The sequence below is a fragment of the Schistocerca piceifrons genome, chromosome 1 (genome assembly GCF_021461385.2).
Source record: "Schistocerca piceifrons isolate TAMUIC-IGC-003096 chromosome 1, iqSchPice1.1, whole genome shotgun sequence".
Taxonomy (NCBI): Eukaryota; Metazoa; Arthropoda; class Insecta; order Orthoptera; family Acrididae; genus Schistocerca; species Schistocerca piceifrons.
The window spans coordinates 651,871,507-652,015,685 of NC_060138.1; positions in this window are offsets into that span (position 1 = coordinate 651,871,507).

Consider the following 144,179-nt stretch of genomic DNA (forward strand, 5'->3'; position numbering starts at 1 on the left):
TACTTACGAAACGTGTGAAGCTTCTTCAGTATACAATGCTTCATCAGCGTCGATTTCATCTGATCCTTTATTCATGTCCGTCTTGGGGTGGAACAATTTTTCTCTTGTTTAGGAAGAGATGTTGATAATGATACACACTGTATAGCCGGCCGGGGTGGCCGAGTGGTTCTAGGCGCTACAGTCTGGAACCGCGCGACCGCTACGGTCGCAGGTTCGAATCCTGCCTCGGGCATGGATGTGTGTGATGTACTTAGTTAGGTTTAAGTAGTTCTAAGTTCTATGGGACTGATGACATCAGATATTGAGTCCCATAGTCCTCAGAGCCATTTGAACCATTTGAACCACACTGTATTATGGTGGGGTACAAAACACAGATGCAAAGCTCAAGACGATTTTCATAAAACAATTGCTACCCTTATTTTCATTTACCACTTTTATTGACACTATTAATGGCAAAAGTCATCTTTGCGGCAGGTTTCAACTCATTTTCAGGCATCTTCAGATATGTAAAATTATTTCGAATATACGGTATTGTATCTATAAATCGATGTTATATTGTATTTGAAGATACCGTAGATGTGTAATTATGGTTATGATTTCCAGCATAAGAACTATGTTTCTCAGACAGAAGTTGGGGGCTATATTTACTGATTCGCAGCTGTTCAAAAGTTACATAGATTGTAATAAATACACTGAAAGTGATGAAAGTATTTTCACTTCCTACTTATAATTATATAGCACATATCAGGAGGGATAGTACGTACTTTAGGGACTAACTCGAATAAAACATTCCAGTCGTTATTGGTCGGGTATGGAACAGCTGAAATACTCACAGAAGGGTTTGATTTTCGTGAATTCCTCCTCCGAATTCAGTGCACTATTGAATTCTTTTGACAAATTAATTGTAGTTCTGTTAAGCATACGTTGGCGTACTATTAAGGGACAGCACTCTTAAAATCCGAGTGATCAACTCTTCTCTTGTTTCCAAAAAGAAAATTCCAGATGATCAAGAAACGTGACCGTTTCTGGCGATTCATCATCCAGGTTACGCTGTTGTCACAGGCTGTTTATACGAGAATGTACATTTTTTTTCTGTAACAACGGACTGTGAGAAAGAAAATTCTGTGTTGTGCATACCTTGGCAGTTAAAAATGTGGTTTCGATAACTTTCTCGGATTCAGTTTTAATAATGATAGCGGTGCATGTAGCTGTTAGATGAATTGTTTCAAATCTGTGTGAAAACTGTTACTGCACTTACTATTCTCAAAGATCCAACAGTTGTACAAACCTCCGTCATACCCTGTGTACCAATGCTGTAGAGATCTCTCTCACACGCTGTATACCATTGATCGCAACCGAGTTACCCATTCACTTTAAGCGACTTCAGTTCTCAGTCAAGGTTCCTTTACGGTAACTAAACAGCTTTCAAGGTCAGAGAGAGGGGAGGAGACAAACACGCATGTGTGGGAAGGAGGGGGCGCAAATGAATATAGGGAGGTAGAAGGAGCAGACGGAGATGGGCAGTGGAGATGGGCAAAGAAAGAGTGGCGAGGAAGATGGACGGAAAGAAGAGGAAAGAATTTTGGCATGTATAGCCATTTGCTATACAAATTTAGCGACTGCGAAGCATTGCCTTGTTCGTTAGTGGTATATAAGGTTTAGAAATGTAGCCGAATGAATGTTCAATCTATGTAGAAAATACGAAAATTCATATTCCATTTATGAAACATGAATCAGAATATGAACGTCATTTGAAACAAGAAAAACCCAACACCTAAGTATACCAAGAGTTTTCTGTGACCTTCAGACAAAAGACGTGTGAGGATTAGGTGCCCATGTCGAGTCATTGTTGCTTTACTCCAAGAAGGCGATCAGTACAGTTAGAGACTGTCATCTAATGAGTAGAATACAAGCACACGGAATATAAGACCAACTCTGTATCAATTGATTTTCTAACAAACAATGAATATTCCTAAGGGCGAAAAATCTTCATACGTAACAAGGGATTATTAGGGGGCCATTACATTTCACAGTACGTCTAAACGACCTTGTCGATAACAGCGAGTCCCATGAGTCGTCTTGCGAATTATGCTGTTATATACAGAGAAGTCGTAAAGTAATAAAACTGCAGGAAGATCAGAGATGAATCGACAACTGGTGCAGGATTTGGAAGTTGACTTCAAGATAAATGTAACATACTGCGCACAAGTAGAGACAAAGCCCCAATATTGCGAGGTTATGTGATTGCTGAACGATCACTGGAACCATTCACCTCTGTCATTTACCTGGCAGTACCCGTACGAAGCTGTTCAGTATGCAACGACCACATAAATCTAAACGCAGATAGGCAAGTGTCAGACTGAGGTTCATTCAAACGATTCTAAGGAAGTGTAGTCCTTCCACGAAGGACGTACCTTAAAAATCCCTCGTGCGTCCAATATTTGAACACATCTCATCAGTTTCGCATCCGTACCACATGTGACTGATAGCGGAAACTGAGAAAATCCAAGGAAGAGCAGGAGTTTCGTCACTGACTGATTTAGTAAGCGCGAGGGCTTCACCGAATTCGCTACAGAATTCCAGTGGCAGGTGCTTCAGGAGAAGAGCTGAGAATCGCAGCGTGATTTACTATTAAATTACGTAATACTTCGTCTCGGTCGCTTTCATCGTATAATCTTCACAATTTTGCGCATTTACGCTTTATACCATATTCAGTATTTCTCAGCTAAAAAGACAACAGCAAGGCATTATCATCTTAAAAGCAAAAAATTTGGCATAGAAGCGTATTAAAATTCCGGTAGGTTACGTTCCTAGAAGAGTCAAAAGATATATTGTTTCCGAAACATCAAAATAAATGGGGGTGGGGGAGGAAGGAAATGACAGTAATACGAAAAGATAACTTGCCGAGTATAGACGTATATGTAAAAGAAAGATATTGTAGTGGATATAAAAATGATTGTAATTTATTATAATTTCATGTAATACGCTTAGTTATTAGTTATATTCCGAAAACATTAGAAGGCTAATGAACAAAGCATTCTCCATAAATGTTTACACTGATATCAAAAAATTGTAACTCTTTATTGGATTTAGTAAATGAAGCATGCATTATACCACAATTGGACCGATGATCCAGCAGTTTGGTCCTCCCGCCCCGCCTCAACCAACCAACCAACCAACTTCTACTCATTAAGTTTTGAAATCCACACAAACATTTAAGACAGCTTTACAATACAGCATGTAAGCGCCTTCAACACTTCTGCCGCTAGTATCACGCAAAATATCAAGCCGGTATTCAGTCTCTTGCCACACGTTTTGCAACAAGGCTGGTGTGATTGTGCCAGTGGCATCTCTGAAGCATTGTTGCAATGTCACAATACAAGGAACTGCAGTGTTGTATACAATATCTTTCACACAACCCCAAAGACAGATATCAATGGGATTAATGACAGGTACTGTCAGAGGCAGCGGAAATGGACCGTCTCTGGCAATCCACCTGGTGGGAAAGGTTTCAGTAAGAAAGTTGCGGACGTCTGGAGCCCAATGAGAAGGAGCGCCATTTTATTGAAAGATGATAGTGTCTTGCGCATCCTGTAGCTGGGGAACGGCATAATTCATCAACATGTGTAGGTAAACATAAGCACTTGCATTGCTTTCAGGGAGGAAAAATGGGTCTTCAACCCACACCATACATTAGCATCTGGACTGCCCCGAATGTGTTGTCGTTTGACAGGACAATTTTCTGATCCCAGATCCGGACATTATGGGATTTAACTGAGCCAAAAGCAGGGCATATAACCTTATCTGAAGAAGACACATGCTCAAGAAATCATTGTCGTCATCCAAACGGTTCAGCATGTCCACTGCAAACTGTTCACGTTTTGGGCGATCAACTGCCTGTAATGCCTAAACAATTTTGATCTTGTACGGACTCGACTGAAGACATTTGCGAACCACTTTACCTCTCTCTTTAGCACTTGAAGTTCCTGCGAAGTTGGAAGTTTGTTTAATCGATTCCTGTAGCGACCTCATGAATGCAGTTTGTACTGCCTGCACAGTCTCCCCCGAAGAAGATGTTCTGCCGTTGCTTGTCCGTTTCTGAAACAATACCGCTGCTGAAAATGTTTCCACACACGTTCCACTTGACATCAAGTTCTCTTTCCGTAATGGGTCGCAAACTTTTGCTCTACAGTAACAGATGATTTGCTTTCTGCTAGCCACACAACAAACTGAACTTTCCTCGGAGGGGGGGGGGGGGAGGTCATTTTTACGATATAGCTCACATAGCGCTCCTTGTGACGGAAGTATTAAATGAGAAACAGAGATTTCGTAAGTTGCCTAGCAGACCTGTAACGGAAAACAAACGTTTTACCATAATAAATTTCATTAATATTGAATACTGAAATCACGGTAAAAATTTATGGACAATCTCCATATTATCTAAAATTATGGAATATTCATCTAATTAATGGGAGAAATGAAATGTTGCCTCAGAAGTGTGGAAGATGAATCAATCATATTTGTCTCTGAAAGCTGATAATTCATTTCGTTATTTTAAAAAGTATTACCCAAATCAACGAAAAGCTTGGTGCACATTATAAGAAAGAATGTCTCAGCAGAACAGATAAAGACTATGTGACTGTGCGTTACCTCTAAAGAAGCTGTAGCCGAATATACGATTCTATATATAATAATATTTGCAAAAAAGTGCCTTTACGTATGATGTAAAATAATGAGTGCTTGCAGGAACATATTAACCTATGAACCACATTTTTATGTACATTCGTGTGGCATTAAATAATTTACTACACTTTGCTACAGACGCATTTATTGTGTCGTTTCTCGTGCTATTGAAAACTGTTGTTGGCAGCTCTAAGCGCCAGGAGAATGGCCTATAATTCTATTGCTTCTAAAGATAAATTCGTGGGTTACTTACCCAAGGTTTCTCCTAAAGTAGCAGAAAAAAAGGGTTCGAATGGCTCTGAGCACTATGGGACTCACCATCTGAGGTCATCAGTCCCCTAGAACTTAGAACTACTTAAACCTAACTAACCTAAGGACATCACACACATCCATGCCCGAGGCTGGATTCGAACCTGCGACCGTAGCAGTCGCGCGGTTCCGGACTGAAGCGCCTAGAACCGATCGGCAAGTAGCAGAATACGTAGAAAATTATATACTTTAGTTTGAAGTATTAAGATGTCCTTACTTGTATCAGTGACTGAAAAGTAAAATCTGACATTTCCTTTGTAAAGATTTGTGAGTTTCAGTTAGCTCGAGCAGGCTGGAGAGGGAATTACGGGACTATAAAACATTTTAGAACAATTTCTCTAGAAATTGTAATTTCATATTAACGTTGTTTGCAACAATAACTTTTTTTAGAAAACACATTTATTTTTGCTTTTTTATCTCAGATTTTAATTATTTACTGGTGCTGGATTTAGTGCGTCAGCACGCCCCTTTGTACCTCCTAATGTTTCTCTAAAGTGCGGTATATTCATTCAGTTCGCATTTTACACGGCCGACACCCAATACAATGGACGGACAATACTTTAACGTCCTATTTCTAATACTATGTTTACATCTATACCCTACTTCATTCGACGGTAATGAATGACGCCAAATCTTTACATCTGTACCCTACTTCATTTGACGGCAATGAATAATGCCAAGTCTTCTGAAATACGACAAAGAATTTTCATTGTGTGACTCATTTTGTGTAAGGGGATGGGGGCATTCAGTATCAGCATAGCCATAACAAATGACTCGCAAACCACTGTGTAAAGAAAGAAGATGAGCACTTCTACTTATATCTATTCTATCTCTTACGACCTCTTTACGTGGCATCGCAGGTGACTCGAAATTTTTAAGGAGTCGGTACGAAATATGCCATTACCTAGCCTTGTACGGTTCGCCTCAGCGTTTTTATCTGCAGTTCCGTTCGTTTCCCGGCGCGCACCCACCGCCGTCACAGTCGCAAAGTGCTCGCAAGTGGAGACTTTACGAGGCCTTACCAACAGATTACGCTCGCCGCAAGGGGCCCCATCTTCCCCGGAATGACTGCAGTAACGGCAAGTGCTCGCAGACAAAGCGTAAATCCGCCCTCGGCGACACGGCCCGCTGATGTCATCGCAGCCGTTACCAGCGCCTCCCCGTCCTCCGACATCCGCGTCTGATCACCGCATATGGCCGCCGCCCACCCTCTATAGCCTTCAGCGGTCTCCTTGATTTACTTCAAATAGTCCAAGCATTGGACAGGCCAAAATTATTACCTGAAAACGAAAAAAAGTGAACATATCGGAAATTAAATTTTAAATACAGCTTTTTTTCATGAAACTCGACACAAGATAGCAAACATAAATACAAATCTCCGCAAAATTGTAGATAGATTTTCTTAAATAAGTAAAAAATCATAGCCCCGTTAGAAAAATGTTCAAAGAGAAGCTTGTAGGCCTGAAAAAGGTCTATCGATTGTGTTGTGTCTAGACAAGACAGCCTAGACACAATGAGAGGAAGCCGAAAGGCACTAAGCTAAAGCAGGAAGGCGTGAGGTCTGAAACAGGATACGTAATGAATGCTATAAAGAAAAGTACGTAGCTTCTACAATACTTAACTTTAATCCATCCTTTTGGTACATCTGGAGATTGTGGCGATACAAGTGAGACTCTTTAGATACATGCAATGTTACTAATGGCGCCTTGCTAGGTCGTAGCCATTGACTTAGCTGAAGGCTATTCTAACTATCTGCTCGGAAAAGGAGCAAGGCTTCGTCAGTGTAGTCGCTAGCTACGTCGTCCGTACAACTGGGGCGAGTGCTAGTCCGTATCTCGAGACCTGCCTTGTGGTGGCGCTCGGTCTGCGATCACACAGTGGCGACACGCGGGTCCGACATGTACTAATGGACCGCGGCCGATTTCAAACTACCACCTAGCAAGTGTGGTGTCTGGCGGTGACACCACAGATTGCTTTTTCTTTTATAAGTATCGATTGCTTTCTTACGTTTCGAGGTATACTCCCGGAAAAAGGAATAGTTCACCTAGAAAGACGACGTCGGTTTTGATCCGATGCTGCCATATGTCACCTTGTAAGCGTATTGTCATATCGCTGGCTTAGTTGTGGAGTATCTTTGCGGGCATCCGCGTCTGTAGAGAGTCGAGCACGGGACACGAAACTGTTATGTTGTGTAGTGTGTAGCTCTGCAAGTAGAAGCATTGTTAGTATTCAGGTTGAAGTGTTGATACAAGTGCTATTACAGTAAAGTGATAACATATGGAAATGGTTCAGAGGAAAGTGCGTCAAGAAGTAATTGAAAATGAGTAGTGGCGTTAATAACGTATTTATGTATCCTCTCGTTGCGTGTCGCATAGCATCGATCATCCGCGCCGTGTTCGGTCTCCAAGAATGAACAAATGTGAATCAGTACTGCTTACCACAAAAGAGTGCAATCAAGTGCCAGTGATTTGCAGCGAGCGTGAGAACGTGCGTTCCATCATCGCGTTCCGCATCACCAACAATCAGCCGCGCCGCGACGGTTAGGCGCACGCTCGTACAAGTGAGAACTGAGAACTGAAAAATTAACTTTACGAACAGTGTTATATCATTACTATTGACAAGTAGGACTATTACCAGATATATGTATGTGTGACGAGCGTAAGAACTTTCGTTCGATCATTCGGCTTCCGCATCATCAACAATCACCCGCGTCGTGTCGGTTACGCGTACGCTCGTCTGAATTATATTTTGGACTGTTAATCATCAAGATTGTTAATTTGGATAAACATTTACGATTTAGAGCGTAAACAGTGCAACCTGTGGTTTCCATATCGTCTCAGAATATGGATGTCCATACCAGACATAGGACAGTGTTGTGTTTAAACGTTGAGTGGCTCCCCTAAACCTGCTTGCATTTTTTCGATAGATATTTTCAGGCAACCCAACAGCCAGCAGCAGTGTGGAGCAGAACAGTACGACCGCCGCGGGATTACCAGGTACGTGGTGTGGATAGGGCGCACGGTCACGAAAAGCAACGGTCAGGAAACGAGAAGTCAGTTTAAGGTAACTCACCCATTAGTACTTCCGGACGTGTTACAACCTGGCGGCTAGTATATGTACTGATGATGGTTTCAGTATCGTCCGCCAACAGACGGCATAGTGGCATAGCTACCAGACAGTCATCTGTGTCTAGATTGCGGTTTATTGGTAGAATCCTGAAGCGATGCAGTCCTTCAACAAAGGAAATTGCTTACAATACGTTAGTTCGTCCAGTATTAAGAGTATTGTTCGTCTGAATGGGACTCTTACCAGTTGGGTTTGATTCAAGAGATTGAGAAGGTCCAAAGAAGATTCGTGACTGGTACATTTAGCCATCGAGAGAGTGTTACAAATCTTATAGAAAGTTTGAAGTGGGATACAGTTACAGAGAGATGACGCGCTAAACGGAGGGGGCTGCTCACTAAATTTCGATATCTGATCTTCGACGAGGATGTAGAGCATATGTTATTGCCACCAACTTTCAAATCTCACAATGATCACCATTCAAAGATAAGGGAAATCAGAGCTCGTACTGAGACGCTCAGACAGTCGTCTTTCCCTCGTCCGATCCGCGAGTGGAACAGGGGAGGGAATATGACTTTGGCGCGAATTGTGCCCTCCGCCACACACCGCTTGGTGGCTTGTGGAGTATACAGGGTGGTCCATTGATCGTCACCGGGCCAAATATCTCACGAAATAAGCGTCAAACGAAAAAATTACAAAGAACGAAACTTCTTGAAAGGGGAAACCAGATGGCTCTATCGTTGACCCGTCACATGGCGCTGCCATAGGTCAGACGGATATCAACTGCCTTTTTTTTTTTAAATAGGAACCCCCATTTTTATTACATATTCGTGTAGTACGTAAAGAAATATGAATGTCTTAGGTGGACCATTATTTTCGCTTTGTGATAGATGGCGCTGTAATAGGCACAAACATATGGCTCACAATTTTAGACAAACAGTTGGTAACAGATAGGTTTTTTAAATTAAAATACAGAATGTAGGTACCTTTGAACATATTATTTCGGTTGTTCCAATGTGATACATGTACCTTTGTGAACTTATCATTTCTGAGAACGCATGCTGTTACAGCGTGAATACCTGTAAATACCACATTAATGCAATAAATGCTCAAAATGATGTCCATCAAATTCAGTGCATTTGGCAATACGTGTAACGACATTCCTCTCAACAGCGAGTAGTTGGCCTTCCGTAATGTTCGCACATGCATTCACAATACGCTGACGCATGTTGTCAGACTTTGTCGGTGGACCACGATAGCAAATATCCTTAACTTTCCCCACAGTAAGAAATCCGGGGACGTCAGATCCGGTGAACGTGCGGGTCATGGCATGGCGCTTCGACGACCAATCCACCTCTCATGAAATATGCTATTCAATACCACTTCAACCGCAAGCGAGCTATGTGCCGGACATCTATCATGTTGGAAGTACATCGCCATTCTGTAATGCAGTGAAACATCTTGTAGTAACTTCGGTAGAACATTACGTAGGAAATCAGCATACATTGCACCATTCAGACTGCCATCGATAAAATGGGGGCCAATTATCCTTCCTCCCATAATGCCGAACCATACATTAACCCTCGAAGGTCGCTGAAGTTTCACTTGTCGCAGCCATCGTGGATTTTTCTTTGCCCAATAGTAGTGCATATTATGCCGGGTTACGTTACCGCTGTTGGTGAATGACGCTTCGTCGCTAAACAGAACGCGTGCAAAAAATCTGTCATCGTCCCGTAACTTCTCTTGTGCCCAGTGGCAGAACTGTATACTACGTTCAAAGTCGTCGCCATGCAATTCCTGGTGGATCGAAATATGGTACGGGTGCAATCGATGTTGATGTAGCATTCTCAACACCGACGTTTTTGAGATTCCCGATTCTCGCGCAATTTGTCTGCTGCTGATGTGAGGATTAGCCTCGACAGAAAGTAAAAGACCTACTTGGGCATCATCATTTGTTGCAGGTCGTGCTTGGCGTTTCACATGTGGCTGAACCCTTCCTATTCCCTTAAATAACGTAACTATCCGGCGAACGGTCCGGACGCTTGCACAACGTTGTCCAGTATACCGAGCGGCGTACACAGCACACGCCCGTCGGGCATTTTGATCACAATAGCCATATACCAACACGATATCGACCTTTTCAGCAATTGGTAAACGGTCCATTTTAAAATGGGTAATGTATCACGAAGCAAATACTGACCCCACTGGCGGAATGTTACATGATACCACGTACTTATACCTTTTTTGACTATTACAGCACCATGTGTCACAAAGCGAAAAAAGTGGTCCAACTAAAACATTCACATTTCTTTACGTACTAAACGAATATGTAAAAAAAATTGGGGTTCCTATTTAAAGAAAAGAAACGCAGTTTATATCCGTTTGACCTATGGCAGCGCCATCTAGCAGGCCAACCATACCGCCATCTGGTTTCCCCCTTCAAGCTAGACGTGTTTCGTTCTTTGTAGTTTTTTCGTTTGATGCTTAGTTCGTGAGACATTTGGCCCTGTCACTATCAATGGACCACCCTGCATATGTAGATAAACCTACAATTGGGAATGCACACAGCCTGAAGGCTCAATGTGGTGCAAACGTGTGAAGCAAGCACGCAACCATGCCATGATGTCGCACTCGTGCTTTTTACAACCAAATGGGTGAGTCTGAAAGGTGGCAAGTTATGGCCTTCCGAGTGGCGGTATGATCCTTTCTGTGAACTGCCTCAGAGGCTGGACGTAATGCGTCAGTTGTACAACGATGCTGGTATTAGTGGATGCGTGAACATTCTCACACCCGGAGTTCTGGTCGCCCACGCAGCACAGACGAATGCCACGATCTTCGTATTATAAGGGCAGCAGTGGCAGATCGTACAGTTATCACAGCAGAGATAAGAGTTCTTGTGAGCGCAGTCGTGTCAACACGAAATTTTGCGAACCTGTCATTAGCTGAGGGATTACGGGCACGCACACCTCTAACCTGTCTTCCTCTCACGCTACAGCATCGACGGGCCCGGCTCGGCTGATGCCCTCAAGGTGTCACTTCGAATGTGTAGTGGCGTGCCTTGGTCTTAAGTGATGAAAGCAAATTCTGCCTGCACGCAATGGATAGTCGTTTTCACCTACGACGAAGACTTGGTGAGCGCTGTGTCGTAGAGTGTATTCATCCAACATACACCACGTTATGGTCTGGTGTGCTACAAGCTGGAGGTCTTACCGGAGGGAACACTAACCATCGCCCGGTGGGTGCAGAATGTTGTTAGACCCATTATTTCGCTACTCTAGCCACGGGAAGATGACGTATTGCTCCAAAAGGATAATGCTCGACCGCACACTGTCTGTGAAACTCAACACGCTCTGCAAAACGTGCAGCAACTTCTTTGGCCAGTGCGAACTCCGGACCTGTCTGCAATAGAGCACGTGTGGGATATGGTGCGGCAAGAAGTGACTCGTCTGACTCGTAATATAGAAACTCTTACAGAACTACGTGAACAGACCGCAGGACGTTATTCACCATCTGTAAGATAGACTGAACGCCTGCATTGCCGCCCGTGGAGGCTATACCGCGTACTAAATAAAGGTGTTTCAGCATGAGTCGATTCCTGGTACCTCAGATCCGCTTGTGCTATTGATCTGTAAATGCACTGATGCAACAATAAATCATGAGTGAATTGGAAACCTTTAAAAGAATGTACCAGCTTTTTTCCGAAAGTGTATATCACAATACCCGTTAAATATTGGCCTCCCTGGAACTCGTTAACACATGTTCCCATACTTGATATTTACTGTAGGTGCAGCCCACTATGAGCATAGAACCCATATGAAAAATTACAAAATACTAATTATTTTTCGAGATATATCATTTCTTTTGGAAAAGTCGCTCGATAACTGGCTACATCCTCTCAGCAGATGGTTCTACAGTAACTGTTTCAGTCCTGTTTTATTCACAAAGAGTTGTTCTAGCACGTTATTAAATAACTTTTATGACCTTATTAATTGTGAAGATCAAAAAATGACTTCGGAAAAGTTTCAGTTTTGTTGGGCGTGGTATTTTAACTATCTATCTCAACTTTTATTTTATGAAAATTACTTTTAAAGAATAAAATTAATAACTTTTTTTCAAGAATTAAAGGAATGTTCTACGACCTTCTGGAGCCAACGTAACTTAAATAAAATGTAGTGGAAGCAATTGACATTTTTATATGGAAGTTAATACTGAATACCCGTAATTTAAAAAAATTTCTATGACTTCCTGGAGACGACATCACTTCAAAAAATTTGTTGGACGCAATTTTCACTTTACAGTGATGGACTTGATGGAGGTTAGTTCTGAATACTTGTATTTTCAGGAAAACAACACTAGGATATGTTTCATTAACTTTTAGCAGTAGTAACTGAGTAACAAAGTGAAGTGTGCAAGTGACGAGTGCGTCAGCTGGAGCGGGCGACGGAGTGGGGACAACTGGTACGTGCTCACTATGAAAACTGTCCAGCAAAGAGCTCCTTATTTCCAAAAACTGATGTACCTTGAAAAATAATTACTTTTTTAACTTTACATACAAGTAATCTTTGACTTACGTGGGCTATAGTAAATAGCAAGTATGGGTACGATGCATCAGGGTATAAGGAGGCAGCTAGCTGTAGAAAGTCAGTAGATGAACACAGGGGAATGGGGCACACTCCTTCCGTCATGATAGATCCAGAGGTCTAGGCAGAGTTTCAAACATTCCAAAGCTTACGTACCAGTTCTTACGTCTCATGCAGAAAACAGTCACCCACAAATCACATTAGGAACTGAGAACTAGTTGAAAGCCGACGCAGAGAGGACAGATACATATCTGTCTAGGTCTAGCGAGGACCAAAACGAATCCAACTGCTAATTACACTGAAGCGCCAGAGAAATTGGTGTAGATATGCATATTCAAATACAGAGATATGTAAACAGGCACAATAGGAGCTGCGGTCGGCAACGCCAATGTAAGACCACAAGTGTCTGCTATAATAGCACGTTATAATGATTTAAGTCAGTTTGAACGTGGTGTTACATTCGGCGCACGAGCGGTGGGACACAGCATCTCCGAGGTAATGATGAAGTGGGGAATTTCCCGTACGACCATTACACGAGTGTACCACGAATATCCGGAATCGTGTAAAATATCAAATCTCCAGATCGCTGCGGCCGGAAAAATATCTTGCATGAAAGGGACCAACGACGACTGAAGAGAATCGTCCAGCGCCACAGAAGTGCCACCCTTCCGTAAACTGACGCGGATTTCAGTGCTGGGCCATCAATAAATGTCAGCGTGCGAACCATTCAGTGAAACATCGTCGATATAGGCTTTCGGAGCCGAAGACACACTCGTGTACCCTTGATGACTGCACGACAGTTTTACGCCGGACGGTTTGGCCAAGCGGTTCTAGGCGCCTCAGTCTGGAACTGCGCTGCTGCTACGGTCGCAGGTTCGAATCCTTCCTCGGGCTTGGATGTGTGTGATGTCCTTAGGTTTAGGTTTAAGTAGTTCTAAGTCTAGGGGACTGATGACCTCAGATGTTAAGTCCCATAATGCTTAGAGCCATTTGAACCATTTTCTCTGTTAAGTATTTTTGTAATGCATTACCGCTAATTCTGAGCATTTGTGTTGTAGTCACTTCGGACAGTTGTGCAGTGGTATCCAGTGAAACAACGAGGTACCTTTTTGCCACGAGATGCAAGCACGTCTAAGCAAAGCAAACCTATGGTTTATTTTGGTGCCTTCTATCTAAGATTGCTGAATTACAGTTGTGATTGATTTTGGAATCAATGAGCTGTGAAACTAACATACTTTTATTAATCATGTTGCCCATAACGATAGTTTTGATTACAAGACCTAACAATATTTTGGGTAGTTACTTGAATACTTTTTTTCATCTCGTTGTAATTCGGAACTGTAACGAAATTCCTCACGCCTTCGTATTTGTGAGGCTGTGGGCACCATTATTCTTAATAAACACATATGTGTTTATGTGAAGATGATATCTGTCCTTTCGTACATGCAGCTCTCGAAGAATGAAGTTACAAAGAAATCCAGACCTTTAGCTGCTTACAGGCGTTAATAAATATGAAAGAGGACAGTTGAAAATGTGTGCCTCGGCCAGCACTCGAACTTGGGATCTCATGCTTAAATGGCAGACGCTCTATCTGTCTGAGCCACCGAGGACACACAAGATAGTGCGACTGCAGGGATTTATCTCTGGCACGCTCCCAGTGAGACCCACATTTTCAACTTACTGTCCACACACTAAATTTGAAGTGCCCCTCCCCACTATACTCACTACTCGCGGGTTTCCGTAAGGGTTCGGCCAATGTGAGTGCGTCTGCACTGAAGTAGATCATTGGCCAATAAGCCTTATCTATATGAAGACGGTATCTGTTTTTTCAGGCATGTCCGAAAGAACAGATGTCATTGGTGATCTTGTAGCTCTCGAAGAATGAAATTACAATGAAATCCAGACTTTTAGCTGCTTACAGGTGTTGATAAATATCAACGGGGAAAGCTGAAAATGTGTGCCCCGTCCGGGACTCGAACCCGACATCATCTGCTTACATGGCAGACGCTCTATCCGTCTGAGCCACCGAGGACACAGATACCATCTTCATGTAGATAGCGCTTACCGGGCAATGATCATCTTCAGTGCTGATGCACTCACATTGCCCGAACTCTTACGTGAAAAGGTAGATTGACTGCCGCGAGTAATCAGTATGGTGGGCAGGGGCACTACAAATGTTGTGTGTGGACAGTAAGTTGAAAATGTGGGTCTCACGGGGAGCGTGCCAGAGATTAATACCTGCAGCCGTACTATCCTGTGTGTCCTCGATGGCTCAGAGAGACAGAGCGTCTGCCATGTCAGCAGGATATCCCGGGTTCGAGTCCCGGTCGGGGCACACATCTTCAACTGTGACCGTTGATATTTATCAACGCCTGTAAGCAAATAAAGGTCTAGATTTCATTGTACTTTCATATATGTGCTTGTCTTATCTCGGAATGTGTGCTGAATGTTCCTATATGCTTCATCTATTTTTCCCATAGTTATACAAGCTTCTACAGCCTTGCAAGTCTCTCTCGTAGTCAGCTTTGCCAACTTGCAGTTCCTATCAGTCTCACGTTTAGACATCCGTTTTCTCTTTTGCCTTCTTTATTTGCTGCATTTTTTATGTTTTTTCCTTTCGTCAATTAGATTCTGTATTTAGTGGCATTATTCAAGTATTTTTACTTTTTCTGTTCGACCCTCTGCTGTCTCCATTATTTCATCTCCCAAGACTACCCATTCATCTTCACTCGTATTCTTAACCCCTGTTACACTCAGTTGTGGACTAATGCTCCCTTTGAAACTCTCAACAACCTCCTACCCAGACGCCAACTCTTCAACTCCCTACGTTTCTGAAAATTATTCACTTTTTATCTGCAGCCCATAACAAAGAAATGGTCAGAGTTCACGTCTGCGTCTAGAAAGCTGTGGCCGAGCGGTTCTAGGCGCTTCAGTCCGAGACCGCGCTGCTGCTACGGTCGCACGTTCGCATCCTGCCTCGGACATGGATGTGTGTGATGTCCTTAGGGTAGTTAGGATTAAGTAGTTCTACGTCTATGGGACTGATGACCTCAGATGTTAAATCCCACAGTGCTTAGACCCATTTGAACCATTTCTTTTGCGTCTGGAAACTATTTTTAGTTTAAAATTTCTTTCTTGCCATTATGTAATATATTTGAAACCTATTGGTGTCTTCAGGTCTCTTCTGCATATACACCTTCCTTCCATTATTTTTCAACCAAACGTTAGCAATTATTAATCTGTACTCAGAGAAAAAATCCTCCTGGTGGCTTCCCTGTTAATTCCTCTCCTCATGTTCCCCTACCTTTCATTCGCCGAAGAGTTTGCAGACTTCTAAAATTACCTTCGTAACATGAAGATGTCAAACCTATCAGCACCCATTACCGAATCGTGACTTCCGGTCTGCGATGTGTCGTGGAGTGGAGCGTAATTTAGCTGGCAAAATGTATTAAGGCACGATCGAAACAGATGCCGTGATGGGTGGTCGTTTGCCAGACAGTGGAGCGCGGCAGCCGTCAATTTAGCCGGGGCCGATGTCAGATGAGCTAAATACCACGTGGCGTTTCCCAGAATAGCCGCCGGTCGTACATTCTTCAGCGACCTGTCGGCTCCTTCCGCTGCTGGTGTCCCCGTCGCTCGTCGCGGGCCCCACCGCATCTGCCGCTTCGGCCTCCCGCGCTGACGGGAAGCGCGCTGGGCTGCCTACGTGGCAGGCAGCAGTGAGTTAACCGCGATGCTATCTGCCCCTCCTACGAGCAACGCCGTTGCTTACCCGGCCTTCTTCCTCTTCTGCTCTTCGTCCGACCTCGCACCGGGAGTTAGTTCGGCAGATCGCCCGCAGATAGCGTACCCCGTCGACCTCCTAAATATTACGTCGTGCTTGGCGGCGTAGCGCTAGAGAAAAACGGCCACGATTTATGACTCTTAGGCCCTGGAAGGGCGGTAGGCGGAGAGTAGATGGTGGGAGAAGGCGAGGGGGAGGGTGAGACAGGCGAAGAGAGGATGAGATGGTGAAGACCGGTGCCCCGGCCCGCTCGCTATCTCTAGGAAGCCGAAAGATTTTGCAACTCGACCTGACATCTCTGATTTCTCACAGAGCAAAGTGGGAAAACACGTAACTGAACGCCTAGGTGGTAAATTGCGGACAGGAAAACTTCCTTTAACGTGCAAGTCTTCGACTATGACCTTCGCAGGCAAAAGTGAAACAAGTATTGCAGCAGTATGTATAGAAAAAAACGACATGTAATAATATGTGTTTGAATCTTCGTTGTACTCCAATCTTTGGACTGAAGTAGGGTTCAATTACCAGAATGAGATTTTCACTCTGCAGCGGAGTGTGCGCTGATATGAAACTTCCTGGGTCCCGAGTTCGAGTCTCGGTGCGGCACACAGTTTTAATCTGCCAGGAAGTTTCAGGGTTCAATTAGTGGTGATGTGTACATCAAATGCTACTGTATATTACCAGAACCTTCTACTCTGAAGATCACATGGGATAATTTTAATGATGATTAGTGAAGAATAAATGCAAACAAATCAAGGTTTAACTGGAACAAAGGCGAAATACCGATTAGTAAATAACAGCTGAAACGTATTGTAATTAATGCGCCAGACGAAATGGCTTCAAATTTTAGATGTAGCATCTCTATAGCTGCTAGAAACGTCACAAATGCTAATCAGGTCATTTTTTTACTTGTTCTGGGTAACTGGCTTCGGTTAGATCGTCTTCCGCCTAAACTGTTTGATTCTAATTTTATGCTACTTTCAGTATTCTTGTAACAAGAAGCTTCGATTCATTGCAAGCAGACGAGAGCAAATACAACTCGTTCTCGATGGAATTTTGAATATTTTCTTCTGAATGTTACCGACAGCAGCATGACGCGTGACGAGTTGATTCCGCTTACGTCTTCTAAGGGTCATAGCTTTGTCTTCTATGAGTGATATAAATGAAACGATGACAATATCAATTTCACCAGGAATAAATAAAAAGAAATTGGGACTGTTTCATGATTAGTTATTATTATGTTAATTTTGTCTCCACGAAGCTTATGCACTGAGGAGGCCTAAAGAATATTAGTGGTTTTCTTACAGAAGACGAGTCCCTGGAATTTGCTAAGCACGGTTTCGTCACGTACACGGCAACCTTCCGCGAGATTATGATAAACACAAATTTTCAGCTGTTTCACTTATTGGTCAGTCTCGCAAACCGGTTAGCATTTGCAATACCCCTTGTTTTTGTATAACTATTTTACTATTTTGTATAACTATTTTACATTTCTCTACATTAGGAACTCGTTGTGTGTGTTCCACCACCATGATAGTAGGCTACTGCTAGCCGTGTCTGTACACTTTAGTGTAAATACTTGATACCTCATTCTTTAAACTTGTTGCAAAGTTCTCGATCTGTTCGAAACGCATCGTTGACGAAACTAAAATCAAATGCCAGACTTTTTTTCGCATGCCGCAATGTGATACGTACCTTGTGTAAACTTTTATGTACTTGTCTTTCCAGATATTCTGAGGCTGTTCCAGTAGCCTTCTAGTGTTTGCCAGAGATGTACCCATTTCCTTGGAGTGCGCCGGCCGCGGTGGTCTCGCGGTTAAGGCGCTCAGTCCGGAACCGCGCGACTGCTACGGTCGCAGGTTCGAATCCTGCCTCGGGCATGGATGTGTGTGATGTCCTTAGGTTAGTTAGGTTTAAGTAGTTCTAAGTTCTAGGGGACTGATGACCACAGATGTTAAGTCCCATAGTGCTCAGAGCCATTTGAACCTCGGAGTGCGAGTCTGCACAGCTTAATCGGACTCTATTGGGCAGCCCCGTATTTACAGTTTATACAGGGATGTTAACGTCGTTATCGTTACATGCAGACCATATCAGTAAATTTTACGTTTATTTTACCATTTTTCCCCAAAGATTTAACACAATGTAAAGAGCACAAGGTATATCGTTCATGAGGTGCCTTTAACCTATACGATCAACAGAGCTGAACAATATTTCGCTTGCAGAGCGCTACGTAAGAGGCATTCCAGCCTATGTGAAACCGGTCAGACTATGCAGTCGGGTGACGCGTCGGAGTTTGCTTCTTAAGTCTTTCCGGATGCGCTGGATGGCGAGAACAGCGGAACGCTCTATCCGCCACAAACTTTGCACCGCCAGCCGGTACGAAAACGCCACTTACAGTTCGGGAATACTCCTACTTTTCTTCGGTTGCAGACGGACAGCTTCTCAAAGGTCTTCCACTGTTAAAACAAGTGGCGTCTTTTTATTCTTTTCACAGATGTGGAGAAAGTTTTGCGACATCGATGCCACAGTTACACTGTTAAATAATTTTTAAATATTCTCTAAGATAAAAAAAACAATGCACGTAATAGGTCGAAAATCGGTAGATTTGATGTACATGTACGACACAAACAAACAAATGATTACAATTTCAGAAAAAAATTGATGATTTATTCACGATAAGAGCAAGTCAATAACGCACTGATCCGCCCGTGGCCCTTATGCAAGCAATCATTCAGGTCGGCACAGATTTGTAGTTGTTGGATGTTCTCCTGTGTGATATCGTCCACATTTTTTGTCCAATTGATGCCTGAGAGCGTCAAAATGCGAAGTGGTTGGAGGGCCCGGCTCATAATACTCCAATTGTTTCTAATTTGGGAGAGAATCGGCGACCTTGCTGGCCAAGGTAGGATCTGAAACGCACGAAGACAAGTAGTAGAAACTCTCGCCGTGTGCAGGCGGGCATTGTCTTTCTGAAATGTAAATCCAAGTTGGCTTGCGACGAAGGCAACAAACCGGGGCATAGAATATCGTCGACGCACTGCAGGGCTGTAAGGGTGTCACAGATGGTGACCAAAGAGATCCTACTATGAAATAAAATGGCATCCCAGACGACCACTCCTGACTGATGGGCATTCGACAGCAATGTTGGTATCCCACCGTTGTCTAGGGTGCCTCCAGATACATTTTCGCTGGTCATCGGGGCTCATTTCGGAGCGGCACTCATCACTGAAAATTTTACTCTAGTCAAAGAGATTTCAGGCCGAGGAATCAATTTTTAATTGCTTCATTATTTCACTCTATGTTTGTCGTGACGTTATAAATTTATCGTACTACGAGACCATGTTGAAAAGTAATCCCCCGGCTTTTTTTGTGACCATTCTTAAAACTTTTTAAATAAAACGTTATTAAAATTCTTCATATCCACATATTTAATTCTCAACATAGTGGCCCTTGCGAGAACACATTCCTCCCAACGAGAGACCAGTTCGTTGATACCGCCGCTGTAGAACGTTTGACTTTATTGACGGAGCCACAACCTCACCTTTCTTGCACCGCTTCATCACTATCAAAGTGGAGTCCTCGATGGTGTTCTTTAAGTATTGGAAACAGATGAAGATAGTGTGGGACCAAGTCCGTGTCATATGGAGGATGATCGATGGCAATGAACCCAGGGCGCTGGATTACTGTGGATGTTGCAGCACTCGTGTGTAGTCTAGCATTGTCATGCTGAATGAGAGCGTGCTTCATGTGTCGACTATCTCTTCGAATTCGCAACTAGATTACAACAAGCTGTTCATCACGTACCGATGTAGTTAACCGTATGCTACACGCCACAATTCGGAACCCTCCAACGGCAGAGGGCTGCAAATATGTAGGCATAAAGAATAAAGATGTAGAATGTAGATAGCGTTTGTTTTATTTAAAAGCTTTAAAAGTTTTCGCATAAAAACTTAGGAGTCATAAATTTTCAGCACGGCCTCGTATTTTGACCTTGTGAAAGAGTCACTGAAGTACGCACACGGATTATACTGAGAGAACACAACGCACCATAATTTAGTAGAATACAACTCCTTATCGCTATTTCATAATAAATATAGAAGATGCCGTCTCATTTTCTTCGGATATAGCAGTTAACATTACATCGTAAGTGGCATAAAGTCACATGTAATTAGAATAGAGGACGGTAAGAGTAAAGAATTATTTACACGGAACACATGACTTACAAATGTGTATAAATACATAAAAAAGACTGAGAGAGACAAGTATCCTGCAGCATAATTAAAATATAAAAATGATACGAAATGAAACAAAGCATTCAGGTAACACGGGAGAGACATATGCTGTCGAAATGTAGGAGTTATCAAAAATGAAACTTGCCTTTTGCAGCTAGAGTATACGTACCGCCAGCAAACAACAAGGCGAATGGAAGAGAAACAAAAATCTGGTGAAAACAGGATTATAATTGTAAACCGAACATCTGACACGCAAAATGGAAATGATCTGCGATTCACCAATAAAGTAAGACGAGAGAGGAAATTTTCACATCTACCGTATAGTTTAGGTACAGGAGAAGCAGCAATAAATGGTATTCCCTCCGCAACTTGCTATCACCACTAACCATCAACAGTGCCTCGCTTTCTTCTCAGGGTAATCCAGTAATATTATTATGAAGTTCATACCGTTACTTTCTCACTCACTAAATAAATAAAATATAGCCAAGTACTAGTCCTGTGTGATGATGAACAAATTATTTTCTCACTCACTAAAATAAAAAAAAATTTATCCAAGTACCTCCAGTATTATTATTATGAAGGTCATACCGTTATTTTCTCTCACAAAAATAAATAAAATATACATAAGTACCAGTCCTGCAACGGCCTTGCCGCAGTGGATACGCCGGTTCCCGTGAGATCATCGAAGTTAAGCGCTGTCGGGCGTGGTCGGCACTTGGATGGGTGACCATCGAGGCCGCCGTGCGCTGTTGCCATTTTTCGGGGTGCACTCATCCTGGTGATGCCAATTGAGGAGCTACGCGACCGAACTGTAGCGACTTCGGACAAGAATACCATCATAGCGACCGGGAGAGCGGTGTGCTGACCCCACGCCCCTACTACCCGCATCCTCCACTTAGGACGACACGGCGGTCGGATGGTCCCGGTAGGCCACTCGTGGCCTGAAGGCGGAGTGCTTTTTTTTTATAAGTACCAGTCCTGGGAAGTGATGGACAAATTATTTTTTCACTCACTAAAATAAATAATACGATCGCAGAAGAAGCTGAATACCACCATGGTGTAGTGGTTATGATACTAGGCTGTTGCATGGAGGGTCGTGAGTTCAAAACTCACCTGAAATGTAAAATTGTAATTTATATATTCGGTTCGAGTACATTCTAGAAGTATCCACAAATGTCAAAAACCATTGTACTGGAATGTTCTTCAAATGGTTCAATTGGCTCTGAGCACTATGGCACTCAACTGCTGAGTTCATTAGTCCCCTAGAACTAGTTAAACCTAACTAACCTAAGGACATCACACACACCCATGCCCGAGGCAGGATTCGAAACTGCGACCGTAGCGGTCTCGTGGTTCCAGACTGCAGCGCCTAGAACCGCCTGGCCGGAGGCAGTTCGCTCCGCGCTCTTGTATGTGCAAGTGCTCAATAAACCTTCGTTAAGGGAAGTTAGTGTTCGTCATTTATCTAATTACACCTTCATCTACGTGACAATATATACACAAGTACCCGTTCTGGAAAGTGATGGACAAACTGAAAAACGTCTTATGAGAAATTCCCAACCGTATTCAATGGGTCTCAAGTTGGGACAGTCTGGAGACGGCGCTCATTCACCAATGGAGGTCTTCGAGCACGAGCTAGTAGCCTATAAAACACGACAACTCGAAGTCGCAAAAAGAGCGGTTTTGAATGACGTCTTCATTTGTGCCACCACATCGAAATATTTTGTACAAATCTCTTTCATAGTTTCGTGTTCCATGCTGTATTCAGATGTAATCGTCTCCACCGCTGGGTTCGACGTCACATCATGACTTCTAACTTCCGTCCTCATGGGTTGTGTTTTTTCATCTGTTGTTTAAGGTTTCCGAGACACAGACAATAGGCTTGGGTGCATAGAGCTCTCCGTCACAAAGGGGACTGCGGACGGTTTGTTATGATGTTCAGTGTCCAACTTGTGCTGGCAAGACTCGCTGAGGTAGAGTGCCGTTCTGGCACCTATTTCCCCCTATACTCGTATAGCTGCCATGTAACAGATGCTAGTCCATTACTAAGACATCTCACTCTTATGGAAGTGATGCTGTCACCTAACACAAAAGCTTCCGGAGTCCTAGCAGTTGTCAATAAGTAGTCTTGTGTCTAGATGATATGTTCCAATAAGTGTTGGTTCAAATGGCTCTGAGTACTATGCGACTTAACTTCTGAGGTCATCAGTCGCCTAGAACGTAGAACTAATTAAACCTAAGTAACGTAAGGACATTACACACATCTATGCCCGAGGCAGGATTCGAACCTGCGACCGTAGCGGTCGCTCGGTTCCAGACTGTAGCGCCTAGAACCGCACGGCTCTAGTAAGTGTAGCAACGGCTTTCTTACAAGGGAACCTCCCCATCGCACCCCCCTCAGATTTGGTTATAAGTTGGCACAGTGGATAGGCCTTGAAAACCTGAATATAGATCAATCGAGAAAACAGGAAGAAGTTGTGTGGAACTATGAAAAAATAAGCAAAATATACAAACTGAGTAGCCCATGCGCAAGATAGGCAACATCAAGGACAGCGTGAACTCAGGAACGCCATGGTCCCAGCTGCGGGACGAAAGGTCCTTGGTTCAAATCTACTCTCGAGTGAAAAGTTTACTTTCTTTATTTTTGCAAAGTTATGATCTGTCCGTTCGTTCATTGACGTCTCTGTTCACTGTAATAAGTTTAGTGTCTGTGTTTTGCGACCGCACCGAAAAACCGTGCGATTAGTAGACGAAAGGAGGTGCCTCTCCAATGGGAACCGAAAACATTTGATCGCAAGGTCATAGGTCAACCGATTCCTCCACAGAAAACACGTCTGATGTATTCTATATGACACTGGTGACGGTATGTGCGTCACATGACAGGAATATGTTGTCGACCCACCTAACTTGTACACTTCGTGAATGGGTAAAAAGATTCTTCTACCTTGCCCGATTCAGGTTTTCTTGTGGATGTGATAATCACTCCCAAAAATGTGATGAAAACATAAGAGTTTGTCATGTAAACTAAAAATAAGAAATTGAAGTTTTCACTAGAGGGAAGACTAGAACCAAGGAACCCTCCTTCCGCAGCTCCTCACGCTAACCACGGGACCACGACGCTCCTCAACTGCAATTTTCCTTGATGTTGCCTATCTTGCGCATGGAGTTCTCAGTTTGTATATTTTGCTTATTTTTTCATAGTTCCACACAACTTCTTCCTGTTTTCTCGATTGATCTGTGTTCAGTTTTTCAAGGCCTATCCACTGTGCCAACTTATAACTAAATCTGAGGGGGGTGCGATGGGGAGGTTCCCTTGTTAGTACTGTGTCAGGTGGACTGGGTAACTACAGTAGATTGGGAAGTATTCGTGAGAGGCTTGGGTGAAGTAAATGCAATGGGACTAGGGTTTGCAGCGTCAGCTTCACGAGGCAGGGATGCTACCGTCAGAACACAAAAACTGACACATTATTTCTTTTGCAAATACATTAGCCATATTTATTTTTCTGAAACTTCCTCTTCCTGTAAGATCTAAAACTATGGAATGGACAAAGTGTCTGAACTGTAGACCATCAGAGTCGTTCCTGCGAAGTTTACACCGTAAAATCTGGTCTGTCTCAGATGAGTTCAATAGGATTCCTTCCGTTCAGGAGTTATTTAAATTACTTTGTCAACAATATCAGAACATTCGTGTCCTCATCCATGGAAATGTTGCACAGTACTTGACGCGTCCCAAGTCTTACAAGTACGTCCAAATACTTGATCGCTGTGCTCTCTACTTCGCTTTCTGTATCAGTCCACTCCCCTCCATCGTCATCCTGTATTACTTCTTCTAACATCTGAAATAGATCGATCAGTCTTGTGCCTACGGAAAATGGTCTCCCAACAACTGAATATATCTTCTCCTGACTGCAAACCACGGTCTACTGCCGCATATTTGTTACCGCGTCGTTCTCTACCTTACTTCTCCTCACATAATCAGATATTACGTTTCAAATCTGTCTGTTTGATCAACTGTAGTCTAGGCTACTGCTTACAGTACAAATGAAGGTTCGTACTATTCCCTTCTACCTCCATTCCACCCGCCAAATAATCATTCCACATTTCCTCTAGTATCACTTCCTCTCCAGATCCATCCATCCATCCATCCATCCATCCACCCAAATCCCTCACTTACGTTACCTTAACGGTGGTGGGGTACGGCAACAACTTCGTTACGGCTTCTAGGCGACACAGGACCGTCTTATCAAATGTAATATAACCTTCATAAAATAAAGAACAACCACCTTCAGTACCAATCATGATTTTATTTTAAATACACTCCTGGAAATTGAAATAAGAACACCGTGAATTCATTGTCCCAGGAAGGGGAAACTTTATTGACACATTCCTGGGGTCAGATACATCACATGATCACACTGACAGAACCACAGGCACATAGTCACAGGCAACAGAGCATGCACAATGTCGGCACTAGTACAGTGCATATCCACCTTTCGCAGCAATGCAGGCTGCTATTCTCCCATGGAGACGATCGTAGAGATGCTGGATGTAGTCCTGTGGAACTGCTTGCCATGCCATTTCCACCTGGCGCCTCAGTTGGACCAGCGTTCGTGCTGGACGTGCAGACCGCGTGAGACGACGCTTCATCCAGTCCCAAACATGCTCAATGGGGGACAGATCCGGAGATCTTGCTGGCCAGGGTAGTTGACTTACACCTTCTAGAGCACGTTGGGTGGCACGGGATACATGCGGACGTGCATTGTCCTGTTGGAACAGCAAGTTCCCTTGCCGGTCTAGGAATGGTAGAACGATGGGTTCGATGACGGTTTGGATGTACCGTGCACTATTCAGTGTCCCCTCGACGATCACCAGTGGTGTACGGCCAGTGTAGGAGATCGCTCCCCACACCATGATGCCGGGTGTTGGCCCTGTGTGCCTCGGTCGTATGCAGTCCTGATTGTGGCGCTCACCTGCACGGCGCCAAACACGCATACGACCATCATTGGCACCAAGGCAGAAGCGACTCTCATCGCTGAAGACGACACGTCTCCATTCGTCCCTCCATTCACGCCTGTCGCGACACCACTGGAGGCGGGCTGCGCGATGTTGGGGCGTGAGCGGAAGACGGCCTAACGGTGTGCGGGACCGTAGCCCAGCTTCATGGAGACGGTTGCGAATGGTCCTCGCTGATACCCCAGGAGCAACAGCGTCCCTAATTTGCTGGGAAGTGGCGGTGCGGTCCCCTACGGCACTGCGTAGAATCCTACGGTCTTGGCGTGCATCCGTGCGTCGCTGCGGTCCGGTCCCAGGTCGACGGGCACGTGCACCTTCCGCCGACCACTGGCGACAACATCGATGTACTGTGGAGACTTCACGCCCCACGTGTTGAGCAATTCGGCGGTACGTCCACCCGGCCTCCCGCATGCCCACTATACGCCCTCGCTCAAAGTCCGTCAACTGCACATACGGTTCACGTCCACGCTGTCGCGGCATGCTACCAGTGTTAAAGACTGCGATGGAGCTCCGTATGCCACGGCAAACTGGCTGACACTGACGGCGGCGATGCACAAATGCTGCGCAGCTAGCGCAATTCGACGGCCAACACCGCGGTTCCTGGTGTGTCCGCTGTGCCGTGCGTGTGATCATTGCTTGTACAGCCCTCTCGCAGTGTCCGGATCAAGTATGGTGGGTCTGACACACCGGTGTCAATGTGTTCTTTTTTCCATTTCCAGGAGTGTACAAAGAGAAACCGAAATATAACTTACCACGCTACTTTACTTGATACTCCGCACTACATTACAGGACATGTAATAATAATATGTAATAAAGCGCGAATATGTCAGGATGTCTCGATTAAAATGTGTCCGAAGCTGCCAGATAAGTCGAAAATCTAATTCCCTTCTTTTACATCCCTAGTTCTGCTCAGGACATATTGGCCTTTTTGGTACTATGAAAAAGGAGCAGATTCCATTCTGGTAAATTATATTTAAGATGATAAAATTTGTGGTTCCATAAGACTACTAATGGACGATGCTGTTGCCAATAGGAAGTTTACAACGCCGCAAGACTGTTTGGAAATACAGGAAGACCTACAGAGTGGCAACGACAGGTGCATATACAGGCTGCTGACTGTGAACGTAATTAAATGCAACGTGTTGCGCAGAAATAAAAGAAATATACTACTGTTCGATTACACCCTGCACTGGAAAGAGCCACTACCGTAAAGCACCTAGAAGTGAACATTCAGAGCGATCTAATGTGGCCACACAAAAAAATACACAAGTACAAGTAGTGTAAGAAGCAAATGCCATACTGCGATTCATTGGTAGGATCTTAGGGAAATATAACCAACCCAAGGAAGAAGTGGTCTACAAAACACTGGTTCGAAAGATTATCGCATATTGTTCATCCAGTTGAAACCATTACGATGTAGCGTTAATAGAAGAGATTATTGGGATCGATTATTGGGTGCGACTGTATTACGGTGATGTTCAACGACTTATAGTGACAGACGTTGTAAGTAAGGCGTTTTGTGTGACGGAGAGGACGCAGGTTCCAGGAAAAGTCCTCGCCGGTATTTCTCGTGAAACGACAACACTGAGAGAATCAAAGAAAGTAGTTTTCACAAGAAGCTTCACCCGTAGTGGATCTTCACACTCGCAATTTGTGAATGGAAGAAGAAACGTGGTTAAAGATAATGGCATCGGCAGAAACCACCACCAAACACCATAAGGTTACTTGCGGAATAGAGATCTAGACATACAGGGAAGAGGAATGCGAAAATCTGAAGTTACTGAGAATCAGTTTCGAGATTGTCTGGAACTTTGTCGCCTGTGGTCGATGTCGATATCCTTCCGTATGTATCGGCAGCGACCATTTCAGTATTGTTGGGCGCGACATTGCACCTGATGCATATACCGCCACACTTTCACGGTGAATCTGCAAGCAATTTAGACATTTTGCCCACAAGAATTGTTATATCTCACATAGATTTCCAGTTGCTGAGCTTTTCACTACCACAGTGTGATGCACTTGTTATCCGTATCACAGCAGGACGATGTCTGCGGGAAACCCAGAACACATACTCCCTTCTGACAATGCGCCACTCTTGTTGCGCAATGGTCTTAATGTGGGGTGACATGTGTAACTGACTTTATAAAGTCCCTTTGCATATTTTTAGATTTGCTATCGTAATACTCTACAGCGCCAGAGATACTGGTATAGGCATGCGTATTCAAACACACAGATATGTAAACAGGCAGAATACGGCGTTACGTTCGGCAATGCTTATATAAGACAACAAGTTCAAATGGCTCTGAGCACTATGGGGATTAACTTCTGAGGTCATCAGTCTCCTAGAACTTAGAACTACTTAAACCTAACTAACCTAAGGACATCAGACACATCCGTGCCTGAGGTAGGATTCGAACCTGCGACCGTAGCGGTCGCGCGGTTCCATACTGAAGCGCCTAGAACCGCTCGGCAACACCAGCCGGCAGGACAACAAGTGTCTGGCGCAGTTGTTAGATCGGTTACTGCAGCTACAATGGCAGATTATCAAGATTTAAGTGAGCTTGAACGTGATGCACGAACGATTGGCCACAGCATCTGCGAGGTAGCTATGAAATGAAGATATTCAAATACGACCATTCCACGACTGTACCGTGAATATCAGGAACTCGTTAAATCTCTGGCATCACTGCGGCCGGAAAAAGATTCTGCAAGAACGGGACCGACGACGTCTTAAGAGAATCGTTCAACGTGACAGAAGTGCAACCCTTCCGCAAATTGCTGCATATTTCAGTGCTGGGCCATCAACAAGTGTCAGCGAGCGAACTATCCAACGAAACATCATCGATATGGACTTTCGGAGCGGAAATCCCACTCGTTTATCCTTGATGACTGCACGACACAAAGCTTTACGCCTCGCCTGGGCCCCCGAACACCGACACTGGACTGTTGAAGCCTGGGAACATGTTGCCTGGTCGCAAGCGTCTCGTTTAAAATTGTATCGAGCTGGTGGACTTGTACGGGTACGGAGACAACCTCATGAGTCCATGGGCCCTGCATGTTAGCAGGAGACTGTTCAAGCTGGTGGAGGCTCTGTAATGGTGAGGGGCGTGTGCTGTTGGAGTGATATGGGATTGCCGGCCGCTGTGGCCGAGGGGTTCTAGGTGCTTCAGTCCAGAACCGCGCTGCTGCTACGGTCGCAGGTTCGAATCCTACCTGGGGCATGGATGTGTGTGATGTCCTTAGGCTAGTTAGGTTTAAGTACTTCTAAGTTCTAAGGGACTGATGACCTCAGATGCTAAGTTCCATAGTGCTTAGAGCCATTAGAACCATTATATATGGGATTCTCGATACGTCTAGATACGACTCTGACAGATGACACGTACGTAATCATCCTGTCTGATCACCTGCATCCATTCATGTCGATTGTGCGTTCCGACGGACTTGGGCAGTTCCAGGAGGATAATGCGACTCCCGACGCGTCCAGAATTGCTACAGAAACGCTCTTCTGAGTTCATACACTTTTGCTGTCCACCAAACTCCCAAACATGAACATCACTGAGCATATCTGGGATGCCTCCAAACGTGCTGTTCAGAAGAAATCTCCACCCCCTCGTACTCCTACGGATTTATGGACAGCCCAGCAGGATTTGTGGCGTCATTTTCCTCCAGCACTACTTCAGATATTAGTCGGGTCCGTGACACATTGTGTTGCGGCACTTCTGCGTTCTCGTGGCGTCCCTACACGATATTAGACAGGAGTACCAGATGTTTTTTGGCTCTTCAGTGTGCTTGTTGTTTTTCCTCTCGTGTCAAACAGTCTTTCTGCAAACACGTCACGTAATGTAGTACCTGATGTTTCCTGCACAGTCGTTACTGCACCGCGAGGTAGACTACGCTTGCAGTGCAGACTAATGTAACGTCTCCTGGCAAAACACATATTATATGTGGTAAAAAAAAGAAAAAATAATTGAACTGGATGATTGTGATTTTATTTAAGTATGGACAATGATTGTGTGAACGTTACGTAATAAAGAGAAACCATTATGTGTCGTGATTTATACTTGTATAGAATTATGTATCGGTTTTTTAAAGATAATACCTGTGTCGGCGAGTACTGAAACCACCACAGATGATACTTATTAAATATCAAACAAAGATGTAAATATATCAAACCGAGTGTATATAGTAGTGACCGAGCATTAATTTCTCTGTCGTCTTTTTAGAGGTACGTGAGTAGGAAGAGCCTATGACGCTACATTGTATGCTTGTGTAGCATTCTTTTGTCAAGATTGAGAGAAGGACGCCATTAGGCATTGATTTGTAAAGGTGTGTAAGAATTTAATCTGTCTAAATGTTTTGAATAGAGTTACTTAGTGAAAACTTGCATTATGATTTGTAATAAGCTTGCCTGGTATTTTATCCTATCCTTTTAAGACATTTTCAGCTATTTAAATATTATCCGTAGTGCAGAGCTGCGCTACGAATGAACGAGCCGCTGCCGCGGCGCATTCAAACTGCAGTAAATGAAACCAATCATACCGCAAAGAAGCGGACAGGTAATAGGGAACTAAAATTATTTGTTTCAGTTTTCGGGATTTCAGGGCAGAGCAGAAGATTTTATGATGTGTTTTACAGGTGGACGAGAGCTGCGGATGATGCTATGTTATTAACAGTGCAAAAAGATAATTTACCTTCATGACATAAAAGATATCTTGCTGTGCCTAGTTCTGGTCTGGCGAACATTATAGTAAAAACATATTCTCTCTGATAATAGTCTCATGTTCTCGTGTTAGTCCTGGTACTTATTGGTGTTTTAATGTTAACAAAAATCCACTGCAAAATTTTGATGTTGAACAAACATTGCTTACTGTAACATCGGTATTGATAACGATGTAATTTTCAGTAACCTTTTCAATAACTGTAAAGTAAGAAAGATGTTGAACTTTATAGCGAGTTACAGCAACAAAACAATGAAACAATGTTCCCTTTATAGAAAGCCAGATCCAGAATAATAAGAACATAATATATTTTGTTTTGTTAAAAATTAATGCTCCAAAGAAAGTCACAGCAGAGCATCCCTAAAAAGTATTTCAGGGCTCTTTTCGTAGCAACATATTTTATCTCATCCATTTATCAATATATTAATTGTTATGAGTGCAATAACGAAGAGAGCGAAACTAACCGTTATGCATACAAATAGCCACAGTATATCACATTACACCGTGCCCAGGGGATAATAAGCATTAGTAGCTTGCTCTCGCCATATGTACCTGGGGGTAGTAACCCATCTAAAAGCAAACTGCCCCTAATACCTATAAGTGTCAGTCTGCAAATGAAGTAAACACTGTTGTAACATTGTTCAGTACACTGTCCTCTGTTATCAATAAAAATATCTGCAACTATACCCACTACGCCCAGTACAAAAATTAAGATGTGTGCAATCCACGAATGGCACGTGAACTTTACACCATTTGCTCGCTTTGCTCCGCGCCGTGTGTGCCGACGTAGAGGAGGGTCAGTTGCGAGTGTAGAGCAGACAGAGCAGGGCGGACAGGGTATGCGAGGCTGGGCCGGCGCCCCGTCTGGCCTGGGGCGGCTCGCGAGACAATAGGGAGCGGCCGGCGGCTGTGTGTCGCCCGCACAGTGGGCGACCTGCCTGCCTGCCTGCCTGCAGCCCGCCTGCTCTGTCGCCGTGCTGCAGCTCCGTACACCCGACTGCAATCCGTCACGGACCGCCACAATCTTCTGCCCTTAATCCCACAGCTGTCGCCTCCAGACCATCGCCCGTATCCACTACTACATGCACCGCTGGACGACTGTAGGTTTCAAGGAAAAAACACATTGAGAGTTGGGCGCTGAGGTATCTACGATTCTTCTGAATTAATGCCTGAAACTGTACATGTTACTTCGGTTACCGACCTAGTAGCTGTAATTACTCCTGTGGGAGTAATTACGAGTAATCATTCTATATATTCATAAAAACCTACCTTTCTTCTAAGCCACCGTATCGAATTCGACGAAACTTGAGACATCTTGTGGAAAGAGGCGATATGAGTGTAGAACAACTTGTCCCCCGTTGGGATGTTATGACATGGTAGCATAACTCAGGAGTTTCAGTCAAATTGCATATCGACATGATACGTTACCAGTATTACACTACTGGCCATTAAAACTGCTACACCAAGAAGAAATGCAGATGATAAACGGGTATTCATTGGACAAATATATTATACTAGAACTGACATGTGATTACATTGTCACGCAATTTGGGTGCATAGATCCTAAGAAATCAGTACCCAGAACAACACCTCTGGCCGTAATAACAGCCTTGATACGCCTGGGTATTGAGTCAAACAGAGCTTGGACGGCGTGTACAGATACAGCTGCCCATGCACCTTCAACACGATACCACAGTTCATCAAGAGTAGTGATTGGAGTATTGTGACGAGCCAGTTGCTCGGCCACCATTGACCAGACGATTTTAATTGGTGAGAGATATGGAGAATCTGCTGGCCAGGGCAGCAGTCGAACATTTTCTCTATCCAGAAAGGCTCGTACAGGACCTGCAACATTCGGTCGTGCATTATCCTGCCGAAATGTAGGGATTCGCAGGGATCTAATGAAGGGTAGCGCCACGGGTCGTAACACATCTGAAATGTAACGTCAACTATTCAAAGTGCCGTCAATGCGAACAAGAGGTGACCGAGACGTGTAACCAACGGCACCCCATGCCATCACGCCAGGTGATACGCCAGTATGGCAATAACGAATACACGCTTCCAATGTGTGTTCACCGCGATGTTGCCAAACACGGATGCGACCACCATGATGCTGCAAACAAAACCTGGATTCGTCCGAAAAAATGACGTTTTGCCATTTGTGCACCCATCTTCGTCATTGAGTACACCATCGCAGGCGCTCCTGTCTGTGATGCAGCGTCAAGGGTAACCGCAGCCATGGACTCCGAGCTAATAGTCCATGCTGCTACAAACGTAGTCGAACTGTTCGTGCAGATGGTTGTTGTCTTGCAAACGTCCCCATCTGTTGACTCAGGGATCGAGACGTGACTGCACGATCCGTTACAGCCATGCGGATAAGATGCCTGTCATCTCGACTGCTAGTGATACGAGGCCATTGGGATCCAGCACGGCGTTCCGTATTACTCTCCTGAACCCACCGATTCCTTATTCTGCTAACAGTCATTGGATCTCGACCAAGGCCAGCAGCAATGTCGCCAAATGATAAACCGCAATCGCGATAGGCTACAATCCGACCTTTATCAAAGTCGGAAACGTGACGGTACGCATTTCGCCTCCTTACAGGAGGCATCATAACAACGTTTCACCAGGCAACGCCGGTCAACTACTGTTTGTGTATGAGAAATCGGTTGGAAACTTTCCTCGTGTCAGCACGTTGTAAGGTCGCCACCGAAACCAACCTTGTGTGAATGCTCTGAAAAGCTACTCATTTGCATATCACAGCATCTTCTTCCTGTCGGTTAAATTTCGCGTCTGTAGCACGTCATCTTCGTGGTGTAGCAATTTTAAGGGCCAGTAGTGTATGTCCGTAGAGAGATATGGTACTGTCATCACAAAAGCAACGGACATCTGGAATGAACTATAACCAGTTATAAATTTCAAGAAAAATAGACGCATTGTGCTTTCAGTTGGACTAGACGAGCACGCCACATGTACAATCTACATCTACATGTAGATGACTACTCTGCGAAACAAACTTAAGTTCCTATCGGAGGGTTCATCAAAGCACCTTCAGGGTATTCCTCTGTCGTTCCTCTCTCGAACAACACGCGGGAAGAACAATCACTTAAATCTTTCCAAGCGTGCTCTGATCTCTTATTTTATTATGATGATCGCTCTCCTCATATAGATGGACCTCAACAAAATAGTTTCTTATTCAGAGAAGAAAGATGGTAACTGAAATTTCGTGAAAAGATCTCGCCGCAAAGAATGACGCCTATCTTTCAATGATTGTCATCCCAGCTCGCTTGTCAAACCCATGACAATCGCTCCCCTATTTCCCGATGATACATAACGAGCTGCTCTTCTTTGAACTTTTTCCATCTCCCACTTCAATTCTGTCTGGTAACGGTCCTCTTCGACGCAGTAATACTCCAGACGAGGACGGACAACCGTAGTGTAGGCGGTCTCTGTAGCAGATGCTGTTTCTTCTTTTAAGTAATCTGACAATAAAACGTAGTTTTTTGTTTCGCCTTTTCCACGACAATATCTATGTGATCGTTCGAATGCAAGTTGTTAGTAACTAATCCATTGGTATTTTGTTGAATCGAGAACCGTTAGATTTGTGTCATTTATTTTGTACCCAAAATTTAACGGATTCCTTTTTGTACACATGTGGATGAATTCACACTGGTCATTATTTTGAGTCAATTGCTACTTTTCACATCACGCAGTTATGTTGCCCATAACATTAAGTAAACGGCGTACATATCATGCTATTTAAATCTTTTTCAGTTGGCGGACTAGTCTGTCTCACACCGCTAATGTAATGCAGTCTACTTGCCATGTAAAGTTCACTGGCGTATGAAATCACCATACTTTAATTCATAGATTCACTGAAATGAATTACAAGTTCCTGGGCCGGCCGAAGTGGCCGTGCGGTTAAAGGCGCTGCAGTCTGGAACCGCAAGACCGCTACGGTCGCTGGTTCGAATCCTGCCTCGGGCATGGATGTTTGTGATGTCCTTAGGTTAGTTAGGTTTAACTAGTTCTAAGTTCTAGGGGACTAATGACCTCAGCAGTTGAGTCCCATAGTGCAGAGCCATTTGAACCATTTGAACAAGTTCCTGGATTAAATGAATGGCTCGACATCGATAAAATAAAGGAAGATGCAGTGACATGAAATAATATCAGTGCGACACGTCGAGATATAAAGAACATGCCTATCGCTAAACTCATAGCGATAACTCAAATGTTGTACTGGATTCGAACCCGTATTTCCTGTTTTGAGAACATTAGCAAAAAAATAAAGAAAACAATGTTCAAATGTGTGTGAAATCTTATGGGACTTAACTGCTAAGGTCATCAGTCCCTAAGCTTACACACTACTTAACCTAAACTATCCGAAGGACAAACACACACACACACACCCATGCCCGAGGGAGGATTCGAACCTCCGCCGGGACCAGCCGCACAGTCCATGACTGCAGCGCCTTAGACCGGGTAACATTAGCCTCAACTATTTAACCTACTCGGCAAACAATTAAGTAGCGTACCTGTCTTCGAAGTTCAATGCTTGGAATAATTATTAACATTTGCTAAAAAGTTGTCATGAAAAAAGAAATGAACTACGAAATATTCACAACTATGTCCGTAGAGAGATACGGTACTGTCATCACAAAAGCAACGGACATCTGGCAATGAGTAAAACAGTAAAGAAGAAACACAAAATGAAGAGCTTTAGTTGCTGAACTTGTGAAGAAACGGTACTATATCAGTTGCACAGGATACTTGTAAAATTTTCTACATGATTTCCTTTTCACTGTTGTTTCTAGACGTGAAACCTGAGCGCTACTGCGTACCTGCCGTTCTACCGCATGGTGTGTAGGAGTCATAGAAAGTTGTGGTTAGTCATACCACAACGGATGTTTATAAAATATATTACACGCACTGCTCGCGATAAGCCGGAAATTTACAGCTACAAATACAGTTTTGTTATTGATTTATTGTTCAAAGAATGCAAAATAACGATGACCTAGGTGTCTAAAACACTTTCTTTCTGAAGAAAAAAATTAAATTAGTTTTAGGATTTCAAATAAAAAGTTGACTACAAGCTGACTTATGTTGTAGTTGTTTTATATTACGGTAGTATTACAAATGTGAGATATTTCTGAGAACATTTAGAGGCTTCAATATTCATTATTCACTGATGGACCTTAAAGAAACATAGAGCCTTATCTAGACATAAATACAAAAACTATTACTTTATTGAATGTGAACTGAAATTAATTGGTTATAAACGTATCCCCTGAAAATATCTGGAATTTAAATTCTTGGTTTAAATGTATAGACCTACCATCCAGACATATAAAATACACAACTGTTATTCAAGCGATACAAACTTTCCGTTTTACCAGTCTTATTACACTAGTTTTGTAAGAAACAGAAGTTTTTATGAGTAAAATATTAAATTAAGAGTTTCTGAATAATAATTTTTACTTCAATTGTCAGTTGTATTAAAAATTGTACTGTAGTTGATCTCGACGCTGAACTAGATTACAAGCGGAGAGAAGGCGAGCTGTAGAGTGACGCTTAAAAATTAGAATTCCGAGAAAGTCAGATATCTCTGTTCATTTCGTCACGCATCAGTAAGTACTTGCACTTTGTACAGACGCCATTGTATTTGTGTTTGTATGTACTGAATGTGGCGCCTGTAACATTATAACATATTACTGTGGAGCCACGTTGAACGTCGCTCTATTTTTACTCAGCGGACAACTTAGAGATGGAAATATGCAAAACGGCTCCACAAATGGCAAATCTCCCAACACCGTTTGGCAGCTGCGCCACTGAAAGCCCAGGCATTACTTAAATCTGTCTCTCCCATTAATATTCAAATTGTTTGTGAATAATGAATAAATCATTGAGGGTGAGTGACGCGAGGGGCACCAGCCGCGCCAACCGGGCAACAGGAGTGAGCGAGAAAGGAAGAGCGGGAAAAAGGGAAGGGCGAAGTCTCGGCGGAGCACTGCTTTAAGGAGTGTTTGCTACCACCCATTCTGGAGCACTATTCCCTCTCAACTTTCGCTGGACATATTTTCACCGCACCCCCTTTTACGCGGTTTCAGATGCCTTCTAATTGAATTTTCAATGATAAACGTTGTGCAAAAGACTGCATCTGTTAGCAGGTATTTTCTGACTGAACTGTAGAGCATTCATGTGTAATCTGCCTACTGCAGTGATGTGAAATGTTATGTGGTCATTTGTTCAAAATCTCCAGAAAGGACTTTGTATCATATCTTATAAAGACGAAGAAAGAAATTAATAATATTTATGAAATTAAGTTAGAGGCCTTATTATGCCTTTGGAAATTTATTGCAATTTTTGTAGAGTTTGAAAGAACATGTATCACTTAACGATGGGCAGACCTCATGTTAAAACTGCAAAAAGGTTCTTCTTAGTGTGATTAACAGAATTCGAAATTGAAAGGTACGGAGATCTGAAAACTAACGTTGTTTACGAAAGGCAGACCATATAAGAAGTGCAATAGTGGTAGAGCTGCTCCATGTTAAGTTGTCATTTATTTAATGATTATTTTTATTTGTTACGTTATCAGTCTCCACGTTGCAGTGATATTTGGGACCACGCTCCACGTTGATTTCCAGAAGGCTTTCAGCACCGTTCCGCACAAACGTCTTCTAACCAAACTGCGTGTCTATCGCCTCAGTTATGCGACTGGATTCGTGGTATCCTGTCAGAAAGGCCACAGATCGCAGTAATAGACTGACAGTCACCGAGTAAAACAGAAGTAATATCCGGCGTTCCCCAAGGAAGTGATATAGGCCCGCTATTGTCCCTGATCTATTTTAACGACATAGGAGAAAATCTGAGTAGCCGTCTTAAATTGTTTGTAGATGATGCTGTCATTTACCGTCTTGTAAAGTCATCAGATGATCAAAACGACTTGCAAAATGATTTAGAAAAGATATCTGATGGTGCGAAAAGTGGCAATTGACCCTGAATAAATAAAACTGTGAAGTTATTCACACGAGTACTAAAAGAAATCAACTGAATTTCGATTACGCGATAACTCACACAAATCTGAGGGCTGTAAATTCAGCTAAATACTTAGGGATTACAATTACAAATAACCCAAATTGAAACGATCTTACAGATAATATTGTGGGTAGAGCAAACCAAAGACTGCGATTCATTGGCAGAACACTTAGAAAGTGCAACAGTTCTACCAAAAAGACTGCTTACACTACGCTTGTCCGCCCTATTCTGGAGTATTGCTGTGCTGTGTGGGATCCGCATCAGGTGGGACTGACGGATGACATCGAAAAAGTACAAAGAAGGGCAGCTCATTTTGTATTATCGCGAAATAGGAGAGTTAGTGTCACAGATATGATACGTGAATTGGAATGGCGTTTTTCGTTGCGACGGGATCTTCTCATAAAATTTCAATCACCAGATTTCGCCTCCGATTGCGAAAACATTCTGTTGGCACCCACCTACATAGGGAGAAATGATCATCACGATAAAATAAGAGAAATCAGGGCTCGCACAGAAAAAATTTAAGTGCTCGTTTTTCCCGCGTGCCGTTCGAGAGTGGAACGGTAGAGAGACAGCATGAAAGTGGTGCATTGAACCCCCTGCCAGGCACTTTATTGTGATAAGCAATGTAATCACATAGATGTAGATGTAGACGCTTTGTAGCTACTTGTGTAACGGGCGATATTATGAATCGATTACTATACATGGAATATATAAATTTAATATAATTATTAATTATTTGATGTGTAATTTAGGGTCCCTTGTCTACCTATCACGCACTTCAGTGTGGTAAAAGTAATTAATCAGGGTAAAGACCGTCTGAAACTGACGGAAAAAAATCGCAATACCAAAAAATAATTGATGCAGAGTAACGAAATGTTTGGAATACAGTTGTCGAGGTAACATATTTAAATGACACACATTATAAGATCGCAAGCGAGATAAGCCATTGTGAGCCGTGCGAGGCTCGTGTTCATGCCGTTTATTGCTTGTCATCTTGTCTTTACGGTACTTTCGCTTCGTTTCTTATTCGATTTACTGGCGTCACTAAGTTACTGGTTTGCTTAACCGTGAGTGGTAGCAGCAGCGCTTAGCGATAAGTGCACTGTCGTACGCCGGCCGCTGGTGGCCGAGCGGTTCTGGCGCTACAGTCGGGAACCGCGCGACCGCTACGGTCGCAGGTTCGAATCCTGCCTCGGGCATGGCTGTGTGTCTTGTCCTTAGGTTAGTTAGGTTTAAGTAGTTCTAAGTTCTAGGGGACTTATGACCTCAGCAGTTGAGTCCCATAGTGCTCAGAGCCATTTGAACCATTTTTTGGGCACTGTCGTACAATTTCTGGAGCGACCGCTAGAATTTCCGGGTCGTCGTCTGTCGGCAGTTCAGTTGGGACGCAGCGCCAGTGGGGTCCGGAGAGCCAGTACTCGCCTAGCGCTTGCAACACACATGCAGTGTCCGTCGGAAGGAGAGTGGAGCGGGAACGACCGTTGGTTGGTCGTTCTGTCGGTCGTCTCATCGGGCGACGTGTATTTGGTCTTCTGACTGTTTGTAGGCCTCGTCAGTTGGTCATCTTGACGGACGTGAGTCGGTTCCTTCCTTATGCAGAGATGGTGGGTGGCCAATGGGCAAGTGTTACCTCTGCATGGTTGGGTCCTAGCTGGTGTGCCCGGGTCGCCGTGTCTCCGGGTTCCGAACGGACACGGAGTTGAGTCGGGATGGAGTTGCAGTGAGGTCCAGACAGCCGAGACTCGCCCCACTGTTGGTGACACACATGACTTGAGTGGGGACGACCTTGGTTGGTCGTTCGGTCGGTCGTCTCATCGGACGACGTATATTTGGTCGCCGATCGATTCGGGTTCTCTGTGTCGACTTGGCATGTGTCCTGGTTGTTCCACAGTGATTTATTTTACGATTGTTCGAGTTCTTGTGGAAGCGCTTTCGTGGAACTGTGTCTAGCTTGTGTAATTTCGACTGAGCAGTTATGTTAATGCTGCCTGCGGACTGGAGTAGGCAGTAGGCCGGTTGGGGCAGTGCAGCGAGGAAGTCTCCGCGGCGAGGGCATTGGCTTAGTGTTGCGCAGCGTGTTTTTCCTCGCCGTGTTGATGCTGTCCGTACCGCGTGTAGTTTGACAGCTTTTGGCGTTGTTCATATTTTTGAGTGGTTATTGTTCCTGGGCTGTTTTTAGACGCCAATTTTGAAGACATAGTGCTGCTAGTATCTTCGTCCTCGGCTGATATTTTCCAGTGTCGTGCTTTTGGTCGGCGCAACGGAATTGATTAGGTTTTTGGTCTGTCCATCAGCCATTCCTGCGTTAAAAAAAATGGCTCTGAGCAGTATGGGACTTAACTTCTGAGGTCATCAGTCCCCTGGAACTTAGAACTAATTAAACCTAACTAACCTAAGGACATCACACACATCCATGCCCGAGGCAGGATTCGAACCTGCGACCGTAGCGGTCGCGCGGTTCCAGACTGTAGCGCCTAGAACCGCTTGGCCACTCCGGCCAGCCTGGGTTAAAAAAAAATGGCTGTAAGCATTGTGGGACTTAACATCTAAGGTCATCAGTCCCCTAGACGTAGAACTACGTGAACCTAACTAACCTAAGGACGACACACACACCCATGCCCGAGGCAGGATTCGAACCTGCGACATTAACAGCAGCGCGGTTCCGGACTGAAGCGCCTAGAACCGCTCGGCCACGGCGGCCGGCTGTCCCTGGGTCTGGTCGCAGGCTGATTACTTAATATTATTCCTGGCTGCCTATCTCACCTAATCTTACGTTAGGGTTACTTCCTCAGGCCGACCCTTGGATCACTTCTGAGCACCATTGGTCTGTTGTTTTTAGATTGTGATTTTTGTCTCAAGTACGGTGCGAGACCTTCATCCGCCTATTGATTTAGATAGTTTTAATTTTAAAATGTGGCCTTCAGCCGAACTTTACGTGAAATATTTTAAAATAAGGCCTTCAGCAGTCTTAAGTTAAAATTTGAAAATTCACTTTTTTAGAACCTTTTAAAATTTTCTTCTCTGTCTGAAATTCTTGTTATCCAGGCTTTAAGCTCTTAGTTCTTCTCTCCAGTGTGTGGCCTACAGCCAAGTTTTTATGTAAAATTTTGTAACTAAGGCCTTCAGCCGTGTGTATTCCTTAAGGCAATTTTAATAACTTGTGTTCGGAACTTCAGCAGTATTGGTTTGAATGCTTTTAAGGGCATGTGTGATTAAGTGTTTTAGGAAAATAAAGTTCGTATATTTTGTGCAACTGACAGTAACTGATTTAGGCCCCTTTCCACAACTATAGCCTGATCCGCTCTGACCTGCTAATGCTAAATGCTGGTACGTTAATAACCGGTGTAGCAGCTAGAATGTTGAATGCAAACATACAAACGTACATGTATTGTGCTGTACCGGATCTCAGTTTGTGGGGAGGACTTCCATGCCTGTTGCGCTTGGTCGTTTCGTACAGGGACGGTTATTGCTGGTTGTAGATGCTGGAGTTGTCCAACGATGCCCCGTATGTGCTCGTTTGGAGACAGACCAGGTGATTCTGCAGGCCAAGGCAGCATGTCAACACTCTGTAGAGCATGTTGGGTTACAACAGCGGTATGTGTGCGAGCGTTATCCTGTTGTAAAAAACCTCTGAAATGCTGTTCCTGAATGGGAGTGGAATAGGCCGAGTCACCAGATTAAGGTACAAAAGTACTTAAAGCACTTTTCCACGTCAGGTTAGTAGTTGCAAGTAATTGCGTTTCGGAGATATAGAATTACATTTTTTAAACGTTTTTAGGTAAGGGGTTCCTAACATTGCGGGCTTGGTTCCTGCAATTTTCGTTAGACATCCGCTTACTTCGTGACGTCAGGAATGTGTTCCAGGCTCCTCACTATGTCCCTTACGGAGATCGTAAAAGACCATATGTTAAGACGTGCAGAAACTACGTGGGACCCGACTCCACCTGCAAACGAGCGACGTACCAACGGGTCGTACACAATGGCAGTAAACGGCTTCTGTTGGTGTTAGTCTCTTCGAAAGACACTACCGCAAGCATGACTGATCATGTGATGAATTATGAAGATCCGCTGAATTCAACTGCGCCATTCTTCGTCCGAGGAATGCAGCATGTGATTAGTTCAATATCTGACAAATTAGTTACTAGAAACGCTTTCGTAAATTAAATTACCCACGAAGCCATTGTTGGAAATATCAGATCGCGAAAACTCGTTAAAAGGACGAAGGTGTTCTGTCCCGTGAAAATAAGAATGACTCGGGCGGTAAACCAAAATGATTTTTACACACGAAGCACCATCTATAATGCCAATGGCATCACCCGATTGTGAGCCTGGGCGTCACCACCCAGTTACGTCAGGCACTGTTAGAAATTTTCCGCTTGCCTTTCAGGCAAAAGGAAGGACAAGTGGTGGTGCTAAGTTCCTGATCACCGAACTTCGTGCTAATGTCCCGGATTAAACTCCAAGCCTCTCCGTACTGTCTCATGGAGTGAGGGCACTTGACATTAGTGGTGAGATCCGCCCATCAGATAGGGACCTTAAGTCTGGCAGCCCACTTGGTGCTACATGTTGGCATCATACGATGCAAATATAGCACTACACTTCACAAACATCCGTCAGTCATCTACACGTAACACACAAATATCACCCATTGCGAATAAAGGTGCCAGGGTGAGCGAAGGATAACAGAAGCCTTTTCAATTAGGCGGCTGAACCTCTCCCTCCATGTCTCGTAGCCAATCATGCCGTACGATTTTAATTTTTATCGTGTTTAATGTTTTGTTTGCAGAAAATTAGAAAGTAGAGACTGAAGTACTCCTAGAATAAATAGAACAAGGAAGATGTCTATGAAAATACCCTTCCAGGCGTTCTGGTACAAGCCTTTCTTTATTTCGGCTGCTCTGGGCATTTTTTTCGGTTTTGTTTTAATATTCCATGTAATGTATGTTACGAATTCTGCCCTCCACTGCTTCTTCCATTTCTGATACTGGATGCCGCAGCAGATATCCCAGTTATATTTTCCTTCTTCTGGTAAAGGCCTTTGAGAGGTTTTTGTTCCCCATCTATTCATTTTAGTGCTTCTTCTCTTCGTATTTCGCGCACATTCTTTGATAGCAGCAAGTTTCAAATGACTCCAGCTTCTTTTTCTCCAAGCTTTTGACGATCTCTGTTTCACATCCATACAGCCATAGAGGCTATTTACAATTTGTACAGAAACCAAATGGTAGTTATAAGAGTCGAAGGGCATGAAAGGTATGCAGTGGTTGAGAAGGAGGTGAGACAGGGTTGTAGTCTATCTACGGTGAAAAGCAAAAGAAAAATTCGGAGTAGGAATTAAAGTCCACGGAGAAGAAATAAAAACTTTGAGGTTCGCCGATGACATGGTAATTCCGTCACAGACAGCAAAGGACCTGGAAGAGCAGTTGAACGGAATGGACAGTGTCTTGAAAGGAGGATAAAAGATGAACATCAATAAAAGCAAAAGGAGGATAATGGAATGTAGTAGAATTAAATTAGGTGATACTGAAGGAATTAGATTAGGAAATGAGATACTTAAAGTAATAAATGAGTTTTGCAATTTGGGGAGCAAAATAACTGATGATCGACGAAGTAGAGAGGATATAAAATGTAGACTGGCAATGGCAAGGGAAGCGTTTCTGAAGAAGAGACATTTGTTAACACAGGGTATGGATTTAAGTGTCAGGAAGTCTTTTCTCAAAGCATTTGTATAGAGTGCAGCCATGTGTGGAAGTGAAACATGGACGATAAATAGTTTGGACAAGAAGAGAATAGAATCTTTAGAAATGTCGTGCTACAGAAGAATGCTGAAGAGTAGATGGGTAGAGAAGATAACTAAAGAAAATGTATTGAATAGAACTGGGCAGAAGAGAAATTTGTCGCACATCTTGACTAGAAGAAGGGATCGGCTGGTAGGACATGTTCTAAGGCATCAAGAGATCACCAATTTAGTATTGGAGGGCAGTGTGGAGGGTAAAAATCGTAGAGGGAGACCAAGAGATGAATACACTAAGCAGATTCAGAAGGATGTAGGCTGCAATGGGTACTGGGAGATGAAGATGCTTGCACAGGATAAAGCAGCATCTGGACTGAAGGCCAAAACAGCTACATCGAGACGTACTTTTTTTAGGAGTGCAACATCACTTCCACACCAATAGTCAAGATCGGCAAAGCATTATTATCGGAGAAAGCTTTCTTAGCCTGTGCGTCTACTGATGTCTTCCTTGTTTAGGCAGTCCTGAGGACCTTGCTTTCCAGACAGGATTCTTTAACATGTCGACTACTGTGTCGTTGCTAATTTTGATGTTTAGCAAGTCACTATTCTCTTTTCTGCTATTGTTCAGAACTCCATTACTTTGTTTTGGTAGGTGCCTTAAACAAGGAAAACTGCAGAATTGATAAGGAGAAAGAAAAGTTAAATAAATAAACACAAATAAATGTAGAAATAAGTAAACGCGAGGAAGAGGTCAAGTTAATTTTCCAAGTACTTTAGGATCTGTTTCTAAGCGCGAGTCGGCATGGCGTGTTTCCGGCCTCACACACACACGAGGCGCGTACATTGTCTTGTAGCGTGGGAGGCCAGCCGGTATTCAGGGCAGCGGCAGCAGCTCCGTTTGTCGCTGATAATACAGCGCGGGATCCGTCCAGGCCGCCTCCGACTGGGCGCTTTTCTTCTCCGCGGGCAGAGTTTCTGAGTCTCCCCTCGGTGCGCGCTTTCTTTGCGCTCGCGGCTCGGACCGGGATTTAACGCCTTAGCCCGCAACGGCGGCGGCGGCGGCGGCGGCTGCCGGCTTAGTTCTTGCTCCGCTGTCCCCTATAGCGCAGCAGTTTAGTCCGCTGCTTTGCGAACGCTGGCGGCGGCCGGGGCCCGGCAAGAACGCCGCTGCGGCGCCGCTCGTAAGGAGGAAGAAATGAGACGATTCCCCCGGTTCTTTCTGACCCACGATCCAGACCAGCGTCGAGTCGTTTTGTATTCTGTGTCACCGTTACTGAAACTGTACTGACAGTTGCGTTCCAGAACATTTGTCGCTTGTTCCGTCTATGCGCGTTATAAATACGTGAACTACATTGAATCTCACATGTTTACTGTTGTGAAGACGCTGTGGAGGAAGAAAGAGCGGGAAAATCTTTATTTTTCATGAAATGATACTGCTTCCATCCATCTTCCTTCTTGATGTCCTTTCTAGATGATTTCTCATTTCATTTCTCATTTATGTATTGGTCCATTTGATTCATTACATACTTAGGCAGTACATTGAATATAGGACAAGTCAAAATTGCGAAAGGAGCAGAAACACACACACACACACACACACACACACACACACACAGGAGAGAGAGAGCATGACAAAATTAATTACAGATAACAATCATATATTACAAGTGACAAACATAGCAATTTGAATTTAACCATTGTTACATAATCATTGTTTACAAGGCTATTTTTTGTAATTTAAAAATTCTTTTACAGAGTAAAAACATTTTTCCACTAGAAATGACTTAAGATTATGTTTAAAAAATGTTTATGTTGCTGCGATTTTAAATCACTGGGTAGGCTGTTATACAGCTGAACTGTTATCTGTGATACACTTTTTTGGTACAGTGCTGTTCTACACTGTGACATGTGGATATTATTTGTGTTTCTTGTGTTGTGACTGTGTATATGCCTATTTTGTTGAAGATGTCCAGTTTGGTTTAAAAGATACTCATTTGCGAACAGGATACACTCATGTATGTAAAGGCTTGGTAGGCTCATTATTTTCATCTGGATGAAATGTATGGATGAATAGATCGGTCTATTTTGAGAGCTCCGAGAGGAAGCAAACACCTGTATGCATGAGCTAGGCTAACCTTCTCGTATTATGGTGGTTGGGGACTAGCGGCGAACGAGGGGGGAAGGGGATCCAAGAGGAGAACACGGCTAGTGCCACAAAATTACTCCCATAAATTCGCTTCGTGGAAGAAGGGTCAAACTAAGCGAACACGAGTCTCGGCTCACGTGCAGATACTCGACAGTTGCTGAAGAAACGATAAAGTTTTCGAGGTACTTTATGAGTCTTTCGCCGCTTAATGTCGTCAAACTAAATAGTGGCAAAGTGGTTACCGTCATGGCTTCTTATTTTTGCGCACCATTTTTGAAACCCGATTATTACTGAAACCTCCCCATAGAAAAATTTATGAATGATTGTGCTGGTAAACCCATTACGTTATTTGATTTTCAAACAGCTGAGCAAAACTGACCGTACTCAGGCATTTCTCACTTTACTCATTCTGATCATCCCTAAACTGACACACAATATTTTTAGCGCAACGCAATCTGACTTTTAATAATCCCTACAGAAGAATGGCCCTGACTAACAATAACCTATACCTTTCATGAATCACTTACCTCACAAAAATCTTCGTTACTCGAACTACTGCAATACAGCGACCGCCACTACTGCCACCTAAATAAAAGATTCTAACTACTGAAGTCACTAACTACTGATAGGCATAGTTCGCAAATGAAAGATTTTGATAGAGAACAGCCGGCCGAAGTGGCCGTGCGGTTAAAGGCGCTGCAGTCTGGAACCGCAAGACCGCTACGGTCGCAGGTTCGAATCCTGCCTCGGGCATGGATGTTTGTGATGTCCTTAGGTTAGTTAGGTTTAACTAGTTCTAAGTTCTAGGGGACTAATGACCTTAGCAGTTGAGTCCCATAGTGCTCAGAGCCATTTGAACCATTTGATAGAGAACAAACACTGTATTTACCTTAATAGTGTTCAAAAGTCGTAATGTATATATCAGTTCATGACATCCAGTCTTAGAAATTTACTGTCTCTGATGGACACACGTCCAGATCATCCGCTCTCAAAACTTTGCCATATCTTTCCCCACAGCTGGCGGCTCACCTCCAACTGCGCAAAGCTACGTGCTGTTCACATCCTACTGCCCAACACTACAATAGCGAATATTACAACAATGCTAACCAGCCACAGATTGCACACAGCACAGCCTGTGATTTTCATACAGAGCGCTACGTGGCGTACCAACATAAAAACCTAAACAGCCTACTTACATTACTTTTATCTTTATTATTCATTTATATACCCATGTCTGCAGAAGATTTCCAGTGTGTACTGATATAACGTTGCCTTTATTCATTTATTATAAGTCAGATGACTGAGTAAAAAAAATTAAAGGACGAGAAAATTACTTGAAATTGCTGTAGTGTATCTTGATTCACAATCAACTGCAAGCGCCAGTTTCCGGAAACCTGATCCGTTAAGCTTGGTTTTACCGCTAAATTATTGTCAACGTCTGAAATCTTCACGAACGTTAACGACGTTTCTATCGCGAGTGAGTTCCATACGAAGACATGTCACTGAGGCAAACCTACCTTTGCTCGACTATCGTGATGTTCAAATGGGTCAAATGGCTCTGAGCACTATGGGACTTAACTTCTAAGGTCATCAGTCCCCTAGAACTTAGAACTACTTAAACCTAACTAACCCAAGGACATCACACACATCCATGCCCGAGGCAGGATTCGAACCCGCGACCGTAGCGGTCGCGCGGTTCCAGACTGTAGCGCCTTTAACCGCTTGGCCACCCCGGCCGGCTCGTGATGTTCGTAATATCTGTGCTTCGACTGTTTCTATGAACGGTATCATCCAAGAGAATATACCAAATCTTCCTGAAGAATAAACATATGAATAAAATACCAGAATTAATATAAGAACTGTTACGAGAATGAAATACCAGAATATCAGAATTTGAAAAGATTGTAACCGCTCAACATAACTTACACACATATATTATACAATAAATGTGTGATGCTTATCGTGAAATACAGTTGTAGTTTTACAATTAATATAACGCCCTTGTATCTCCTAATTTGAAAAGAGGCATTCGTTTAGTAACCTTCCACTCACATCTGTAGATAAATCAAAACAATAAAAATAAAATAAAATAATTGAAAACAATAATCGACTTTCCAACACAGGGCGAAAAATTAATAAGCTGTTACGCTAACCACTGAGCCGCCATCTCGGACGAGAATACCGCCCAGTAGGAGGCACATTAAATACCTCGAAAATACCTCGTAAACTTTGTCGTTTCTTCAGATACTGTCGAGTATCAAAGGATAAGCAGCGACACATGTTCTCTTATTTTCACTCCTCCTCCACTGAGTGAAGTTCCTGGGAAATCGTGTTAGTCACTTGAGCGTTCTCCTCGTCAGTGATGAGCCGTTCCCGTTCAGCCTCGCTGGTCTGCAGTTGCCAGCGAGTAACATTACTTGTCCTCGACACCCTATGGAGGGGACGCATCCGCCGAAATTTGCAGAAGTTGAGGGTACCTTTCATCTGGGCTTCGTGAGTATAACAAGTATCTTTCTTGATCTTCCTGATAGGGTTTGGTGCTAGGAATTGAGAGGATTTTTCGTTATGTAGCGATTTTTATCTGTTTCATTTAGAGCTGCAATTCAATAACAGACGCGCTGAGAACCACAAGGGTCTAAAGTATGCCGTCGTCGATTTTGAGATTATAGCGTGTATTCAGGCTCCTGGCATCTGTTGATCTTAAGTTAAACCTTCTTTGTCATTGTTGAACTCCTACGTTATATATCTGAAACATTTGCGGTAAGTCGTCTCTCTCATTTCCCTGGTATTAACATCCATATTGGCTTAGAGAACAAATTTTCATTGCTGTAGTAACGTCCACTGGCTACACTTAGGCCCATTTCTTCACAAAAGCCGAAAACTCCTGAAGGAATGCCCTACCATAACCTCACATTCAATGGTTTCAACATTCCAGCCTCTAAAATGGACGTTGAAGATTTCAAAACCATTAAGAGTGTCGTCGACCTCACTACCAAACCAAAAGTTGATGTACGTGGTAGCAATTCACATTTTAGACAATTTACAATGATGACGTTTCAACAGGTTGCCATTAACTGTTCTTTGCGGAGACATGGCTTAGCCACAGCCTGGGGGATGTTTCTAGAATGAAATTTTCACTCTACAGCGGAGTGGGCGCTGATATGAAACTTCCTGGCAGATTAAAACTGTGTGGCGGACCGAGACTCGCACTCGGGACCTTTGCCTTTCGCGGGCAAGTGCTCTACCGACTGAGCTACTCAAGCAATAGCCTTTCTTCCAGGAGTGCTAGTTCTGCAAGGTTCGCTTCTGTGAAGTTTGGAAGGTAGGAGACGAGGTACTGGCGAAATTAAAGCTGTAAAGACGGGGCGTGAGTCGTGCTTGAATAGCTCAGCCGGTAGAGCACTTGCCCGCGAGTTCGAGGCTCGGTCCGCCAAACACTTTTCATCTGCCAGGGAGTTTCATATCAGCGCCCACTCCGCTGTAGAGTGAAAATTTAATTCTACATATTCTTTATCGGAGTCGTGAGAAGCTACCATTTTCTTCAAGTCGCATCGAGGGAGACCACAATTTGTTATTTCCTCATAGTCTGTAGTTGCCTTACAGAATCTGGTGCCCAACTATGTACGTGGAAGGCAAATACCAACCTTGAAACACAAAGATTTAACGACACATAGACGCAACGGTAGTAATACAGGGTGACAGTTATTGAACTACATGAAATAAAATCGTCATAACTCCTGATCGGTTTGCTTTAGGACGTTCAAACTCCACGGTTGTCCGCGGTGCATGATAGGAATTAGTATGCGCATGCGCTCGCGCCTTACTGGGTCGGCCATTTGCACACGAAAATGTCACGATTCAACGTGTTTGAGCGTATAGCGCTTGTGAAGGCCTGTTATGCGTGCAATGACACCTCAAATGCGGCGCAAAGGAAGTTTGCGACCGAGTTCAAGCTGCAGACAACCGGTCTAGATGTGCTAACAATCAAGATTTTGATTCGCAAGTTTGAGATAACGGATGGTGTTAATGATGACAGTGTTGGAAGGAAATCGATCAGACGAACTGTACAACAGGTAGGAATCAAACGGGAGACACTACGAAAAGTTTTTGCTGCAGACGTGCACTTCTTCCCACACAAAATTCAAACCCATCAGCCATTAAGCCTAAGGGCCACGGAATAGCAGTTCGCAAACCGCCAACGCTATTGTCCACAGAACTAACGAACAGGAGATTATTGTGAATGTGGTTTGCTTTAGCGACGAAGTCACTTTTATTTGGATGGGTTCGTCAATAAGCAAAATCGGCCCATTTGGGGAACTGAGAATCCGCATTTCACGATCGAGAAGTCTCTTCTCCCTTAACGGGTGACTGTGCAATGATCAGTCACGGAATGATCAGTGCGATATTCGATGATGGCACAGTGATTCCCGAACAATACTTGAAGGTTTTGGAAGATGATTTCATCCCCATTATTCAAAGTGACACTGTTTTCGACAAACTGCGGTTCAGGCAACACGGAGCTCGACCCCATCGAAGCAGGAGAGTGTTCGATGTCCTGTAGGAGCACTTTTGGGACCGCATTCTGGCTCTGGGGTACCCAGAGGCCACTGGCATAGGCCTCGATTGGCCACTCCTTTTTGTAGAGCTATATTAAAGACAAGGTACATAGCAATAACTCCAAAACATTAGTTGAGCTGAAAACAGCAACTCAAGAGCTCATCGACAGCATCGATGTTCCGACACTTTAGCGGGAGATGCAGAATTTCGCTATTCGTCTGTGGCATATCATCACCAGTGATGGCAGGTATATCGGATATCCGCCACCATGAACCATGGACCTTGCCGTTGGTGGGGAGGCTTGCGTGCCTCAGCGATACAGATAGCCGTACTGTAGGTGCAACCACAACGTCTGAAATCTTCACGAACGTTAACGATGTTTCTATCGCGAGTGAGTTCCATACGAAGACATGTCACTGAGGCAAGCCTACCTTTGCTCGGCAATCGTGATGTTCAAATGGTTCAAATGGCTCTGTGCACTATGGGACTTAACTTCTAAGGTCATCAGTCCCCTAGAACTTACAACTACTTAAACCTAACAAACCTGCTTCGATGGGGTCGAGCTCCGTGTTGCCTGAACCGCAGTTTGTGGAAAACAGTGTCACTTTGAATAATGGGGATGAAATCATCTTCCAAAACCTTCAAGTATTGTTCGGGTATCTGTTGAGAGGTCAGACAAACGAGTGGCTCATGAAGTGGGGCAGCAGTCTTTTCAGTAGCTGCAGGAGCAATAGTCTGGATGATTGACTGATCTGCTTTTGTAACACTAACCAAAACGGCCTTGCTGTAAAGGTACTGCGAACGGCTGAAAGCAAGGGGAAACTACAGCCGTAGTTTTTCCCGACAGCATGCAGCTTTACTGTATGGTTAACGGATGATGGTGTCCTCTTGCGTAAAATATTCCGGAGGTAGAATAGTCCCCGATTCGGATCTCCGCGTGAGGACTACTCAGGAGGACGTCGTTATCAGGAGAAAGAAAACTGGCGTTCTACGGATCGGAGAGTGGAATGTCAAATTCCTTAATCAGACAGGTAAGTTAGAAAATTTAAAACGGGAAATGGATAGGTTAAAATTAGATATAGTGGGAATTAGTGAAGTTCGGTGGCAGGAGAAACAAGAATTTTGGTCAGGTGAATACAGGGTTATAAATACAAAATCAAATAGGGGTAATGCAGGAGTAGGTTTAATAATGAATAAAAGGAGTGCGGGTAAGCTACTACAATCAGCATAGTGAACGCATTATTGTGGCCAAGATCGACACGAAGCCCACGCCTACCACAGTAGTACGAGTTTATATGCCAACTAGTTCCGCATATCATGAAGAGATTGATCAAATGTATGACGAGATTAAAAAAAAAATTATTCAGATAGTGAAGGGAGACAAAAATTTAATAGTCATGGGTGACTGGAATTCGATAGTAGGAAAAGGAAGAGAAGGAAACGTAGCAGGTGAATATGGAATGAGGGTAAGAAATGAAAGAGGAGCCCGCCCGGTAAAATTTTGCGCAGAGCATAACTTAATCATAGCTAACACTTGGTTCAAGAATCATGAAAGAAGGTTGTATACCTGGAAGAGGCCTGGAGATACTACACTCCTGGAAATGGAAAAAAGAACACATTGACACCGGTGTGTCAGACCCACCATACTTGCTCCGGACACTGCGAGAGGGCTGTACAAGCAATGATCACACGCACGGCACAGCGGACACACCAGGAACCGCGGTGTTGGCCGTCGAATGGCGCTAGCTGCGCAGCATTTGTGCACCGCCGCCGTCAGTGTCAGCCAGTTTGCCGTTGCATACGGAGCTCCATCGCAGTCTTTAACACTGGTAGCATGCCGCGACAGCGTGGACGTGAACCGTATGTGCAGTTGACGGACTTTGAGCGAGGGCGTATAGTGGGTATGCGGGAGGCCGGGTGGACGTACCGCCGTATTGCTCAACACGTGGGGCGTGAGGTCTCCACAGTACATCGATGTTGTCGCCAGTGGTCGGCGGAAGGTGCACGTGCCCGTCGACCTGGGACCGGACCGCAGCGACGCACGGATGCACGCCAAGACCGTAGGATCCTACGCAGTGCCGTAGGGGACCGCACCGCCACTTCCCAGCAAATTAGGGACACTGTTGCTCCTGGGGTATCGGCGAGGACCATTCGCAACCGTCTCCATGAAGCTGGGCTACAGTCCCGCACATCGTTAGGCCGTCTTCCGCTCACGCCCCAACATCGTGCAGCCCGCCTCCAGTGGTGTCGCGACAGGCGTGAATGGAGGGACGAATGGAGACGTGTCGTCTTCAGCGATGAGAGTCGCTTCTGCCTTGGTGCCAATGATGGTCGTATGCGTGTTTGGCGCCGTGCAGGTGAGCGCCACAATCAGGACTGCATACGACCGAGGCACACAGGGCCAACACCCGGCATCATGGTGTGGGGAGCGATCTCCTACACTGGCCGTACACCACTGGTGATCGTCGAGGGGACACTGAATAGTGCACGGTACTTCCAAACCGTCATCGAACCCATCGTTCTACCGTTCCTAGACCGGCAAGGGAACTTGCTGTTTCAACAGGACAATGCACGTCCGCATGTATCCCGTGCCACCCAACGTGCTCTAGAAGGTGTAAGTCAACTACCCTGGCCAGCAAGATCTCCGGATCTGTCCCCCATTGAGCATGTTTGGGACTGGATGAAACGTCGTCTCACGCGGTCTGCACGTCCAGCACGAACGCTGGTCCATCTGAGGCGCCAGGTGGAAATGGTATGGCAAGCCGTTCCACAGGACTACATCCAGCATCTCTACGATCGTCTCCATGGGAGAATAGCAGCCTGCATTGCTGCGAAAGGTGGATATACACTGTACTAGTGCCGACATTGTGCATGCTCTGTTGCCTGTGTCTATGTGCCTGTGGTTCTGTCAGTGTGATCATGTGATGTATCTGACCCCAGGAATGTGTCAATAAAGTTTCCCCTTCCTAGGACAATGAATTCACGGTGTTCTTATGTCGTTTTCCAGGATGTAGAAGGTTTCAGATAGATTAAATAATGGTAAGACAGAAATTTAGGAACCAGGTTTTAAATTATAAGACACATCCAGGGGCAGATTAAGACTGCAAAAAGGTGGGAATTTAAGGAAATGGACCTGGATAAACTGACAGAACGAGAGGTTGTAGAGAGTTTCAGAGAGAGCATTAGGGAATGATTGACAAGCATGATGGAAAGAAATACAGTAGAAGAAGAATGGGTAGCTTTAAGAGATGAAATAGTTAAGACAGCAGAGGATCAAGTAGGTAAAAAGACGAGGGCTAGTAGAAATCCTTGGCTAACGGAAGATATATTGAAGTTGATTGATGAAAGGAGAAAATATGAAAATGTAGTACATGAAGCAGGCAGAAAGGAATACAAACGTCTCAAAAATGAGATCGACAGGAAGTATAAAAAGGCTAAGCAGCTATGGCAAGAAGACAAATGTAAGGATGTAGTGGCACATCTCATTAGGGGTAAGATAGATACTGCCTACAGGTTAATTAAGGAGACCTTTGAAGAAAAAAGAACCACTTGTATGAATATCAAGAGATGCAGAAAAGCAAAGAAGGCAAATCAGAAAGGTGGATGGAGTATTTAGAGGGTCTATATAAGGGCGATATACTTAAGTACAATATTATGGAAAGGGAAGAGGATGTAGATGAAGATGAAATGGGAGATACGATACTGCGTGAAGAGTTTGACAGAGTACTGAAAGACCTGAGTCGAAATAAGGCCTCGGGAGTAGACAACACTCCATTAGAACTACTGACGGCCTTGGGAGAGCCAGTCCTGACAAAACTCTACCATCTGGTGAGCAAGATGTACGAAACAGGCGAAATACCCTCAGACTTAAAGAAGAATATAATAAATCCAATCCCAAAGAAGGCAGGTGTTGACAGATGTGAATATTACCGAACTATCAGTTTAATAAGTCACGGCTGCAAAATACTATCGCGAATTCTTTACAGACGAATGGAAAAACTGGTAGAAACTGACATCGGGGAAGATCAGCTTGGATTACGCAGAAATGTTGGAACATGTGAGGCAGTACTGACCCTACGACTTATCCTCGAAAATAGATTAAGGAAAGGTAAACCTACGTTTCTAGCATTTGTAGGCTTGCAGAGAGATTTCGAGAATATTGACTGGAATACACTCTTTCAAATTCTGAAGGTGGCAGGGGCAAAATACAGGGAGAGAAAGGCTATTTACAATTTGTACAGAAGCCAGATGGCAGTTATAAGTGTCGATGGGCATGAAAGGGAAGCAGTGGTTGGGAAGGGAGTGAGACAGGGTTGTAGCGTTTCCCTGATGTTATTCAATCTGTATATTGAGCAAGCAGTAAAAGAAACAAAAGAAAAGTTCGGAGTAGGTATTAAAATCCATGGAGAAGATATAAAAACTTTGAGGTTCGCCGATGACATTGTAATTCTGTCAGAGACACCAAAGGACTCGGAAGAGCAGTTGAACGGAATGGACAGTGCCTTGAAAGGAGGATATAAGGTGAACATCAACAAAAGCAAAACGAGGATAATGGAATGTAGTCGAATTAAGTCGGGTGATGCTGAGGGATTTAGATTAGGAGATGAGACACTTAAAGTAGTAACTGATGATGGTCAAAGTAGACAGGATATAAAATGTAGACTGGCAATGGCAGGGAAAGCGTTTCTGAAGAAGAGAAGTTTGTTAACATCGAGTGTAGATTTGAGTGTCAGAAAGTCGTTTCTGAAAGTAATTGTATGGAGTGTAGCCATGTAGGTAAGTGAAAGATGGATGATAAATAGTTTGGACAAGAAGAGAATAGAATCTTTCGTAATGAGGTGCTACAGAACAATGCAGAAGAATAGAATTGGAGAGAAAAGAAATTTGTGCCACAACTGGACTAGAAGAAGGGATCGATTGGTAGGGATCCCCAATTTAGTATTGGAGGGCAGCATGGAGGGTAAAAATCGTAGAGGGGGACCAAGAGATGAATACACTAAGCAGATTCAGAAGTCTGTAGGGTGCAGTGCGTACTGGGAGATGAAGAAGCTTGCACAGGATCGAGTAGCATGGAGAGCTGCATCAAACCAGTCTCTGGACTGAATAACACAACAACAACAGCAACATATCGCATATGTCATAGCCTAAAACTTAATATCTGTAGTTACGTTTACATGTTGAATAAAGCTCGTAACTGTTTACTTTATTTCCTATAGTTCAATAATTGCCACCCTGTATGCATCATATCATACATGAAATGAACAGTTTTATCTGAACTTCAAGTCAGGGAATGCACTTGATGAAAATAATGATAACGAGTACCATGAAGTGTTGGCATAGTTCATGGTTTGTGTGATACATTTAATATATTTTCTTTATGTTTTGATTCCAATTCCATATTATTTACAAACTACACAACTGTGAAACAGAACTGCCACTAGCTGATATACGAATTTTTTATTAACATTAATAATAATAATAATAATAATAATTCTAAATGTTAATTAAAATTTAATTTTACGTCATTTTTATAGGTTGTATAGGATGTTGAGACATGCTTAAAGAACAAGTCAAATCTATGAGACTGGTGGTTTCCCTATGAATGTAATTTTCACAAACGTTTGTGTTTCTGAAATTGTGTGTCTGTGCTTTGTAGCCTCGTGGTTTCAATGCCTATTTATTTCGTGATCATACTTTGGGTCGCATTCATTCGATTTTACTTGTAGGATACGGTTTTGGGAGGCTAAGGTCAGTATGTTGTGCATTGGGTCTTTCCTAAATTAAGTAAGAGTTTGTTCATGAAACTTTCAACATCTTTTTCTTCGGAATTTGTGGAATTTTAAAGTGTTAGATCGTGCTTTGGAATTGGTCCGTTATCAATAACCCAGCCACGCGAGAAGTTGGTCGAACTCCATGCTGAACTGATGGATTCAGAATTCCATTACCTACATTTATTTCACATCCTCATTTTGAGGACATGTATTGAGATTAAGAGGATTCGACCGAATTTAGGACATAATCGTACTGCACAGAAACTGTAATGTGTCCCTTGTCTTGATCCAGTGAGCAGCACTAAGTCCTATACTGCCATACGCTTAAATACAGGCAGGATGAGTAAAATCTCCCATAACGAATTTCTTCTCGTCTTGAAATTAAAGAATTATGAGTGTCTCCCGTCATTGTGGTATAAGACCGGTAACACCACTTGTTCTCCCCTTGCTTTTACTCCAGTGGGTTTGATTAGAACAGATGAACATCCGTAGATACTTAGTTTAGCAATTTCTGTTTGTTGATTTCTGAGATTTTGAGTGAATTGTTACCTTTGCTTTTGTTCCGTACTGTGCTACATGTCAGTCACATACATGAAGCAAATTGCATCCATAGCAGCATCTTCATATTCATGAACTTGAGGTATTTTCCGGTCTCTGAGCCTTATTTTATGCTCATGTTGAAACATTTTTGTGCAGAAATTATTTTTTCATTCAGTTCTCTACTAACAAACAAAGGTATACATCGTAAATACTATGCAACACAAAATGGCGGTGAAAAACGTCTGCACCAAATGCGCAGCTCAACGGTTCGCTCGATTGACGGCGAAGTATAGGCCTGGTCCATTATCAGAATTAAATAATCTACGGCGTAAATCTCGAAAATCATATTTCCTTAAGTGTACTTCAAAATAGCAGTCACTTGAAAACGTAGGTACTGAAAAATTTTATTTATTTTGTTCCATTTAAATGAAAATTATAAAAAACGTTATGGCACGTCAAAATTATAAGTGTTTTTTATTAAATCCTAAATAGCATCCAATTTTACCGAGTATTTATCGCTTTAATCATACAAACCAGTTTTAAAAACATAGTCTGAAGAAATAAGCATTTAAAGTTTTGAGTACGATTTTTGTGAATGTAACTTTAAAGTTTTTCAACTTACCATTAATGTGATACTCCTGCACCCTACAGTAAACCTTCTTCTTCTAAGATCTCATTTTCTAAAGCGTGAGTCTCTCTAGCCACAGTTCTAGCATTCAGGCGAGCGCCGAACCGAACGCTTCAGGTGTTTGCGTAGCTTTTTGTGGCGAATGAGCCGATTTCGACTCCTGTGGCTTTCATATAATGCAGCACACATGACCGACAGTTATCAAAGAGGACATGTGTTGTGAAGCGTAAGTCCGAATTAGTAAATACAGTGCTTCATTGTAGTTCTGCGTATAGGCTCCAAGGCACCTCTCCATCAAATTGTCGTTAGTCAGATGTTTCTACACATCAGGAATAGCTTCAATGACTTCACTCCTGAGTGACGACTTATGATCTAAAGTATCCAGTGTCCCATTCATCTCAGCCTGCTTCCATTTACACCACCGGTCAGAACAGAATAGGAATGGAGGTTATTACAGAAACAACCGGTTTCCCGTTACATGGTTTTTTCCACGCCAGTTTAACCTGACGGTGAAAATCATTCAAAATACGTGAATTATGAAATTACTGGTTTTCGGTATTTTATTCCTATTATTTCCTGTAATAGACGCAGAAATCGAACAAAGATTGGAATATTTTGCCTCTCTACGTTTCAGTGTGCACATAGATTCTAAGTTTTAAATTAAATAGGCAAATAAAGAAAACTTAGTCCATCCACCGTTCGCTACTCTTCTCGAAAAGTGTTAAGTGTTTGAATACTACAAGAAATTACCAGTATTCCCATACTGATTCCAGTTTCTTTGAAACTCTGCTAAAAATCATGCATTCGGGGATCATCCCACTGTTTTCTCACTACGAATAGTCAGTACTAAATGGTGAAAAGTGAAGTTGAAGAGCTCTGATTCTCTGGTTAATTTGTCTATTTTCAAAGGGTTAAGACCAGATAAAGACATATTATGTAGACAGGCAGCAGATCAGCCGCTTTCTATTTTTACAGTATACTAGGGAAAGAATTGTTGTTAAATTCTCCTGACATGGTCAGTATGCGGGCGACCTGCAATGTATGACAACTGGAGAAAACCTTACAAGCGAAGATGTCTAAAAAAGCATTTTATTGGGAGATAGGTTTCGACGTAGCAATGTTGCCATAATCGGATCTTACGCTTTACAAATATTTTTAAAGCTTGAGGGCTGCGGATTGTCGTATCATGAAGTGTCGCCATAAAAGATTTTTTTTCATCTCACTTTGGTCGAAAGCGTATACCTGAGACATCTGGTAGGTAAGTGCAAAACCTGTATCGACCTGGTAAGTTATAATGGCATTACAGAGAAAGAGATATCGATCGGTGTCACAAATGGCCCAAACTTATTGAGTGGCTAGAATGGGAATATGCGCGCTTTCATTGAAACTGATTCTCACGTACAAAAAATAATTTCCCGACAAAATCCTTTTGATCGTTGTTTGTTTATTCTTGAGATTGTAAGGAATCAATATATGCACAAAAAGTTTTTTGAAAGATAACACGAAATACTGATAGCTATCAGGAGTCATAACAACACGTAAATTGACTTCCTTTGTATTCATCGACCTTCAATACTTTTTTGATGTCTGATGTGAATAGCAACTTTATCCCTTCCCTTAAAACGTTCTGCAAACATCAGGAAGGGAAATGAAACTAATTAATGTAAATCTTAACAGGCCATTACACGCACTACTATGTTCAATTAAGAACCGTTGTGCATAGAATTATTTTTATTGGCATTACAGGACAGAGTTAACTAAATAGTTTCGGACCTATCATAGATCAAGAAGTATCACACAAGGTCAGTGGCATTGGATAACATACTTTAGTCAAAATATTCCTATTTCGGTGGTATCGCGTCCTTTACATCCCTTCTGTAGTCGAGAAGTGACTATCATTTTTAAAACATTTCCCCTTTCATTAAATTTGGAATTGGCTCTCAAATGAGAAAATTCTAAAGGGCAAATATATTCCATTTTCCATGACCAAAGTTGGCGACTCAGAGCTAAACATTTGGTTCTTTAAGAAAGAGGAGTTTGCTATGTTTCTGTTAACGCACTCGTTTATCCTGCACTGATTTGGGCAAGATTTAAGCGATCAGTACACAGTATTTATTCAACATAGGGCCAGTAAGCATTGAGGTGTTGTTTGTTTCAGGTATTTGGAAGATTCGTCTTCACACTGGGATACTTCTCAGGTAACTTTCACGTATTGTGGAATGACATAATTGTTTCTGAAACGCAACCGTATCGCACAAACTACATCATGGACAGAAATTTACTGTGGCGACAAGTGTGCTCATGGACACATATCGAAGGAATTTAGAGAGTAATTATCTAACAAAATTTTGATCTCGGAAGATTTACTGCAGGATGCCTGAATCAATATCCGCATAAATACTGTGTAGGACACTGTGAAGTGCGTGGCGGTTGGTACATTGTTCTATTGTTATCAGTTTTGATTCCTATACAATAATGAGCCGTGGAAAATTAACTGTTCGTATGTGTCTCTATAAGCCCTAATGTCTGTTACTTTATTCTCATAATCACTACACGAGATATACAGTGTGTATCGGGTATAAGTGTATATAGTGTGTTACAAAAAGGTACGGCCAAACTTTCAGGAAACATTCCTCACACACGAATAAAGAAAAGGTGTTATGTGGACATGTGTCCGGAAACGCTTAATTTCCATGTTAGAGCTCATTTTAGTTTCATCAGTATGTACTGTACTTCCTCGATTCACCGCCAGTTGGCCCAATTGAAGGAAGGTAATGTTGACTTCGGTGCTTGTGTTGACACGCGACTCATTGCTCTACAGTACTAGCATCAAGCCCATCAGTACGTAGCATCAATAGGTTAGTGTTCATCACGAACGTGGTTTTGCAGTCAGTGCAATTTTTAGAAATGCGGAGTTGGCAGATGCTCTTTTGATGTATGGATTAGCAATAGCCGTGGCGCGGTACGTTCGTATCGAGACAGATTTCTAGAACGAAGGTATCCCGACAGGAAGACGTTCGAAGCAATTGATCGGCATCTTAGGGAGCACCGAACATTCCAGACAATGACTGGCGACTGGGGAAGACCTAGAACGACGAGGACACCTGTAATGGACGAGGCAATTCTTCGTGCAGTTGACGATAACCCTAATGTCAGCGTCAGAGAAGTTGGTGCTGTACAAGGTAACGTTGACCACGTTACTGTATGGAGAGTGCTACGCGAGAACCAGTTGTTTCCGTACCATGTACAGCGTGTGCAAGCACTATCAGCAGCTGATTGGCCCCCACGGATACACTTCTGCGAATGGTTCATCCAACAATGTGTCAATCCTCATTTCAGAGCAAATGTTCTCTTTACAGATGAGGCTTCATTCCAACGTGATCAAATTGTAAATTTTCACAATCAACATGTGTGGGCTGACGAGAATCCGTACGTAATTGTGCAATCACGTCATCAACACAGATCTTCTGTGAACGTTTGGGCAGGCATTGTTGGTGATGTCTTGATTGGGCCCCATGTTCTTCCACCTACGCTCAATGGAGCACGTTATCATGATTTCATAGGGGATACTCTACCTGTGCTGCTAGAACATGTGCCTTTACAAGTACGACACAACATGTGGTTCATGCACGATGGAGCTCCTGCACATTTCAGTCGAAGTGTTCGTACGCTTCCCAACAATAGATTCGGTGACCGATGGATTGGTAGAGGCGCACCAATTCCATGGTCTCCACACTCTCCTCACCTCAATCCTCTTGACTTTCTTTTATGGCGGCATTTGAAAGCTCTTGTCTACGCAACCCCGGTACCAAATGTAGAGACTCGTCGTGCTCGTATTGCGGGCGGCTGTGATACAATACGCCATTCTCCAGGGCTGCATCAGCGCATCAGGGATTCCATGCGACGGACGGTGGATGCATGTATCCTCGCTAACGGGAGACATTTTGAACATTTCCTGTAACAAAGTGTTTGAAGTCACGCTGGTACGTTCTGTTGCTGTGTGTTTCCATTCCATGATTAATGTGATTTGAAGAGAAGTAATAAAATGAGCTCTAACATGGAAAGTAAGCGTTTCCGGACACATGTCCACATAACATATTTTCTTTCTTTGTGTGTGAGGAATGTTTCCTGAAGGTTTGGCCGTACCTTTTTGTAACACCCTGTATATTTCTATTCGTGACTGAGACGGTGCTCTGAACGACATTAGATCAATATTTACGCCACTTGTAGGACAATAATTACAGCTATAACAAGTCGAAAGTTCTTTGGTTGTGTAGTATCTCCAAGTACGTACATGAGGCAAGAGGAAGCCATTAGCGCTTATTTCCCCTGGGCTGCAAGTCAGCTGTGGAAGTGTGGACGCGTGAACGCGAAACGGTAGCTCTGTAGTGACAGGCGTAGTCCATCTAGTGGTGCGGTTACGAACGTGCAATAAACGTCGGGTAGTAAATTACTGACGTGTTTGAAGGGAGAATATTCGACGCAGATACAAAACAACCAGCACACTCATGTGTGTATACGTTTTATGTTTGGTATTTTAATATGTTCACCCATCATTGTGTACATGTTAAGGTACCACACATAAAAGTATCTGCACTTACACCCGTTGCAGATTATATATTGGTGGCAACATAATGGTCGCGCAGCCACCTTCAACTACAGTTTCTCTAAATTTACCTGTCTGGTCGTTCTTCCAAGCATTCCCCTTTAAGTTTCCTGGACATTTTCGGTGGACTTTCATAAGGGCTATGCCGACTTGCTACGACCATGGCAACACGTCTCTGAATTCCTTCGGTGCCTGTTGTCATGCATCCTTCACAAGGAGTTCAAATACTGGAACAATACTGTAGAGCTGGTCGCACTAGTGTCTTGTATGGGAGTTCATTTAGAGCTCAACCGCATTTTCCCGGTGTCCATCTAAATTTTTCATTCACCTTCTCCAGCAATGATGTTACTTGATTGTGCCATTTCATATTGCTTCATAGTACTACTACTAACTACGCGGGTAGGAACTTTAATACTGGCTACAAATAGCACCATTTATGTGGATAGTTCTAGTGGCGTAGTCTATTGTCTGAAGAATGCGTGGAACAGCTCTGAAGCGAATGCCATGAAGTCCTTCCTTCTTGTTAGGAATCAAGTTAGATCGCAAGTGCTTAAGTCCAGAGTGGTGTGGCGGGCAGTATAGCATTTCCTGGCCCCATCGACCGAACAAATCAGACACAACTGTCACTATATGCGCCCGAGCGTTTCCTGCAGAAATAGTCACCTCATATTTCTCTATGGTGTTTATTTTTGGAACACAGCTTGCGACCGGTCTAGAATAAGTATCAGTGCCACTTACTGCAGGACAATGCTCGGGCTCATATGGCGCAATCAGAGGCAGATTTGTTCGATCTATGGGGATGGGAATAGCTGAACCACTCCATAGATTTACGCTTGTGACCTTAATTTGATTCGTAAGCCCTAAAAGGCATTCGTTTCAGAGCTGTTACAGAGATTCGCCAGGCAACAGACCACTCATCCCGACCTATCAACACGAGTGGCGCTGCTAAGGATATCTTGCAACTTCCACATCGTTGGCACAGGTAGTAATATACAGTGCTGGTGACTACTTTAAAAGACAGTAAAATTTTGAAGCATGTATCTGTTTTTTATAAGTAGTTAATTAAGTTCCAATCCTCGTACTTACACAATCTGGCATGCTCGAGGTATTTATCACTAATCTCAAATAACTTAGTATAAGGTTCTTCCTCTTTATGGTCAGTGTTATATTACATTTATGTACTTTTAAATAGAGCTGCCATTCAATACAGTAAGAGGATATTTTGTTAAAGACTTTCTGCATTCTCTTATGATCGTCCTACGACAATACTTCTCTGTACACAACTACACTGCGAGTGAACATAGCGCTGGTGATCATATCCGATAAACCTTTTTTATATACTGAAAACAGTAGAAGTCGTATTAAACTTCCTTGGGGCACACTGATATTACTTTAGTGTCTGTGTAACGTTTCTCTTCCAGTGTAACGCGGTGTATTCTATTAGTTAAATATTCCTAGAGCCAATTACATATTTGCAAAGCCACTCCGTAAGGTCGTATCTTGATTAGCACTCGACGACATGGGACAGTGTCGAACACCTTACGGAAAACTAGGAAGACGCAGTCTACCTGTTCACGTGCATCTGTTCTTTGCTGTATGTCATGTCCGAGCAAAGCAAGCTGTATTGTTTATTTCTGTAATCCATACTTATTGTATGAACTTTCAACACTTGCAACAGGTCGACATTAGTAATATTGGCTCATAATTCTGTACAAGCGACCATTTACCCATTTTGTAAACTGAGACGACCCGTCCTCTTTCCGAATCACAGATCGCTACTAGATTCGCAAGCGATTCTCTGCTAATGTGGACTAAGATAGGAAATAATTCGGTGCCATGTTCTATGTAAAATCTGACTGGCATTCCGTCAGGGTCTGGTGCATTGTTCACTTTAAGCAGTTCCAACTATTATTCAATAGCGGGGATGCTAATATCGATTGAATACACTTTTAAATGTTCATTATAATGTTTCTGGTTTCTGCATGATGTCTTCATCCGCCACTCACCTGTATCGATATGCTAATTTCGGTACCATACCATTATTAAAATATTTTTTTCGAGCTGAAAATCAACTGGTTGAACAAACTGAGGAAAATGGGATGAGGAGTTCCGCCTTATGCAAGTGTTCAGTTACTCACATGTCCAGATGAAAATTTAGCTAGTGCCTGCTTCTAACACAGTTATGACTGTTATATTCGACTTAACAGGTGTAAATTGAAATACAAATTTCATGCCTGTACAGCCATTACATTTGAAAGCTAATGTTCTACAACATTAGAACTCACGTTCCTGTACAACAAGCAGTAATTAGCCATTGCTGCTTATTAGGCGATGTGGGTATTATAAATTATGCAACAGCCACAGTAAATATCAACCGCAGGTATCAATACATTTAGCTGAAATGTCATAGAAAGCTCTCGAATTGCAATGTGACCTTACAAATCGGAATATGCCGATTAACTGCAATATGCAAAACACAAATATGGTTGCTATGTGCTTCTCTATGTGAAATTAAGAAAAGGGCACTGTATTTTCGTGCAATGAGTTCTAACAAGCTAACGGAAATCGATGGATAATTGGGGACTGCCACAAAGAACCAAAAAATCATATTGGTCACTTCCACAAACGATCTATTAATCTCGAAGTTGGCATTAAGACAAGCTAAAACGTTCATTGAAAATGTGTCACTATTCTCGCAAAAAGCAGGTATAGAAAAAGAAATCGTGTAGTATAGCTGAGTGGTCAGCGGGATATAATTTACAAATAAAAAATGTAGAGTTTCCTTTCAATGACTTTTGTTCATTTCTCGTTAGAGTGAGATATAAAAGGCAACTTTACTAATATTGCTGGAAGAAGCCTGAATAACATGGAGATGAAGATTAAAAGGATCAACCAGGACAAACGCAAGTAATCAATCCATATGTTCAACCTATGGAGCAGCCACCTTGATTGACAGCTACACTATGTGATCAAAAGTATCCAGACACCCCCGAAAACATACGTTTTTCATATTAGGTGCCTTGTGCTGTCACCTATTGCCAGGTACTCCATATAAGCGACCTCGAGTCATCAGACATCGTAAGAGAGTAGAATGGGACACTCCGCGGAAGTCACGGACTTCGAAACCGGTTAGGTGATCCGGTGTCACGTGTGTCATATCTGTACGCGAGATTTCCACACTCCTAAATATCCATAGATCCACTGCTTCCGATGTGATACTGAAGAGGATACGTGAAGGGACACGTAAAGCACAAAAGCGTACAGGCCGACCTCTTCTGTTGATTGACAGAGATTGCCGACAGTTGTAGAGGATCGTAATGTGTAATAGGCAGACATCTATCCAGACCATCACACAGGAATTCCAAACTGCATCAGGATCCACTGCGAGTACTAGGACAGTTAGGCGGGAGTTGAGAAAACTTGGATTTCATGGTCGAGCGCCTCCTCATAAGCCACACATCACGCCGGCAAATGCCAATCGACGCCTCGTTTAGTGCAAGGAGGGGAAACACTGGACGATTGAACAGTAGAAAAACGTTGTGTGGAGTGACAAATCACTTTACATAATGTGGCGATCCGATGGCAGGGTGTGAGTTTGTCGAATGCCCGGTGAACGTCATCTGCCAGCGTTTGTAGTGCCAACTGTAAAATTCGGAAGCGGTGGTGTTATGGTGTGGTCGTGTTTTTCATGGAGGGGCATGCATCCCTTGTTGTTTTGCGTTGCACTATCACAGCACAGACCTACATTGACGTTTTAAGCACCTTCTTGTTTCCCACTGTTGAAAAGCAGTTAGAGGATGGAGACTGCATCTTTCAACACGATAGAGCAACTGTTAATAATGCACGGCCTGTGGCGGAATGGTTACACGACTATAACATTCCTGTGACGGACTGGACAGCACAGACTCCTGACCTGAATCCTATAGAACACCTTTGGGCTGTTTTGGAACGCCGATTTCGTACCAAGCCTTACCGACCGACATCGATACCTATCCTTTGTACAGCACTCCGTGAAGCATGGGCTGCCATTCCCCAAGAAAACTTCCAGCACTTGATTGAATGTATGCTTGAGAGAGTGGAAGTTGTTATCAAGGCCAAGTGTGGGCCAACACCATTTTGAATTCCAGCATTACCGATGGAGGGCACCACGAGCTTGTAAGTAATTTTCAGCCAGGTGTCCGGATACTTTTGATCACATTGTATTCGCGGAAAAAAATATAGATCTGTTGCTCATCACCCCGCTCTACAGACGTGTTGAATCTCTGTCTACAGCTGCCTGGATTAAGTTGTTTACGAGGAACAGATAGACTAAAATAGTGTTAAAAGATAATTACAACTTTTGAGTTCCGCTAACATGCAGTCTTAGAAACAGTCAGACCTGAGGTGTGGTAAATATTTACGCTGAGACGATCCTAGCAGGTTGCAACCCTGTGAGGAAAAATATTGGTGCTCGTGAAATAGCTTTACGCAATGGAGCAAGTTATGCCAAATAAACAATGACATGGACGTTTGAAAATCAAGTGCTGTTGTCTCGTTTTGTAAATAGCAAAAAAGTATCCGAATATAGGTTCCATACCTATCGCGGGATGTGGCGGGGTTAACAGCAGCCCAATGAATCACGAAAACCCGCATAAAATTAAATTCACATCTTTATTTCTACTTCACAGTAAGAGAACATGGAGGACATCAATTTGCAGGATTTATTCAAACTAAAAATTTTAAGCGAATGTTATAGGCATTTACGGAATCACTAACATTCCAACAAGGGTTATATTAATACTAAAGAAAAGGTACCCCATCGAAAACCTTTAAACCTATACACAAATCACATTCTCATGAGAAGAAACAAAACTGAGGAATTACATCAAAATACATATATATCATAAAGTGTGTGAATATATGTATGTGTGTATGTACAGGGTGTTACAAAAAGGTACGGCCAAACTTTCAGGAAACATTCCTCACACACAAATAAAGAAAAGATGTTATATGGACATGTGTCCGGAAACGTTTAATTTCCATGTTAGAGCTCATTTTAGTTTCGTCAGTATGTACTGTACTTCCAAGATTCACCGCCAGTTGGCCCAATTGAAGGAAGGTAATGTTGACTTTGGTGCTTGTGTTGATATGCGACTCATTCCTCTACAGTACTAGCATCAAGCACATCAGTACGTAGCGTCAACAGGTTAGTGTTCATCACGAACGCGGTTTTGCAGTCAGTGCAATTTTTAGAAATGCGGAGTTGGCAGATGCCCATTTGATGTATGGATTAGCACGGGGCAATAGCCGTGGCGCGGTACGTTCGTATCGAGACAGATTTCCAGAACGAAGGTGTCCCGACAGGAGGACGTTCGAAGCAATTGATCGGCGTCTTAGGAAGCTCGGAACATTCCAGCCTATGACTCGCGACTGGGGAAGACCTAGAACGACGAGGACACCTGTAATGGACGAGGCAATTCTTCGTGCAGTTGACGATAACCCTAATGTCAGCGTCAGAGAAGTTGGTGCTGTACAAGGTAACGTTGACCACGTTACTGTATGGAGAGTGCTACGCGAGAACCAGTTGTTTCCGTACCATGTACAGCGTGTGCAAGCACTATCAGCAGCTGATTGGCCTCCACGGATACACTTCTGCGAATGGTTCATCCAACAATGTGTCAATCCTCATTTCAGAGCAAATGTTCTCTTTACGGATGAGGCTTCATTCCAACGTGATCAAAATGTGAATTTTCACAATCAACATGTGTGGGCTGACGAGAATCCGTACGTAATTGTGCAATCACGTCATCAACACAGATCTTCTGTGAACGTTTGGGCAGGCATTGTTGGTGATGTCTTGATTGGGCCCCATGTTCTTCCACCTACGCTCAATGGAGCACGTTATCATGATTTCATAGGGGATACTCTACCTGTGCTGCTAGAACATGTGCCCTTACAAGTACGACACAACATGTGGTTCATGCACGATGGAGCTCCTGCACATTTCAGTCGAAGTGTTCGTACGCTTCCCAACAATAGATTCGGTGACCGATGGATTGGTAGAGGCGCACCAATTCCATGGCCTCCACGCTCTCCTCACTTCAATCCTCTTGACTTTCTTTTATGGGGGCATTTGAAAGCTCTCGTCTACGCAACCCCGGTACCAAATGTAGACTCCCTTCGTACTCGTATTGTGGACGGCTGTGATACAATACGCCTTTCTCCAGGGCTGCATCAGCGCATCAGGGATTCCATGCGACGGAGGGTGGATGCGTGTATCCTCGCTAACGGAGGACATTTTGAACATTTCCTGTAACAAAGTGTTTGAAGTCACGCTGGTACGTTCTGTTGCTGTGTGTTTCCATTCCATGATTAATGTGATTTGAAGAGAAGTAATAAAATGAGCTCTAACATGGAAAGTAAGCGTTTCCGGACACATGTCCACATAACATATTTTCTTTCTATGTGTGTGAGAAATGTTTCCTGAAAATTTGGCCGAACCTTTTCGTAACACCCTGTATATTCCGTTACTCCTCCTGAAGCCCAAGACCGATTTCAGCCAAACTTGGTGTGAGGATAAGAACCACCTGTGTATCATAGTTCTGCAGATATTACGTCATAAACAATGAGGTGCCTGGAAAACTGCCGCATCATGCATGACATTTAAATTTATTACTTTTTTGCTACTTGCTCTATTCATATAACACTTTGGAGACAATATATACATATGGCGCTGAATGTACCTACACATATCGTATTGTTCGACACAAAGTTAAAAGATATGACGAGATAAACACTGATACTGACAGATTTCAGATCGATTATATAATGGTAAGACTGAGATTTTGGAACCAGGTTTTACATTGTAAGACATTTCCAGGGGCAGATGTGGACTCTGACCACAATCTATTGGTTGTGAACTGCAGATTAAAACCAAAGAAACTGGAAAAAGGTGGGAATTTAAGGAGATGGGACCTGGATAAACTGACTAAACCACAGGTTGTACAGAGTTTCACGGAGAGCGTAAGGGAACAAATGGCAGGAATGGGGGAAAGAAATACAGTAGAACTAGAATGGGTAGCTTTGAGGGATGAAGTAGTGAAGGCAGCAGAGGATCAAGTAGGTAAAGAGACGAAGGCTATTAGAAATCCTCGGGTAACAGAAGAAATATTGAATTTAATTGATGAAAGGAGAAAATATAAAAATGCAGTAAATGAAGCAGGCAAAAAGGAATACAAACGTCTCAAAAATGAGATCGACAGGAAGTGCAAAATGGCTAAGCAGGCATGGGTAGAGGATATATGTAAGGATGTAGAGGCTTATCTCACTAGGGGTATTATAGATACTGCCTACAGGAAAATTAAAGAGACTTTTGGAGAAAAGAGAACCACTTGTATGAATATTAAGAGCTCAGATGGAAACCCAGTCATAAGCAAAAAAGGGAAAGCAGAAAGGTGGAAGGAGTACATTGAGGGTCTATACAAGGGCGACGTACTTGAGGACAATATTATGGAAAGGGAAGAGGATGTAGATGAAGATGAAATGGGAGATATGATACTGCGTGAAGAGTTTGACAGAGCACTGAAAGACCTAAGTCGAAACAAGGCCCCGGGAGTAGACAACTTTCCATTAGAACTACTGACGGCCTTGGGAGAGCCAGTCCTGACAAAACTATAGCATCTGATGAGCAAGATATATGAGATAGGCGAAATACCCTCAGACTTCGAGGAGAATATAATAATTCCAATCCCAAAGCAAGCAGGTGTTGACAGATGTGAAAATTACCGAACTATCAGTTTAATAACTCACGGCTGCAAAATACTAAAGCGAATTCTTTACAGACGAATGGAAACACTAGTAGAAGCCGACCTAGGGGAAGATCAGTTTGGATTCCGTAGAAATATTGGAACACGTGAGGCAATACTGACCCTACGACTTATCTTAGAAGCTAGATTAAGAAAGGGCAAACCCATGTTTCTAGCATTTGCAGACTTAGAGAAAGCTTTTGACAATGTTGACTGGAAAACTCTCTTTCAAATTCTGATGGTGGCAGGGGTAAAATACAGGGAGCGAAAGGCTATTTACAGTTTGTATAGAAACCAAATGGCAGTTATAAGAGTTGAGGGGCATGAAAGGGAAACAGTGGTTGGGAAGGGAGTGAGACAGGGTTGTAGCCTCTCTCCGATGTTATTCAGTCTGTATATTGAGCAAGCAGTAAAGGAAACAAAAGAAAAATTCGGAATAGGTATTAAAATCCATGGAGAAGAAATAAAAACTTTGAGGTTCGCCGAGGACATTGTAATTCTGTCACAGACAGCAAAGGACTTGGGAGAGCAGTTGAACGGAATGTGTAGTGTCTTGAAAGGAGGATATAAGATGAGCATCAACAAAAGCAAAACGAGGATAATGGAATGTAGTCGAATTAAGTCGGGTGATGCTGAGGGAATTAGATTAGGAAATGAGACACTTAAAGTAGTAAAGGAGTTTTGCTATTTTGGGAGCAAAGTAACTGATGATGGTCGAAGAAGAGAGGATATAAAATGTAGACTGGCAATGGGAAGGAGAGCGTTTCTGAAGAAGAGAAATTTGTTAACATCGCGTATAGATTTAAGTGTCAGGAAGTCGTTTCTGAAAGTATTTGTATGGAGTGTAGCCATGTATGGAAGTGAAACATGGACGATAAATAGTTTAGACAAGAAGAGAATAGAAGCTTTCGAAATGTGGTGCTACAGAAGAATGCTGAAGATTAGATGGGTAGATCACATAACTAATGGGGAGGTGTTGAATAGGATTGGGGAGAAGAGTAGTTTGTGACACAACTTGACTAGAAGAAGGGACCGGTTAGTAGGACATGTCCTGAGGCATCAAAGGATCACCAATTTAGTATTGGAAGGCAGCGTAGAGGGTACAAATCGTAGAGGGAGACCAAGAGATGAATATACCAAGCAGATTCAGAAAGATGTAGGTTGCAGTAGGTACTGGGAGATGAAGCTTGCACAGGATAGAGTAGCATGGAGAGCTGCATCAAACCAGTCTCAGGACTGAAGACCACAACAACAACAACAACAAACACTGAGATGCGTGAAAAAATACCGTATCGTCCATGCAGTTTTAAAATATTTATTATTTATTACTAATGCACTACTAAGTTGGGTCAACTTAAGAAAACTTTTGACACGTCTCAGTGCTTTGACAGGTTTCAACCACGAATCAGAAATGGTTGCAGGCGACAACAATAGCCGTCAATATGGCTTTGAAGAAACGTTTACAAAATCGCGTTGTAGACACGAGGAGCAGCTGCGCCCAGCGTACGGTAACTGTCCAGGACCATTTCGCAGCGAGTCTACTTCAAGAATACATATAAGATTTCATTTCTTATAGAAAACTGGCTAAAATTAACACCGGTGCAATGCCGGATTTGTCAGCTATCAGGGCAATATTTCATTGTCTATTATACCAGATATAAAAAGCATTCACACGTTTGTTGGAGAAGATGACTTAAACAATCTACATCTACATAGATAGTCTGCAAATCACATTTAAATGCCTGACAGAGGGTTCATCGAACCAGCTTCACAATTCTCTATTATTCCAATCTCGTATAGCGCGCGGAAAGAATGAACACCTCTATCTTTTCGTACGAGCTCTGATTTCCCTTATTTTATCTTTGTGATCGTTCCTCCCTATGGACGTCGGTGTGAACAAAATATTTTCGCATTCAGAGGAGTAAGTTGGTGATTGGAATTTCGTGAGAATATTCCGTCGGAACGGAAAACGCCTTTCTTTTAATGATTTCCAGCCCAAATCCTGTATCAGTTCTGTGACACTCTCTCCCATATTTCGCGATAATGCAAAACGTGCTGCCTTTCTTTGAACTGTTTTGATGTACTCCGTCAGTTCTATCTGGTAAGGATCCCACACCGTGGAGCAGTATTCTAAAAGAGGACGAACAAGCGTAGTGTAGGCAGTCTCCTTAGTAGGTCTGTTACATTTTATAAGTGTTCTGCCAATAAAACTCAATCTTTGGTTACCCTTCCCCATAAAATTTTCTGTGTGTTCCTTCCAGTTTAAGTTGTTCGTAATTGTAACACCTAGGTAGATTAGACTGATTTTTCATGTCGGTCAGGGACCTGAATAGGGCGTAGTAAATCGCCAAAACTGGTAACCAAATAAAATAAGCTTGTAAACTAGACTGCTGAAAGTGTTTCATTTGACATCCATTTTAACTGGAGCTGGCAGTGAAAAGAGCAGCTTCTTGATGCTAACGCAGCCGTCGAAACTCGGGCGTCCTTCAGTGCCATGCTGTCACTTCCGACTTTCCCTTTTCCTCGGAGCCAGGCCTGTTTCTGTTGGGTGATGTGCGTTGGTATGCGTGCTTGTTCCGTTCGCAAATGCGCTTAGTGCCCGACCGTAATCGCTACATCGCGTGCCACGTAAAACAACTATCGGCGTAGAAGCGAAGGTGCAAGTAGATGACACACGATATAACCACTCTACACTGTACGGGAAGTGTATGTCGTTCGTTTGTTTTTCTTGTTTCCGGTAATGACTTTTTCTCTACTCCTAAAGTTAGCAGACACCTGATTCCATTACATTTTGGGTCGATTGATTCGCTGACTTCGAAATTACACACAGAGTAGGAGCGTGATCTGCGTGAGCTCGGAATTACGAGTTGATTTGTCAGAGTCTGAAAAGCAGAATGGGTTCGGAAAACAAGGACCAGCCAGTACAATTAAAGGAAATCATGGCCGAGCAGCAGTGTTATTTTTATTCCCAACGTTTCTGAGTCAGTGGCAGGCGGTTGTCTTCTGAAACGCGGTCTACTGATTGGTTGTCTTGGGGGTGGAACACTACTCGTGACATAAATAAATTTTCAGTAAAATGTGAAATTAAGAGTGCAAATGAACAACGCCAGCTGAAACTGAAGAGAAAAATTTCAAGGTACGACGTTTCCGGCTAATCGGGACGCGTCACAAGTTAGGTTGACCAAGAAATTCGGACGCTAACTCACTCTAAAGCATACATAACACAACTTTGAAATGCGTACAGTAATAACAGATCAAGTAACAACAAGTTACTCTTTTTAAAGCCAATCTGAATTTTTTCTTGAGTGCAATCAACATCTAAAGCTCGCACCGCAAGTATTTCAATAATCTGAAGCACCACTGATTCGCAGATTTTACAGATCGATATAGTAGGCAAAAGCCCGCCTTTCAGCCCATACACAGAGTGATATGAGTTTTAAATACACTACTGGCGTTTAAAATTGCTACATCACGATAATGACGTGCTACAGACGCGAAATTTAACCGACAGGAAGAAGATGCTGTGATATGCCAATGATTAGCTTTTCAGCGCATTCTCACAAGGTTGCCGCCGGTGGCGACACCTACAACGTGCTGACATGAGGACAGTTTCCAACCGATTCCTCATACACAAACAGCTGTTGACCGGCGTTGCCTGGTGAAACGTTGTTGTGATGCCTCGTATAGGGAGGAGAAATGCGTACCATCACGTTTCCGACTTTGATAAAGATCGGACTGTAGCCTATCGCGATTACGGTTTATCGTATCGCGACATTGCTGCTCGCGTTGGTCAAGATTCAATGACTGTTAGCAGAATTTGGAATCGGTGGGTTCAGGAGGGTAACACGAAACGCCGTGCTGAATCCCAACGGCCTCGTATCACTAGCAGTCGAGATGACAGGCATCTTATCCGCATAGCTGTAACGGATCGTGCAGCCCCGTCTCGATCCCTGAGTCAGCAGAGGGGGACGTTTGCAAGACAACAACCATCTGCACGAACATTGAATAAAATGTTCTCGGGTTTCCAACCGCGTCAGTTGGTTAAAACTACACGAGCTCTCGGCCAATTCATCAGCAGAATCCGTCTACGCCTTAGTAAGGACGATATTATGGTCAGTTTTGATGAAGTGGCGCTGTTTTCGAATGTGCCTATCAAATATTCTCTGGATCTAATTTCCCAGTACTTTGTAAGTGACGTGGTCGAGCTATTTAGGCACACTCTTACGTCATCCTACTTCATGTACAACGGCCAGTATTACGATCAGACAGACGGCGTAGCAATGGGTACCCCGTTGGCTCCAGCTGTTGCAAACCTCTTCATGGAGAATTTTGAGGATATTGCCATAGATACTGCGCCATTGAAACCTAAGCGTTTCTTTCGATACGTTGACGACACGTTCGTCATTTGGTCACACGGACGCGAGAAATTAAATGAGTTTTTGGAACACCTCAATGGCATCAACAGTAATATCCAGTTCACCATGGAGGTGGAAAAAGATAATGCATTGAACTTCCTCGACGTCCTTCTCCACCGTAAACGAAATGGGTGCCTTGGCCACAGCGTCTACAGAAAACCCACCCACACAAACCTGTACCTGCACGCTACCAGCCATCATCATCCAGCACAGAAGCGCACTGTATTGCAAACATTAGTGCATCGTGCAAGAGTAACATCAGACGACGACAACCTGCCCCACGACCTGAGCCACCTACGCAAGGTTTTCAGGAATAACGGCTACAGCACCCATCAAGTGAAAGAAGTGATTTCTGGGAAATATCAGAATAAGACCAACGACGAAGAGCAGGAAAAGAAACTTGCTTTGCTGCCATTCTGTGGCTCTGTGTCGGGCAAGATAAGCCGCCTGTTGAAAAGACACAAGATCAAATCGATCTTCAGGCCTCCAACGAAAATCCGTAAATTACTGAGACCAGTTAAGGACGTTGTAGGTCTCAGAACACCTGGAGTTTACGAAATACCTTGTGAGTGTGGCCAGAAGTACATCGGACAAACAGTGCGCACTGTGGAACAACGCAGGAAAGAACATGAGAGGTATTATCGCCTACGCTATTCAGAGAAATCTGCGTTACCTGAGCATGCGTTAGAAAACAGTCACCACATAAAATTTGACGATACCTCTGTCGTGTCTCGCACTAACGGCTTCTGGGACAGTTTAATACAGGAAGCTATTAAAATAAAAATTACTACACCCTGAATAGAGACGGTGGCTTACAGCTCAGCGCAGCGATCGCGCGGTTGAAGAGGGCACATCGAACGCCGACTCAAAACATGCCCATATATGGCAATGTCACGGGCACCAGTGACGTCACAGCCGGCAGCTAGCGTACATAAGGGCGCGCCAACAGCCCACTGGCAGTCATAACACTTGGCAATGGCCAAGGAGCGCTTGGCCGAAAGCTCGTGCAGTTTTAACCAACTGACGCGGTTGGAAACCCGAAAACATTTTATTCAATGTTATCGCCGCGAGACTCTGCATTCATACATCTGCACGAACAGTTCGACGACCTTTGCAGCAGCATGGACTGTCAGCTCGGAGGCTGCGGTTACTCTTGACGCTGCATCACAGACAGGATCGCCTGCAACGGTGTACTCAACGACGAACCTGGGTGCACGAATGGCAAAACGTCATTTCGTCGGATGAATCCAGCTTCTGTTTACAGCATCATGATGGTCGCATCCGTGTTTGGCGACATCGCGGTGAATGCACATTGGAAGCGTGTATTCGCCATCGCCATACTGGCATATCACCCGGCGTGATGGTATGGGGTGCCATTGGTTACACGTCTCGATCACTTCTTGTTCGCATTGACGGAACTTTGAACAGTGGACGTTACATTTCAAATGTTTTACGACCCGTGGCTCTGCCCTTCATTCGATCCCTGCTAAACCCTACATTTCAGCAGGATAATGCACGACCGCATGTTTTAGGTTCTGTACGGGCCTTTCTGGATACAGAAAATGTTCGACTGCTGCCCTCGCCAGCACATTCTCCAGATCTCTCACCAACTGAAAACATCTGGTCAATGGTGACCCAGCAACTGCATCGTCACAAAACGGCTGTCACTACTCTTGATGAACTGGTATCGTGTTGAAGCTGCATGGGCAGCTGTACCTGTACATACCATCCAAGCTGTGTTTGACTCAATGCCCAGGCGTATCAAGGCCATTATTACGGCCAGAGTTGGTTGTTCTGGGTACTGATTTCTCAGGATCTATGCACCCAAATTGCGTTAAAATGTAATCACATGTCAGTTCTAGTATAATATATCTGTCCAAGGAATACCCGTTTATCATCTGCATTTCTTCATGGTGAAGCAATTTTAATGGGCAGTAGTGTACTTACTTACAGCAGGTACAAATATTTCAAAAGAACAGTGTCAATTGTCTGTATCACAACCAACGTAACTCAATTAGGTCAGCAGTCGTAGTTGCAGGAGCATAGTGCAAGTAGTTTACGAGGTATCTTAGTCTGAACATGTGTAACAGCGACAGTTGCCTGTTCCATGCTACAGCACGAACAAATGTGAATTTCGCATGGGTGCGTCTATGCAGCCCTGGGCAATTCTTGAAACATCTCCGGAGGTGTCGTATTGTGAAACAGTATATTGCCTAGGTCAAACGAAACACAAACAAGGGTCAATACAGTACCTCTATGGGATCAGAAACGTAAAGAAACATTATATCCTCAAAGCCTGTAAGCCAGTACTCAAAATGACCACCAGCGTCAATACATTCTGGCATGCAACCGCTGCTGCACACGTTCTAGAATGTCAACAGAAATCGTAGCGCAGGCTGCAGTAACACGCCTTTTCGCATCATCTGTAATTTCTTAAAGAGGTTGACTTTTATTGTCATATCTTTCGGCATAACGTAACACGAACGAATGCCATGCTTCCTACATTCATGACAAACCATAAGCTTGTCCGCTTTTTCGTCATTGGGAAATACCTTCTTCAAAGCACTTCTTACTACGTCCACTATCACACAGTAAGTAACAGCACTGGTGGAATGCAGTCGCACTGTACATACAACACAATTTAAACAAACATAAAGTCCTCGCCTAGTATATATGGAGTCGATAGAACAAACAGCTGTCAGTGTTTACAGTGTTCACAGTACGATAATTCGTGAACTACTTGCACTAGCTTCCAACAAGAAACACCACTGACTTTCTCACTTATCCTACTTTTGGGATTTTAGTGTCAATTGGCACTATCCTATTAAAAATTTCGTAATTGTTGTAAAAAAACTCTACATTTATCTATCTCAAAATATGTGTATTGGCTGCAAATATGCGCCCCTGAGACAAATCCATACTTTGAAAATCTCATATCGAAAGCGCCTTCCAAGTCCGAAATATCTTTGGTCCAAAACAGCGAGCAAGATACTCACCGTAACACATTTGCCAATAACTTCAGAAGACAAATTAGATTTACACTAAGATTAATAACACAAGGGTCTATATTCTGCTGCGCGGGATTAGCCGAGCGCTCTAAAGCGCTGCAGTCATGAACCGTGCGGCTGATCCCGGCGGAGGTTCGAGTCCTCCCTCGGGCATGGGTGTGTGTTTGTTCTTAGGATAATCTAGGTTAAGAAGTGTGTAATCTTAGGGACTGATGACCTTAGCAGTTAAGTCCCGTACGATTTCACACACATTTGAACATTGTTGCCTATATTCTGTCGAATGCCCTTGCCCTGAAATAAGAATTAGAACGCTCGCTCGCTGACTTAAAAAGTTAGACAAACAAATGAAATACGTACTTAAACATGATTCAAAACCCCAACAATTTCAATGAACTCATATGCACTCCCTCTATAAATAGAGCGCTCAACCTGAAATAGTTTAAAACAATTCTCAGAAACAGTAATTATATAACGACGCACAGGCACCCAAGGTACCATTGGAATAAACAACTTGAATCCAATACGATTCAACTTCTTTAACAAATGAGCTAAATCCAAACACGGCTTGCACGGCAGATCAGTTAGTCGGCTATGTTGACACACATCCGCTTCGTCATATTAACTACACTTGAGGCCTACGGTAAAATGAGTTGCAGTGCTAAATAAGGACGGGAGTTCCTCTCAACACACGGAAAGGGTGCAGAACTTACTCTCGAAATTTTCCCTGATTAAGTAGTCCATTAAGACGAAGTACAACCGGGGTGTGCATCAAAGAGTTCTTCCATGAACCACAAAATTTAAAGGGGAACAGTCCTTTCAACAAAAACTTACTACTTACAGAAAACAGAAGCAGTTTAAGAGAGACTGAGCTGCACCGCACACATATTTAACAATTTAAAACCCACTCGTTCAACCCCGGAAAGCCAAATTTATAACAGTCAGTAACACTAGGAGCTGAATACACGGAATCGCCGGTGACAGCCACTGAAAAGATTAAAAGAACTGATCGTACAGTAAACTGTCTTGCCTGAAAGCCACAACCTGCGACATAACGAACTTAACCACAGGGAAATTTCCAAATCGTGATCACTCGTAGTAAGTGTTTGACAAGTTGCTAGAGAACACAGGTTGAAGCAGGTATAATATCCGCTATCTTCCAGTCGTAAAACTATTTCGCTGCTAGCTGCTACCCAAAACTACCCTGTTACAGCGATAAACACCGACGGCCTGTTCCGCTCAGCTGGCCCCTGTCTGATCCGTCCAAGTCGCCACCTCCAGCACACCCTGCGTGCACCAGGAAGGACATCGGCGACAAAACACGGACCCAGAAAGCGAGGCCAGTCGAGTCAGCACGGAATAAAACTGACCCACTCCAGCCCCTGCTCCTAGACGAACCCCGCTGTCTGACGGCGCATATAAGGCCGTGAGACACACCCTCTGGCCAAAGATGCATGAACTGAGAGCGTGAAGCGGCCTATCGATTCGCACCACCGCTCCTCTGTATCACCTGCTGTTCGCTACTAACAATGAATACCATATTTTTCCTTTCATTATGGTATTATCGTGCGGCCATTGCGGAGATCCTCACATAGCACTTCATAGATAATAATTATATTCACTGATGAGCTAAAGAATTATGGCTACTGGCCACCTCGAGACGGAATGACGCCTGATGAAGCTCTAAGGAAAATATATTACCAGAGCATACAGGAATCGGCAATCATTATAGCTGTTATATGAGCGGCAAATGGGGAAATCTGCTGACCTAAGAGACTTTGAAATAGGCCAGATCTTTGTGGTCCCGCGTCTGGGAACGACCACCTCGGAAACGGTGAAGTTGGTCGTCTTTTAACGTACTGTTGTCGTGGTTGAAGAACTGTGGCACCAGGAGTAGGCGACAAGTTATTGAACGTCCATGCCTCATTAGAGAATGTGGGAGTTTGAGGCCCGCTTTCTCTGTAAAGCAGGAGAGAAACTGATGTTCCCTCTGACAGCACTCCAACAGCCCAGGGGCAAACAGCAACATCCCCTATTTCCTCCGCTAAAGAAATTCCAAGCTACTCACGCAAGTACGGTAAGATTATGGTGGCCATTTCTTAGACTGCGGGGCCCCTCTACTTGTCGAGTCGAGAGTGGAACCAAAATTAATGCGCAGTACTATGAAGACACTCTCCAGACGCTGCTACGCGCCATGATGTCAGAACGCCCAGGAATGCAGTCAGACGGAGTCATCCTGTTACACTGCCAGTCGGACGAAGGTTACGCTTGAGCGATTTGGATGGCAAATATTACATCCTGCATATACTCGGATCTTTCACCGTGTAATTTTTGCATCTTAGGCGAACTGAAGAAAGACAGACTTGTGGACGTCGGTTTCAGTAGGACGAGGAAGAGCAAGGATGGATGCGGTTGTGGATCCGTCACTGGCTGACCGCGTTCTAAGAACCAGGAATTGATCGTCTTGTTTCACAGTGGGTAAATGTCTTGATGTCTGCGGAGACTTGAATGGAACAATTCCATGCTTCTGCTGGGCCGAGCGTTCGGTTTCCATTTAGCTGCCCCATATGCATTTACTGTTAACTGTTCAGGTACAGAATTTTATAGCAAAAATATTTTCTGAACTGTTTATATAACAGGCGGACAGGTAAGTCACACATTGTAAGTCGCACACCATTTTGTACAGGGGCACAGGAGGACTTTCACTGCGGAATATGTGATACTTGAAAATTAGATGAGTTTCTTAGTCTTAACAATTTTGTCTGTTTTGAAAATGGAAAGCTGTGTTAGTTTCAAATAGATACAATATGTATCTAAGTTTTAACTAGTTTTTGATAATACTTACGCTTAATTTGACTTCAGTTACTTCTTATTGGTAAGTAATAGATTATTAATGTAACAAATAGACTATTCAGTACAATACTGACAAGATTTTCTCACTTGGAACTTCTTTTAAATTTCAGTCGATTAATGGTGCTACGCACATGATTATGTTTTATCTTGGAACACGTTTTCACACTTGGAAAAGCCTTAATATTCGCAAAGCATTTTTTGTAATTTGAGAAAAAGACTGCAGCACATAAAAAGTAAATGCCATCATTTAAAATTGTTTTAAAAATATATTAAACTTCCACTGACAGAGCTGGCTAGAGGTGACGGTATGGTAAGTGTACCAAGATACAACACTCTTCACAATTTGTATTTTATTTCTTAGTTCCCTCTGTATTGGAAGCTTGTGGCGGTAATGGAATAGAGGGTGTCACAAAATGTAGTTCTATCAACCGAAACAGCATCTCCTCGAACGTCGGCTGAGCTAGAAACGACCGTGTACCATAACTCGAACTGACAATATTCGGATCCGTCTCCACTACATTTACCGGCCAGGAAAATTTTTAGTTAATTGGAACCAGGAAAACACAACTTTTTTTTCAAATTGGCTGAACAGTACGTTCGCACATGTAAGTAACTACCGAAAAACCATAATATTACGAATGATCACCCATTATCCCAAATCAAACAGATTACCACTGACAAAATATTCTCCTAAACAAACTGAACAATTCGTAATAATGCAATGTCGGATAATGCACAGCGCGCATAATCCATCGCCAGAACACTATAATTCGCATGAGATCAAATGCGAACATTAAAACATAGAAATGCAAATAAACACTTACAAAATGTATAACCTAAGAGGCATTGACAACGAAAAGCAAATGAAAAGAAAACAAAACTGCTTAACTCTCACCTCGTTAATAACATTGTTTGCAAAACTGACTGTATCGAAACGTAATAGGTTGGTAAATTATTACGACTATGAAATGAAATAATTAAATGAATTAAGCCAAGTCGGCCACGAACACCTCGTGTAGCAGTAGAAGCGCTGCACGACAATCGCCTCCACTCTCTTCTTGTCTCTCCTGACTCTTTGTTGACGCCTTCTCCTGCGACCTCTCAATATGATTACACATCGCTGAAATACCTCGCTTCACATAACTTTCAAAACCTCTACTTACATCGATTTACATTTTTATACAAAATAAAAGTTCCATATCACTCTGTCCATAGAAAATGAATTAAAATAACATGTGAACAGATAAGAAAGTATACAGCATCAGAATAACTAAAGGGCAGTCACATTCATACAACTATATTATGCAAACAGAAACATAACAGTTTTGTAAATTTAATTCTTGGTATAAGCTTCTCAATGTATGATGATGATAAAGTAGGAAAGAAGTAAAAGAAAATATATTAAAAAAGAAGAAAAATGTTTATCAGCCTGTAGTGTTACCTTCACAACCTGTGTTGCATCGAAAATATCTGTCGACAGCAAACGTAGTATTCTTGCTTAGAAACAAACTTTTTGCCTTTCAGTCATGGTACTTGTGGTCAACAGCAATGCCTACTTTACTCTTTACATTTAACCTTGCGTTCAGTACTGCTCGGGTCTACTTCAGCTTTATTTTTGAGCACTTTTAGTTTAACGTAAACAGTGAGACACAACTGTATGGATAGGTTTACCGCGGCCGTCGCTGCTAGATCAGCTGTGACACGGCGCTGAGAAGGCGCTATACAGAACCGCTGAGAGACCCAGCGTACACATGGGCACCGCTAGGACAAACGTGAAACCGGAGATTGGGTCAGCGACTGCAGAGAAATACATTGCCACGGAGTGTCACAGTGCCTTCTGGCTGCTGAAATTTCTTTTCAATAAATATAACTTTCTATTTTAATAGATTCTGCTATGATGACGACTACAGTTGCTTTATTCGGTGTTTTATAGTGGTGTAAACTGTGTATACCAGTAAAATGTTGTATAGTGGTATGAACTGTACACACCGATAAATGTAAAATTGACTAAACAGATTTGCTATTTTGCTTGTAATGTTTTATTATAGTGGGGACCATTTAGTTATGAAATTCCTTAATTTTGAATTTCATTCTACTTTCAGATATATTTTAGATGGTGGCATTAAAAAGAGCTCTGAAGAAAGGGGCACTCTTATCACTCCTGACGGCAGCTTACATCAGTGACCTTATCTTTCCGTGTTTGACACTCCTACTTGGGAACCGAGCTTCACGAGTGCGTACCAGCCATAAGCGGCCACCTATATATTCTAAGCTGCAGTAAGTACCATGCATTCGCTGTCATTGAGAATAATATTATGTAAATTGCTCTGGAATTACTGTTATAATTATAGGACGGCCTGAGGATGGTAACGTGTACCGAAACCGCTAGCCAATAGGCAAAATAAATAAATCTGGATTATAGACTAAAGCAAGCTTTTCCATTACTGATGGCTGTTTTTGTGAATGTGCATCTCATATAGGGATTCATTGAAATCAGTTGATGAGCGTCACAACGACATTGCTCTTAGGTGTTCAACACGGCAACCACGTCTCAGCACTTTTGCATGCGTGCAAATGCGCCTACGATATAATCGGATCTTTAGGTGTTAGGGTGGAAAATTTTACAGGCTTCTTCTCTTTTGTGACGGTATTTACATAGAGAAAAAGTAATTGGCGACTCAAACAGAATAAACGGTAAACACATCTTGACTGTGTAACGAGCCACTGATAAAAAACACACAAAAAGAAAATATCCCTGAACAAAAAGCAGAATTATGTTGGCAGATTTCAGTTCCATAAAAACGCTACTTTCCCCTTGTCACATTAAATTCCAAATTTTAATGTTTTAGGAGGCATTAATTAGAAGAACATTCTCGCACAAAGTCTCCATATTCCCGCTGGAGTCACGATGCTATGGTAGAATAAGCGTGATTGTATGATTGCCGTTCTAATTGAGATCGTCACTAGTCAAAGCTCACTAGTCAAAGCTAATGGATTGTATCACATTGTTAAACACTCTCTTCAGCTTTGCCTAGTGAGCTGAAACTAAAAAAAAAAAAAAAAAAAAAAAAAAAAACAGTTTGAGAGTCACTGGAAGTTTATCTACCTCCACCGCCCGTGATTCGTTAACCAGAATAACGAAACAACTGAAGTCGCATATCACTGGGCTCTCATACTAGCGGAGCTGTTGTCGATCTTAGAGGAACAAGTTTCACTTGACGATACCAGCTAGTTACGCAATTATCGGACTTTACTCCCGTTCCAAGCGTTCTGAGTTTACACTTAATGTCGTTGTTGTTCAGGGTCCAAACTGAAGATAGCTTGCCGAGCCTAGTCATAACTTTGAGATGGTACTGAAGGCGTGTTGTTGGCACGTCAATGGTTTCGGCCAGCTTGGAGGCGACGGTCACCGCGCGCCCAGCACATCTCATTAGCAGCTGGAAGCACTTTGCGTAATTACCCGTCCTCGCCTTTAAGGCCGAGCTCTGGATCCCGCAGACGGGCTGCCTGCATTCCGCTAGACGCATCTGAGGTCAGGTCCGCCCATAGAATACATCTGCCGCCGTACCAATGAGCAACTACGGCAGCAGAATGTCGCAAGAACCCCTTTGGTGTATTCGCTATAGTAAGTAACGTTCGTAGGATTTGTCGACCTGGAAAAGGCGTTCGACAATGTAAAATCGTGCAATATCTTCGAAATCCTAGAAAAAAAGTTGGTGAGAGACAGATAATATACAATACATACGAGAGACAAGGCGGAAAAGTAAGGGTGGACGACCAAGAACGAAGTGATCGGATTAAAAATGGTGTGAGACAGGGATGTAGTCTTTCGCCCTACTCTTCAATCTGTACGCCGAAGAAGCAAATATGGAAAAAATATTTAGGAGTGGAACCAAATTTCAAGATGGAATGATATAAATGATACGATTCGCTGATGTCATTGCTACCCTCAGTGAAAGTGAAGAAGAATTACATGATCTGCTGAATGGACTGAGAGTAAATCGAGGAAAGACGGAAGTATGAGAAGTAGCATGAATGACAACAGCCAGAAAATTTACATTAGGATTGATGGTCACGAAGGAGATGAAGTTAAGGAATGCTACTACCTTGGCAGCAAAATTAACAATGACGGACGGAGCAAGGAGGACATAAATAGCTGACTAGCGCTGAGGAAAAGGGCATTCCAGGCCAGGACAAGTCTACTAGTATTTAACATAGGCCCTGAAACAGAGACTGTGGGAAAACTGGAACAAAAGAGAATCGAGAGATGTGGTGCTAAAGACAAATGTTGAAAATTAGCAGAACTGATAAAGTAAGGAATTAGGAGGTTCTGCGCAGAATCGGAGAGGAAAAGAATATGTGGGAAACACTGCAAGGAGGAGGGACAGGATGATAGGATTCTTAAGAGCCCAGGGAATGACATCCATGATGCTGTAGGGAGCTGTAGAGGGCAAAAAGCGTAGAAGAAGACATTGGAAGGAATCGAGCAAATAATTGACGTAGGTTTATGCTACTCTCAGATGAAGAGACAAGCGCAGGAGAGGAAGACTGATGACTCAAAAAAAAAACATAACGATCGTGGTTCAGTTCTACAGCCAAGTACTGTCCACAAGTCTAGTCTTACAACTGGACATAGGTTCGACATTGTCATTAATCAGTAGCACCCTCTGTAGAATTTTTCCCAACCCAGTCCTCCAAGCCGGCCGCTGTGGCCGAGCGGTTCTAGCCGCTTCAGTCCGGAACCACGCTGCTGCTGCGGCTGCAGGCTCGAATCCTACCTCGGGCATAGATGTGTGTGATGCCCTTAGGTTAGGTTTAAGTAGTTCTAAGTGTAGGGGAGTGATGACCTCAGATGTCAATTCCCATGGTGCTTAACGCCAGTCCTCCAAACAACAACCACCCATAATAAAAAAAGATGTATGGCTCGTCCACACGACCTGTTGCTTTTTTACTCTCTCTGACACATACTTTATTCCCTTTTTTCTCCTTGCAAAGTTTTTCCATTTTGCGCAAGCAACAAATTTAAAATACCTCCAGTTTCTTGGTCACTGGCCACCTACTGCATTATACTCCATACGTACGTATTCATTTTTGGGTAATGTTCAAAATAGTTAAATTTCTATTCATCCAGAAGGCTTACATTTAATGCCTTTTTATTCTGTATTGTCCTTTCTGCGCAAATTTTGTCTAATACTGCTTCCCAGAATACAGACTAATTTAGGCTATTTCTTAGTATTTTAGGTTTTTTCTCGGTACTTTCCAATAAAATCTTTACTTCACTTTTTTTTTTTTTTTGTTAGGAACTGCATCTCTTTCGCACTCGTGTTGTAGGCAGTTATTTACCTATTTCCCATTTTATTTCTTTTGAGTAATTTCAGCTGACATTGTAAGTTATTCTCTACGCTGTTGGCAATCTGTTAAAACTTGTTTGCTGTTTCTCTTTCAATGTTAGGTTATAGGATGTGTCTAGTACTAAAATTGTAATCGAGGTGTCTTTGTTTTTCTCACGTGTCATCGGAATTGCTGCATCTAGTAGTGATTGTCGAATGCCATAAACCCCAATCTATTCCTGTAGTACGCTCATGAATGCTTATTAGCAGGAATCATATCTGTCTTCGATCTCTCTGCAAAATAATATTTCTTTACGACTAATCTGTGTCCTTCCTTGATGAATGTTAACTTTCAGCATCTTGTGTGTGTGTTTTTTTTTTTTTAGTGATATCTATAAACGTATACAGATTCTATGTAACAGCTTTTCATACGGAATGTTACAATGGCTTACAGTTCCATGTTACTTTAAACGATATCTCTGTGTATAGACTGAAAAACATAATTGTTGATTTAGTTTGTTCAAAAAATGTTCAAATGTTTGTGAATTCCTATGGAACCAAACTGCTGAGGTTATCGATCCCTAGACTTACACACTACTTAAACTAACTTAACGCTGACGACAACACGCACACATACCCATGCCCGAGGGAGGACTCGAACCTCCGGCGGGAGTGGCTGCCCGCTCCATGACATGGCGCCTCAAACCGCGCAGCCACTCCGCGCGGCCATTTGGTTTGTTGGTATACTTCAACATTACGCGTCTCACTGTATACAGGGTGCACTTTTATCTTGTCAGCCAATAATAGCAATTAAAACTAAAGCTGAGTATGAAACAAGAATTAGAAATTTATCACACCCCTGCTTAGTACCCTTAACATACCCTCGTAAATTATTAAGAACTATCAATAAAGTGTCTTGAAACCAAGAAAAATTGTAAAATAGTTGTCTGGATATATTGTTGGATATATCTACTTTTCAACATACAAGGTGTTTCGAAAAACATTCATCCAATTTCACAAGACTGTTTTCTACATAAATGAAGATGAAATTAAAAAAGTTTACCCTGGAGCCAGGGATAGGTTGTTGCCATTGCCGGTAGCTCTCTGGTGTAGCTTTCTTTCTGTTCGTTCATTCATTACCCAATGTGTCACGAGTCTGGATGATTTTAACACAGCAACAATAGGCGTTTACCGTTTCAGGAAGTGCAACACAGCCACCTAGTTGAACGGCACGGCTTTTTAGAGAGTACCTTAGTGTACCTCCGTACAGCTCAAAGCATTCGACGACGACAGCGCCAGTTTTAAGAGAATGGTTTTTGAGTAAGGATGAATCCAATAGTCGTCCCTCTGTACTCATTCCAGATTTGCAAAGCGTTCAAGAGAGTTTTCACGTTGGGGTCCTATACCACATGAGTCTACACGTCATGCCGGCCGCTGGTGGCCGAGCGGTTCTGGCGCTACAGTCTGGAACCGCGCGACCGCTACGGTCGCAGGTTCGAATCCTGCCTCGGGCATGGATGTGTGTGTTGTCCTTAGGTTAGTTAGGTTTAAGTAGTTCTAAGTTCTAGAGGACTTATGACCTCAGCAGTTGAGTCCCATAGTGCTCAGAGCCATTTGAACCATTTTTTTCTACACGTCATGGTAGCCAAGATTTAGTCAGTTATCTTATGTCAGAAAAGTCGTCACTGTTGCGACGTATTCGAACTCCATGGCGCTGTGGACAGTGTGCCTGTGGCGTCTCCTAAGCAAAACGTGTGTGGAACGGCAACAGCAGCGGCCTTTCGCGTCGAGCTTTCGACCTGTAAGGACCGTAAGTGGACCTGCTCGCCGCCGGACACCGTTTCCACGCTCTGGCTTTCTTGTCTCCTTGGTTTGCACATTTCATAGCGGCGGTTACAAGGACGGTTACAATCGAGTCACAAAGTTTTTGTTCGCCTTATGTCGCCTGGCACATTCAACGTCACCAGTTACTTACAAGCGATTTGATGGGTTGTCTGACAGGGGTACGTGACCCAGGTGTAAATTGCTAGCTGTGCAGAAGCGCTGGGCAGCCGTGCTTATTATTACTCAAAAAGGCCTTGATTCTTATTCAGAAAACAGTGTGCCTTTAGCTTAAGAAAAGTTGATTATCTTAGTAATTTATGAACACGGTGGATCAACTGTTGCTGTATGTAATCGGCGCTCAGTTATGTGACAATTTGTGAACAATATTCTATAACCTCCAGACAGTATTCTATAACTTTTATTTACATTGAGCATTTAGTAACGAATAACTGTGCTGATAAGTGCTGACTGGTGTTTGGCCTATGTACAATTTTTATACAGTTTAATGCCACTTAGTTCTCCGGTAGTATTTTCAATGCACGGTTACTAGAGGATTTATACATTACGAATTTTATGTACAGCGTTTTATCAAATAGTTTATGACGGATATTATGGTGTTTCCTCTAAAATTAATTTAGCTTGCGTTCTTACAAATAATGGTTCAAATGGATCTGAGCACTATGGGACTTAACATCTGAGGTCATCAGTCCCCTAGAATGTAGAACTACTTAAACCTAACTAACCTAAGGGCATCACATACATCCATGCCCGAGGCAGGATTCGAACCTGCGACCGTAGGGTCGCGCGGTTCCAGCCAGTAGCGCGTAGAACCGATAGGCCACACAGGCCGGCGCGTTCTTACATCTACCGAGTAAACTGACGAGGAGTTTGAAATTATATTTGGCTTTGGGTTGTAATATTGTCATGAGTGGATAAGAGCATTCTGTTTATGAATATTGCTGAGGTTTTTTTTTTTTTGTGGGACTCTTTTACTGTAATAGAACTGAGTTTAGATAAAATGCAATTTCTAAGAAGTTTATCACACCCACCTCGACTTATCCCTTCCACTCATTTAACCAGTACGAAAAACTATACAAGATTTAGTCACTAGAGAGCTTTTCTTGATAGTGATCAACAACAACACTTAAAGTAATCGGAATTCATAGTGGACGAGGAGATGCACGATAGTAATTTTCTTTTACGTTCAGTCTTCCGTGTTGACGTTCGTTCCATTGGGCGTGGAAAACTGAATCGCTATAAATTAATAAAATAGGGAACACAACACGATCATACCACAGTCGTGCTCAAAGAGGCCTTGAAAAACTTCATATACTTAGTTTCGCTTCCGCGAAAATATTTCGGTCTTCATTTAAGGAAAATCCGTCTACAGGAATCACATACCTGGATATGCCGGAAACCTGGCTTTCTCCCGAATTGTCAGAACACGCCGAAAATTCCATTATTTAATAGGGGGCAGCACCGTCGCACTGACATCTTCAACTAAGAGTATTTCTTAACAATGAGTCTTCTCAACGATAGTTCGGCCATCTAGCTATGTCTACATCTACATACATACTACGTAAGACATCCTGCATCCTCCTACAGTCACGATACTTTCCCCTAGAATTCAGACTCGTTAGCAAACTGTCGCAGAGTAATGTTCACCCTCTCTGTCAGATCATTTAGGTATATAAAGAACAAGAGCGGCCGTAGCTTATTTCCCTGGGACTTTCCTAATTTTACCCTTGTCTCTGAATAAGACTCACCGTTGAGGACTACGTATTTGATTCTGTTCCCTAAGAAGTCTTCGAGCCACTTACAAATAGAGGAATCTATTCCGTATTGTTGGAACTTCATTAACAGTCACCAGTGGCGCACCACGTCAAACACTTTCCGACGTTCCAGAAATTTAACGATATGGAATCTGTCTATTGCCCTTCATCGCAGGATATAATATGAAAAAAGGGCAAGCTGGATTTAACACGAAGACGATGCTTTCTAAATCCGAGCTGTTGAGTGAACAGAAGCTGTTCGGCCTCGACGAAATTTATAATATTCGATCTTAGAAAATGTTCAGAAATTCTATAGCAAACCGATGGTGAGAATATTGTTCTGTAATTTTGGAGGTCCGTTTTCTTCTTTTTTTGCTCTTCTTGTACACAGAAGTCAACTGCGCTTTTTCCGATCTCTTGGAACTTTGCACCACAGGGGGACGTACGAATCTCACGTTATACCATTCATCCCTAAAGCTGCCTGATATTACGGTATGTGTTTTTTTATGGATTTGTGGAAGACTCCATCCTACAAATATAGGTGAGTTATTAGGCAGCGGATACGCAGCGGTACATACAGTAGCTCCACACAAGCTCACAAAAGTAAAAAATCAGTTCCACAATCTCCTGGATAATTGTCACGCGTGCATGAGCATTTGCGAAAGGTACACGGACCTCAGATCTTCAGCGTAATTGAAAGGAGTAGCAAATAGTTGTAAATAGTTGTACGGGCATGCGTGTGATAATAAAGGGTGAAGCAGAACTCCATCGACAAACTTTCAGATGTGGTAGCACGGACCAAAACATGAAAATAACCTCTAGTAAACACGTGTTCTGAAATGCACAACTCAAGACGCATGCCCTGTCCCAAATGGTTCCTATATAGGAAACCTTTACTGTTTCCCTTGAATTATTCGAAAACTGCGGCCTCAGACAACAACATATCGCAGCACAAAATTAAACCACACTGAATTTCCTACAAAAATGGTACTATTCATTTTTTCTCTAAGGCTAATATTTTGTGCGAAAAGATCGAGAGAATATCGAAAATTTCGCGTTATGCGCACGCTCTGTGCCTTAGATACTTTTTGAAGGCCAGTTTGAGGCAGTTTCCCGACTTGTCAGACCACAAGTGACCTGTATCAAATCGTTCGTCTCGAATTCCTCTAGAATATTGTGAAGATGTAAACAATGAAAATGTACTGAAAGTACAGAAAATAAATTACAATATGCATTAAATGTGCACTATCTTGGAAACCATTCGGAATGGACGATATGCCAATATGAAGCTTTTTGTTCAGAATCACCAATCCTATCACCCCTCAATGCATGTACCTTCTTTCCTGACTCGCCCCTAGGCGCACTTTACAACTTCAGTGTCATGTAACTCGACTTGCGTTTAACTTAGAGAGAAAACGTAGAGTTTGTCCGATGCACCAACTCAAAAATTTGTATTCTGCTTCTTTAATAAACTTCTAAGTGCGCTTCCCTTGTGGCACGTACAGTATCTAGCCGATTAAAACGCTTCTGCAGTACCCGATGCACTGTCGTAGAGAGATACGCAGTTCTTTCGATACCTTACGAACAATCTTCTGTGGTGAAACCTGGAAAACCACCCTGTCTTCGTCACTTCTCCTTAACCTGCCTATACGATGTTCCCAATCCACACTCCCTCTTTCTATGAAGTTCCTGTGTCAGTTTCTTATGGAAGGCAGAGAGTTGTCTCTTTGGCCGGGAGAGTGGTGTTATGTCTGAACTTGGGAGTCTGGCTTCGATCCACTAAAACCAAGCAAACCAAGCCACACACTGTGCGTTTTTCTCTGCAGACTACGTCCTTAAATTCATTTTTGGTGGTCCCGCCACCAGCAACAATAAACTAAAAACCTTTGTTTCGGTTTTGTTGCCCTTGTTATCCGGAAAAGAATAACATTAATTCATTACCTTACATAAAAAGAAGTTTTTGAGTTGGTGCAACAAACCTTATTCTTTTATCTAAGATAATTAAATGTTGAGTTATATAAAACTGAATTTGTAAAGTACCTTTCGGGACATTATCCCCTTGTAAAATCAGATGTTCTTTTGAAAATAAGATAGAAACTTTGTAGTCCTATGCCTTAGTTAAAATTCGGCCCAAGTTCCTATCTTCACTGGAGTGTAATATATAGTCATGTGAAATAGAATGAATGCATTTGACACACCCTGCATTGCTGTATCGTGGGGTCAATGTTTTCATACGTGTGTCTGATCTGGCACGGAAAACAGTAAACATCAGCCTTATGCTAATTCTTCAGCTCTTTGAAAATGTTGATTATGTAGGAATAACGTCACATGTGGTAAAAAGAATAGAAATGGTGGAAACGGGATGTATCCCTTCTATAACGCTCAGCACATCACATGCATTGTATACTTGCGCCTTTTGATCTGACCATTTAGTTGCAGTCTGTAAGATCGGAGTGTATGCACAGATCTGTAATTGTAAAGCGGCGACTCTCCGTAATGTGATGAAAGTGTCTCGAAGAGCTCATCAAGGCCTACCTATACCTTCAACATCATGATGATATCGAGGACATCGAAAAATTTACTCCACCGAGAACGAATTGTCTGGCTGACCGTACCACCGTCATAGATGGTGAACAAATTTCCAAAAACGTTATCGTAGACCACATCAAGCTGTAATCGATAGATGTAAAAGCAGCCTCCATTTCCAGTCTCTGAAACGGCGATCGGTAACTGTCGCATGCGGTCGTCACGTGCTGCTTCTATCATACATACTCACATGCTTTTTCAAATGCATAATCTGCTACTTCCTGGTTGTACAAGAAAACCTCGTGTTGGTAAATGTGAAGTACGTTAAGTAATTCATGTAAAATCATTGACGTTCGATATCTGATTCTCTCCAAAAAATTCTTGTGGAATTTGGAGTTGCCGGCCGAAGTGGCCGTGCGGTTAAAGGCGCTGCAGTCTGGAACCGCAAGACCGCTACGGTCGCAGGTTCGAATCCTGCCTCGGGCATGGATGTTTGTGACGTCCTTAGGTTAGTTAGGTTTAACTAGTTCTAAGTTTTAGGGGACTAATGACCTCAGCAGTTGAGTCCCATAGTGCTCAGAGCCATTTGAACCATTTTGAATTTGGAGTTAACAGAAAGAAGGGGAGGTGGAATCGGTGGCTCTGGTTACCATGCGAGGCATTAGGTGAGTGAAAGAGGCAATGACAGTAGCTAGCCATTGAGCCGGGGAACGCTCTTCCGCTAGCGTGTACGAACGTGGCCCGGCATGAAGCCTTATTACGCAATCCGATTGACGGTGCAAACGGTAAAGAGGCTATTCAGACGGCGCGCACCGTCGCGACGAGGCGAGCGAGACAATTCAGACGGTACAATAGAATACAATACAATGAGAAGGCAGCAGGCCCGGGCAGCAGGTCGACATTCAGCAATTAATTCCTGCCTGCACACCCTCTGCGCTGTGCACTGCCAGCTGTGTACGGGCATCGGCGCTTTAAAAATACACAGCCGCAGGAGGAATTCACTTAGTAGATAATACCTTTATGTATTTCCAACGGCCTCCTTTCTACTTTTCAATTTTCAGTGCAGTCTGCGGGATTACCCCTGCCGTTCAAAATTTGGATTGATCTCATATCTATGATCTACACTACTGGCCATTAGTATTGCTACAACAGGAAGAAATGCAGATGATAAACGGGTGGGTATTCATTAGGCAAATATATTACACTAGAACTAACATGTGATTACATTGTCACGCAATTTGGGTGCATAGATCCTAAGAAATCAGTACCCAGAACAACCACCTCTGGCCGTAATAACAGCCTTGATACGCCTGGGTATTGAGTCAAACAGAGCTTGGACGGCGTGTAGAGATACAGCTGCCCATGCACCTTCAACACGATACCACAGTTCATCAAGAGTAGTGACTGGCGTATTGTGACGAGCCAGTTGCTCGGCCACCATTGACCACACGTTTTCAATTGGTGAGAGATCTGGAGAATGTGCTGGCCAGGCCCGTACAGGACCTGCAACATGCCGTAGTGCATTATCCTGCTGATATGTAGGGTTTCGCAGGGATCGAATGAAGGGTAGAGCCACGGGTCGTAACAAATCTGAAATGTAACGTCCACTGTTCAAACTTCCGTCAGTGCGAACAAGAGGTGACCGAGACGTGTAACCAATGGCACCACATACCATCACGCCGGGTGATGCGCCAGGATGGCGATGACGAATACACACTTCCAATGTGCGTTCACCGAGATGTCGCCAAACACGGATGCGACCAACATGATGCTGTAAACAGAACCTGTACTCATCCGAAAAATGACGTTTCGCCCATCGTGCACCCAGGTTCGTCGTTGAGTACACCATCGCAGGCGCTCCTATCTGTGACGCAGCGTCAAGAGGAACCGCAGCCATGGTCTCCGAGCTGATAGTCCATGCTGCTGCAAACGTCGTCGGACTGTTCGTGCGGATGGTTGTTGTCTTGCAAACGTCCCCATTATTTGACTCAGGGATCGAGACGTGGCTGCACGATCCGTTACAGCCATGCGGATAAGACACCTGTCATCTCGTCTGCTAGTGATACGGGGGCATTGGGATCCAGCAGGGCGTTCCATATTACCCTCCTGAACCCGCCGATTCCATATTCTGCTAACAGTCGACCAACGCGAGCAACAATGTCACGATACGATAAACCGCAATCGCGATAGGGTACCATCCGCCTTTAACAAAGTCGGAAACGTGATGTTACGTATATCTCCTCCTTAAACGAGGCATCACAACAACGTTTCACCAGGCAACGCCGGTCTAATGCTGTATGTTTATGAGAAATCGGTTGGAAACTTTCCTCATGTTAGCACGCTGTAGGTGTCGCCACCGTCGACAACCTTGTGTGAATCCTCTGAAAAGCTAATCATTTGCATGTCACAGCATCTTTTTCCTGTCGGTTAAATTTCGAGTCTGTAACACGTCATCTTCGTGGTGTAGCAATTTTAATGGCCAGTACTGTAAAAATCAATGCATGTCCTCAACGGAATGATAAAAACGTACGTCTATGTATCGAAGTGGGAATCATTTTATAACTACTCTCCGTAAATATGATTGTTATCAGTATCACCGACAAAACTAAGAAGAGCAGAAATAAACCTTCTGTGACAGGGTTTCTTTCTGGTCCTTCAGTCCTTTGCCATAGTTGTCAACAAGACACGTACAATTCTGTACTTCACAAGCAGTCGTGACGGTTATTCAGTTAACACAGATGCACATTTCAGAATACATAACAGGTCTGGGAATGGCAGAAGGAAACAACAGACTGCAATGATGAATTCCGGCGTGCTACCCAATGTTGTCTGCTGACAATTCTGGTTTATTTCCGTTGGCTGTTCCGTGATGTTCATTTAACACGGCCGACTGCGTTAAGTGCTCCGCTGTTTGAGCGAATTTAAACACAGGTTTACAGCCGAACAGTTTGATAGTGAAATCTACAAGTGGATACGTATTTATTTAGATTTGTGAAATACGTGTTAATTGGCTTTGCACCCGCCGCTTCACTCGTGTAAACTGTATGGTCTTCACAGTTTTCTTTTTTTACTTCAAATCGAATTTTTATGCTGATCACAATTTGCAACATCTTCTACGCTTTCCACACTAATTAAAGCCATAGGAAAGTGGTTTTCTCCAAATGTACGTCTGAGAAAAAAGTGATTCTGGTATCTGAAGTGGAAGGTCTTTGTTAATCATGCTTTTTGAAATTTAGTGATGTATTTCCAAGGAAACTTTTATACTCCAACACACATTTCTTTAGAAGACCCTTAGAAGACAAATACCAATTTTTATAGATTTAGATACGTAAATGTTGTAATATAACGAAATATTTCCGACAAATTTTAATTTCGTATTTCATTCCGTTAGGGGTTGAATTTCCAGAAAACAATGAAACAAGAATTTTTTACCAACCGAAAAGTCAAATACCACTTTTCACAGATGTAGCTTTAAAAATGCTTCCATAGTATTTTAATAATAATTACTTTCAAACAGAATTTCATCCACTGTTTTAATCCATTAGTGCTTGAAGTTCAAAAAGTGCTGAAGGGCATATATTTTTATTTTTGGCTGAGGAAACAAATACCAATTTTCGTAGCTGTAGCTTCAAAATTGCCTTAATAGTCACATATTTCAAAAGCCTTTCATCCCCCTGTTTCACCCTCTTGGTGATGGAATTTCGAACAATCTAGTGTCAAACGTTGCCTACAGTATACGAGCCACAAGATCCACACCCTCTCCGTTTCAAGTTTTCTATCGCTGGTAGTTTTTGTTGGGCTATGATAAGTCAGTGAATCAGTCTGGCCCTGTTTCACCCCATTAGGGACTAAATTTCCGAAGACAGTGACACATGTGGTATTTCGTTTCCTACCAAAAAGCCAAATACCAGCCTTCAAAGATTTAGCTTTAAACGTCCTTTCACAGTGTAATATTTTCACAAAACGTTTCACCTTCTATTTCATACCATTAGGAGTTGATTTTCCAAAAACAGTAATTTTAATTTCTGGCAAAGAAGCCAAATATAAATTTTCATAGATTTAGCTTTCTTAAATCTTTACATAATGAAATATTATAAAATTTTCATCCTCCACTTCACCCCCATTGAGGCTCAATTTCAAAATAATGAAACACTTCATTTCTTATTTCCAACTGAGAAGCCAAATTCAAATTTTCATAGATTTAGCTTCAAAAAGCTTTCATAACGAAATATTTAAAAAAAACATTTCAGCCCCTATTTCATCAATTTAGTGCTTGAATTGCCAAAAACACTGAACATGTAATTTTTTATTTGCAGTTGGGAAGTCAAGTACTAATTTTCATAGTTATACTATAAAAATACTGTAGTAGTTCTTTAATAACGACTTATTTTCAAAAAAAAATTTCACCCACTATTTCACCCCTATAGTGCTTAAATTTCCAAAAACCCTGAATTAAGTATTTCTTTATTTCAGAATGAGCCGAGTTTGGCAGATCTAGCTTCAAAACTGCCTTAATAACGACATATTTTCAAAAAGCTTTCATCCCATATTTCACCCCCTTAGGGGTGGAATTTCGAAAAATCCCTTGTTAAGCGACGCATGTGGTATACTGTCGGCACCCTAACAAAATTTCAAGTTTCTGTCCTTAGCTGTTTGCGCTGGGCGATGATGAGTCAGTGAGTCAGGACATTGCCGTATACAGTAAAACTTGCTCAAAACGGAATCGCCTGAGACCAAAATAATTTTCCAAATTGGACAAATTTTCAGATTAGACAGAACTGACTGGGCTACGTAAAATTTGTCAGGTATCATGCACAAAAGTACAGTAAAAATTTTCAATTGTGCATATACTGTATTTACATACCTTCACTTCAGCACAGTGACAATAGAACACTAGACTAATACGCTAATTGATAAATAAGACGGCATTTCTACAGCTTTACTCGAACTTTAAATTCGTTTATTATTGTATGTACATGGATAATATTCCCATATTTTTGCTCTGATTTCACTTTTTTCGCCACGTATCAAGGATGGAAACTTACTTTAATTTCCTGTCCAAAATTGATTTTTCTAGGCAATTTTTTTGCACCACGCAATAGTTCCAACAAGTTGGGAGAATTTGTGCGTGCTGCAAATTGCATAGCATCTTTTATGCATGCAATGGCTTCTTCAGGCGTATTACTTTTTCTAGGGACATCATTTTGCTCCTCCTCTTCTTCCTTTGTTTCTTCTTCATCATCCTCTGTTTGCGGATTTCTATTAAATCTGTTGCTGAAGTGAAAATGGAGTGAGCTGGCAGAAAGTCATCACTTCGAGTGTAATCATCTGCACTACACGAAATGTTTCGCATTTTCATTAATTCGGCAATTGTTGCTGCATTTTCTTGAGCTTCAATAGCCACAGAAGCGTCTTGTTCTTGACTCCCAAACACCGTTTTGTTGAAGCGCTTGGTGGGAGTTTCTGGTTTTACTTTCTTTACTGCACGACCAATCCAATTCACTTCATCTAGACTAGAAACTGTAAGAGTTTGCATCAGTAATCGCCTATAGTGGCACTTGAATGTGTAAATAACCTTCTGGTCCAAGGGCTGTGTGAGGCTGGTTGAAACCTGGAGGGAACCAAGCCAATTTCATATTTGGTAACGTTACTTTCCGGTAGCAGATTGCATTGTCTAAGAAAAGGAGAACTTGGCAATTTCCTTTTTTCCATTTTGGCATCGAATGAGCCCTGCCATTCTTCCATAAGACCACTCACCATCCACGCCTTTTTATTGATTGGCTCTGTGACTGAAGCTTACTGACGTCTATGTTTCTGAAACAATGCGATTCTGCCGCCTTTCCTACCACTAGTGGCCTCTCCATTTCACCTATCATGTTTCCACAAGCAGAACAGCGAGTCTTTCTTTGGACGTTTTTCCGCCAGTGCACTTTTCGCCTCCAATTGCTAGCGATTTTGAAGGCAGCGCGCTATAAAACAGTCCCGTTTCATCGGCAATGAACACGTCTGTTGGGTCATAATTCACAATTAAGTTGGTCAGTATTGTTTTCGATTCTGTAGCTACACTTTCTTGCACATTCATCCACACATTTCATTCTATACGTTGTTGTGCCTAGCTTTGAAACTGTATATGCCTTAAACTCTGTAAGCCCAAGGTCTTTAGGGACTTTCAGAGGCTTACTCTGCAACATGGGTCCAGATAAAAGTAAGTTTTTTGCCCGCGCACTCACGAACCATCCCTACACTATTTCGTTAATTTCTTAATTTCCGGTCTTCTTTTCCTTTCTTTTCATCTGCCCGTTTCCTTTCATCCATCCGTCCCGAATCTTATGCTTGTTTTTTAAAGTCTCATACATTTGTGTTTTACCGCATTTGAAACGGAACATAATTTCGCGCCTGAGAGTTTGAGAGTTTGTCTTTCTCACTCGCCTCGATTCATTAATCTTTTCGGTGAAATGGAAATGAGCGTATGGCATCGTTGGTCGGGAGGCCCCTTGAGGGGGTGAGTTCGGCCGCCAAGTGCAAGCTTATTTCATTCGACGACACACTGCGCGACTTGCACGCCGGTGATGAAGATGAAATTATGATGAGGACAACGCAACAGCCAGTCCACGAGTCGAGAAAATCTCCAACCCGGCCGGGAATGGAACCCGGGCCCGCTTGCATGGGAGGCAAGCACGTTATCACCCAGCTAAGCAGGCGGACTGTCTTTTCGGTAAGTCACAAGCTGCGACATCGTCGCGAAAAAAAACAGTGACCCGTATATGCAATAAGTTTCCTTTAGTTTACGTCTATGGTCACAAATTTTTTTGTTATCAGATTACCGGTTTCGGTCTTTAATGACCAACATCAGATCTGTTTCATAAAAACAAAGTCCTAATGTACTGCAGCCATAGTGGCATTTCGCAATTGATATTTGACGATGCCACTATGGCTGCAGTACATTAGGACTTTGTTTTTTTGAAACAGATCTGATGATGGTCATTAAACACCGAAACCGGTAATCTGTTACCAAAAAATTTGTGACCAGAGACGTAAATTAAAGGAAACTTTTCGATAAGTGTTAACGACAGATACAGTTTGTTCGACATTACGTTACATTATCTCTTAAAATTTCTACAAGTCAACTGAAACTGGCAGAAAATAATGGTTTTGCCGCGTAAAACTGTTGTTTAACGGAACAATACCCACCTCTTTCATTGCGCACATTGTAGCAGAGTGTTGGTAGATGAGCAACAGTATTCCTGTATACGCCGGTGTGCGTCAATAATGAGGAAAACTAGAAAGCCGAGAAAGAGAGCGCTGACGAACGAACCGTTCCCGTTGATGTACTGTAACGACACTGAGCGTAACTTCTTCGTTGTTGCACAGAGCGGCGCGGATTTAGGTCTACCCCAACAGCGACGCGCTGCGCTGGACCTCTCTTCTTGGTTTTGCGCCGCTTAACAGAAATGTTAAAATTAACGTCCTTGTAGAGTCGTGAATAACTAATGAACTGTAATACAGTAGGACTGTATAGGCTCCTTTGCGCATTATACAATATATTATTAAGTACGTTCTAAGATTTGCTTTCCATTTTCCGTGTTAGGCACGTTCCGCTTTATACAAATAATCAGCATATGAAAGTTCACTGAATGCGTTGGGACTGAAATACTTGTTCTGTTTGGGCAGATGCCAGAATTACACACGTGCCGATTTGAGCAAGTTTTAATGCACAAATTGCTCCAAGTTTACTGCTGAGATGATTGATCAGCTGCTGTCTTGTCTTACGAGTTCTTCTACAAATAGTCCATTAAAAAAAATAAAATGGTTCTGAGCACTATGCGACAACTGCTGAGGTCATCAGTCCCGGTACCACACATGCGAGATTTGTGTAGCGGATTTGTTGTTAGCGTTGATCAACAAATCCACCAGTAGTCCAAGTGAGACAGCAGTAGCAGCGTCGTCAGAAATAGTGAGAGGGAGCACACTGCCCGGTATTCACAAACGTTGGGCGGCACTTTTGTCAGACCACAGTGTGTAGTGTATAATTATACACAATTATTGTAATTATTGACAAGTGACAAGAATGTATCTTGACTCAAGAACTTTGTTTTTAACTTTGTAGTACTTTTGAGTTATTTGCATACCGGTACATATCTGATGATTTCTGTATCAGGATCTACTCTGAAATTTATTTCTCAAAGTTGAGACACAACGTTAATTTCAAAGGGATAGCCAAGCTGGCGTTCCACAGCTAACAATGAAATTCTAAAGAAGTAATTCTAACACTCCTTAACAACGTTAGTAACTGAAACGACAGGAAGACCAGCCATGTCACATAAGATAAATATGAAAACGCGTGCTGGAACTCATAATTCATTCATTCAGTCCCACTGAACAACAAAAATTAAAGCTGTCAAATCTTTAAACGTCAGTCATATGTGTGCAGCTACCACTTAAATGTATATCTATTTATTCAGTAATTTTATCGATTCAGACACACTGCTTTGATACCACGTAGAGTAAAGGAAACTGTCATACATTTCGATAATGGAATCTCCATCAAAACATGAGTTATCTCAAGTGACATAATAACACAGGAAACCGATGTTTTTGTCACTAAAGGAATTACAGGCTATTTTCATGGAAATATAAATACGTTATTGTCAGTGATTTTCACCATCCTTGGTCGTATAGCACGAAACCGAGATTTTCGAAATCTTTACAGAAATCTGGGAAGACTACAATAACAGCCCAGTAACAAACAGTAGGCCTGCGTATAATAACTACGGAAGAATAACAATTACTTTTTAAATAAAAACGAATTTTTAATATACAATGTTTTTATATCAGACTAAAAAGTATAAAATAACTTCTTCTAGCTCCAGACAGATTAACTACCCCATACAGATAGATTTGAAAACTTGTGAGTTTGAACTTTTAATAGCCATGAAAATACTTGTAACATTTAAAACGAAAAATGTGTGACGCATGTGGTAGACAGTTGTAAGGAGGTGAAGTATTCATGCACCAGTTAGTAATTAGTGTAATAGTAAGGGGGAGAACTAGACCTATTCCTGCATGAATTATGTATTGCATGCACCCCAAGTTTTTCGTTTTAAATCTCACAAGTGTTTTCATTGGTATTAAAAATTCACGACCATAAATTTAGAGGACTGTTTGTTTAGATTAAGAATCGGTTTGGGGCTAGTAGAAATTATTTTTATACTTTTTCATCCGATTTAAAAATGTGATATACTAAAAATTCATTTTTATTTAGATAACTATTTTCTGTTTCTTTGTGTGTGTGTGTGTGTGTGTCTGTGTGTGTGTGTGGGTGGGTGGGTCGGTGGGTGGGTGGGTGCGTCGACGAACGCAAAGATCCGAGATGTAACGACAGATTGAGTTTAGCGTAAAAAACTGTCATGTAGCATAGTGATTGTAGTACGTAATGTTGATATTAAAATAACTAGAAGCAGCAACAGAGGAGGGAGAGTATCACTAGAGGTAGAAGAATAACGATTAAAATTTGTTGCTAAATTTCCGATCCATTATAGTACCGTGAATGAGGCATATGACATTCAGTACGTTATCAGCATTTACGCAAGTAGGAAAAGCTCCAGCGGGTTTGCAGTGAGAGTCTGCTATTCTGAGCCTCTCATAACTATTTCACGAGAAACCAGTATCCGTCCGCTGACCAGCCACACGCTGCCTCATGAACTATGAATTCAATTACCTGCAAAATCCCCCAGCAACCCTGTGGCACGCGGCGTTACTTCTGGTGTAGAACTACACGTACTCCACAATCACCATCTCGCTTGTTTGATCATTTCCTTTTCATTGGTATTTGTAAATCAAAATTATTTTTACACATTTAATCATTGTTTTCCATTTTAACAGCTTTTGTCCCAATTTTAGGTTCTTTTTGTGTATTAATTTTAGGATTTTATTAGAGATTCACAAATGGTTTTAACAGACAATTGTGTTTTGCTGAAATCTGAGAAACAATTTCACTTTTAGTCTCTGTCCGTGAAGTTCTTCATTGGGTTTCTTGCTAGAAGTATCACAAGTTCCGCATCAACCTTCAGGATTCTGTATGAGGACCAGTTTGTTTATTTTATGCAGGATGTAACGTATGACTTCCATGAATGATTGTTTCCCTCAAGTGCTCTGGCAGCCCAATGTGTTTCGGACCCACAACATGTATGAATTATTGTTACTATTCTTATCAAGTTCAGGGAACAGAATTCGTAACAACGCCACGATGGAAGTATGGCTGTTCTGTCTCACAAGAGATGTCCAACAGTGTAGCATGTAAGTTACATAAGAAGCAAACAGGTTAGTTGACAAAAAAAGGCAAGAAAATGAATGTAGGGGTATAAAAACCTCTAGATGATCCGCTGACTATAACTGATGCCGTCTAAGCATTTATATACGGAGACGGTTTTTTCTTAAGAAAATTGAATGGCGATTAAGTTTTTCTCGTTTGTTACTTTCTTTTTTACAATGTCTGGAAATTCAATAGCTTGAGACTGATATTCACTAACCGGCGATGAGACTGACACGCACCGGCATCAATAGACGCATTTCTGAGAAGCAGTTCTCGTGTAGGCCTCGTTCCGCAAAGAGTTACTGTTATTGCAATACATCGACATAAGGTAAGAAAGCCGTAATTCTTAATTACGGCAATCCAAGGTCAATATCGGACACAACCGGAATGAGTGCACTCAAAGACCATTAGAACGCAATGACACGATGTGTGACACTTAGGGTGAGCAGAAGCTTAAGGGGATACGGAATCGGATTTTGGGTTAAAAAATCGAATTTTTTTTTATTGGCGTATTATATTCTGCCATGTTTCCTCTTTAAAATGACGTATCATACATAGCTCTACTACAATTATAACTATTTTATTTTTATATATTTGTGAGATCGGGTATTCCGCTTTAGTTATACACGTCTCTCGTGGCTGACCATGAACTTTTTGGCAGTACCTTTAAAGTGACATGAATTCAAATATCCCGGTTTCCAGCGATTATTTATACACTAGTTGCCCGAAAATGTTTCTCTCTGGTTTCCTCAAGTTACTCTTTGACTTTGTGGCGGGACTGTTTTGTAAACAGTGTGATATAAGAAAGTAGTTGTTGTTGAGTTATTTCGTATTTAGTGCTTCATTTTTCGCAGTGAAAATGCCTAGAGCTAAAGCAAAAGTATTTAAAAAGCGTGTGAACTGGCAAAAGAAAAGAAATAATGATTCATTAGCAAAGCAAAGCAGTTCATCATCATCACTGTTGGAAAATGTGAATCCACTTATTACTGATTTGCCGAACGAACTTACACCAAATGAAAACAGTGCTTCTCATAAAAAACTAAGAGATTTGGAAGAGAAATATAATTTACTTGATAGAGGGAATGAAGTTTTTGAACTCATTGATACGAATATATTGTGTGAAGCTCTTGAAAACAGTTTGTGCTGCAAAAAATGTCTTGGAAACGTTTCTCTGAAAGTAGAATCCCATGTTGGCCTGGCTGCCCAGTTTAATTTAATATGCAGTGTTTGTAAATACAGCTGTAAGTTTCCAAGTTCGGTTTCAGTAACTGTAAATAATGGATACAAGAAAACTGAACTTTATAGTGTAAATATTAGGTTAGTTTATGGATTGCGAGCAATTGGTAAGGGCAAAGCAGCTGGTGATATGCTATGTGGTGTTCTAAATCTTCCAAGTGCACCTTCAAAGTTTGAAGCTTACAATTATGTACTAGGATCTGCAGTTGAAGATGTAGCACAGAAGTCAATGCAGGTTGCTGTGGAAGAAGCAGTGGAAGAAAATGACGGCAGTCGTGACCTCACAGTGGCGTTTGATGGCACGTGGCAGAAAAGGGGCCACACCTCCAACAATGGTGTTGTAACAGCAACTAGTGTTGATACTGGCAAGGTTATTGATGTTGCAATAATGTCTAAATACTGTAGGTGCACAGGCAGGCTGAAAAATGAACACAGTGATGACTGTATTGCTAATTATTATGGTAGTAGTGGTGGCATGGAGGTTGCTGGGGTGAAGAAAATTTTTCATCGCTCTTCACAGTGGTATAATGTTCGCTATGTCAAATATCTGGGAGATGGTGACTCTAAAGCATTCAAAGAAGTTTTGGAAAGCAAACCATATGGTAACAGTGTAAATATAAGCAAACTTGAATGTATAGGACATGTGCAGAAGAGAATGGGTGCCAGGCTGAGAAGGTTAAAATCAGTTATGAAAGGGAAAAAACTAGATGATGGGAAAACCTTGGATGGCAGAGGAAGATTGACTGATTCCATAATAGACCACATTCAGAACTGCTATGGCCTTGCAATCAGGCAAAATACAGGCAATCTTGAAGAAATGAGGAGAGCTATATGGGCTTTATATTTCCACACCGCATCCACGGATGAGCATCCACAACATGGTTTGTGCCCCAAAGGTGAAAACAGCTGGTGTAAATACAATAGGGGACTAACAACAGGAGAGAAATACATTCACCACCACAGTCTACCATCAGCCATCATGGCAGAAATAAAGCCCATTTTCAGAGATCTGGCTGACAGAAGTCTTCTGATGAAATGTCTTCACGGAAAAACGCAGAACCCCAACGAGTGCTTGAATAGTGTGATATGGCATCGTCTCCCAAAAACAGTGTTTGTCGGAATTAATACACTACATTTTGGTGTGTATGATGCTGTGGCAACCTTCAATCTTGGAAATATAACTAAATGCCAGGTCCTTCAAAAGTTGGGTATGTGTGTTGGTTCCCGTACGGTACGTGCTATGTTCTTTTTAGATCAGCACAGACTCAGGCATGCTGATAATATAATCAAGACATTAGTGAAAAAAGCAAGACAGGTGCAGAGGGGTGCCAAAAGAAGACTTGAAGATGATTATGAAGACTGTGAAGGGGGTATTAGCTACGGATCAGGAATGTTTTAATCTTCTTTCTCCGTTTCCCATAAGTTTACTTTTTACTTCATCTAGGAACATTATCTCAGGTACTGGTCAACCTAGAAGTCTGAAATTTTTATGACGTAGTGACATAGGTCCCTATTACATACTGAAACAACGATTTTTTAATTACTTGATTTACAAAAGACTTAGGGGTGATAGTCTAGTAAAAAGCGATGGAAAAAATTTACTTAAAAATAAATGTACAATATCTCTGTAAGAAAATACTTTGACAATAAACTGTTGTTTCAGTATTGTTGTAACATATGAATGCACATACAGTAAAATTTTTACCTCTCTGTCTCCAGTAGTTTGTGAGAAAATGTTCCCTATAGTAGGCATATATTAACATTGCGGGGATAGGTGATTCCGTATCCCCTTAAATTAAATTTAAAATATTTTTAGCAGGTGTTGGAATCGATATACACGTGTAGACGTAGCGTAGGTGGTGCTGACATTGCGTTTAGGAAACCCTACATGTGCTATATGCCACTTTCAGCATCATCCGTCCCGGTTTGAACCGCTTAAGCAGTACAACTTGAGGAGAAATACTAGCAAATTATTCTCGCTGATAAGTTACAATTTCTCCTTACCGCAGACGAATGGATCTCGGACGGCTAAGGTAATAAAGACAGCACAACTATCTGCTATTGATTTTTTGGTGGCACCGTTTCTTGATAATAACCGCAATGCTTTGTTATGCTTTCCCGTGATTACGATAACGATTGTCCTCATTTTCGCTGGAACAATAGAATGGAAGGTGAATGGAAGTTTTGCAGCCTGAACTGTAACATTACGCGAAGTGATCACAGCTACAATATTCAACGGAAATTAGTATTCCAAGAACTATGCGATCCTTTTATCATTATTTGGCCAATTGTGGTTCGTGTGCTCTCCTCAGGCTCTTTTATTCAAGGGATACTACAGTAGCATATCCCTCACAGAATTTCTGGCACTAGGACATGTCCCTCTGAATTTTACAGTGCCACTTGGTTACACAGCTAACAAGTTGTACCTACTTTTCCGAAATCATTGAAGACATCAGTCTCCCTTCTAGTTTAGTAGCGCTCTAGGTCTACATGAGCTCTTGCATAGCATGGATAGCGATGATATTTAAGAAATGCATGCCCGTCTTACGTCCTCTCGTCTACCAAGACAAAACATTTTGGTACTGAAAATTGATTACGTGACTAGCAGTGTTAACAAGAGCTTTATTAAACTCTCTCCGGCTCATTCTTTCATTAAGATCTTGGGTCAGCGTAGAATATATTTCTACCACCATTTTTGCACTCTCATTTTCTAATCTAATTCCTTCAGTTACACCAGGTTTAACCTTTTTCAAGAGACCAGCCATTCGGTCAAACTGTTCTTGCAAGTAATTCGTCGTCTGTGAGAGAATTTCATCATCGTAAACCCGCCAATTTTTTATTTCCTCTCTCTGGACTGTAATTTCCCTTCCAAATTTTTCTTTGGATTTCTTTACTGCTTCTTGAATGTACAGATTGAATAACATTGGGGACAACCTGTAACCGTCTCACTTCCTTCTCAACTACTGCATCCTCTTCATGCCCTTTTACTTCATAACTCCAGTTTGATTTTTGTACAACTTGTAGAAAACATTTCAGTCCCTGCATTTTATACCTGATAATATCAAAATTGTAAAGATGTATTCCAGTCAGAACTGTAAAAAGCTTCGTGTAAGTCCACAAATGTTATAAACGGAGATTTGCCTTTCTTCTGCCTTTCTTCTAAGTTAAGTCGGAGGGTCAGTATCGTACGGTCAGTACGGCCTCGCATGTTACTAATTTCTCCAGAACACTAACTGAACTGCCACGAGATCGACTTCTCCAAAAATTTTCCATTATTCTGTAAATAACTGGTGTCAATCTTTTCAGATCACTACTTACGAAACGGATGGTTCGTTATTGTTCACACCTAATAGTACCTACTTTCTTTGAAATATAAATTATTACATTCTTCTTTATATCTATGGGTCTTTCAACTGTCTGATGTATCTTGAATAAAAGGTGGAACAGCTTTGCCATGGCTTGCTTCAAGCGCCCACTTGGATATGGCTGCATGTTGTCATGACAGACTCTCCCAAAGGTTTCAATAATTCTGAGGGATTTTTGTCTACTCCAGGTAACGTGTTTCGACCTAGGTATTTCATAGCTCTGTCAAATTCGTGTGGCAGCAGCTTGACTATCCATCATTTACATTTACATTTACATTTATACTCCGCAAGCCACCCAACGGTGTGTGGCGGAGGATGTTGGGAACAGAGTCGTATATGATTTACAATTGTAAATAAAATAGGCTCTGGCTGCGAGGATGGGTTTATATTTCTTTTCAATTACATGCTCGATTTCGGTACTGCCAGTATCACATTTCGACACACCTGTGCAAATAAAATTTTTTTCCGGAAACTACGTTACGCCAGTGCACTCACAATATAACAACTATCCTCGTTAAAAACATCTTATAACTCGTCAAGCATATCCGTCACAAGATGAGGTTATATTTCAGAATACACATGAAATTTCAGTTGCTTATAACCAAGGATAAATGTTAAGTCAATAATATTTTTTACTTTCGGAATGTTAATGTTATTATATTTTGTGGAAATTATTTTACAACAGAATTAAAGCCATTTATATTAGGGGAGGGGAGGGGAAGAGTTATATCAACAATCTCCATAAGTAATGAAACTTAATGGTGTTCTCAACAAATCTCTGTACTGAATACGAGTGGTTATTAACCTGGAAGGGCACTGAGATATAATAAAATGTGAATTAATGTCGCATAATCTGCATGGTCAGATCGTGAAATTAGGTGGATGTTCACCTGTATGAACCCATACATTTAAAAATAAGTTCCTAAGGTCACTAGAATTATCTTGTTTGATCCGTTGACTGTTTATTCATCGCCGTGGAAAAAATGTTGATACAATGGCGTTTCCTACCTTACGTCACAAAAATCAGCTTTTCGTTCAGAATGAAGAAACATTACATTGGAAATATGTCTCTAAAAACATAAACCATTCATGTAATTGAAAACCATTACGATAAAACGGAGTGAACATTACTGTGGAAGTGGACCGAGACGTCAGAATACTGCATTGTGCCCCTGGGCCGCATAGTCATATGGTAAAAACTATGAAAGTGTGAGGACATCAAAGGAAGAACTACAGTTAGTATATTAATGCATATACACATGTTGTGTCTTGGTGGCTTTCTGGAACAATGTTCATTCAATTTTATCGTAACGGTTTTTGGATAGTTTACCTTGGAAATCATATTTCTGCTGTAAATGTTTCTTAATTTTAAAATAAAAGTTGGTTGCTAACATTACATGAATATGTTTAACACGTAAAGTAGGAAGTACTATTGAACTTATTAATCTTTTTTCAACGACTATTAATAATTACGTCATGGGTCAAACAGCGTAACTGTCGTCTGATGTTCTTGCGGGTGATCAATCATCTAACTTCTCGCTGTGACTACTTAGACCACGGAATATAAAATAGTGTTTTCTTAGTCTGCTTGACCTTTCAGATTAATATTCACTCTTATTTAATGCAGAGGGTTGTTGTTAACACCATAAATGTTAATTGTTTATAGAGAAGAAACTGGTGGTACACATTCCCAAAATAACCGGTTTTTATTCAACTGTGAACAATAAGTAATGGTACTAACATCACAAAGACAGGAAATATTATTGACCTAATACTTAGTCTTGTTTATGAGTAGCGGTAATTTAACATATATTGTGACTTAAGCACAAGACATTTAATATGATCTAATGACGTGTAGGCTTCTAGACTTGTAACATTACGAGAATTACTGTTGTGTTGTGTATGCACTAACGTAATTTTTGAAAAACATTTGCTGTGTGCACAGATCCTCTGAAGACGGGACTCGCAGTCCTGAAATCGACCATGGAAGAAACATATAAAACCATCCTCGGAGGTTAGTTTAAAATTAGTAGTTTTCCGACGCTGGTATATACGGATAAAAAATAGTGGATAGTGCGCACTGGAGAAATTCGACACGGAATTTTGAATTTCCCAAAGTGTTACTGAAGAATTGGTATTCCTCAACAGAAAAAAATAGAGCATTAAGCCAGCCACGTAAATACTATAACAGTGTACAGCTGTCATCGGAGCTAAAGGTTTTTGTACAGTGTGATAACAGACACTAACGACTAAACAGGAAAAATGTTGCTTGATAGGTTCCCGGGAATTACGCCGGATAATATTGTAGAAACCGCACAATATTTCAGCGAGACAACTGCCCGCCATCTTTAGGTGCTATTGTCGCGTCGCTGAGAAGCTCGCCAATTCATATGCTGGCTTTCTAGAACAGCGCAGGCGTCAGCGGGGCATAACGTCATCGAAGACCAATCGTAGAAAGCGTCGAATACCAGAGCCCTCTGCTGGAGAAACGGGTCGCGGTCTGCGGAAGCGCGCCGCGGCTCGGGAAAATGCGGCCGGGAGCGACGGACCCCGTTCGCGCGCGCGAGGTGTTGGCGCGCGATTTAAGCATCTGCGCTAAGGCTTCCCATCTGCGTGGACTCGGTGCGGTTGTTAATCTGTGGCTGACGATTCCTTAGCGCCGCCAATGCTGGCTCCCAGGCTTTTCTCAGGTGAAACCCCATGTCTCTGTTTATTAGGTCACTGCTTATACGTATTTCGACCGCCTCTTTGACGATGGAGTCCCAGTAAGTGGCAGCATGCGACAGGATCTTGGTTTCTTCATAATTCATGCCGTGTCCCGTGTCAAGGCAATGTTCAGCAACCGCAGATTTCTCTGGCTGACCCAACCTCGTGTGACGTTTATGTTCGTCGCATCTGTCTTTGACCGTACGACACGTCTGGCCAATATAAGATTTCCCACATTGGCACGGGATTTTGTATATTCCTGGTCTCCTCAGGCCGAGGTTGTCTTTAACAGAGCCAAGCATTGATTTCACTTTTGCTGGAGGCCGGAAAACACATTTAATCCGGTATTTCCTGAAAATTCTGCCCACCTTAAAAGACACACCACCGACATACGGTAGAAAAACCAACCCCGTGGTGTTCTCTGCTTCTTCAGGCTGTTCTTGAGGTTTGGAGCGTGCTGGTCGAAACGCGTTCCGGATCTGCTTCTCGGAGTACCCTTCAGGGCAAATACAGAGCGGAGATGGCTGAGCTCTGCCGATAAGCTGTCCTGGTCTGAGATGGCTCTAGCCCTATGCACTAGCGTCCGTAATACACCGCTGCGCTGTGAGGGATGATGACAGCTCGTAGCTTGTAAATACAAGTCTGTGTGCGTAGGCTTCCGGAACACACTGTGACCCAAGGAGCAGTCTCCTTTTCTACGCACCAGAACATCCAGAAACGGGAGCTCATCATCTTTTTCTACCTCCATGGTAAAACAGATACTTGGATGGAGGGAGTTCAGATGTTCCAGGAAAGAAGGAAGCGTTGCTGTCGCATGCGGCCATACCCCAAACGTATCATCTACATATCTCCAAAAACATTTGGGTTTCAGAACCGCCGTCTGAAGTGCTTTGTCCTCGAAATCTTCCATAAAAAGATTTGCTACTATGGGAGACAGAGGGCTACCCATAATAACACCGTCAGTCTGCTCAAAATACTGGTTGTTAAATAAAAAGAAAGTCGAGGTAAGCACATGTTTGAAAAGGTGTAAAACGTCCTCTTCCAGCTTGGCTCCTATAAGTTGAAATGAGTCCATCAGAGGCACCCGTGTGAACAAGGAAACCACATCGAAACTCAAGTCGGTAGATTCAAGACGCAGGTTCTTCAGTCGCCGTATAAAATCTTCTGAGTTTCGAATATGGCGTTCACATTTCCCCACCATGGGACTCAGAAGAGAAGCCGGATGTTTAGCTAGGTGGTATGTTGGGGCACCTATATTACTGACGATAGGGCGAAGCGGAACAAAAAAAAATGGTTCAAATGGCTCTGAGCACTATGGGACTCACCTTCTGAGGTCATTAGTCCCCTAGAACTTAGAACTAGTTAAACTTAACTAACCTAAGGACATCACACACATCCATGCCCGAGGCAGGATTCGAACCTGCGACCGTAGCGGTCTCGCGGTTCCAGACTGCAGCGCCTAGAACCGCACGGCCACATAGGCCGGCCGAAGCGGAACATTCTCCTTATGTATCTTAGGCATGTATCTAGAAAGCCAGCATATAAATAGTCGAGCTTCTCAGCGACGCGACAGTAGCACCTGAAGATGGCGGGCAGTTGTCTCGCTGAAATATTGTGTGGTTTCTATAATATTATCCGGCGTAATTCCCGGGAACCTATCAAGCAGATGCAGCGCCGGGAAAGCCTCAAACAGCAGGAAAAATGTTGACGAAACGGTATATCAACGTTGTTTACAAAATTACTCGAAAGATGCAAGCACGAAAAAGGTCGATCAAGTATTGACGAAGGCCACTGCAAAAGATAGAAATTTGCGTGTGCTTCGGGGACTAATATGTGGGCGCAACAAATATAATAGTGTAATAGCGTCTAGAAGCACGTAAGGTTGATTATCTTTGGAAGGGAGAAATAGCTGATGCGGAGCACTCTTTGTTGTTAAGGAATCACATAAATCTTGCGTCAGCAAGGACCCAGATTTTTAATCGAAACTTCATTGAACCAAAAATCCCCTTGATGATTTTCTCCACTGATCGGGAAAAACAGTGAGTTCCTCTGACAAATTCATTCGACTGCGGCGTAATAGCCCGGAATAATTAAAAAACTGTGAAAGATAACGCGAACTTACTGCGCAGACATCCGCATCCGAAAGCTAACCACCAGCTCTCCGAAGGCAATGAATCGCCCGAACTCTTGTGAGTTAGGTCAGAACTGATTGATGGCCTCAAAGCATAAGCAATCTAGATGTCTCATCCAACGCTTCCAGTGTCCTGAAGATCTTAAAAGTGCCTTCGCCGGAGGTGCCTCTAAGTCACTAGTCAGTGCACTTGTGCTCAGCCGGTCGGTGTGGCCGAGTGGTTCTAGGCGCTGCAGTCTGGAGCCGCGTGACCGCTACGGTCGCAGGTTCAAATCCTGCCTCAGGCATGGATGTATGTGATGTCCTTAGGTTAGTTAGGTTTAAGTAGTTCTAAGGTCTAGGGGACTGATGACCTCAATTGTTAAGTCCCATCGTGCTCAAAGCCATTTGAACTTGTGCTCAGCATGCATAATAGGTCTCTTACAGTTTCTCGGAGGCGAAGAGAAAATTGGGATATTGATACACTTGGGTCATCTGCAATAAAAGTGCTTAAGTGATAAGTGGTGAATTTCATGACTGATCACACAAAATTGTTCACGCTACGGTCGCAGGTTCGAATCCTGCCTCGGGCATGGATGTGTGTGATTTCCGTAGGTTAGTTAGGTTTAAATAGTTCTAAGATCTAGGGAACTGATGACCACAGATGTTAAGTCCCATAGTGCTCAGAGCCATTTGACCATTTTTGAACCCGTGGGCCGAGATGGCTTAGATGCTGATCATTTCTGCAAAACATACGTAGGTCTTGTTTCTAGTCGTTCAAGGTGTTCTGTTGCTTCTAAAAGTGAGTATGTATACACGCACAGAAATAAATATATCCTATAAAATTCTACTGTAATGACGACTGCTGATGACTGCTGATGGTTAAGAGCTGCGGATATCGGATACGTAGAAATACAACATAGTTATGTTTGGTGTAATGATTACTGTTGTGTACATAGTTCCGCGTAGTCAGCGCGTACACAACTTTCCCACTAGAGCGCGCCCCTCTAAGCACAACAGCGCAGGCGCAGCGCTCGTCCGTCTCCACACTACGAGATGGCGCTGTCATAGAGACGGACCAAATTCTGCTTCCGGCGATCCGCGTATTAATATGTAACTCAGCCAATGAGATTGCTGCTAACGTAGAACCTTTTCTCCTCGCGGATCACACTCGCGCAGTGATACCTGAACGCGCGAGGTATTATAACGAGTGTACAGACCTCCGATTAGTCAGTCTGCATTAGTCTGCACCAGCCTGTACCAGTCTATAGTAAAGTTTCAGTCTGCGCCTAGTAAGATTATCATATTCCTGTACATAGCCATGAAGATAAATGTATAGACACTTTCGTCAAGTATCAGAGATATGTGAGAATAAGATTAACGTACCAAGACCAAAGGAACTTCAGATTGTCAATTGTAAATAGCATACAGAACCAAGTTAATTTATTTTTATGCTTGTTATTATTTTAAGAAATGTGTGTGAAAATTAATCAAGTTCTGTTGAAAGTTGGTCACCGTCAATCTGCTACTCTAAGCGTGCAAGTGGCATTTCTATCGTCTGACCTAACGGCAGAAGATAAACACGCCACGGTAAGACCACGAGACATATTGCTGACACTCGCCTACTTCGTTAGAGCGACAAGTCAAATAATCTGATGGTGTGTGTACCGAAGGTCTTACAGTACGCACACCCCAATTACTCAAAGAGGAAGTGAAAATAAGTGCTTGACTGAAGCGTGTTAATAAGTCGGTGTGGCGTAGCTGTTCAGATGGAGCTTACAAAGAGGAGGTTAATTATTGTAAATGCAGGTTGTACACGGCGGTGAGAATTATAACCCGGCCTAATTAATTGTGAAACAGATTAGTTGTCAAACGTAATCCTCTGTTTTATTTCACAAATCATATCTTCATTCTTGTATATTTAAGCAGAACACTATCGTCTTTCTCTGCTATACGTTACGCAGATAATTAAACTTGATTAGTCCTGTAATAACTCCTGAAATATAGCTAGTAAGTTTTAGTTTGCACATAAATCCTAATGTTTATACAGTTCTGGTTTTATCACACGATAGCAAAGTTAAAACTAAGGGTGTGTTTTATGTCATTGTTTCTGTAATTAACACTCCATGGAATATCGTTAGCTTCGTACACTGTGTTTCTAAAAGAATATAGATATGACATTTTAAGTTTAACAACAGTACATTTAAATGGTCGGCCGTCTATTTTATTAACTTCATTTCAAAATGAAACATCGGAAGCTGCAGCCTCGCACTATTTAATCTAACTTTTGAAATAATACAATTCAAAGCTCGATGCACTGAACACTGTCGGTCAATTTCCATTCGTCAGTCTACCAAACAGTGAAGTATACAGTCACTGTTTTGTCTTCAGTATTACGGAAGGTAGTTAAGTTTGTTGCTCGAATAAATCACGGTGTAACTGCACTTTCTTAATACGACTGCTCTTGTCCTGAAATGTTCGATCTGTCTTCGATATCTTGTTCTTTCCCGTGTTTTCTGGGAGGTCTCCAAATAATTCTCTTTGCTTGTAGTTTCTTCTCTGTTCTCTGAGTCAACACGTGCGATTTCCTTTTCTGCCACGATCTTCGGAAATTAAATCTTGAAGTATTAGCACATTACAGCAATAATTGTGCAGCATTCGTCTTCCAGAATGTTTCAAGTTCTGCTCGCTTATCCTTGTAAATACCGTTTTTCGTGTCAAGATACTGCCCCTGATATCTTCCAAACTTCTCCTCTTTCCCTCATTACTAAAATAGCTCTTCTTTCTATAAATCAATTAATTTTCTCAAGACAACTAAGGGTCCGATAGCCTTAACCCTCCCGCAGCCTGCCGTGGATTACTTTGCTCATCAACTGTCCCTTCCTTTCTCACAAGTTTTGTTACACAGACAAAAATACTTGCTACCCGGATGAAGCTCCCAGAAATACACGGACAACATAAGTTCATACGTACAAATACTGAAAATAATATTTCAGTTCCAGTAGAATAACCAATTTACAAAACAGTTTCTCATTACCCGTTTACACATATAAAACCATAAAAAGAAGTAAACTAAATCAAAAAGAAAGAAATTATATACGAGAGAAATGAGGGAGTGTACTTGAGAAAAACTAACTTTGCTTCTCTCATACGGTGAATGATACATTATGGTATTTATGTAAAGCGAAGCAGCTAATTAAACGAAGTGTCCCTCTTTGCCTTTTGCGTCTGTGGTAAACCGTTTTCAGGATCAACTGAGATTTCAACACTTTACATATTCACAAATACTCCGAAATCTTCAGTATTTTAATACATTCGACTAGATACCCTAATATTGGTGGATATTTAATGTATCTTCCTGTGCTGCCCACCTCATATTAATCTCTGAGCACACGACTGATAATCTTTGCACCATATTGCCAGTCTTTATCGGTTTCTCCTCCGTTGCACCTTTCTCTGAAAAATTAGCTATTCCTGGATGACATAGGGCGTATGTCGTAGGTGTATCCTTCCGCCTAAATTTCGTACACAGAGAGAATGTCAAACCTTTTCAGTATCTGGACAAATGAAATAAGAGGTGTCATAAATTCGAGATTCGGACAGTAAAAATTACCACTGACGTTAGCTCCGATGTTCCACTCCTTGTGCCGATCAAATTTTTTCTGTGGTCGTGGGTTCAATGGCGCCATAACTGAGGCGCGTCAAACTACAAGAGAAGCTGTGTGAATAAATTAATCGAAATTCATTCCGTAAGCCACCATAGACCAGAGTGTTAGATCTACGCGACAGTCATTCACACAGTCATCGCATTTCGGTACTTTAGCTTTCAGGTTAATAGAGCCTGAATATCTGAGGGACATTCGCGGAAACTGAGGCTGAAACAAGTAACTGCAGTCCCCGACGCAATAATCCTTCTAGCGGTCATTTCGCCGCACAGTGTCTTTTTTCTGCTTTCTCCACGATATTTCTGCAGACGCACAGCGAATCAGACGGCAGTAATGGAATGTAGTGGTGGAACAGAGTTTTATCCCCCTTCGTCACTGCTCCTCATTGCAATTACTCTCCAAAGTCCTTAATAGATTGCGCACAGCCCGCTCATGTCTGGGGAGCGGGAGGTTAGAACGTGTACCGCCACTCTAATGAATGAGCCGAATTAATTTCGGGAGCGATTACGGCGCTGCGCGGAACAGGCCAACTAAGGCGTAACGAGCGAAAGAAAGCTATTTAGCGGTAACGGTTCGCAGAGAGAGAGAGAGAGAGAGAGAGAGAGAGAGAGAGAGAGACAGAGAGACAGAGAGAGACAGAGAGATGGGACCGAGAGCCACATCTGAAGATAAAAACGAAAAAGAGAGAATAACAGAATAAAAGAGCACCGACATTAAGAGATGCAATTAGCGTATCAGTTTTCTACATTCAAATTATAATTAGAGCAACGCACTTACCAGCAAGCGATTTATGCATCAAGCGACTTAATGGCGAAACTCTCCGCTCAATTGAGTAACAGGCGTAGGTCGTGTATAGGGTGTAGCCGTATCTGCCTTATAGGGCGGCTAGGGAATATGAAATGTAAATTAGTTTTAACGACCAAAAACGCGGCTTTATTGGGCTCACCGTAATTAAAATTATTTCAGATGATAAGTCAATGATGTATTTGAGTGTTTACGTCGGGCCGTGCAATGTTATGTGGCCTCGGTTTATAGTACTTCGAACAGCCGACTAGCGGTTTAATTTCTGCGTAGCGGGTTTCAGAGATACATGCGCAGAGCGACACGACATTGACCAAGGTAAATGTGGGAAACCTCCTAAAAAACCACACATGAACTTTAGATCGACCACAAATTGACAAACCAGCGAGCGGTTCGGTAAATATGTCTTGCCTTCGAGTGTTCGAAGCTGGCAGCATATTTTGTCAGGGCTTCAACAGTACTTTGGCCAACACCCAGGCATTTAAAATTGGAAAATTATTCCACGGGATGCTCTTCCAGTAGCAACCTATGTACTTTACCCAAGAAAGAAAACTTTCATACATTATAGTCTTGGTAGTGTACTGAATGCCTTTTATTTGCCCTTCATGGGGTTATCTTCGGAGGAGGCAGTATTCAGATATATGACAGGAACGATCATTAGAAGAAAAAATGTCCAATAAGTATGGGCTCTCAATGCATGGCTTAAGAATTACAAACTCTTGTTAATGTGCGAAAAACATATTTTCTACTGGAAAAAAGTGCTCATAGTTCTTAAGGCAGAGTCCATCTTTACATGACAGCTTTTTCTTGTTTTTCTTCTTGCAGAAAACAAAGATCTTGTAGTAGAAGAGATTTGTTTTACAGTATTGAAGATAAACAAGTGCACATAGCTCTTAAGATATGCATTGTACGGCCCATGTTCACTGTATGTTTTTTTGCTTGGAATAATTGTTCATGTCATGGTCCTGAATATTGACCATTTTTCCTGAAACACCCAGTATTTCGTTAACTCGAAATGCTCTCGTGTTTTAAAACGCTTTAATTTTCCTCATTCTTTGTCCTGGAACGGGAGTATCAGCTGTACGATTTCGTTACTGCGATATTACCTCACATTTTCTTGTTTCAGAAGCACCTCTGCTTATCCCTACATCTAATACAATTAAATTACAATGAAATGAATACCCCTAGCTGCAAACAGGCGTTGATATACGTCAACGAGGACTGTTGAAAATATGTGCTCCCACCGGGACTCGAACCCGGGATCTCCTGCTTACATGGCAGACGCTCTATCCATCTTTTTTTTATTATTGGAACTGTTTCAACACAAATTTTATCCTACAATAGACTGAACAACACATTTCAATACTCTTAGTGCCATTTCTAAGCTTCTAAACATAACAAAAGTTTTAAACTGGCAATGGCATCGTCAGTCCAGACAGAGACATAGAACTAAAACGCAAACACATTAATGAGAATTACAAAAAAAACCTAATTGACTGTCTTAACTAGAATTGCAGTTCTGTTAATTGATTCACAACCGTCAAACTCTTCACAGAAAGTCATTTGGAGCATACAAACGAATATCAAAGACGTGCACAGGCAACATAAATTAAGGAAAACGTCAAATGAAGTTAATAAACACCGTTGAGAAGTTGGGAGCAGTCCTGGGAACAGGTGTAACCCCTTATTCGTTGTGTATTTTGTCCGCTACATCATCGTGCATGTGATTTGCGCCCTTACCGGCGTCGAGAATTACCCTACGCCTTGTTTTCCAAAAATTATGTCTAACATGTTACCAAACATCGACCTGACATTTGGGTAACGTTTCATCTTCCAACGTGCCGTTCTCACTGTTGTGGATGATGATATATGTCACACACCGTCCTAACAGCCACATCACGATGTTGTTCTTGGTAGCGGGAAAATGTTTCGTGTCCGGCCAGAGCAGGATGTCGGTGCAATGGCTGGCTGGGGTGCTGCGGGTAATCAGGCCCAGCCTCTGCTACACCCATTTCCAGTTAATTAGACGACCGCCACAAGTGAAGCGATGGCGTAAGGTGTCGATCAGACCATAGCGGACGCATTTATCACTGTCACATAAGCCGATTCTATGCAGCCTTCCATTAGTGGGTATAACATCGTTTACCACTTTATACCATGTGGATGCCACCTCAGCAGTGTGGACGGTTTAACTTATGATGTCCCAAACTGCCTTCCAATGAACACTCGGGTATGTAAGTTCAATTGAATTCCGGACTATTGGAGATGTCCATCTTTTTAATAACAGGTTCGTCGTCGGTAAATCCTGCCTGAGATAGTTTCCATCTATATAGCATACTTAAAGAAAAAACTGCTTGACATGTCGTAGTTTCTAATGCATTTTACCTACGTCAATGGGTTTGTGCATATCGGTGGGTTGCAAGGTTCGGAAGAGCCAACTGTTTACGCTGAGAGGTTCCTTGTCCAACAAGTGGGTGATTCGTTTAATATATAACGCAGTTCACTTTCGGTTAACGTCAGGCATGTTGAGTCCGCCGGCCTGCCTAGAAGACGTCAGCGTGGTATATTTTATTTTAAACAGATGCCCCTGCCAGATAAAGCTGTTGGAGAGTTTCGTCACTTGTTTGGCCCGCATCTTGAGGACTGGAAATATCTGGGCCGTATAGTAGGCTTTACTGAATGTATAACTGCTGAGGAGTCGTATGCGTTGGAGAATGTCAACGGAACGCCAATCGTTTTCATGAATGGCACCTTGCATTTTATTGGTGACCTGGTTCCAATTTTTTTCATTCATTTTTAGCGGGTATTTGTCGATTATCATCCCCAGAGTGGTGTGGGCTGCGACACGCTTCGCCCAAGGTACAATAACTGCGTCGAATCCCCGAATGTTGACAGAGATGCATTTATCGGCGTTGATTTTAGCACCGGAAGCACGACGGTACTTGTCTACCGCGGACTTGAGGACTGATACGTATTCGTCGTTGCGCAGTAACACTCCGACGTCGCCAGCGTAAGCATGAACCACGAAGGACGTCCCGGCGATCGACAGGCGTGCAAGTTTGTCATGAATGGGGCATAAGAGTGGCTCGATCGAAAAAACAAATAACATCATGGAGAGAGGGCTCCCCTGCGGCACTCCTCTTGTGACCTCGATGGGCTGAGTTTGGTTGTAATGCCCGTGCCGAAATGTTGCACGACATTAACAACCTGTTGATCAAAACCACACCGCTGCAGTAGCTGTAGGAGGTACTCGTGATGGACGTGATCAAATGCCTTGCAAAAGTCGGTAAACAGCAATGCGAGATTCACGCTAGTGACTGACGCTATGGCTGATACATCTCTATATTCCGAAAGGGGCGTCATAATAGTGCGACCGGGGAAGCATGATTGATGGTTGTGAATCACTTGTTTCATTAATGGAGAAATCTGCTGTTGAGTGCTCTGGCAAAGGTTTTGTAATCAAAATTGAGTAAAGTAATCGGTCGGAAGTTATCTAAGGATTTTCGGTGTTTGCTTTTTGGTATCAATACAATTCGACTTTCCTTCATTTCGACCGGCACGTCATTCCCTCGCATCACTTCATTGAGAACATCTGTAAATGCGTGTCCGATTATGGGCCAGAATTGCACATAAATTTCCCGTGGCAAACCGTCAGGGCTAGGGTATTTATTCGAGCCAGAAATCAGTTGAAGGACTTCGTCTGGAGCAAAATCGTGTACGACCGCCTAGTTCTCCGCAGCCGTAACTACGGGTGGGGGTGGGGGGGTGGGGGGGGGGGGGCAGAACATGCACGATCTCGCCGCCGTCATCACCATGTGCATGGCATTGCGAGTACAGATCCGTGAAGTACCGGTAAACTGCAGTAAGAATATCACTCTGTCGGGTCAAACGGAGTCCGTCACCTGTGTCCAACTCCCCGATAAAAGCTCGCTTGCGATTGGCACGATGTTTTGCGAGGTGATGCAGCCATGCAAGTTCGTCCTCTTGAAGCGATTTTGCTTTAGGTCTGATCTTCCGTCCCTCAAGCTGCGTCCGCTTTATGCCTCTAACCTTCGCCTTTATTTGTTTGATGGTCGTCAGCTGCGTGGTGGTTGGTGACGTAGTCGCATAGAACTCTCAAAGAACTGTCTGGTAAAAATCAATCGTGCGTGTGACTGTTGCCAAATGTAGTTTTTTTTTAAGGATAAACGCAAGTTTGACCACAACATTCCACCAGGCTATCTTGCTCTGAAATCTGCAGTATTGCGTGAGACAATCCGCCCATGTAGTGGTAATGACATCTTGTAGCCCGGCATTGGCGAGAATAGAAACATTTAGGCTCCACGGAATCCTATGCTATTTAATATGTTGTTTGGCGAGAATTAGCGTGACACAGAGGGCGCAGAGGTCGGAAAAACTAGCCAGAATGACATCGGCGTCCAGAACATGTTGGAAAATGTTCTCAGAGATGTACAAACTGTCTAGACGGCTACATACGGTGTAGGTCAGGTACGTGTACTTTACCAGGGTAGGAAATTTTAGTTCTCACGCATACTTCAGCTGCAGGTGACGCAGCAGATCATGTAGCTACCTACAGTAATTAAAGTTTGGCGATTGATCTTTCTGTGGATCACACAGTTAAAATCACCACTAATTATCAACTGGTTGTGTTGTGGCGTAGCCGGCCGCTGGTGGCCGAGCGGTTCTGGCGCTACAGTCTGGAACCGCGCGACCGCTACGGTCGCAGGTTCGAATCCTGCCTTGGGCTTGGATGTGTGTGTTGTCCTTAGGTTAGTTAGGTTTAAGTAGTTCTAAGTTCTAGGGGACTTATGACCTCAGCAGTTGAGTCCCATAGTGCTCAGAGCCATTTTGTTGCGGCGTAACAAGCAGATGATGTCTTGTTTAAAGAAGTTAGCTCTTTCTGATTTTAGAGTCGTTTCAGATGGAGCATATATATTGATGAGGGTGACGTCAAAAATTTGGCATGCTCTGCCTCTACCGGAGTCCAACATTTCGATATTGCTAACTGGGAGTCCGTCTCGTGATAGACACTTCCTGTAACAGAACTATATCAGCTTCGGACTCACAGATAAACTGCCGTAGAATTAGTGGTTGAAAATGGTTCAAATGGCTCTGAGCACTATGGGAGTTAACATCTACGGTCATCAGTCCCCTAGAACTTAGAACTACTTAAATCTAACTAACCTAAGGACATCACACAACACCCAGTCATCACGAGGTAGAATTAACGTTCAGAGACAAAAACTTATCAGCTTGACTCATGATCGTCAGAGACGTGTGGGTGTTGGGAAGCGTAGGAAGCCCAGTCCATCTCACCGTCGGACTTAGAACGTACATCCGCAGATTTTGTACCGGTTTTTGCGCTGATTTTACTTTTTGACTTACTTCCAGCCACGGAGTCATTTGGTTTAACTTTATTTTGGCGTCGTACAGTCGTCCGAAGTGCCATAGAAGACGGCGGAGCTGTCGAGTAATGGCTGTAAGCATTATGTGAAAGTCCTTGCTTCGGAACGGGTGACGGCAAGTCCGAAAACGCGTCTTCAGTACGCTCACCGTGTTTGGAGCCGCACTGGCTGTTTGTATATAGCTTTCCGGTTCCTCGCGTTGTTTGGAAGCAGTTCCGAGGTGGCGAGCGTTGATGTTATGCTCTACACCACGTGCATCATCCTCTGTGTTTACGATTTGCAGTTGGCTGACCTCCGCCCCTCGTGTTTTGACCCCCTGTGGCGAGTCGAGAAGCGGCATCGGAACGGATTGCTGTAAACACTCGACTGCACTCGTGTTGACAGATTCTGCGTCGGGAGTTTCAACGTGAATTTGGCAGGTCGTAACTGAGCCGTCCGACATACGGTTCAAAAGGCTCTGAGCACTATGGGACTTAACATCTGAGGTCATCAGTCCCCTAGAAGTTACAACTACTTAAACCTAACTAACCTAAGAACGTCACACACATCCATTCCCGAGGCAGGATTCGAACATGGGACGGTAGCGATCAAGCGGTTTCCGACTGAAGCGCCTAGAACCGCTCGGCCACTGTGGCCGGCGTCCGACATATACGTGTCCTGTGTGGAGGCCCGTGGCTCCGCGTCATCGGTTTGATTTTTGCGACCTGGTCACTCTCGCCACTACCGGCACTAGTACGGTGTAGTTTGTTACCGACAGATAACGCAACACCGGCGGCGAAGGGGTGATTGGCCACGGTTTTCTAAGTTAAGGGTGGGAAAGTGTCGTTACCGAGAACGTTATCCTCTGACACAGATGCACTTGGTTGGGAGGAAATGACAGAAAGCGTCTGATTTTCAGTTACGACATCAGCCTATGTTAATCTCTGTCGTTGTTGCAGATTGTTTCGAAGTACGACAACGCGCCGTCGGCAATCATCTCTTAAATGGCCACTTGTGTTACAGATAAAACAAGTGCCTACTGGTTCATCGTAAATGACATGAGCATTATAGCCACAAACCATCATATAGGATGGGATAGTGACTTTAACGGTCATGTCAGCTGTGCGAGCCCCACTACAGCAGTGGAGTTTGTGACGGCTCGGCCATTTTTCGTTTCTCATCTGTCGGATGTCACCGTATTTGGCGAGGAAATCTCTAAGAAAACAATTCTCAACCTCAGGCGGCCAATTGAACACTTCCACTTGTTTGTATTCGATGTCAGCGTTGGGAATTGAAACTGTACTCACCGACTGATCACGATATCGGAACTCTGCTTTCCAACCAGTTTTCACCAAAATTTTCTCCAGTTGTATCTGATCCAAGAACTTCACAAGGAAACAGTATTCCGCCATGTCATAATATGCTGTGTGGATCTGGTCGCACGTGATGCCAATAATATCTACAATCCAGTAATGGATTTATAGAGAACTCGGTTGCACATTCCTGGAAGATTTCTCAAATGCAAAACACAGGGTATTCTTACGGGGTACACTGGGAGCCATAACTGCACTATATGAGCGGCCGAGGCCGCTGTCATTTAATTAATAAGCGTGTGTGTGACGGTAGTCAAGAAGCACTGAGAGTATCACAGGTCACAATCGAAGAATGTCTATAAACACGGCTTGCGGCGCAACGACTACGCGGAAGTACCGGCACGTCCGGTCACTGTCGCGTCCCAAGCGTAACTGATCTATCTGAGCCGCCGAGGACGCAGAATATAGTGCGACTGCAGGGACTTATCTCTGTCACGCCTCCCGTGAGACCCACACTCCTAGTTAAGGGTCACCGGCCACTTGACCATCTTCTTCTTCTGTGCGGATGCACGGACAGTGCCCGAACTCTTACGGGAATCGGCAAAAAGCCGCGAGTAATGAGTATAATGGACAGGGGCACTATGAATATAGTGCGGAAGTTGGGAATGTGGGTCTCACGGGAGGAGAGAAAGAGATAAGGCCCTGCAGTCGCAGTATACTCTGTGTCTTCGGTGGCTCATATGGATACAGCGTCTGCCATGTAAGCAGGTCCCGGTTGACGTATATCAACGCCTGTATGCGACTAGGGGTATTCATTTCATTGTAATTTCATTCTAACGAGCTGCATGGTTACCGATGGTATCTGTCCCTTCGGACATGTCCGAAAGAACAGATACCATCTTCATATATACTATTTCAATCATTTACATTCTTAGAAAACGCATTTTAATTTCACATATGTGGTGTTCAAGTAAAATGTTCGAGAAAGTTATGAAGGGAAATTCTTGCTAACAACATTGTGCATACTAACGGAAAATAACTGTTAATACTTCCAAATCACGATATCTGTTCCAACGATTCTGTCAAAACTAACTACAGCGACCACCAAAGGGGAATCACCTTACTATGTTATGGAAACTGCTGCACAAATTCGCAGTTCCCATTAAGATTAGATTAGAAACACCTGAAATATGTGAAGAGAATAAAAGCAAAATAACGAAGAGAATGACAGGGTAAGAAAAAAATGCACTCAAAACTTTTGCAAAAAGAAAGTAGATGAAATGGATCAAGCAGTAGCAAGAAAACTTTCCAATAAGAAACAGAGATTATGATCAATAATGTGTATTGACGACAAGTTAAGATATCGGGTGTAGCTGGTATACAAGAGTTCGGAGATATGTTAAAAGTAAAATGTAATGACAAACATCTACAAATACCTCGAATTTCTGACGAATACAACAACAATAATAGGAATCTTCCCTTTTTTCATAAGGTCGTAACATACGAGTCGATTTAGAGTTCCAGAGAAATGACTCCAGTACGTTTCTTCTGCGCGTTATTCTTTAAAATGCTGTTAGCAGTAAGATGTGACTGAGAAAGACAGGTTATAGAGTAAATTTTTCCATCGACACAACGTACAGCTGCAACATAAATTTAAAATAGCCCCACGTGAAAACTTCAGAATGTTGCATGTGGAGAAGGATGCACTGATTCACAGAGAATCCCTAGCCACACAGATGACATATTGTTAGTAAGTGACTGGAAGGACGTTGATTCAAATAATTCAATGCAGGCGAGAAGTTCTATATAGTGCGAGAGGAAGATGATAAGTAATATACATTTGTAATACGAATAAAAAAATTACCCTGGGGTACCTCTGCAAATACGTGGCAAGGTGTTATCCAAAATCAGTGTTGTCCAAAATCATTGGCCAGTGTTTGTTAGAGTAGTAAAGTGACCGCAAGGTATCAATGTCACGTCTTTCGCATTTGCCTTTTTCCGCAGTTAGGCAAGGTCGGCATGGTTAATCGGATTTGGCAATATTAGTGGAAGGGGTGGCCGGATGCCCTTCCTGCCGCCACCCCGTACCCCCCGGGACGGAATTATTGTACCCCAACTGTCTGTGACTAGTGTAATCCATGGAATAGTAAGAAAGTGTTCAAATGTCTACGAGCCGTGTAACTGAGGGGGGATGTGGGGACCAGCCCGGTATTCACCCAGGGGGATGTGGAAAACCGCCAAAAACCCACATCCAGGCTGGCCGGCACACCGGCCGTCGTCGTTACTCCGCTGGGCGGATTCGATCCGGTGGCCGGTGCGCCTACCCGAGTCCAGGAAGCAGCGCATTAGCGCTCTCGGCTAACCTGGAGGGTCCGAGGTATCAATGTCACTGCGAGACCTTTTTCTGGCTACAGATCCATAACAATCCATCTTAAGTAGAATCTCGAGAAAATTTAACTACCCAAACACGGCTTAGCCGTATGTAACAACGTTATGACAATTTTCACCCATTGTGATCCGTATATGGCGCGTCAAAAGGAACCGAGGTGGAGAAAAGCCGATATTGGACGCACAGACATCTCAGAGGTCAGCGCAGCGTCATGGGCGAATTCAGACGAGGAACGATAACAAAAGAGGTCACTTTCATTCAGGATATCAGTGTCATCAACGAATCTTATCACTGATACCATGTCACCTCGAATTATAGCTCCACTTTTAACACCGAAAATGCAGGATGCATGGCACCTGCTACACATATATAACTTTTTTTCTGAATTTTATGTAAATATTTATAATTGAAATGCTTTTTCTTAATAAGTAAGGACATTGCTTCACAGTATGTGTGCATTTAGGTAGGAGTCTGTTGACGTTTCATTGTATTTATCTGTGTATTACTGTGAAACTTATAAGCTCTGGGAGAAAGCCAAAGGAATTGTTATTTTCATCGAGTAGCAACGATAATAGCAGTGCTTGTGCGTTGTAAAATCTATGGGTAGGTCATATTTTATATCGCAAGCAGGGTATGCCGATTAGTAAGAGGGAGGTTACACATGGCGACCGTGACATGACAATATCAGTTTGGTATTGTTCTGGGCACGAATTTGCATTGTGCAGTTTTGTAGCAAATAATAACTTGTTGTTACAAAGTCGCTCACATACAATGAAAGTAAGTGGTATAAATAAACCACTCATTTAAATTTCATAGTAATCTGCAAACTGGGCAACATGAATAAATTAGGCAAAACGAGTAATTTGATTGTACCAAATGCGGAACAATCGGTCGAACAATGCACGACCCAGGAAGCGGGGCCCTTTATTCAGAGTTCGGTGGCTAGCATCACAGACGCTGCTGCTGAAAATCGAACAATGGCAGAAATGGAATTCCAGGCACTTGCAAATGCTATGGAATACGGAATAAAAAATAAAACAGAACCCATTCATGACGGATACGAGGAATCTACTAAGACAGAACCGGTGTTGCAATCTGTGATTTCCGGAAATATAAAAGATTTGTTCAGTTTGTTAATCAGTAAAATAGATGCCCAATCAGCAAAACTAGATGACCAGAATAAAGCAATTAAAACTGTTAACGGTAATATTGGAATTGTTAACACAAAGGTAGATAAAATTGGAGCAGAAGTAGTAGCATTGAGTACCGAAATCGGTAATCTGAAGCATGATATGGAAAAAGCACAAACAAAGATAGGAGACATAAATAGTCGTTTCTAAACTTAAGTAGGGAGGATAGGACAGAAACTCGTAGAGACTGTTGGTCCCACAATAGAGATCAAGGTAGCTGAAAAAGTGAAAGTAACTCGAGAAGGGGATGTAGGGAAAAATAACGAGTTTACAGACTTTATTATCCGACGTAGGTGCTAAAGTCAATAAACAGTTGGTTATGTGTAATGAAAAGAAGCATTATCGGTTACCACTTACCAGGTAGTTACAAGGATAAATGAGTTAGAGAAACGATTAGAAGATAATCTGCACTATGTGTCATACCACTCACACAGCGCTGATATATTAGCGAAGGAGGGGAGTTTCGATCCCCTCAAAAAGCAGGGTGGACTGCACGCTACCGACTTCATTAAAATTTGTGAAAGGGTATTGCCGGAATCATTGACAGACAAGAGAAAAATAAATGCAGTAATCGACGTGTTAGCTGGCGAGGCTAAGCGATGGGGCTTAAACCTCGATATAAGAAACATGACGTTTCAAGAGTTCAAAAATGCATTCTTGAAAGAGTATTGGTCAGAACAGCTACAAGACTGTGTGTGGCGCGATTTCGTAGTGTCGAGGCCCTACGATGTAAACACGCGCGACTCCATGAAAGAATTTTGTGAGAACTGGATCCGCAAATTGGAATATTTGCGCGATCGGAGAACTGAATCGGAGATTGTCTAGGGGCTGTGGGACAAACTTCCAGATGACTCCAAGAGAAACATCGGCAGTAGTTCGAAAACGATTGCTGTGTTTTTAGAGAAAGTAGCAGACGAAGACAACTGGAGGAATAACCGAGAAAATGTTAAAAACCGTGGGAATGGTAACAATTACCACCATAGTCACCACCAGAACTATAACAATAACAGTGGCAATAATGGTAGCAACCACCATGGTAATACCAATGCACAGCACTATAACAATAATGGTCATAGTAACAATAACCACAACTGTAGAAATGATAGGGGCCAGTATCAAGTAAATATGGTACTTGGTCCTTGGAGGGATGATAGTAGGCAGGAGCGGAATGATACATCACGGCAGTCTAGTAGCAACAAATCCGTCGGAATTAGTCAGGGAAACAACTAGCCGCGCCAGTTAGGGGCCCACCGGGCGTCGGGAGACTGGCGGCCCAAACGAAAACCTAGACAATACCGCTATGATAAATCCGAAAGGATAACTCAGTGCTGGGAGAATGTGTGAGATAGTAAAGAGAGCGACGCACCTAGAGTAATGATAATTGAGCTGGAAACGGCAGTCGACACATCTGTCACTACTCGTAAAAGTAATAATAATATTAGTGTACCAGTAGGGGAGACGGAAGCGGCCGCTGTTAAAGCACCAACGGTTACACAAGTTTCAGTAGAGTATGAGTCGCCAGTGGAAGTAATAGAGCCGATCACGAATAAAGTTTCTGTTATCGAGCAGGGAAATGCGGAACGCGAGGAGGTGTGATTAGGTCAGTTCGGTCGGATGTACGACAAACTGAAAAGTTATAGAGGATTGTATGGGAGGTGTGCTAATGGGGAGAGAGGACAGAAATTGACGCTTCTCAGCCCGCAAGAAATTAGCCTTATTAAACGGAAAGCTCTTTACCTGAACGGCAGGCTTGTCTAAATGAAGTTTCTGAAGTAGCCAACCCCAGCGACGCTAGTCCTATTCAAAGGAGAGGCGGATGTTACGAGGAGGGGCGAGATGAATTTGGCGATAATGACCAGGTACAACTAACTGAAATCCACCTATATTACAATATCCAATATCTACGAGGTCAAACCTGACTTAATACAGTCAGACGAGAGTCATGAGGGTTGCATGGGCTCTGGAGATGAGATAGGAGGAAAAAAAAAAAAAAAACAAAAACAAAAACAGAGCACTTTTCTCAAAAAATCTCGGAAGATGACAGCCATCTTTCCGAAGATGACGTGACAATTAGCGAACTACTGGTCAAACAAAGTTCATTAATCGATGAAATTGATAGTAATATTACGGTGTTGAGATCAAAACAAGTCCAACTACCGCAGGACAGACAAATAGAGATCAAAAACGTTCAAACACAAAGAATTAGAAAACCACCGGATAAACCACTGTCGGCATCGGAACCGGACGGATTTTTCTGGGACGACCTGGAGATAGATGAGGATTTGTTGTGGGAAGACCACACCATTGATAGTGACAGGTGTAGACAGATTGTAGTGCCTGTTAATATGCACGGCCTACAAATGAAAATTTTAATTGATACAGGGGCAGAGCTAAGTGCTATGTCGGGAAAAACTTTTGAATTACTGAAAGATAAACCAGAAGTAGTAGTAATGCCAGTAATTGGAGTCAAAATAATCACTGCTACGGGAAGGAATAGTATACCGATAACAAACCAAATATTTGTATGTTTTGAGATTCAAGGAGGACCATTCGAACAGGAATTTGTCGTTGTGCCAGATCTGTGCACCGATATTATTGTGGGTTTAGGTTGGTTGTTAAAATATCGTGCAATTATTAACTACAATAACAAGACCATGAAGTGCATTTTCAAAGACAAGACCGAAGTAAATGTGAGTTTTGATGAAACGAGTGACGGTGTGAGTAGTGAATATAAACCTATTCATCTTGTTACTTGTCCTAATGAGATTGGTTTAGGCAGAAAAATGGAATATTACGATATCCTCAATAGGAATATCGACAATTGTTTGGAAGATGAATTAGAGAGCATTGTAGACAGATTGCTAAACGCCTCGCCTGAATAAAAACTAGTCCTATATGTCCTAATAATGAGAAACAAGAACGTGTTTTCAAATAAACCGGGGTTGTTACTGGCTATCAGTGTAAGTTAAATATAACACCCCATGAACCATTCTTTGTAAGACCATATGCGGTACCGCTATCCAAGAAGGAGGCTGTCCAACAAGAGATGGAGGGGATGTTAGAATAAAATGTTACAGAGAGGAGTACCAGCCCCTGTAACAATCCCTTAATAATAGTAGGTAAGAGAGATGGTAGTGTGAGGATTGTGATAGACGCACGCATGTTGCACAAGGTCGTTCAACGTGAGACAAATAGACCAGAAAGTATGGAAGAGATACTGCAATGATTTCATAATGTACAGTTTATGACTAGCCTTGAACTCACAGCTGGGTACTGCCAAATAGAAGAAGAGTAGGAAATATACGGCGTTTTTATATGCAGGCCGATGTTACCAGTACAAGGTAGTAGTGCCATTCGGCCTGAATATATCTGATTCTGTCTTTATGTGGGCCCTGGATAAGGTGTTAGGTGCTGCCCTAAGCTCAAAACTGACAGTGTATGTGGACGATTTGCTGGTGGCGAATTCGTCGTCGCGAGAACATTGCGAATTGTTAGATGAAGTTTTCAGTGCGTTACGCAAAGGTGGAATGACGCTGAAACTGAAGAAGTGTGAGATTGTGAAGAAAGAACTGAATTTTCTTGGTCACATTGTGACAATAGGGGGTATGACTAAAGATCCACAGAAAGTGGAGGCAATAAAGAACTGTCCTCCGCCGAAGACTAGGAAAGAGTAAAAGAGTTTCCTAGGGCTGTCAGGATTCTATCGCTAGTTCGTGCAGGGGCATGCCTTCAACGATCCAAACCTGAACAACTTGTTGCGAAAAAGTACTCCATTTGTGTGGACTGACGAGTGTCAGGCTGCATTTGAAAGACTGGAAAAAGAATTACTACAGAGTAACATATTATACCATCCTGATCTTGCGTTACCATTTCATATGGGAACGGACTCATCTGATTTTGGCTTAGGAGTAGAACTGTTTAAAGTGGTAGGAGAAGGAGAAAATAAAGAACACAGAACAGTCGCGTTCGCATGACAAAAGTTGACGAAATGTGAGCGAAACTTTACGATTTCTGAGAAAGAATGTCTCGCTATCGTAAGGGGTTTCAGAAAATTTAAAGGTTATTTGTGGGACCTCAAGGTGATAATTCACACGGATCACAAGGTGCTCACTTATCTGAAGGATTGTCGTTTACTACATGAAAGATTGACACAGTGGTCTCTTTTCCTGCAACAGTTTTGTTATGACATTTGTTGCGTGAGAGGGTCAGACAACTGTATAGCGGACGCGCTGTCACGTTTGCCTGAAACCGATCATCGGCTTGTGGAGGACGAGTCTGCAGGCGTACTGAAATTGTACTGCTTTCAAAATGCAGAAGGTCGTAAAAGAGTAGAGAGCATCTGTAAAAACATGCGTCGTCATCAAAACGAGGACGACTGTCTAATAATTGTTAAGAACAAGTATAACGAAAAGAGTAGTGAAGGGGAGAAACTGAGAAAGTATTACATAATACATAACCATATCTTGTACATACGTAAAGGTGAAGATAGCAATAAATGGCGAGTGTGTTGGCCAGCCAGGTACGTCACAGAGATAATTGACTACTATCATTTTGCTTATGGTCACTGCGGACCAAAGAAGTGTACTGAAAAGCTAGCGGAAGTTGTAAATTTTAAAAATATACAAAAAAGAGTTGCTGAAAGAATAAAGGCATGTGATAAGTGCCAGAGGGTGAAGATAACGAATTGCACGAACCGTGGCCCTATGCAGAGCATAAGACTTAACGATGTGCTGCCCAAGACTTCAGGGAATTTCGCGTACATATTAGTGGTGCTAGAAACATTTTCTAAGTTCATCAAGTTCTATTCGATAAGAAAGTCAACAGCTAGAGCGGTTTATAAGCGATTTGTTGATGATTACTTTGTGCACGTCGGCAAACCAAAAGCGGTTTTGTCCGAGAACGGTGCGCAATTTACTTTCAAATTATGGAATGAAGGAATGAAAAGTAATGGCATTGAAGCAATACATATTTCGACCTATTGCCCAAGCGGGAATCCCGCGGAACGGTACATGCGTGAATTAGATCGGCTTTGCCGAACGTATTGTCACCACAATCACTGATCGTGGGGCAATTACGTCGGCGATTTCGAGAAAATAATGAACGCCTTGACGCATGAATTCACGGGCTACACTCCGGAAGAAATACTATTAGATCATAAGTCTAAAAGTTTAGTGGAAGAAATGACTGATTTTCCTCCGAGAGTTGATGTTAACCTTGAATTAAAGAAAGAACACCAACAAGAAATGATGAAAAAGAAAGCTGAAGCGCGAATACGGCGTTATGACGCTAAAGCGCGGTTTGCCATATTTGCTATTGGCGCTTTTGTACTTGTTAAAGCACACGAAAAGTCAAGCGAGATCGACCATGAAATTTCAAAATTTAAATTCATTTACAACTGACCATTTCAGATTATCAATGTACCTCACACTAATGCTTACTGTTTAGCTTTTCCTAAATCAGGCAAGCTGTTCGGTGTGTGTAATATTGTCGATTTAAAATTGTACCAGTCCAGGACTAATTAGTCCGAAATGAGAAAAGAGAAACCGAGCCATAACGTGCTATTCTAGTATTAATGAGTTTGTGAACTTTGTATACGTATTTATTATGTGAAAATTTTATTGTAATCTGTATTATGTGAGTTATTACCGACGAACTGTAAGTTTCAGGTCTGTGTACACGTGTGTGATAACGGACAGTGCTGAGTTATAAACTGTGATGGAATTAAAAAGAGGACTCCTTGAGATTACTCGGGAGTGAGTAACAACAATTTGAGGCAGATGGACATTCTGGAATGCCACTGCATACACAAACACGGATATCTAGCGTGCCGCTATAGCGCACGCAACAATGCTCCGCTTGAACTGAGTCGTTACCGGCTCTTGTAGCGCTGCGGCGTTCTTTGTGAATATGTGTGTACAAAGCGAATTAGTTTTCTTTCAGCGCCAGCTGATAAAGGTTTTAATGTAAATATTTATGTTTGGTATCGCTGCTATTTAAAACACACTCGCGCAATGCCAGAGGGACTTGAAAAAAATCATGTTCATTATACACATTTATGTAATGAATTTTGTAATTACTATTTCTCATCCTGTTCTGAAAGTTTTTTTTCCTATTCTTTATGTACCTTTAAATGATGCTTGAATTTTTCTATGCCAATATTGAGTACGTTTTTCATAATATTTGTAGTAGATTTAAACGTACTGATTTCTTGATGGAATTGTTTGTTTTTAAGATATGTTGTCACACTATAATGTTTTGAGTAATAATGACACATTGTCGTCATATAAGTAATGTGCCCCCTACAGTGCTGCAATAATTACCCGAATTGATAACCCAGTCATCATTGGCTTTTATGCAGACAAAATTGTTTAACTGTATGCACCGTTATTTCCGTTTGCTTAACTTTTAGGACATTCCCTGAATTTGTTTCCCTCCGGAAAAAAAAGTCATGAAATGTGGGGCACATGTAACACCGAAAATGCAGGATGCATGGCACCTGCTCCCCATATATAACTTTTTCTCTGAATTGTAGGTAAATATTTGTTGTAATTTAAATGCTTTCCTTTAATAAGTAACGACATTGCTTCACTGTATGTGTACATTTAAGTAGAAGGCTGTTGACGTTTCATTGTGTTTATCTGTGTTTTACTGAGAAACTTATAAGCTCTGGGAAAAAGCAAAAGGAATTGCATCGAGTAGCAACGATAATAGCAGTGCTTGTGCGTTGTGAAATCTTTGGGTAGGGAGTTGTGGCGCAGAGCGCGCGGAGAGAGCGAGACACGGGTTCCAGCGCTTGTAGTGTGCGGAAGTGTGGTGTTAACGCTCTCGCGGTAGAGAGTACCATTTCGGAGGCATCAAGTACGCGCGCCGTCCAGATGTCTACAGCAGGAGTACGGACAGTAGACGGGCGGAAGAGGATGTATTAACTACGATTGACCGTGTCTATAATTAGCCGTGGCTCCACAATATGCTACCGTCTTCAACAACAGCAGCAGTTCCAGCAACACAGTTTCGTCGTCGGCTCCGAGTTTCGTCGTATGCACAGTACTGAAGTAAGACTGTTCATTGGTAGAAAGTATTAACTGCTGACCCAGCAGCACCACTGAATGTGATTTGATTGCTAAAATTTATTTAAATAATAATCAGTTAAACTCAGGGCGATTGTGTCCTCATTGCCCCCAGACATTGTTACCAAGCAGGATCCTTGTTCCTTTTTCTCCTAATATGCTAACTAAGAGCCATAAGAAACAAACTGAATAGTTACAGCCAGTTTATTAATGAATAATTTCTCTTCTAAGAATTTTAGCCTAAGTCTGCTTTCAATTAACTGTTGTACAACACAGGATTCAGTATATCACTAAAGTAAAGCAATTTCATTTTTCAAGTTTGAGAATCAATCACTGTAAAATATCGAAATCTAAAGAAATGCGCAAATTAAGAGTGCGGAAGTTTTTTTTTATTTTACATATAGCTTGAGGAACATGGTTGTTTGGTTTGGTACGTATTCTAGTATTTAATTCTGTTCAAGGTAGTAAAAAAGGCTCAGTTGTTCAGACAATAATATGAAATCCAATTTGCAAAATAAGTAACAGCAAAGTAAAAAGTGCTTGCTTTATTTCTGAATTTCTTTGATGACATTATGGTGAGGTCACTGAAAATCATTGTTCACGTAATGAAGTTTAACTGCATATTTTCAAAGTAATACTAGATTGCCTTTTTCAAGATTTAATGCCAAACATAACGTAAAAGTGGCTTCTCAGTTTTCTTTAAAATTACACACTCACTTAAAATTAGTGTCAAAAAAGAAAATAAAAGAATCGTGGCAACCTTTAGTTGCCACGTCAGTGTTTAATAATACATGTTTTTCTTTCCATCATCTTGTACAGGATTTTGGATGTAAATTGCCCTAGTGGGCTGGCGACTGTTAATTTCTTCCTTTTCGTTCATTAGTGTAACTTTTGGATTCATGATCAGTGTTACACCTCTCTGTCCAGTGTTGTTCGTGAGTGAATGCACAAAATAACTTTCATTTTCCAAATTATAACCCTGTTCGGTTTAATTACTTTTATTTTTAGTAGTCTTTCCATCAGAAGGGTCGGTTGTACACTTTCCTCCTACTTGTCGGTATCATTTCTTGGGGAAAGACAGCCTTATACAATTAGAAAAATTCCATTACGCATACACGCATCCACGGTCATATTTTATATCGCAAGTAGGATAGGCCGATTAGTAAGAGGGAGGCTACACACTCTCGAAGCTTCCTTTTATTTCCATCACTGCTACTTCGATATATGGATTGAACAGTAAGGGGGAAAGCCTACATTCCTGTTGCACCTTTTTTAATCCGAGCACTCTTATTGTTCGCGCTTCCTTCTTGTACATATTATATATCACCCATCCCTCCCTATAGCTTACCCCTAGTTTCAGTGAATTTAGAACATCTTGCACCATTTGACACTGTCAAACGCCTTCTGTAGGCCGAAAAATCCTTTGAACGTGTGTCGATTCTTCTTTAGTCTTCTTTCCATTATTAACGGCAACGCCAAAATGACCGCTCTGATGCCTTTACGTTTACAAAAGCCAAAGGGATCGTCATATAACAGATTCTCAATTTTCTTTTCTGTTCTTAAGTATTTTTATCTTGTCAGCATGTTAGAAGCACTATCCGTTAAGCTGATTATGCTATAATTTTTACACTTGTCGACTCTTGCAGTCTTCGTAACTGTGTGGATGATGTATTTCCGGAAGTCTGATGGTATATCGCCAGTATCGTACTTCACACCAACGTTAAGGATAGTTTTGTTGCCACTTCCTCCAATGTTTTTAGACATTCTGGTGGGGTGTTATTCTATTGCTTCTGCTTTATTTGATCAAGTCTTCCAAAGTTCTTTTAAATTCTTATTCTAATATCGGATACCCTATCTCTTCACTGTAGATTCCTGTTTCTTCTTCTATGACGTCATCAGGAAAGCCCTCAGCCTCATAGAAACCTTCAGTGTACTCTAGCCCCCCGCCAGTCGCTCTCTCCTCTGCATTTTATTCTGAAATTCCCATTGCACTCTTAATGTTACCACTCCTGATTTAATTTTCACCGAAGGTTGTTTTGACTTTTTTATATGCTCAGTCAGTCCTTCCGACAATCACTTCTTTTTCGATTTCTCCACATTTTTTCATGGAACGGTTTCGTCTAGGCTTCCTCGCACTTCTCATTGTTTCATTCCTAAGTGATTTGTCTTTCTCTTAACATTTTTGTAGTTCCTTCTTTGGTCAACTGTAGTATTTCTTCTCTGTTTCCCTTGGTTTCTTTGCAGTAACGTTGTTTTTATCTATTTTTTCTTTCTAACTTCAGTGATTGGCTCTTCAACTAAACTGCCTACCGAGCTATTGATCATCGCAATATCTATATCCACAGAACTTCAAGCGAATCTCTTCAAAAATGGTTCAAATGGCTCTGAGCACTATGGGACTTAACTTCTGAGGTCATCAGTCCCCAACAACTTAGAACTACTTAAACCTAACTAACCTAAGGACATCACACACATCCACGCCCGAGGAAGGATTCGAACCTGCGACCGCAGCGTACACGCGGTTCCAGACTGTAGCGCCTAGAACCGCTCAGCCACCCCGGCCGGCGTATCTCTTCATTCCTTAGTACTTCCATATTCAACTTCTTCACGCAGTGATTCTTCCTGAGTAGTTTCTTAAGCTTCAACCTACTCTTCATCATTACTAAATTGTGAACTGAGTCTACATCCGCTCCTGGGTACGCCTTGCAGTCCAATATCTAATTTCGGAATCTCTGCCTGACCATGATGTCATCTAACTGAAGTCTTCCTGTATCTCTCCGCCTTTTCCAAGTATACCTCCTCCTCTTGGGGTTCTTGAACAGAGTATTAGCTATTGCTAACTGAAATTTATACTCAAAATTTATACTCAATTAGTCTTTCTCCTCTATCGTTCCTAGTATCGTGCCTATATTCTTCCGTAACGTGTTCTTCTACTGCTGCCCCTACAACCACATTTCAATCCCCCACGTCTATTTTAGATTTTCATCTCCTTTTACGTACTGATTTATCCTTTCAAATCCACGTATACTTTTTCTATCTTTTCATTTTATCTTTGTAACGTCGGCAAGTATACTTGAACTTCGAATTTTTTTCTACTACTTCCCTATTCATAACAAAACATCGTCCCACTACACTATTCGTGTGACCAGAAATCCTTACATTCTTTCTATTTCACTTCAGTGTCATTTGACTCGATCATCCGACATTACATCATTAAGTCAACAATCTTATAGACACTTTAAAAATAAGAATTTTTGAAACAACAAAGCCATCAAATACATTTTTCTTTCTCTAGATTTTTTTAATAAGATTTCATATATTCTTACACTCAAAATTTAACTCATGGCGTACTTCAAGCGTGTTGTTCTTGTGAACTTAGGTTCGAAAGGTGGTTTGATTCAGCTCTCCACGCCAATATCTTGTGCATGTCTCTTCATCTCTGCATAAATGCTGCAAACTACGTCAATTGCAGCCTTCGTCTTTATACAATCACCCCCCCCCCCCCCCCGGGGCCGTAGAATTTAACGTAACTATCCGACGCTGAGGATCACGATCAACAGTGTCGCATGCCCTCACTTAACGACACTCCGGATTACTCACGCGAAGCCGAATGATCATAGACTTCATGCCTTCACTCCTCCTGCCCCTCTGCCATAAGTGTCTCACCCGACGGTGCTTAACTTCGGTGATCCGACGGAAACCGGTGTACCCACCCTCGCACGGCCTTTGACGAACTCAAACTGATGTTTCCCAGTGTCAGCCTCTAACAGTTTATCCATTCTTCTATAATCGTTTCATTTCAGAATTTTTCAACCACGATTTATTCGACTGCTATTTCGCTAACATTCACATCTTTCAGCACCTACCTTCTTTGGGATTTTAATTAGTATAATCTTCTTGAAGTCTGAGGGTGTTGAGCTTGTTTTAAAAAAAGGGTCTTCCACTGATAGTGATACTTCCAAAAATTTTAAAAAAGAACTACTCAGTGCATCAAAGAAACCTGTGTTTATATTGAAGCTTATGTAATGCATTTACGTTCTGAACAAAACATCGTTCAAATGTCCACTACAACTGTGAACACACTGACGCACACGATGTCTCCAACTGTTAATTACCTCTGTCCAATATTAGTGTCGTCAACTCTGGACTCAGTAGAACTCTGTTTGGAAGCAGGCCCAAATCCTTCCTCGAGATTCGCCGAGCTGATGTCTCAGATAGCCACATCTCAATACTAGCCGCTGCTGTTGCGACATAGTGCCCACTTCTCTTGTCTGCTTGGTGGCTTCTATTCATGTAGAGCGAAATCCCGGTCTTATTGACCAGTCAAAAAAAATAGAAATTGGAAATTACGATTTTAAAACCTATGGCCCTTAATGAAAGGTCGTATTTTTTACATACCAGGTGGAATAGTTTTGACATGGTTTGTACACCACACGTGTTTGTTTTTATGTTGAGCCAGTCTTATGCTTCATTGTGCAAACAACATTCTGTAGCTTTTGCAGATCTATTGAATATCAGAGGGGACAAAGACATCGCATTATTACAATAAAATATAGCTGTGCATCATTTGAAGAATGTAGTCTGATCATTTAGTAAGAAACAAGCGTGAAGCATTAGTAAATTCTAATGCAGCCGTGTATAAGTGTAACACTCAAAGAGTGACCTCTTCAAAATCCTTCACGACGTGTTCAAATTCGCTCTTCAGTTAGACGAAGTTGAGGTCACCTGCCCTGTGCTTCCTAAATGACAGCTAAACCACCCTGGTTGAGCAGTATTTCACATGCGTCAAAGAGCTGAAGACTTTCCCGTATCCGACCAATGCCAACAATAAAACACACTGATTAGTCAAAAGGTTATTAGCATCTACTTAATAGCGCGTTGTCCACCTCTGGAACCCAACTGAGCAGCAAGCGGTGTGATTTCGACAGATAATTCGTAGATTTCCGGAGGTATGTAGCAGCAGAAGTCTATGCACAGACCACGAAAATCCCGTAAATTACGGATCAGTGGATTGTGAGTGCCACGCTGGGTCCATCTGGTACAAGTCAAGCGAATTTGGTAAATAATATAACAACTTGATTTTGCTAGTGTGCTTGTCATGCCACTAGGATGATTCTGGCCTTGTGACAACAACATTAATGGTGTTGGAGGATGCCATCTCCGTCTCGGATAACATCAAGCACGGATGATGTTCATCCGCAATAATATTCTCATAGTCCAGAATAGTCATGAGACATTCGATTACTACTACCACAGACATCATGGAAGCCTGGGTGAATTCTCCATAGCATGTTACTGAATCTAGCGACCTGCGTCCATAGCCCGTTTGAAACATCCCCTTAGAAAAATCAATGAATTACTGTGCTGATAGACCTCTTACGTCATGTGATTTTCAAACAGCTGAGCAAAAATGAACGTACTCAGACATTTCCCTCTTTACTTATTCTGATCATCACTAAACTGACACACAATATTTTTTTAGAACAACCAAATGTGACTTTCAATAATCCCTACAAAAGAATGTCCCTGACTAACAATAACCTATACCTTTAATAAATCACTTACCTCACAAAAGTCTTCGTCACTCAAACTACTGCAATACAGCGTGCGCCAATACTAGCAGCTGAATAAAAGATTCTAGGGCACTAACTACTGATAGGCATAGTTAGCAAATGAAAGATTTTGATCCACCACTGCTGGCGGCTCACCTCCAACTGCGCAACGCTACGCGCTGTTCCCATCCAAATGTCCAGCACTACAATGGCAAATATTCCAACAATGCAAACCAGCCACAGACTGCACACAGTCAGTGATTTTTATACAGAGCGCTATGTGGCGTTACCAACATAAAAACCTAAACAGGCTACTTACACGTTATATGTTTCGTTCGAACAGCATTTCGCCTGGATAATGACGTCCGCATTCACCACCATTAACCTGGTGTTATAAGGAAAGAGAATCTTCCGACGAAGAGACTCATTTTCATTGATCGCGATCCCATATGCATGTTATCGCCACTACTGCAACCATAACTGACGATGTCGTCGTGTCAACAAGCGAAACAAGCAGGCGTCGAACGCTGAACTGTGAAAAACTTGTACGAGCACCAGTGTTGTATTATGACGTCAGACATCAGCTCGAAAACTATCCTGCTTTACAGAGCGAGTGAGCCCCCGATCTCAACCGCAAGCCTCCAACCCCAACGTTTTGTAACGAGACGTGAACGCCACTACTTATAGCCTACTTGTAATTTCTCTGTGCTTCAGCCAGTTACCTTAGATGTTCACGATAGAAGAACGTGAACAGCTGACCAGCATCGCCATTCCAGATGCTTGTTCCCAAGCGATGGGGGATAAGAATGTGCTCCTTGACAAAGTCCCTTATTTGGATGGATTTCCCAATTTGCGAACCCTGTCGTCGCTAGAATGATATACCATAGGTCTGCACTCCGCTTACATACTTTGCTTATGGCGGCGCCATTATTATCGATATTCGGTCGTATTCCATTCAAGTAGCGCACAAGGAACAAATATATACGGTCGAGTGACATTAATGTGAGCACCGTGTGTGTTCAAAGTCAACCGGTAATAACCACTCACAAACGCCAGGTAGCAGCACCAACAGTGGAGGGTACTTAAAGAGTGGTCGGGGGCACGCGGAAAAACATTCCTTTATTGCCGTAATGCGGAAACGGAGCGATTTACCTGACGCCCAAACGTCAATGATCATTGGCTTTCGGGACAAGTGTGGAAGCATTTCCGAAACGTCTAAGTTTGTAAACTGCTCGCATGCCGTGCATGGCAGAATGGTGTTATCCATAACCAGCGCCGAGGTAGCTGCGGCGCACCAAAGGCCATAGATTGCAGGGGCGAACGACGATGTAGAGATGTGCAAGGGCGGATAGACGTGCAACGTGTGAGCAACTGTCCCCCAATGTTCGGCGAACAATTCTGCATATGGGAGTTCTTAGCAGGCTTCTGGTTGATCTACCCATGCTGACTGCTGTTTATCGGCGACGATGACTGGAATCTGCTCGCCAATACCGCAACTGGACATCCACTGAAAGACGACAGGTGGCGTTTTCAGATGAGTCACGTTTTATGCCCCGTCGCACAGACGGCAGTTTGCGTGTATGGCGTGAAACGTCTGAAAGAAAACACACTCCAACAGTCGTCGAAAGGGTCCGATCCGAAGAAGGAACCGTTATGGTCTTGGGAACATTTTCGTGGCCTTTCTGAGTGATCTCGTCATCCTGTAAGGTACAATGGAGCAGCATCCTGGGGTACCTTGTCCGCCACTACATGCAGTAGGTTTTTCCTCGGCAAGGTGGCATGTACCAGCAGGACAACGCTAAGCGTCACACAGCTCGCAGTGTACCTGCGTGGCTCTAAGAGTACCACGATTAGTTTACCATACTCACCCGGCCACGAAACTTCTTATGTTCAAACCCAACACAGGATCTGTTAGAGCACCTCGATCTTGCAGTAAGCACCATGGATCCTCAGCCGAAAAGCCTAGCGTAGTTGAAGTCAGCACTATCAGTGTTTTCCAAAACCACGTTGACTCTTTCCCTGCACGTCATGCAGCGGTCCGCATTGCAAAAGCCCATTGTTCATACTTCTGACTGTCCGTCGCATTAAATACGGCTCCACTGTGTATTTGCCTCAGTACAGTCCTCATCGCCCGCCCGGTTAGCCGCGTACTGTAACGTACGGCTTTCCAGATGAGAAGGAGCTCCTGGTCCCCGGCCCGAATCCATCCGGCGGACTTGTGTCGAGGTCCGGTGAGCCGGCCAGTCTGTGGACAGTTTTTAGGCGATTTTCCATCTGCCTCGGTGAATGCGGTCTGGTTCCCCTTATTCCGCCTCAGCTACACTATGTCGGCGAATCCTGCGCAAACAAGATCTCCAAGTACGCGTACACCACCATTACTCTACCACGCAAACATACGGGTTACACTCGTCTGGCGTGAGACGTTCCCTGGGGGGAGGAGGGGGGGCACCGAGGGCCGAACCGCACAATAACCCTGAAAGAGTGGTTCGGTGTGGGGCGGTGGAGGGGTGAAGTGGACTGCGGTAGTCGTCGTGGCGTTGTGGACCACTGCGGCTGCAGCGGGGACGGAGCCTTTCCGTCGTTTCTATGACCCCGGTTAACATACAGTACAATCAATCCAATACAATAGTCCTCATTTCTCTTACATTAGTCGGATGATCCCTACGCGAGATACACGATTGTGGTAGCATAATAGTTGTGAGGTCTTCAGCGAATACAGTTATTCTAAATTTCACCAACAGTGTTTCGCGATAACTGCGTCGTCTTTCTCCCATTCACTCCTATTTAAGTTGCCCGGAAATTTCAGTTACATTTTCATGTGGCCTACACCGACCTCTTACAACCCTAGCAGCGCGTCTCCCAATTTGTTCGATTCCTGCTGTTATGCCTACGTGATAAGGACTCCAAACTTTGAAACATTAGAATTATTGTCCTAGCGTCTTGTACGTGATTTTCGTGCCAGAAGCATTGCAGTTTCCCAGAGCCCTTCCAACAAATGTAGATCTTCCGTCCGTCTTCTCAAAGACTCAGTTGATGTGATCTTGTCATTTCATATTGCTTCTTAGTACTACAGCTATTAGCTTATACAATGAGACGTGCTCAACATCTTCACCCTTAAACTTGTAATCGGGTAATACACGCCTCTTTGTTTTTATTATTGGCGTTATCTTACATTTATCTATAAATACGATGGCATTTTCCAAGGCCCCATCGGCCAAGAAACAGAAACCGAATGAAAAACAAAAATGTTGTATTTAAAATATTTAGCTACATTCTCCAGTTACTTCGCTACATAGCCGCAACTGCGACCAAGACATTTGTCTTAACGTGGTACTAGCTTTCCAGTATTCTCATCGTAGAAGACAGCTGCCAAGCTTTCTACGCTGATCTGCAGCTCTCAGTGTTTGCCACAAGGCTGTCGTAACCAGCGTTTCGTGTGTGCAAGGAAATGTCAGTCATAGGGAGCCAAGTCCGGGCTCTAAGGTGAGTGGTTTGAACCACGCCCCATGGAAACGCTACAGGTACGTCTTTGTTTGCAGCTGCAGTTTCTGGCCGAGCATTGTCATGAAGGTATCCCCTTTTTAGACGATTATTTCGAATCGCTTCATCTATTCATTAAACAAGACTAAGGATTGAGACTCGCTTCCCTTCCTGACCTCTTGCACAATGAACGTCTGTACGTACTGCTTCAAATTTCCTACACCATTGCCGCACTTCACTATCACGGATAACAGTTACGTTATGTGGGCTGCATTAAATCAGGCGGAATCTCTCAGCATGAAGCAACGAACGGCAGTACGCACTTCACAACTGTCGGAAGACTATATTGTTCGATGCATCTCCAAGTGCTCACTGTGCACTCAGAACTGAAAGTGAGCTGAGACGAAATCGATGGGCATACTAGAAACACTGCACATCCTATTTGTGCAGAGCTTCATCGGATTTTTGTGGCCTTTCGGACCTTAGAAAAGAATATAGCTTGTAAATAAGGCAGTCAGTCAATACACCAGGTGGTGTAATGTTGACAGAAAGTTTTTCAGCTGCTCGATTCCTTACGCTCGTCCAACGGCGTTATTTTCCTGAGCACAAAAGCATCATCACTGAATAATCATGTAGCGCTACTGATCCTGTCTGCTAAGCCTTTTATGTATATTGAGAACATCAGAAGTTCTGCTACACTTCTTTGGTGCACAACTGATGTTAGATCAGTTTTCTGCGGGACATTTGCCGTCCAGTACAACATACTGGGATCTAATAATAACATTGCACTGAAGCTACTTACATATTTGGGAAGACATTTTGTATTACCGTATCTTAGCTAGTACAACACTATTTGATACAATATTGAACACCTTTAGCAAAGCTAGGAAGATAGAATCTACCTCTTCACTTAATCTATCGTCTGCATGTAAACGTGTATACGTAAAGGAAGCTGTGTTTCATGAATGAAAGAAAGTTTTCTCTGGGAAAATCGTAATGTCTGAGCACACGACATGCTCTAGAATCCTGCAACAGATACATGCCAGCGATACTGGCCTGTTATTCAGATCATCCGGTCATTTGCTGGTATGTAAACAGGAGCGATCAACGCTCTTTTCCAATCATGCGTGACCATTAACTGCACAAGTGGTTTTTGATAAAATGTGAGACAGGAAAGTGACTTTTTCCTTCGAGTATTCTGCGTAAAAGCTAACCGGACTTGGTGACTCTCCTCTCAGTCAATGTCGGCATCAGAGATAGGCAATTCGGACGTGCGCTTAGCGTCTCAACCAGGCACTGCAGATGCTCTGCGACCTTTGGAGATGCCAGTCCTGGCGGCACTTGGGTCGAGCATGACAGTATGAAGGCCGACGGCCACAGGATGTTCACCTGTGGCCGCGGAATGGTTGTTCTGGCATTTGGCCGCATCTCATTATGCTCACCGGCCACAGGACCGTTACTTTCTCTGCGGGGTCACACTGCTGACAGGTGGGAAAGGCTGACCAGTAGCTGCCTGTGCTGGACAGTGAACTCCCGCTGCGCAAGTCGGGGGAACCATCAAATAGAACAATACATACACTATTTCCTAAAATATCTTCTTGCTGTTCACGTAGTGCCTCGCAGCTTATTAGGTTGGAATAACGGCAAAGAGTAGACCTCTCGATGGTACAACTAACTAGCGACCTGTGCCGACTTTGCATGGGTTGCTATGTACCGGTTGATCAAAAGGTCAGTATAAATTTGAAAAGTGAATAAATCATGGAATAATGTAGATAGAGAGGTACAAATTGACACGCATGCTTGGAATGACATTTGGTTTTATTAGAACCAAAAAAATACAAAGGTTCAAAAAATGTCGGACAGATGGCGCTTCATCTGGTCACAATAGCAATAATTAGCATAACAAAGTAAGACAAAGCAAAGATGATGTTCTTTACAGGAAATGCTCAATATGTCCACCATCATTCCTCAAAAATAGCTGTAGTCGAGGAATAATGTTGTGAACAGCACTGTAAAGCACGTCCGGAGTTATGGTGAGGCATTGGCGTCGGATGTTGTTTTTCAGCATCCCTAGAGATGACGGTCGATCACGATACACTTGCGACTTCAGGTAATCACAAAGCCAATAATCGCACGGACTGAGATCTGGGGACCTGGGAGGCCAGGCATGACGAAAGCGGCGGCTGAACACACGATCACCACCAAACGACGCTCGCAAGAGATCTTTCACGCGTCTAGCAATATGGGGTGGAGCGCCATCCTGCATAAACATCGTACGTTCCATCAGGTGTTTATCAGCGAGGCTGGGGATGATGCATTTCTGTAACATATCTGCGTATCTCTCACCCGTCACGTCTCTCTCATTACAGCTCCTTTTATATACGATTGTCATGCGCCATCTGTCGGACATTTTGCGGACTTCGTTTTTTTTTTTCTAATAAAACCCCATGTCATTTCAAGCATGTGTGTCTATTTGTACTACTCTATCTACATTATTCCGTGGTTTCTTAAGTTTTCAAATTTATACTGACTTTTTGATCACCCGGTATTTACGGGTGAGCAACTTGTCTGGCGTTGCGGTAATGAAGTACATACTCAAATCTTCCTCGTGGAACAATTTATCTACCACTGAAAACCGTATCAATATGCCTACAATAAATCCTGAGGTTATCCTCCACACGCAAACAGAAAAACGCAGCGTGTG